Consider the following 144,179-nt stretch of genomic DNA (forward strand, 5'->3'; position numbering starts at 1 on the left):
AACTACACATTACATAATTAAACATAAGCTTCTTTTGGAGCAGATAATTATGCTTATTATTGATGGTCTACAATTCTAGATTTTGTAGCATATGCTCATGCTTGTGACATTTTGTTACGTTCTTATTACCATTTTCGTTGATCGTTTTTGTCTGTGGGTATTGGCATAGTCCTCCCACATATACCTTTTTCGTTTACTTTTCATTTATTATCAATAAAATTGGTGGAGAAAGGAAGGGCGAGCAGTTTTTTAGTGTAATGGTTCTCACCCTTTTGACGAAGGGTAGGTGTCTCGCACACCACCATTGCCGAAAAACTAATCTCACATAATCCTTCTCCATTTGAGAAGGAAAAAAAAAACAACTACAACTTGCACAATGTAGTTAGAAAATCAAACCATTTAGCATCTTATGTTGTTTGATTATAAATGAGGTCTAAATTATACCAAACCTAACAGAACAATAAAGAGAGAAAATAAGATGCGTTTTGTCAATTACTTGTGAATGGTTTAGGACCAATTAATCCTTGAAAGGACATGTGAGATAATACAAAATTGGCATGGACTGCTTGAAACTAGAATCTTCGTTTGCATCTTGGAGCATGTCACACATGTCTTGTTGTATTGCCACTAAACATCCGACCAAAAACCATCTCTCTTTCGAAACCAATACCACAAGTTACTTATCAGTTAAGAACCAACCAAATAAGATACTTTGGAACGTTTACTTAAATTGGAATTTAAAATATCTTAATTTTTGAGTTGTCTGCATCTATTGAAAATGAGTATGAAATCATTTCACTTTTTAACTCTTTGAAAAAGTGTGAGTTTCATTTTGAAACCCATAATCAAATAACTAAAAATCTGAAATCAGTTCCTTTCGTTACTTCATCTATTTTCTAGGTTCATCGGTTCCTTCTCCCATTTATGTTAAGTAAACATGTTCTTCAAGTATTCGCAAAAAATTATGATATGTTTCAAAGTTGCATCAGTTTCGAATAAATAGACTTCTGTTTAGAACTAGTTGGGTTAGCGGTGAAGGCAGGTGATATCAGCTCCCATGCCACTAAAGGAAAGCGAATACCTTTGTCATACACGTACGCTCCTGTTTCTCTTAGGTAGCAAAGTCTTTGCATGCATGATGTACTCTGTGTTGTGACTTGTGAGTCCTGACTAGTTGGTAGGGGAGGGGAGTACAGAGATTCGAATACAAGGCTACTCTCTTTCCCTATATACATATTCGTTTTGCAGCTTTTGAGAGGCTTGAAAGGCATGCAGGTGCCTGATATCTCTGCATTCGTTTATCATTTGCAACTTGTGCCAATTAATCCTTCTTTCAGTATACACTGCAGATTATGAGCAGCGTTCTTCAACTTTTGATAAAATCTTAAAAACATGAGAATTTGGATTTTTTGGACCACACGATCATTAATAAATATAGATTAGTGATGAAGTGTAGGCTTAAAGGTAACAAGCTAGTGCTTTCCTGCTTGTTCATCGGCGTTTTGCAATAGAGCTTTTTCTGCATTGAGATTCCACAGATGATTACTTAAGAGATGCACAAGTTATACTAGAAAATATCACTTCTTTTTTTTGACAAAGGATTTCTGAACTTACGAATTCATACTCGGAATGCAGATGCAGTGTACTTGCTATATTGACGAGTTTCCGCTCGGTTTAGATAAATCAATTACAACTCGTTAGATTAAATTATCATTAGTACAAAGTTTCATTAAAAATGAAGAAAACTAATAAAAAGGGTTTGAAAACTTTAAGTTTTAATCAAAAGGACAAAAAAGTGTTTAAGTGAATAATACCAGTAGTGACTTTTTAGAGTAAAAATGTCATTTTCGTTAAAAATGAATAATATCGATAGTGTTTCGTTAAAACTTCCATAAAAATGCACAAAGGCAATAAATAATTAATGGAGAAGAATCAAGAAATATTCCTAGAGAGACAAATTAGATTCTAAAAACAAACCTTCTTTAGAAAGTGAACATAATGTATACAAGACACGTTTATACAATGTACTATTTTTCAATCCAATGATTTTGTTGTTGAAAGGGAAGTGACATTCAACTTTCAAGCAGGAAAATGGAAAGCAACTTTTTACATCATCAAAAGATCAATTATTTACATGTGGGGATAGCAATTCAAACCCATCCAACAGCTATTTTCCGAGAGGGGACCTTTAGTAGGGTTCCCCTAAAACCCTAAAACCCTAAAATAAGACTGGGGACAAAAAATTGACAAGGTATAAGACCAGCGAAATCTATACCCCAGTTAACGTACCTACGGGGGAAATTGCTTTAGTGGGAGAAGGCTGCAAAGTTTGAGTTGTATTTGGTGCCTGAACATTTGACGATGACTTCACTTGTCCATCTGCTACAAGAAAATATACAACCAAAGTTATACAAACAATTGACAAACTAGGGTCAAATAAAAAATATCAGGTTTTTGTGACGGTGTTACCTTGATTTCCAGTAGTTGCCTCCGTACCTGAAGAGAAATGAGGACAACTCAGCTGCCAAGTCAGCACAAATTAGAGAGATAACATGAAGATAATTAGGAAGTTAGTTATGATGGTTTAAAGTGTATTGAGGAAGATGCAATAGCCTATAAGTACAAGGCTAGCAGAATGTAATACAATCAATCAATTCTTTAGAAATACAATCAACTTTCTCTCACTCATTGTCTCTCTCTCCTCTTCAATACATTCTCTTTCTACATTTCTGTTTTTGCATTTCTTATAAACTCACATTTCTTGGTTCTGTTAATATGGTATCATCGCCGGAGGTCGATCTTTGGTGATTTGTTCGCTTTTCCGCTGCATGATTTGTAGTTGTTCGGTTTGTTTGGATGATTTGCTGCTTTTGGTGAAGTTCTTGGTGCTCGAATTATGAAGTTTCAACAACGCGAAGGTTTGTGCACTCTAGCTGTTTGTTGAATTGTGTCAGTGAGTACTTCTTTCTGTTAGATGAAATTCAAGGCCGATTGCCATTATTAGTTCGAAATTGTGACGAATTACATGGTTGATAGTCATTACGGGTTGATATATTCTTGCTGATTACTCCATTAAAGGCCGATTGCCGGAGTTTGAAACTTTGATTGAAGGCCGATTGCCATAGTGATTGTAGTTTCTTGTCATTTCTCTTCTTTGAAGGCCAATTGCCGAAAAGGGTTTTGTTTCTTGATAGAATTTTGTTTGTTGAAGGCTGATTGCCAAAGTGAAATTGTTTCTTGATTGGTGGGATTTTGTTGTGTAATCTTGATCTATGTAAGTGTAAAGTGTTTGGTCGAATTTCTTGATTGTGAAAGGTACAAAATTTGGTAATGGTTGAGAATACAATGGAATTGGTGAAAATTGAAGGTCTTCTAGGAATGTTGACTGTGAAATTGCAAGATGACAACTTTGTTAAATGGAGTTTTCAGTTTCAGTCTGTGTTGTGTGGATATGATCTATTTGATTTTTTTTTTTTGTGATAATCCATGTCCACCAAAGTTTGTTATTAATACTGAAACGGGTGTTACGAAAGATATTAATGATGCATATAAGAGCTGGGTTAAAAAGGATATGGCGCTGCTTAGCTTGTTAATTGCAACGTTGTCTGATGATGCAATGGAACACATTATTGGTTGTAAAACTTCTCAAGATGCTTGGACTTGCTTGCAAGATAGATTTGCTTTGCTGTTTGTCGCACAGATTAATCAGTTCAAGACTGAATTCTACACGGCACAGAAATGAGCAGATTTAGTTGATAAATTTTTACTGCGATTGAAATCCATTCGAGATCAACTTCTTTCTGCAGGAGAAAAGGTTTCAGATAATGATTTGGTTATAGCTACTTTGACAAGTTACCACAAGAGTTTGATATGATCAAAATTGTGATCTTGGCAAGAGACACATCAATTTCATGGAAGGATTTCAGAGCATAGTTGTTAAGTGCAGAATTGGCTAATGAATCCAGAATTTCTTCTCTAACAAATTCTATGTCTACAATGTATGTACATGGTGAAAGCTCTAATTCAAAGAGTAATGGAGGACAAGGAAGATATCAAGGGGAAAGCTCAAACATGGGATCTGGTAGTTATCAAGGGGGTTCAAGTCAAAGGCCTTATCCTTCTCAGAATAAAGGGTCTTATAATTCTAACATATATGCTTCTGGGAACAGTTCTTCAAGGCCATACTTTGGGAATCGATACAAGGGTACTAATGGTTTTAATCAATCTGGATTTAATGTCTCTACTGGTTCTACTTTCACTAATGGTTCAAAACAAGGTAGTAATTGGCAAGGTTGGAGTGGCAATACAAACTACAAATCGATAGTGTCACCTGAATGTCAAATTTGCTCTCGAATGGGGCATACTGCACCAAATTGTCACTTTATGACTGCCAATTCTCAGAGTACTGTGTATGCTCCACCTTTGATTTGTCAAATATGTGGGAAGAAAGGGCACATTGCTCTTGAGTGCTACCATAGAAACAACTATTCCTATCAACCCTCTGCTCCACCTACTTTAATAACTGTAATGACAACACAAGGATCTCACGAGTTTATTCCTAACAATGAAGCACAACAACTTCATGATTTCAATAGTGCAGACACATAGGTGCTTGATACTGGTGCAACACACCATATGACAACGAATCTGGAAAATTTGATAGAAAGTAAAACATGTTGGATCTGCAGTTCTATTTAGTAATGATCATTTCTTAAATTTAAAGAATATATTACATGTTCCTAGTATAACTGTGAACTTCTTATCAGTTAAGAAATTATGTCATGACAATGGATGCTGGTTTATATGTGATTATCTTGTGTTTTTCATACATGACAAGGTTCCAAAGGTGATAGCGTACCAAGGAAAGAGTGATGGGGATTTGTTTACTATACCTGTGACAGTATTTTCAAGAAGTTTCTCTGCTGCTGGAATGAATAAAGACCTGAAAGCTGGTATGCTTGGGAAAGTGGTGAAGACATCAATATGGCTCAAGAGGCTTGGACATCCATCTAAGGAAGTCTTGTCAACAATGTTAAAAGCTTCTAATGTCTCAGTTAGTATAGATTCATCTAAATCTGTATGTTCTTCTTGTGTTCAGAGCAAAATGTGTAGGCAGTCTTTTGATATTAGACAAAATAATGCAAGTTGTATGTTTCAAAAAGTACATTCGGATGTATGGGGGCATTCTCCAAAGATATCAATAGAAGGATACATATACTATATCAGTTTCATTGATGAATATTCAAGATTCTTATGGATATTTCCTCTAGTCAATAAATCTGATGCTTTTGTTGCCTTTGTGAAATTCAATGCATTTGTTTCAACTCAGTTCAATACTTCAATTAAATGTCTCCAAACAGATGGAGGAGGTAAATACATGAGTAAAATGTTTACTAAGTTTCTGGAATCAAAAGGCATTGTACACATGGTTTCTTGTCCCTACACACCTCAACACAATGGCCTAGCTGAGAGGAAGCATAGGCATTTAGTTAAGACTACACTTACTCTAATGTCAAAAGCTTCTCTACCATCTACATTCTAGTATCACTCTTGTTCATATGCATCATAATTTATTAATAGGATGCCTTGTAAGGTTTTGGGAATGCAATCACCATATCAGAAGTTACATAATGTTGCACTAAATATTCAATACTTGAAATTTTTTTGGACAATAATGTATCCTCTTCTTAGACCATATAATGATCAAAAGTTACAACCAAGATCAGTTCCATGTGTTTTTCTACGATATGTTATGGGATACAAGGGGATCATTTGCTACAATATTAACACTCGGAAGTTCATCATTTCCAGACACATTATTCATGATGAATCTTAATTTCCATATAAGTTGAAGATAATGTTGTAGAATAAAGGCATTCATGGGTCTCAATTCAGGTCTCAAACACCAGTAATAGTTCAAGTTCTAATACCAGGAATACCAATGCATCAGAATTCATAAGTGAAATACTCCTCAGGTTGAAGATGATATGTCTGGTTCTATGTCTCAGGACAGTCTTCTGTCAACAAATGGATCAAGGTCACATGTCTCTTCATCAACCAATGATTCACATCACTCATTCATACATCTTCTTGGTACAACACCAATGCTACCTGTCATAATGAAGCACAATTAGAGGTAATTCTCCATATCACTTCTGATTCATTATCATCACAAGGTTATGATTCAGAAATTATCACTTCTATACATCTAATGGTTACAAGACTCAAAAGTAGGGCTATAACACAGAAAAGCTATATAGGCTACTTTACTTCATTGTCTGAGTTACAAAGCTTGCAAATTAATGAGGAAGAACCTCTGGTTGCTGGATATTCATATGTTGACTCTATTAGTGATGTTGTAGAACCATCTACTTTTAGAAAAGCAACAACTATACCTCATTGGCAGTTAGCCATGCAAGAAGAATACGATTCTTTAAGGGCTCAAGGCACATGGCAGTTGGTTCCACCACCTAAAGACATGTCCATAATTGGTAGCAAATGGGTGTATAAAGTTAAAAAGAACCCAGATTGATCAGTCTTAAGGTATAAGGCAAGATTAGTGGCTCAAGGATTTTCCCAAGAACAAGGAGTTGATTTTTCTGAAACATTTAGTCCAGTAGTCAGACATATAATTGTGAGAATATTACTGGCTTTGGTTGCAATTAATCATTGGGAGCTAAGACAATTGGACATCAAAAATGCCTTCTTACATGGAGATTTACAAGAAGAAGTTTATATGAAACAACCTCAGGGGTTTGTTGATCGAAGTCACCCAACACATGTATGTCGATTGATTAAGTCTCTATATGGCTTAAAATAAGCTTCAAGAGCTTGGAATTCGAAATTCACAAGTTATTTGCCAGCAATGGGTTTTAAAGCTTCATCATCAGATTCCAGTTTGTTTGTTAAACAAGATGGTGCAGATGTTATCATTCTCTTACTTTATGTAGATGATATAATATTGACTGGATCTAGTTCACAGAAGGTACAAGAAGTAATAACTGAATTAGCTGCAGTGTTTAAACTAAAAGATATGGGCAGATTGACATACTTTCTTGGATTGCAAGTTCAGTACAAAGTAAATGGGGATATCTTTGTACGTCAGTCCAAATATATTAAAGATTTGTTGCACAAGGCTGGGATGGACTCGTGTAAACCTGCAACTATTCCATGTAAACCTCATAACTCATTAATACTCAATGAAGAAGAAGTGCTAGCTGATCCAAGTTTGTATGGAAGTTTAGTAGGCTTACTGCAATATCTAACTTTCACAAGGCCCGATATAGCCTTTGCAGTGAATTTAGAGTGTCAGTTTATGGTATCACCTACTAAAATGCATTTTGGAGCTGTTAAATGCATATTAAGGTTTCTTCAAGGAACAATGCAGCATGGAATTACATTTTCAGCAAACACAGAGTTAGGCATCACAGCCTTTAGTGATTCAGATTGGGCTGCAGATTTTTTAAATACCAAAAGATCTGTGATTGGCTATGTTGTGTATATTGGTTGTAATCTAGTGTCATGGCAATCCAAGAAACAATCTTTAGTTTCAAGGAGTTCAACAAAGGCAGAATACAAGGCTCTTGCTCACACAGTTGTAGATGTTGCTTGGATTCGAGCAATTCTCCAAGACGTGAATGCATTCCTACCGGCACCTCCAGTGATCTACTGTGATAACAAGTCAGCTATTGCATTAAGTGTTAATCCTGTGTTCCACTCATGAATCAAACATTTGGATACGGACTATCATTTTGTAAGGGAGTGTGTACAACAAGGAGATCTCATAGTTCAATACTTGTTTACTGATGATCAAACTGCTGATATCCTAATTAAAGGTCTTCATAGTCCACTCTTTCTCAGACATTCATACAATCTCAAATTGGGAACCCCAATTGAGATTGATGGGGGATGTTGGCTGAAGAGAAATGAGGACAACTAAGTTAACACAAATTAGAAAGATAACAGAAAGATAGTTAGGAAGTTAGTTACGGTGGTTTAAAGTGTATTGAGGAAGATACAATAGCCTATAAGTACAAGGCTAGCAGAATGTAATACAATCAATCAATTCTTTAGAAATACAATCAACTTTGTCTCACTCATTGTCTCTCTCTCTCCTCTTCAATACATTCTCTTTCTACATTTCTGTTTATGCATTTCTTATAAACTCACATTTCTTGGTTCTGTTAATAGAATTCTCTCCCCTCCTAATCTTTCTTCCCTTTCCTCTTCTCCTATTTAAACGGTTACGATTAAACGTTAGCATCTTATATTGATTTTTTTATAGAGAGATTAAGACAAAAAGGAAAGTATGAGAGGAGAAGACGGAATGGAAGGGGATTCAGAGAAGAGAGAATCCTATTCATGTACCTGAAAGCGGGCCCTTCAATCTGCAAATAGACAATATCAAACACGAAAAACATTGAAACTCATCAATTGGCATGGACTGCCTGAAACTATAATCCTTGTTTGCATCATGAAGCATGTCACACGTCTAGCTGTAATGCCACTAAACATTCGACTAAAACCCATATCTCTGTCGAAACCCATACCACGAGTTACTTATCAATTAAGAACCAACCAAACAAGATACTTTTGATGTTTACTTATATGTTAGAATTGAAATTTGGAATCATCTTATTCTTAATTTTTGAGTTTTCTGCGTTTATTTAAAATGAGTCGGAAAATCATTTAACCTCTTAACTTTTCAGAAAAGTTGAGTTTCATCTTGGAAAGAGAACCTAATTGATCTGATTTCTTTCTTTAGTACTTCATCTTTTTCTTCGGCTCCTTCCCCATTTATGTTAAGTAAACATGTTCTTCAAGTATTCACGACAATATATACTATGTATCAAAGTTGCACCAATTTCGAATAGTAGTAGAATATTTTTGTTTATTTTTGTTTAGAACTAGTAAGCTAGCAAGGTATTTTGCATTCATGATGCACCTTGTGCTGTGACTTGTGAGTCGTGACTAGTTGATAGGGGAGGGAAGTACAGAGATTACAAACCCTACTCTCTTTGCATATATATATAGTCGTTGCAGGTTTGGGAGGCTTGAAAGGCATGCAGGTGCCTGATATCTCTGCATTTCGTTAATCATTTGTAGCGTGTGCCGATTAATCCTATTTTACAACATACTGCAGATTATGGCAGCGTTTTTCAATCGGTTTTTTGCAATAGAGCTTTTTCTGCATTGAGATTCCCCAGATGATGACTTAAGAGATGCATTAGTTATATTATATATAGCAACAATATCACTTCTTTTTTACTAAGGATTTTCGTACTTACGAATTCGTATCGTTCTCAACCAGGGTTTAACTAAATCATTAAAAATTATTACATTGAGTTATCATAAGTATAAAGTTTCATTAAAGATACACCAAAGGCGATATATCGTTCTCTTTAGGAATCAAGAAATATTCCTACATACAGACAAGTTAGATTCTAAAATAAGGAAAGAGATGCTCTCAGGATCCCTTCCACCCAGTTCATCAAGTCTACCCATCCGGACCATTGAAATTTGATCCAAAGACTACAAATAGGGGATTCTTTTAAAATTTATAATAACTTTAGCTGTTTAATCAAATTTCAATAATCCAAATGGGTGAACTTGATGGATTTGGTGGAAATGATCCAAAGATGATCATTTTCCCTAAAATAAAACCTTATTTAGAAAGCAAATACAGAGTATACAAGACACCTTTCTAAAATGTACTATTTTTCAATCCAATAATTTTGATGTTGAAAGGGTAGTGACTTTCAAGTAGACGGAAGGAAAGCAACTTTTTCCATCCTTCAAAGATCAATTATTTAAATGTTGTGGGGGTAACAATTCAAACCCATCCAACAGGTATTTTCCAAGAGGGGAGCTGTAGTAGGGTTTCCTTAAAACCCTAAATACGATTGAGGACAAAAAATTGATGAGGTCAAAGGCTGAAAGGCAAGCCTACTTGCCCAGAATGAGGATCCTTTCCAGATCATCTTTGTAAGGATCTCAAGAATCTTTCAATCACATTCGTTAATTATATATCGTACGGTAAAAAATCATTGTAAATTTTTTATTTAAAATTAACTATAAACAATATCTGATAAAAACTGACCGCATGATGTACAATGAACGGATGTGATTATCAGATCTCCGAGATCCTCACCAAGATAATTAAAAAATGATCCTCGCAAAGAGGATCCGTAGAGGATCCTCATAGTAGGAGCCAAGACCTGGTTTGATCCCTTTACAAAATCATCTCTCTCTCTCTCTATCTCCCTATCTCTCTCTAAAGAGTTTTCTGTCCCTAGCTCTTCCTCTTTGGTCCTTGTTACCTGGTGTAATACAGAACAAAACGTTCATGTAGGCCATCACAGATTTCCTATCTTTTACGTACCTTTTTCACCCACCTTGATTGGATTGTAAATCTCATAGAAATATGACAACTACTATGTGTTCGATTTCAACAGTACAATAATTTATTTGCACATGCACAAAGGAAACGAGAGAAGTAGACGAGACTTGCATTTTAGCTTCCTCATATCAACAGTAAGTTTGTAAACGAACAAAAATTCTGAGTCACTTGGCATGGGAAAGAAGATATAAGCCACCACAAAGCTCGATGCTGGGAAGATTTTACATGCACTCGAAGATATATTTTCACTCTTATAAGTTATCACACTTATTACATGATTTGCTTAGCTACTTAAGATATTCTTGCATGTAACTGGAGACATCATGTTTATGACTTTATAGTACTTATTGTTGAGGGTAGTACTCGAATGAATAAGGATGTGCCATGTGTTAACGATCGGTTAAGTTTGTTAGCCAAGTTGTTAGCCGAATTAGTTAGGGTTAGTTACTAATGACTTGCTATGCAAGTAATTGATAGCTAGCTATGATATATAAGGATTGTAATGATCTCATACAGTGTAATGAAAAATATAATCTGTTGAAGCAATATCTATCTCTTTTTTCTTCAATCTTCTCTCTTCTTCTCTTTCTCTTTATCTCTGTAAGCTTCTGCAACTCAATGGTTTACATGGTATCTTTGCCTGCATAGCTGATCGCTTATTCATCGATCTTGGCTGCTTCCGCTCACAGCGATTAATTGCTGTTTCTTTCTCTCTCGCCTTCTTGTGACTCCAAGATTTTTTCTTTCCTTCTTCTTCGTCTGGTTCTTGATTGCACGCAACATGCTTGATATAAGTCTCTTGCCAGTTTCTCTTTTGATTTCTTCATTTCTCGCAACAATGGTGACTTCTGCACAGCTATCAATCGCCTATTACTTCTTTGATTTCAACTGTATTGACATCAGTGACAATGATGCTTGATGATACGAACTATTTGACCTGGAATTTTCAGATGCAACTTCTTCTCGAGGGACATGGCCTCATGGGGTTTGTCGATGGCTCGTCTCCTTGTCCTCCACGATTTCTCACGGCTACATCATGCAACTCAAAAGTGAATTCAGGCAATTCTTCTCCTTCGGTTGAAAGTGATGATTTCAAGATTTGGAAAATGCATGATCGTGCATTAATGCAACTGCTTACAGCTACTCTTTCATCTTCGGTTGTTTCTTGTGTGATTGGGAGTGTTAGCGCTTGTGATATGTGGACAAGATTGAAGGAACATTTCTCCACAGTTACTTGTACGAGTATCTTTCAACTCAAATCCGATCTTCAGACTATCAAGAAAGGTGCTGATTCAATTACAACATATATGCAGCGAATCAAAGAAGCTCGAGACTATTTAGCATCTGCTGGTGTTTTGTTTGATGATGATGATATTGTTATCCTTGCTCTTGATGGTCTTCCGTCTGAATTTAACACTATTAGGTCCATTATTCGAGGAAGGGATAATGTGATCTCCATTAAAGATTTGAGGGCTCAATTGCTTGCAGAAGAAGCAATGATTGAAAATGCTTAAGCACCATCATTTCAGACTACAATGGTTGCTGGTACAAATGGGGGTCAATCAAAAGGGTCTTCCACTTATCAAGATTCGCTCTCTGGTGGTACTTACAATCATCAAGGTGGTCCATTTCCTTATAAGCCCTTTTTCAACAAGAATAAGGGAAGAGGCAACCTTCATTATGGTTCAAGATTTGGAAACAGGCCACCTTACAACAATGGAGCTCCTAGCTTTCTTGGATATTCTCCACCAAGACAACAGTTTTCCAACAACTCATTCATATCACCTTGCCATATATGTGGTAAATTTGGTCATCTTGCAGACACTTGCAGATTTAGAAACGTGGATGTTTCAACTCTCAATGGTTGTCAAATTTTTGGCAAAAAGAACCATAATGCGCAGTATTGTCATTTCAGAAATGCCAAAATCCAAGGTCACTCTCCTCCAGTGACTACCATGCATGCCACTACATAAGTATGGCTTACTAACTCTGGAGTGTCAATCACCATAAGTATGGCTTACTAACTCTGGAGCAACAAGTCACATGACTGCTGACTTGAATAATCTGTCTCTTGCCACTCATTTCCCATCTAATGAGATGATTCAGACAGCAAGTGGAGAAGGTTTGCATGTATCCCACAAGGGTTCTACCATTATGTAGATTTTTTTTCAAAACTTGAAACTTAATTATATTCTATATGTTCCCAAAATATCTCAGAACTTGCTCTCAGTACGTCGAATTTGTCTAGATAACAACTGTTGGCTGATCTTTAATGCATTTTGCTTTTGGATTCAGGACAAAGCCACATGGAGAATTCTGTTCAAATAATCTGTCATTCCATTTGAAATAGTGCACAGTGATGTATGGGGTCCTGCACCTTGTTTGTCTATTGAAGGGTTTAAATTATATGTAACCTTCATAGATAAATGTAATAGATTCTGTTGGATATTTCCAATTGTTAATAAAGCTTCTGTTTATGAAACATTCATTAAGTTCTACAACTTTGTGTTCACTTAATTTTCAGTCTCAATCAAGACATTGCAAAGTGATGGTGGGGTGAGTACATAGGAAAACAGTTTCAAGACTTCCTTATAGCCAAAGGCATCAAACATCAATTATCTTGTCCCTATACACCAAAACAAAATGGACTGGCTAAAAGGAAACATTGTCATATTATTGAAACCATTATCCCTTTTACAAACAACTCACTTACCTACAGAATTTTGGTCTTTTGTAGCTCAAACATCTGTGTATCTTATCAATCGAATGACTTCTTCAACCTTGAATCATAAATCACCATTTGAAATGTTGTATGCATCTGTACCTGATATACATCACTTAAAAATCTTTGGTTGTGCTTGTTATCCTTTTTTAAGACCTCTAAACACATTAAAGTTACAACCTCGAACCATTAAATGCATTTTTCTGGGATATGCATCAAAATATAAAGGGTATATATGCTATGATGTTATTAAAAATAGGGTGCATATATCTAGGCATGTCATATTTGATGAGGAGGATTTCCCTTATAAGGAACTCAGCTCTACACATGATTGTCCTATACTGTCACCATCACTTTCAGTGTCAAATCCACGAGTTGTCACACCAAACCTAGAAAATGTATTAGTAGTTCCACAACCTAATATTTTGTTCCCTTCATTTTCCAATGCACCTAGTCACTTAAACATTGAACCTATTTCTTCTCCCATTTCATCTGGTTCCATGCCATCTATCCCTACCTTATTTCCTGAGTCCATACCACCTCAATCCATTATTGCACATGAACAGAATATCTCAGTCTTAGATCCTGTGGTTCCTGAATTCCAGCCTAAGAATCTTCAAGTTGTTTTATCCATTCCTCCATTGAATTTGCATCCTATGCAAACAAGATCAAAGAATGGTATCATCAAGAGAATGGCATTGTTATCTACTGTGCATGAGAATGGTGGTGTTGATCTGAACACTATAGAACCTACAACTTATAAGTCTGCATTAAAGAGTTTAGTGTGGACTGAGGCAATGAGAGAAGAACTTTCTGCATTGCACTCTCAGGGGACATGGAGTTTGGTGCCCTTACCACATAACAAGAATCTAGTTGGATGCAAATGGGTGTTTAAAATCAAGAAAAATGCATATGGCTCAGTTGGGAGATATAAGGCTAGGCTTGTTGCAAAAGGGTTCAGTTAAGAGGAAATGATCGATTATGGAGAAACCTTCAGTCCAGTTGTTAAGCCTACTACTGTTAGGCTTGTCTTAGCTTTGGCCGCTCACTATGGATGGTCACTGAGGCAATTAGATGTGAAAAATGTCTTTTTACATGGCATATTGAAGGAGGAAGTTTACATGTCACAACCTCTTGGTTTTATTGACCCGCATTATCCAGATTATGTATGCAAGCTTCACAAATCTCTATATGGGTTAAAGCAAGCTCCAAGGGCTTGGAATGAGAAATTTACAACCTTTCTTCCATCCCTTGGTTTCATCTCCACTTATGCAGATTCCTCCTTATTTGTCAAACAAACTGGAAGTTCGATAGTTATTCTACTTCTTTATGTTGATGATATTATTATCACTGGTAATACATCTTTAGTGATTAATAAGGTAATTGGTGCCTTGACGAAAGAGTTTGATCTTAAAAACTTGGGGCAGCTTCATTATTTTTTGGGAATCTAGGTTATATCACAATCAGATGGCTTGTTTCTGTTTCAAGCAAAGTATATAAGGGATCTTTTGGCCAAGACAAATATGGAAGACTCCAAACCTTGTGCAACACCATGCTTGCCTTAAAACAGATTGGTACTTGATGATGGCAAACCGTATAATAACCCAGGATTATATAGGAGTTTGATTTGAGCATTGCAGTATCTTACATTCACTCGACCTGATATTGCATTTGCGGTGCATCAGGTGTGTCAATTCATGCAGAATCTAATGGAGCCACACTTTACTACAGTAAAACGAATCCTTCGATATTTGAAAGGCTCAGTTAACTTGGGAATCAAGTATGTTAAAGGTGATCTAGATGTGAGAGCATTTTCTGATGCAGATTGGGCTGGTGACCCCAATGATAGAAGATCGACAACTGGGTTTGTGGTGTTCTTAGGCTCCAATCCTATATCATGGTCCTCTAAAAAGCAACAAATTGTCTCACGATCTTCCACGAAGGCTGAATATAGAGCATTAACATCCACTGCTGCTGGATTAGATTAGATCAAACAGCTACTGTCATTTCTGTAAGTTTCCATTCCCTATCAACCAGTGCTCTATTGTGATAACATGTCAGCAATTGCCTTAACTTGTAATCATGTTCTTCATCAGAGAACAAAGCATATTGAAGTGGACGTTCATTTTGTTCAAGAAATAGTGAATAAAAAGCTGCTGACAATGCATTTTGTTCCTTCTACAGATCAATATGCAAATATTTTCACAAAGGGGTTGTTTGCTCCTCTCTATCAAACGCTTTGTCACAATCTCAGCCTTGCTGCTCCTACTGCTGAGCTTGAGGAGGAATGTTGAGGATAGTAATCAAATGAATAAGGATGTGCCATGTGTCAAAGATCGGTTGAGTTTGTTAGCCAAGTTGTTAGCCGAGTTAGTTAGGGTTAGTTACTAATGACTTGCTATGCAAGTAATTGATAGCTAGCTATGATATGTAAGGATTGTAATTACCTCATACAATGTAACGAAAAATATAATTTGTTGAAGCAATATCTCTCTCTTTCTTCTGCAACTCAATGGTTTACACTTATCACATGGCCAATCTGTCGTGTACATGTTGCATTGTTGTTATAGTGCAGTTCTAATTTTAATTTTTTTAAATGTGAATGTGACGATAATTCAACTTTAAAGTTATCAATATATATCATTATTGATATATCGTCAAAAATGCAGTTAACCTTAACGTTATATATTTGTATATATTTATTGGTCAAGCTTAAAATTGCAGCACTTAATCATATAACATGACCAAGGGAATGCGTATAGCTCTATGTATAAGTTGCTGGAAAAAGATCACATACCAAAACGTGAACACTGATTGTAACAGAACCTTATGCCACTGGCAACTTCTGCTGGACTCTGACTCTTTCTGACTTAACATTTATTTTTGTCGACTTGTCCTGATGTGAATGACTCTTGTCTTTTTATTACAATTAAATATGCAAAATATATGATACGTTATCAACAAAAAATTATTAGGTTAATTCATACTTAAATAATAATTTAATCATTAATAATTATGTTATATGAGTATAAAATTTAATTTAAATAGACAGTCTTCTTAGCAATACTCATTTTAATTACATTCCGTTGACGGAACCTGCAGATCATCAAACATTTTCACTGTAATTGGAATTTATAACTATTTAACAAAATATAATTTAGATTATTGAATTAGTGTAAATACAGAATTAAGATATGCAAAATATAATAACAAAGTTTACAAATAATTATCAAATTGAAAAGGGTAGTAATCATCCAGAGTAGGGTCAGATAAATAAGGGCTATATGGATTAAGGTCATCATTGTGAAACCAAAATGAGTAGTCATTACTCATCATCGTCACCTCCGACATGCCACAAAAACCAACCTCACTTTTAGAGCCAATGTGGTTCTGGATGTTCATCATTTCCTCATCAAATCCATCAATGGTAGCTGCAGCTTCATGATCACCAGAAATATTGGAATTGGAATCGGAATTAGGAAGTGGTTGCAACTCGGAGTTTGACTCTGATGAGGGTATGCAGAAATTATTTTTTGCTCGTTTTGAGTCGGAATAAGTCTTGGTTTTTGTCTTTCCTCTTTTTGAACCGACACCGAGCTTCTTGCTCAAATGACTGTTCCAATGGTTCTTGACTTGATTGTCAGTTCTCCCAGGAACACGGCCAGCAATCAAAGACCACCTAATTAGACAAGAAATAATCATCCAAGATCGAATATCAACTTGGAAACTATATACAAATAGAACCGGAGGAACACTAAGCAGATAATAAACTATGATTTATATACGATTTATTGTCTGTTTAGTATTTTCAGTTCTATTCTCAAGTAAAGTTATTTCTTTTTGGTTTTTTGTGGGTTAATTGGCATACTTGCAAAGAAATATATGCATGCACACATCAATTGTGCAGCTGTAGTTGTCCAGTATTAATTACGATGTACTACACTACAGAAAATAATGGTGAAAAATTAATTGCAGTGGACGCTTCCCAGTATTATTTGTTGGGACTTGGGATCCACAATGGAACGCCAAGAAAGGTATTCAACAGTGATTACTCAAAAAACATTCAACAGTTATAGTAAAACTTTTGCAGGAAAATTGAAGACCGAAAGAAGCAAGTTAATCATGCAGAAATCATAGATTCCCACCAACCTTTCGCATATGTAAAGTTGACATGCTTAATTACTACGTACTAATTGTTCTGCTTGAACTGCAATTACAAGTTTCTGCCTCCATCTACCGGTAGGCTCGTTTATTTTGAAAATTTTCCGAGATTAATTTGTTTCCTAAATTATTTTGATGAAAGAGCTAGGTTATGGACGAACCTGTTGCCAATGAGGTTATGGAGTCGAATGATGAGATCATCTTCTTCCTCCGAGAAGTCACTTCTCTTCACGCTGGGACTTAGATAATTCATCCACCTTAATCTGCAACTTTTGCCGCTCCTCTTCAATCCTAATGCAAAGTTAAACATGCATTAATATACATGTTTGTGTTATGAACTTAATTACCCAAATGATTATATATTATTATGTGGTAATTAATTACCTGTGACTTTATTGACACGATTCCACTTGCCTTTGCCATGCACCCTGATGTAATCCGTCAGAATTCTGTCCTCCTCCACTGTCCAAAGACCTTTCTTAGACTCATTCCCACCTTCCATTTTTGCAGCTCTTGCAAAGCAGGAAAGCACGAGAGAGAGAGAGAGAGAGAGAGAGAGAGAGAGAGAGAGAGAGAGAGAGAGAGAGCTTTTGTTAGAAGTCTAATGAATGCGGTGGCTTATCTGACGGATATGTGCTTGTGCTTATATATATTAGAATTGCATTGGTCTATTAACTATTTTGAAATAAGAAAAGAGATTATACATTTATACTTCTGCAATAATGAAAATTATTATGATAATATTTTGATTTCTCTCTCTTCTCGGTTTATTCCTACCTAGTCCTTCTGATGGTGTGGAGAAGAAGGAAGAAATAGGAAGAGAGTCCAAATGAAAATGAGATTCAACTTGTATGATTCATAGAGTTCTTGTAGTCACGTATCTTATTTTCTTTTCTAATCTTTAGACATTTGAGGATAAATAAAATATCAAATTTTGGATTACAAACACCAAAAATATTTTTTTATTTTAAAACACATTTTGGAATTGGGGTGAAATGGAGGAATTACAGGCACCACCACCATGGACCCGAACATCACCAGAATGCTCCAAATCAAACTAATGACCTTCACCTGTATTTAGATCCTTTAGAGCCTTTAGATTTAATCCAACTATTGTCAAAGAAAACTGAATAGTTATTGGATTGCATACTCTTGAGTATTGTAGATAAGTTTATGGTTGTTGATGTATGTGTTTGCTTTTTTAAAAGTGTAGTTACCTGTATTGTAAAAAGCTGTTATGCAGTAATGTATAATGACTAGTTTTTTACCACATGCTTACGCGGGCGACATTTCTGCCTTTTTTTTCAAAGAAAACTGAATAGTTATTGGATTGCATACTCTTGAGTATTGTAGATAAGTTTATGGTTATTGATGTATCTTGCTTTTTAAAAGTGTAGTTACCTGTATTGTAAAAAGCTATTATGCAGTAATGTATAATGACTAGTTTTTTACCACATGCTTATGCGTGCAACATTTCAGCTTTTTTTTATTTTTTTATTTATGCTTTTTGTCTGATAAAATACTATTTATAATCTATTTATAATCTTATTATTTTGTTTTTAAAATTTTACTTTTTTTAGTTATTATTTTTTTTATGAAAATATATTTTAGCAAAATAGTAAATTTATTACCCCACAGCCCCACTATGTGGGTGGTTTTTTTTTTTTTTTTTTTTTGTTAATTTGTTTTTCCTTTTGAAACTTAATGAGAGATGGGAAAATTTGAAATTATAAAAACTTCATTCTTTGCGTTCTCCCTTATACATACACCTGACCTTATATGTTATAAGTAGGGAGAGAGAGAAAAAAAAAAAAATATATATATATATATATATACATATCATCAAATCATCACATATTAATATTATCATATCATCAAATCATCACATCATCACATCATCAATCATCACATCATCACATCATCACATCGATTATGTATGGACAGGAAAAAGCTATGGCTTCTGTGGCAAACGGACCAATTTACATATTATCAAATCATCACATCGATTGGATGCCAGTGTTGTCATTACCAAAGTCGTCAGTCTCTCTCCTTTATCTCTTTCTTTTTTGTTTTTTTATTTTTTTATTTTTTTATTTTTTGTCAGCTTCTTTATCTCTTTCTCGAGGTGCATACACATATAGACGTAGAAGAAGCTCCATTATTTGGCTGAATCCAATTAATGAAGTTTTGATCCTCTTGGCATGTATGGACAATGTAAACATTATTGTAAGGCCAACAAAATATTGGTAAGGTATCCCATTCATCATTAGGAAGGAAGAGAAAAAAAAAATTAACCTCCCCTATTATATTATAACAAAGCTTTGTATATCTGCATTATCGTATTATAATGGTACTTAAACTATGTTCAAATTGATTATTCAAATATTTTTAAAGGTTAATCAATTTGCCAGAGACGTCTTAATTAATCTAATGATATTTCTCTTTCAAATGTTAGAAAGAGTTTCAAAACTCAGCTCTCCGTGAGTTTATTTCTTTTGAAAATCATGGAATTGCAATCATAAAGCATTTCTAAGAGCAAGAAATGTTCTTCTCATGGACATGTATGGCAGAAACACAAAGACAAATCACATAAAAATTCAAAGTTCTCCATGAAAAAAAGACAAAGCACATGCATGAAAGGAATATAGCAGCTATATATGTCCAGACGTATGTTCAAATATGAAAAAGAAACCAACGTGAGACAGATGGATTACCAAATAAAATAAAGAACAAAAAATAATCTATGTGATACACACATTGGTTTGTTTCAGTATGAAGACAAAATTTGCGTATTGTCTTTTCCTACACACAATATTAATGGACTATTGTTCTTTTGCTGATCAAATACATCGTGTACAGTCTCTTTCCATCGATTGAATCTCAAACCTTATATTACTTTCAAGAAAATATGAAAAAAAAGGGAAAAAAAATCTTTATATATCTTGGTTAGGCTTATATTCGCATGCATGAAATGGTGATACATTTTCGTTTTGTATATGTTTGTTTAACTTTCACTTTTTTTGGTCATGCTGGTTTTTTGCTTATATGTTCGTTTGCATGAATGTTTAAACTGTACACACAAATCTCTAGGCAAACCTTATGAATCATGCGTGACGTGTGAAATGAGAAATTTATTATTGTACCCAAAACACAAGTGGTACAGTACTTTTCATTATATAAGTGGAGAAAAATTTTATTTTCTAAATTATTAATTTTTTAACATAAATATTTCATCATTTGTATAATAATACTTGGCACTTATGTTTCAGGCGAAACCTCTCCCTTAAAAAATGATGTAAGAAACTGAATAAGATTTTCAAATGTTGGGCAGATGATGATGGACTACAAAATTTCTGGATTTTGCGTGTACTTTTTCAGTTCTCTGAGACTATCTTTTTTCCAACCTAGAATTCTTGTGGGGGGGAGAGAATCTGATTCTGGGGCTAGTACTAACTCACAAATTGAGTTGAGCTAGTTCTGCTGCTGCATAATGGTAAAAGGCAATAATTTGATGTATATGAAATATATAATTTTTATGTTAACCGAAGAAATCACAGTACATATGAGATTCAAAACCCAGGTGATATACAATTATTTGCTCCATTATTTTTGCACTTTCCAGTGGAAGCTAGCTAGCCTCTGATCCCACTGAAAGTGACTAAACCATCATATATTTTTCTACGAAATAGAGATCCACATGGTAGTTTCTCTAAAGTTTTTACATAAAATGACTTGGTTCTTTTCTTGACCATACTTCCCAAAACTTCCACCGACATATTATATTCAAAAGATACTGCTTGGTTTCTTCATGGGCCCTAGCTGTGTGATACATATGCATAAATATCTTGTCAAAAACATAAAAAGAAAATTTTTCACACATGTGTTAAACTGTTATTTACATTCAAACGCTTAAGTATGAATGGCGTTTTCAAGAAACGGAATAACGAGCAAAGTATTTTTTCCATAATGTAATGTTTCAAAGTTCGCATGCATGCATGCAGCAGAGATCATAACCTGCTTGAACTAGTGGCACTTTTCAGAAAATAAAAACGAGAATCCACCAGCATTCAACTGAGTCGTCATAAGTCAGCAGAAACTCTTACGCAATCGAATTAAAAGAATAAAAGAAAAAGAAAAATTACCGAGAGAGAGGATCTAGGAGGCTGCAAAAAACAAGATCCAATATGTTTGGTCCGAGTACAGAGAGTGGGACTACGCAAACAGGGAATGTACTTTATAAAACCATAATTATGTATCATGACTTTTGTGTGGAATTCGGATCCTCGCCGGATTCTCTTTCTCTTTGTGTGGACTAACACAAAGGCACATTGAGCGAGAACCTCCGGCAACAAATTCACGCCAAACTTCCAATGTAATAACTCAGAGAACTTGCACTGGGAATTGGATCCTCTTCTGAGCTTAGGATGAGGATCTTCCTAAGCAGTTTATTCAGGTTGTTGAAATTTGATCTAACGGCTCCAAACAGATGGTCCTTTTAAAATTTATAATAATTTCAGCCGTTGAATCAAATTTGAACGGTCTAGATAGGCTGCTCATGAGGATCCTCATCCTGAGCTCAGGAGGGACAAGGATTGTCTGCCCTTCCTTTTTCCATGCCCTTCCATGCTCTCTTGTTTGTGTGGTCACGGTTAAACCACGTCAACATTTTATATTACTATTCATTTTTGTCTTATTATCTTTATAAAAAATAATATAAAATATTAACGTAACTTAACCGTAATCACACAAAATAGGAAGACATAATAAAAAAGGTATAAAAAAAAGAAAGGCAGACAATCCTCGAGGACTCAGTTCCCTTGCACTGCATGCATGTGACTCATTGCAGATGCAGTTAATGCTTGAGAGTTGAGAGCTTGTATCTAGGCCCACTGTTTTAGCCACGTGTTAGCCAAAGCCCGGAGAAGAAAGTAATCATTCAGATTGCAGAGACTAATTGCTAGTCTGTCAACTTTGTTATATGTGATGTGTCTAGTCAAGTAAAGAGAAATATAGATACGTTATGTAGTTATATACAATCCGTCACGTCAAAATTGATATTATTATACACACAACACTCATAAAGCAGTTCCAACTAGAGAAGTCAAGTTCGGAGAGCTAAAGCCTTTGTACCTCTTGATATATAGAAACTACCATGTGGATACTCGTAGCATGAACATGGCAAAGAGTGCTAAAACCCTAGCTAGATGCATACTCGTACAATATCTAGTTTTTTTTTTTTGGTCATTGGAAATCCATTAAAAAGCAACAAGAAGAAGGGAATACAAAAGACTCCTTAAAAAAGGAGAAGATAAGCACATCTCTTACAAAAATCAGGAACATACATGTTCCAGTAAGTAAGAAGTAACTATCTAGCCAAAAAGGTTACCAAAAAATCAACCTACACCCGAGATGGAGGGGCTATTCCCACCCCATATGGGGATTAAACAGAAGGGGGACAAGGGAGGCCATCCCTAGACAGAACATCGACAAGAGAGGGAGGGGGCACAGAGTCCCATTCCGAAGAGCACACCCTCTGTATCGCCAAGGATGCAGCTGCATGAGCTGCTTTGTTTGCTGACCTAGGAGTCCATTTCCAATGAAGAGAAGAGAACAAGCAAGCATGTCTCCTTATTTCTTCCACAATTGGAATGATTTTCCACAGACCTTTCAAGTTTCTTTTCTGAATAATGTCCATAACATTTTTGCAATCATTTTCCAAAACCACATTACGATGACCGCTAGAAGCCGCAAGTTTCAAACCTTCAAATATAGCTTCAGCTTCCACTTCTAGTGGATTGCCCTTCCAGGCGCCATCTACATTAACTTTGATCATGGGATATGTAGGAGGGCACCATGCAACAACCTGCATTCCATGCACCGTACAATATCTAGTTAGCGGTCGCACAATCAACACAAAAAGATAGTATTTAGACAATGGGCAAAATGACACCCTCTTTTTTTCGACACATCTGTTTATTTATGTCTCTTAATTTTTTATTTATTTATTCAATTCAACGACAAAACTAAACATGATCGAAGGAAAGAAAAAAAATGTTTTGAAATCACTTCCGCAAGATCCTTGTATGCAAGAAATTTTGAGCATCTCAATTTGAGGAAGCAAAGGATCAAAACTTCTCGCAAACAAATACAGCAACCTTGTTGTTAAAATAAAAAGAAAAATACTGGAAATGGCTTCAAAACTTTGAGTTTTAACAAAAAGTCATGCTATAACTTTATTTAATGATAAGTACAAGAGAAAGAAAAAAAAACCTAACTAAAGGCGCGTGCAAAGAGCACCCAACCAATCCTTCAGTTGCATAACCCTTTGACATAATCCAAACATATTTTATTCCTCTAAAATTAAAATTTTAAATTGAAGTGAGTTTCGTTCGATTCAGAACCACATCCGGGACGGTATGGTTGGGAGGGAGTTGGTCAGGTGTGGGCGTTGACGTTAATCTCTATCATGTTTTTTTATATTTTATATTATTTATTTTTTTATCTTTTAGCCATGCATGACTTTAACTGCATGGACGTTGATCTCTATCATTTTTTTATTTATCTTTTTATTGCATTCTGGTAAAAGAACTTGAAAATCTGGGGCGAATATTTACTGTTAAGTTTCATAAATAGTGTAGTATCGTTAAGTTTCATAAACAGTGTCGTACCGTTAAGTTTCATAAACAATGTAGTAAACGGTGTAGTAAGTTTTATAAACAGTGTCGTATGTTAAGTTTCACACACAGTGTAGTACCGTTAAGTTTCATAAACAATTTAATAAGTTTCATAAAAAGTTTGTGTGAGGGGCGAGCGGGTCCGCGAGTTAGGTATTTTTTTTAAATATTAAAATTATGTTTTTTTTAATTAAAATTGAAGTTTTTTTTTTTGTCATTTTTATTAAAATTTAAGTCTTTTTTATTAAATAAATTTTGAGCATCTCAATCTGAGGAAGCAAAAGGTCAAAACTTCTCGCTAACAAATACAGCAACCTTCTCATTAAAATAAAATTATAAAACGAACACATTAAAGTACAAGTTTCAACATCTTGTACGGTTTTCTTCTAAAGAGATCGAGAAATTTGGCAACATATATATTATGGTCTGCCGTGCTTCGTCGGAATTTGGCAAACATATATATATTATGGTCTGTAGTGCTTCGTCGGAAGTGTGTTGTCACGTTGATCACAGGGTAAAAAGACCAAGACCATACTGTAACCTTGTAATCATCTGTAACATTTGAATATGTTGGCACGAGTCGAATTTCACTTGGAACCGATGCAGAATCAATAGGCAGATTACGATTAACACGACGAATTCCCCCACTTAAGTAACAAAACTTACGTTAAAGACAGTTGCATAGAAATTTCTATAGGATTTGGAAGGTTCATGCTCGGGATTGTTTTAGCATATCAAATTGTGATCGCAGGATTTCAGTGTCTTCTTAACCCTTCAGGACAAAATGTCTTCTGTGACGGCTGCGAGCTTGCAGGTCTTGTAAAGATATCAATACTTGCAGATTTGAGAGAGAAGAGAAAGAGAGGGAGAATTTGTATTAGTAAAATTGCTTTGTATTTGTTCAATCGTAAAGGTTTACAATGATCACCTATATAGGTGTTTTAGTACAAAGCTTGCAGAGCAAGTATTCCTTGTTAGCTACCTCCTTATCTCAACTAACTCTATCTCTAACCAACTTTGTCCAAGTCCACCAGATTCTAACTACTAACTATATGCATAACAGCCTATTTAATCTCTTGACAAGTGGCTTTATTTTGACCATTGATAATCTCATCACTTGGATCACAACCTTGCACTCATGTAAGAGTAGTGAAGTGAAGAACAACATCCAAGTGACAGATAAATCTATGGCAAAAATGAATGACACTTGTCAAGAGATTACATAGTCTGTTATAAGGTAGTTGGGCAGTTAGGCCTTAGCTTAGTCAGAAAGCTTTGTAACAAGATATAACATCTTTTGTAAAACGATGATGACATACTGGAAAATACAATACAATCATCTCTCTCTCTTTCTCTCATGCTTGTAGGAGCTGAGTATGAGATTGCCACAATGCAACTGAAACAATGGTGCAGATAGCCCTTTAGTCAATATGTCAGCAGATTGATCAGATGAAGAAACATGTTGAATCTGGAGATCTCCTCTTGTTACTCATTCTCTCACAAAATGGTAATCGATTTCAATATGTTTAGACTTAGCATGAAACACTGGATTTGTAGATAGAGCGATAGCAGAAACATTGTCACAATGAATCATGGGAGGCAATTGTAATGGAATGTGAATATCTATTAGAACTGCATAAATCGTGAAGAAGAGATACAGAAAGTAGAAGAATGAAGAAAGAATTAGAGAGAGAATTAAACTGAGAAAGAGAGAGAGAGATGATTGTATTGTATTTTCCAGTATGTCATCATTGTTTTACAAAAGCTGTTATATCTTGTTACAAAGCTTTCTCACTAAGTTAAGGCCTAACTGCCCAATTACCTTATAACAGACTATGTAATCTCTTGACAAGTGTCATTCATTTCTGCCATAGATTTATCTATCACTTGGATGTTGTTCTTCACTTCACTACTCTTACATCCCCCCTCAATCTCATGCTTGTAGGAGTTGAGCATGAGATTGCCACAATGCAACTGAAACAATGGTGCAGACAACCCTTTAGTCAATATGTCAGCAGATTGATCAGATGAAAAAACATGTTGAATCTGGAGATCTCCTATTGTTACTCGTTCTCTCACAAAATGGTAATCAATTTCAATATGTTTAGACTTAGCATGAAATACTAGACTTGTAGATGGAGCAATAGCAGAAACATTGTCACAATGAATCATGGGAGGCAATTGTAATGGAATATGAAGATCACAGAATAATTGTCTTATCCAAGCAAGCTCAGCTGCAGTGATAGCAAGAGCCCTATATTCAGCTTCTGTGGAGGACCTAGAAATAGTATGTTGCTTATTCGAAGTCCATGAAATTGGATTGGAACCAAGAAACACAATGAAACCAGATGTAGATCTTCTGTCATTTGGATCTCCAGCCCAATCGACATCACTATATGATTATAGATAGATTGGTCCTGATCGAAATCGAATACCATACTCCGAAGTCCCCTTGAGATACCTGATTATTCGTTTTACTGCAATAACATGTGATTCCATAGGATTGTGCATAAATTGACAAGCTTGATTAACTGAAAATGCAATATCAGGTCGAGTAAACGTGAGATATTGCAATGCTCCAACAATACTTCGATACTGGTCAGGACTGTGATAAAGTCTCCCATCATCTTTTAGCAATCTATGATAGGGAAGACAAGGAGTAGCACACAGTTTGCAATCTTGAAGATCAACTTTATCAATTAACTCCTTTGTATATTTCGATTGAGAGACAAATAAGCCATCAGAAGTATATTGAATCTGTAGCCCTAAGAAGTAGTGTAAAATACCCAAATCCTTCATGTCAAATTCCTTTGTGAGATCAGCAATAACATCAGAAACCAACTGAGGATCACTGCCTGTTAGAATCACATCATCAACATAGAGCAATAGAACAATCGTACCTTGTGATGTGTGTTTAACAAATAAAGAAGGATCTGCTTGAGACTGTTGAAATCCCAATCCTGGCAGAAAACTTGTGAACCGTTCATTCCAAGCTCGAGGAGCTTGTTTCAGACCATATAGTAATTTTTTAAGCTTGCATACATAATTGGATGGATGATTAGAACTTTGAAAGCCTTGAGGTTGTTCCATATACACCTCTTCGTGGAGTAAACCATGCAAGAATGCATTTTTAACATCCAGTTGTCTAAGAGTCCATTTAAATTGTGCTGCCAATGCTAGAATCAATCTAATGGTTGTTGGTTTAACCACGGGACTGAACGTTTAACCATAATCAATGCCCTCCTCTTGACTGTAACCCTTTGCAACAAGTCGTGCTTTATATCTAGATGTCGAACCATCTGCATTCCGTTTGATTATGTACACCCACTTACAGCCAACAAGATTTTTATGTGGTGGGAGAGGAACTAGAGACCATGTTTGTTGAGAATGTAGAGCAACAATTTCCTCTTGCATTGCAGATTGCCACTCTGGTATTTTGCAGCCGCTTTGAATGTTTTTGGTTCAAGTTGTGGTGAATTGATAGCCACTGATGCAGAATAAACCTTTCTTTTGATAATGCCACTTTTTGACCTGGTCTGCATTGGATGCAGATTTATATGTATGGGAAGATCAACAATAAGTTGGTCTTGTTGGAAATCAGGATCATCAGGGATAGGGACTTGGGTAAAGTCATGGTGGCTAGATTCTGTAGGTGAAAAAAGTAACTGTGTAGCTGAATGATGTAGTAAAGATGGTGAAATAGATGTTGAAGTACTACATGATTGTGTTTCCAAGAACTCTGAGGCTGTAGATGTAGTCAAGGAATCTGTGGCACTATATGATATTGGATTCAAGGACTCTGAAGCTCGAGATAAAGATGAATGCAGATGAGATGATGGTAATGTAACTTGATTATGCAATGAAACTGATGGTATGGATGATGCAGATAAAGTGAGTGATGACTCGGATGTTGGTTGGATCAACTGAGGTATAGCAAATGATGTGGTGGAATATGGAAATTGTGTTTCATAAAAAAGAACATGCCTAGAGATATAAACCTTGTTTGTGATCCCATCTAGACAGAGAAATCCTTTGTAGTTTTCTGCATATCCCAAAAATATACAAGTTGTTGTTTTGGGTTGGAGTTTTGAGCTATTGTAAGGTTTTAATAAAGGATAACAAGCACATCCAAATATTTTTAGACGTGTAAGGGTTGGAAGTTGACCAAATAACAACTTGTAAAGGGATTGCATTTTTAAAGAAATACTAGGGATTCTGTTTATCAAATAGATGGCTGTTGAACAAGCAAAAAACCAGAACTTGGATGGAAGTGTAGCTGTGTGCAATAATGTGATGGCAGTTTCCAGAATGTGCCTGTGTTTCCTTTTGGCCAATCCATTTTGCTCTGGAGTGTATGGGCAAGACTTTTTATGCAAAATGCCTTTGGATGCTAGAAAGTGTTGAAATTGATGACTTGTATATTCACCACCACCATCACTTTGGAAGGTTTTAATATGGGCAGAAAATTGGGTACTTAAGAAGGCATGAAACTTAACAAATATTTGAAACACTTCTGCTTTATTTCTCAGTGGAAAAATCCATGTGTATCGAGTACATTCATCAATCAAACTAACATAGTACCTATACCCTTCAAAAGACAACACAGGGGCAGGTCCCTATACATCACTATGAATCACCTCTAATGGGATTACAGACTTTTTTGCAGAAAAAGAAAAAGGCAATTTTGTAAATTTTCCTTGCAAACAAGGAGTACAAATTGTTTGACATGTATATATGAATGCAGGAGCGTTGGTGTGTTGCAACATTGCAGAAGTGACTGTGTTTGAGGGATGCCCTAATCATTGATGCCATAAGCTTGTAGTAACTGGTTTAGCTAGATAGCATGCATGTAATGTGGATGATGCAGGTAGTGTCTTCTGTGGAGATTTAAACGGAATGGGGTAATAGCCAGCTTTACATAGTCCCTTGAGTAGGATTTTCCCTGTGATTTTGTCCTGAACCCAAAAGGAAATATCATCACATATGAATCTACATTGATTATCCTTGCAGAGTTGATATATGGACAATAAGTGCTGTGATAATTTAGGAACATGCAACACATTTTGCAATGTAAAGGTATGAGTAGGAGCTTGCAGTGTAGATATACCAATACTAGAAATTGTCAAATCTACACCACCTGAACAGTTCTGGGTTGCGGATACTGGTGCCACATCTCATATGACTTCAGAGCTTTCAAATCTTGATTTGGCTACTCAATATCAAGGCACAGATACAAAGGATAAAGTGCAAGATTGTGATCCAAGTGATGAGATTATCAATGGTCAAAATAAAGCCACTTGTCAAGAGATTAAATAAGCTGTTATGCATATAGTTAGTAGTTAGAATCTGGTGGACTTGGACAAAGTTGGTTAGAGATAGAGTTAGTTGAGATAAGGAGGTAGCTAATAAGGAATACTTGCTCTGCAAACTTTGTACTAAAACACCTATATAGGTGATCATTGTAAACCTTTACGATTGAACAAATACAAAGCAATTTTACTAATACAAATTCTCCATCTCTTTCTCTTCTCTCTCAAATCTGCAAATACTGATATCTTTACAAGAAGGAGTATGACTTGCTTGCATCGTAGCAAGATTAACTGAGGGTGGTCTTCCTTGGTATGCAAAGTTGTTCCTGTGATAGCACTGGGTAGCAGAGTGCCCAAACTTCCAACAAATTTGACATTGAATAGCTGCTCCATGTCCAGCAGTTGGTATATTATGCCTTTGAAAACAATCTGCAGCCACATGACCTTTTTTGTTGCAGATTTGACAGGTAGGAATCTCATTTGGATGATCAGGACATGTGTGTTGAAAAACCTTTGGAGCTCAAAGAATTCCAGGACTAGAGTTGTATGGTGGATAGTGAAATATGGGACCATTGTTATACTAAAACCTGCCTCTTCCTTTTCCTCTATAGTCTGGCCCTTTGTATCCCCTAGAAGAAAAGGAATTGCCATAATTGCCATTAAAATTTCTAGAGCCATATTGAGAAGATGAACCTTGTCCAGAGTTATATCCATTAGAAGTAAATCCTCCATTGAGACTGTAGCCTTGGCTCGAAGACCCTATATCAAAACCCTGAGACTGAGATGAATTGTGATCAAGACTAAGAGCTTTTCCTTTTTCTGACTGAGTGCTTGCAACCATTGCAATTCAAAAAGACACAGAAGAGTCACAAGATTGTCCAATTATAGCTTCTTCAGCAAGAAGCTGTGATCGAAATTCTTTCAAGGAAATCCCAGTTTCTCTTCCTCTAATCACACACCGAAATGTATTATAATCAGCGGACAACCCTTTTAGAGCAAGGATGATTATATCATCATCATCATCAAATAGAACACCGGCTGCAGCAAGATGGTCTCTAGCATATTTGATTTTTTGTAGATAGACAGATATTGAATAAGACCCTTTTTGTATGTTTTGAAGCTCTGTTTTCATCTGAAAAAAAATTGTAGACTTTGTAACTCAAGAGAATCGTTCTTTGAGATTTGTCCACATTGCATGAGAACTAGTACTGCCAAGAACACAAGAAATCGCAGTAGATGACAATGTAGCTATGAGAAGCTGCATAAGTGCACGATCGTGCATTTTCCAAACCTGGTAGGCGTCTATTTCAACTCCTTCAAGATTCGCCTCATCAAGAAACCGTGGAGGACATTGCTTGGATCCATCAACAAAACCGAGAATTCCATGACTGTCTAGCAGAAGATTGATCTGAAAGCTCCATACAAGATAGTTTGAATCATCCAATTTGACTGTAACAGAAGATGACACAGTAGAGATGAGACCTGTAATAGGCGATTACACAATTTGCAATTGAGCTGTGATAACCATTGTTGCACAATTTGCAAGAAATTTCTTCACTGCGAACTTGTATCGAACAGTTGGTGGGCAACTGTTTAGGAGTCGAGTATCTTGAGAACTGGGAGTTTGATAAACCCAAAAAACACACAGAATCAGCAAATCAGAGGGTTGAAAGAAAGAAATATATGTATCAGATAGTATGCGGAAGCGTTGAATTCACCAATGGCGATGATACCATATTAGAACTGCATAAATCTTGAAGAAGAGATACAGAAAGTAGAAGAACGAAGAAAGAATTAGAGAGAGAATTAAACTGAGAAAGAGAGAGAGAGAGATGATTGTATTGTACTTTCCAGTATGTCATCATCGTTTTACAAAAGCTGTTATATCTTGTTACAAAGCTTTCTCACTAAGCTAAAGCCTAACTGCCCAACTACCTTATAACAGACTATGTAATCTCTTGACAAGTGTCATTCATTTCTGCCATAGATTTATTTGTCACTTAGATGTTGTTCTTCACTTCACTACTCTTACAGCATTGTGATGCTACACAAAAAGTTTTAAAGAGAATGAGTTTCGTATCACGAAAGAGTCAATAGAAAATAATTGGGGTTTGAATCAAAAGGTAAGGGACTGACTTGATAACTGCAAATTCTGAATAAGTTTATCCACCATAATTCTCTGCTTCACTCCAGTCAGAGATTCCGAGTTCATAATTGCATTAGAAACGACAATGATGATTGATGAAAGATGGTGAACCAGCATTGACCTAAATGTTAAAAAGAATGAAAGAGTTATGTTTTCAAATAGAAGGGAAGTTTCGGAGAACAAGTCTGCAACAATGAAAATGTCCCAACTGAGAATTAAGTTTGGCCAAGTGTCCAAGACCCAATAAAATGCAAGCAAAACGCCAACTAAAAAAGAGTTTTACATAAAGAGCAATTATGAAGCAGGGTAATGCTAGAGATACTAAATTTCTGAGTAATGCTAAGGAAACTAAATTTGAAGACTAAATTTTGAAAACTAAAGGACACGTAAGTTGATGATTAATTTGTTACTTAAGCATTGATAGACGTGCTCATTTCTATTGGTGACTTATCATTTAGTTTGCAATTTTAGTCTCTAAATTTAGTCATCCTAGCATTACTCTAAATTTGTAGACTAAATTTTGGAAACTAAAGGACATGAAAGTTAATGATGGATTTATTACTTAAGCGTTGATTAACATGCTCATTTTTTATTAGTGACACATCATTTAGTTTACAATTTTTGTCTCTAAATTTAGTCTTTCTAGTATTACTCGATGAAGTATACCCAAACACGACCGTTCAAACCATTTGCTATTTCAAGGGAAATCTTCTTCCCAAGTTCCTCAAGAACTGGACATCTTGGTGAACTCAGCAACCTGAAAACCAGATGACTGGTTAATTATAACATAGAAGAAGAAAAGAAAAAAAAAACCACTGTTTTGCTCATTGACTATGTGCTTTAGATTAGAGCAGTAACTATCCTCTAAGCACTTCTTATATATTACATAAAGGGAACTGCACCTCAGATTCTTGAAAGGCCAGTCGAACAGTCAAAATTGTAACCATCTTTAAGGACGCCATACTCTGCTGCTTTTCCACTGGCTATACATCACACAACAATTTCGATCACAGACAAGAAATCGTCACAGAAATTCAACGAATCGACATTTACAAGAACTAACACACAGGTTAAACAGAAGTGTGTCCCAAAATGAAAAGCAATGAGATAGAAAACCAACCATCAGGGCATGACAACTCAGGATTCATGCCAGGGTTTGCCTCCACAACCTGAACATACAGCAATGCACCCATCTGTGAAGTAACTGATTAGCCATGACTAAACAGTGCAAAAAATAAAACAAAGAACTGAATTTGAAGTTGAAAGAGAATAATAAGCTCTTGTGTTAACTGCTAAGGACCAAATTACAACAATGAAAATACTACAATTTCAAGCAGCTTTTCTACGTCATTCCAATTGCGGTTTTAAACTATGGCATAATTGTTTCATAGCTTTCAACTGAACTTCCATTGAAGAGACGTAACCCTGTTCCTTGTCTCTCTCTCCTCCATGCCCCCCAATGAAATAAAATCTTTATAATGAAACTTTATTTGTTTTCTAAAAAACATTTTCTAACTGCACTGGAGCCTAGTAATGTTCTAATTACTTGTTTAACTTGACTATGAACATCATTTAAGTTGCAGCAAGTTAGAATCAGTCACTAATAACAAGATTATGACAAACTTTAAGTTTATAAAAGCTCCCAACAGCTCCCTCCCAAATATACAACTTCTGATTTTACTTGGGAGTAGTAACAACTGGTCTAAAACAAGATGTTTCGATTGTGAGCGAAGTATTGAGGCTACTGATGTTAAGTAGATCATACAGTTGATCCATAATTAGTAAATTTTGACATGTTGAGCAAATTTAAAACTTGGTACTTAAACCATATTTAGTAAGTGCACGATAACACAAACTTATACAATTTTTCCTTTTCTTCAAATATTCATGTTTTCTGTATACTTATCAATAATATAGCAACGAAACATATATAGACGTAACCTGATCTAATTTAGTCTTTGATATATAATTATCAAAAACATGTTTTCGGTATTTGTTCAAATTTAATCTTTGATTAAGAGCATTCATCACTCTTTGTACTCAAAGCGTCACAAGGGGCCATATAAGAAGAAAATGCTTTGAATTGGTACATATTCTTCTCAATAAGAGGTACTTATAGGTGTACAACCCTAACATAAATGGAAAGAGAACTAATTACAAGTGATTACATGAGAATGCATGGGATTACATATCAATTAGGGATCCTACCTAAAATACAAAAGTCAACACTCCCCCCCAAGTTGGTGCATATATGTCGCTCATGCCCAACTTGTGTAAGAAACTTGAAAACTTGTGACTTGAAACAACTTTTGTGAGGATAACTGACAACTGATCTTCTGTTCTTATCACCGGTACTTCAATTATTTTTCCTTCCAATTTTTCTTTGATGAAGAATCGTTCAACTTCAACATGTTTTGTTCTATCATGTTGTACCAGATTATGTGCAATGTCATGAGTAGCTTTATTATCACAAAATAATTTCATAGGCTGATCATGTTGTATACCCAAATTGCTTAACAGAAGCTTAAGCCACAAAATTTCACAAATCCCCAAAGCCATACCTCTGTATTTGGCTTCTGCACTGGAACAGGCAACCACATTTTGTTTCTTACTTCTCCATGTAACCAAGTTACCCCCAACAAATGTAAAGTAACCTGATGTTGAGCGCCTATCATCAATGGAACCTGCCCAGTCTGCATCAGTATAACCTTCAACACTAAAGTGATTATTCCTTTTAAACAAAATTCCTTTGCCCGGACTTCCCTTCAAATATCGCAATATTCTCATCATGGCATTCATATGTTGTTCTCTAAGATCATGCATGTATTGACTCACTACACTCAAGGCATGCAAGGTCCGGTCTTGTGTGTGCCAAATACATAAAACGGCCTACTAACCTTTGGTATCTTCCTTTGTCAACTGGTACTTGATTAGGATCAACACTAAGCTTCAATCCTTCTTCTAATGGTGTAGCTATTGGCTGACAAGCTGACATGCCAATTTCGTGCAACAAATCAATAATATACTTCCTCTGAGACAAGAAAATTCCAGAACTGCTTCTCGACACCTCAATCCCTAAAAAATATTTCAGGGATCCAATGTCATTCATTTCAAATTCTGTAGATAGGTATTTTTGCAAGGCTACACGTTCTTCCGGATCATTACTTGTTACCACCATATCGTCTACATACACAATAAGTGCAGTAAGCTTTCCATTCTGTCTTTTCAGGAACAAAGTATAATCAAAGTTACTTTATATGTAACCAAATGCACTCATAGATTTTGTGAATCTTCCAAACCATGCTCGATGGGACTGCTTCAAGCCATACAAGGATTTCTTCAATCTGCACACCTTTCTTTTGTATTTATCTGGAGCATTATATCCCGGTGGAAGATCCATATAAATCTCTTTTGTCAAATCTCCATGCAAGAAAGCATTCTTCACATCAAACTGCTGTAACAGCCAATCAAGATTTGCAGCCAAGGACAACAAAACACGAACTGTGTTGATCTTGTCCACATGAGCAAATGTATATGTATAGTCAATTCCATATTTTTTAGTGTATCCTTTTGCTACCACTCTTGCTTTAAAGCAATCCACTGTCCCATCAGCTTTATACTTCACAGTATAAACTCATTTACATCCCACAGGTTTCTTGCCTGCTAGCAAGTCTATGATCTCCCAGGTAGCATTCTTCTTCAAAGACTTCAACTCTTCATTTATTGCTGCTTTCCAACGTGGATCAACTAAAGCCTCCCGCACACAGTTAGGAATAAATACGGTAGATAATTGATGCACAAATGACCTATTTTATTCTGACAGGTGACTGGTAGACGCATAATTACTTAACGGGTATAACACACTAGACTCAAGGTTGGGCTTACTCATCGAATACCTAGTTTTGCATTTAAGGTCGGCTTCATAAGTAAGTTTAGGAATATCTCGATTGACACGATCAGGGAGATGACGTGGTGGTGGTGCATCCGGGATCGAAGACGATTGATTATGGTTATTGGGACTCGAGATCGACTGCGAGATAGCTGGCAACATAGGGTTATCCGGTGGTGAGGAACCTGGCAGTGAGCTATCAGGCAATGAGTTATTTGGTGATGTCGACTCGTCTCTTTCAAGGTTTTTAACATTGTTTCCATGTGAATGATCACCACTTGTCTCCAAGACATTACCACTTAGTTCAAATTCATTCACATCATTATTTTCGTGTGAATGATCACCACTTATTTCCAAATCATTCACACTATCTATATCTGAAATAGTATAATCAAGAGTTTGAACTTCGGTCTGATTCGCCCCCTGAAGTGAAGACTCGGGATTGGCAATGTACATAGCATTCTCATGAAATGCAACATCCATAGTGACAAACAATTTTTTCGTCGGAGGGTGATAACAACGATACCTCTTTTGATTTGAGGCATATTAAGGCTGGGTTCGGTTCTTATCGGTTCGGTTTTTTGCCAAAACCGAAACCAAACCAAAATTTCGGTTCGGCCCAAATTTTTTTCGGTTTTTTTCGGTTCGGTTTTTTTTTCGATTCGGTTTTTTCGGTTCGGTTTTGGTTTTTTTTTTTTTTTCTCTTCCTCCAAAAAATGCAAAACAACCACAACATAAGATAGAAATAGAAAATATGACATGTTTCCATCTCTCCAGGACGGTTTTTCAATATTCATGTTGCCATCTAGATACATCATTGATTAAGAAGAAAAAGAAAACAAAACATATCCTGTTTGGCTTCTGCATAAACATGGGAAACACTTTTGCTTTTTCTAATTCGGTCTTTCCTTCCTCTCTTGTTGATGAGACGTCACGCAGGGATTGGTAGCAGTTTGACGTGAATCAACTTAATGTGCATCCATTTCAGATGATATAATTGAAATTTCCGGCAACTATAGTACATAGTTACTAGCGAAGAAAACAATGACACCTTAGTTCAAAGTATCTGGATCTACAAACTAAACATGCAATGAGAAAAAACTCTCACATACTTCCCTTAAAGGTTCATCTGCTGTACTGAAAAATTAACTAATGAACCATGTTAGAGCAAAAACGCAACAGTTTGTATTATTTATAACAAAACGTAAACAAGCCTTGTGACTTGAATAAGCTAAAGACAGTCCATGCCATGGCAAAATTTGACAGATTTAAGACAGCATTGCTAATGACTTCAACTCTTCTTCCTCACATCCTGTGTAGTACTAAAATCTTATACAAAACATCTGCAGAACCCATCTCCAGTGACTTAGATGGAACGAGTTCATAGTCATAACGCTGAAAGGTTGCTAAGGTGAAACTTAAGCAATTACAGCTCGCATAGAACCAGTCTCCCACGAGGCTCATGAGCAAGCAACAGACCCGTAGCGTCTGTAGACATGACTCCCTGACAAAACATGAACACAACATGCAAGCACTTGAACACAAAATAATCGACTTACAATTGACTCCATCAAAATTTGAAACCCCGATGTTTATTATTTTACCAAATTAAGACAAATGAGTACAACAAAAATGGAGGTAAAGTAGAGCTGCAAGCAAAACAAGCCGAGGGAAGGGACATATCGAAAAGACAAACACAACACAACACAACAAAAATTAAAGAAATCAATCACAAACCATTTACGATATAGACAAATGATCGCAATCAATTCAACAATCCCTACAAACCATTTAAGTACAACCGCAGACTGGAGCCAATATGATAGCGGGTCATATATGTTGATGGAACCAACGAAATTGAAAAAAAAAATCTGCAAAACGCATCATGGGGTGAGAGACTAACCTTGCAAATGAGGGAATTTGTGGGTCGAGACTTGAGCCTTGAAATCGCGAGAGGAAGTCGTGGGTCGTAGGGGTGACAAATTCAGATTGAGAGTGAGACGGCGACGGTGAGTGAGAAGGATAAGAGAAAGGTCGCTGAGACGGCGATGGCGAGTGAGAGACAGGTCACTGAGATGGTGAGAGAGATTTGGAATGACACCGTTCAAGAGAAAGGGAATAGGAATGGGTTTTCGGTTCTATTTGGTGTTTAGGGTTTCAGACAGAGTTCTTCAGAGACTGAAGAAGGATTGAATTGAAGGAAAGGAAGGCAGGCACGATTGGACGAACGAACGACACCGTTCAAGAGAAAAACGACGTCGTTTTTCCTTACTTCGGTTCGGTTCGGTTCGGTCCGGTTTCCGAACCCCAGAAACCGAACTAAACTAAACCAGTTTCGGTTTGGTCCGGTTTTACACTTTCGGTTCGGTTTTTTTTTCGGTTCGGTTTTTTTCGGTTTTCGGTTTTTTGAACCCACCCCTAAGGCATATCACACAAACACACACTGTAAGGCCCGAGGTTCAAGCTTACTTCGCAGCTGTTTATAAAGATGAACGAAGGCCACACAGCCAAACACGTGAGGTGGAAAATTAGGAACTGTCGGAGCATCAACATATGAAGAGAGAGCCTGGAGCGGTGTCTGAAAGTCGACTGATCGGGATGGAACACGATTCATGAGATACGCAGCTGAGGTGAAAACTTCTCCCCAAAAAGATAACGGGAGACGCGCCTCGAGCAAAGAGGCACGAACAGCCTCTAGAAGCTGACGATTCTTATGTTCTGCAACACCATTTTGTTGTGGAGTATATGGACATGTAGTCTGATGAATAATACCATGATGATCAAGAAAGGCAGGAAGTTCAGAGTTTACATATTCGTCGCCATTGTCACTCCTAAGAACCTGTATTTGTGACTGATATTGTACTTGTACCATTTTGTAAAACCGCTGAAATAAAGACGTAACTTCACTTTTGGACTTCATCAAACAAACCCAAGTCATACGTGTGCAATCATTAATAAAAGTAACAAACTAATGAGCACCACCAAGTGTAGCAATTTTAGATGGTCCCCAAACATCAGAATGAATTATCATAAACGGGATTGAACTTTTATTCAAACTAGGTGGAAACGAAGTACAATGACTTTTAGCCATTTCACAAACACCACATTTAAAGCTATAAATGTCATGCTTAACAAATATGCTAGGAAACAACCTTCGTAAATAGCCGAAAAAAGCATGTCCAAGTCGACGATGCCACAACCAAACCTCCGAAGTTTTATCCCTCTCCCTATGAGATCCTTCCACAGCAAGAACTTGAGTCAAATTTCCAGAACTGTTTGATGTCAGCTCCAAGTAGTAGAGCTTTCCCCTTCGAATACCATAACCAATCATCTTACAAGTCCGAATGTCCTTAAAAACACAAAAAGAAGGCCAAAAAATAACAAGGCAATGTAGGGCGACAGTTATTTGAGCAACATATAATAAATTATAGTCAATGGAAGGAACAACAAGTACGGAGTCAAGATTCATGGTATCAGAGAGAGAGACATCACCTTCCCCAATAATGGGGACAACACTAACTATAGTATTGGTGGATGGTTTTAGGGTTTGTACCTGTCTAGAATCACAAGTCATATGTTTAGTAACACCAGAATCAATTATCCATGTACTATTCATAACAGTTGCAGAAACGTTGAAAGCCTTACCATCATTACCTGTATGTTCAGAATGTACCTTAGTTTTAGCAATCAATACACGTGACTTATTACACCGGGGATCACGAGTCTTGTCCCAATTAACAGGATAGCCAATAAGTTCGAAACAACGATCTTTTGAAAGCCCTTTCAAACTACAGTGAGAGCACTTGTTGGGTGGACGGTACAACAAACCAAGAGTCGGAATATCTTCCTTTAGTTGGATCTCATCGCAAGCCATTAAATTGTAGAGTAAAGAAAAGTGAATGGTGTGGCTTCAAGTGAAAGGTGGGACAACCTTCCACGTTGCAAAAAGAAAAAAACTGCAAGAAACTTGGAGAAAGTCTCGAATGCAATATTGTGGGCCAAAAACTCAAAGCTCAAAGAAACTCGTTTTGTTTCATATCTTTTTCTATTTTTTCCTTTTCCTTTTCCTATTTTTTTCTTCCTTTCTTTCTCTTTGGGGCTTTCGAAACAAGCGCAGATGCAGATAGGATGGGATGCAGCAGCGGGTTCAACTTCAATTGTAGAATGCAGCGGCATGTGCGAATTTAGATCAAGATGGTGACGTGGTTCAAATTGATTTCAGTCAGATTAGTTTGTGCAGCAATGATTTCAGGCGAGGTGTTCCCATCGATTCAGCAGTAGAAGCAGCGGATCGACAACTGGGTTGGTCTCGGTATTGCAGCAGCGATGATTCGATGTCGGTTCGTGAGCTACGGGGCACACAAGCTTCGATCTGGGCATGATGCAGCAGTGGATCGTGATGGATACGGGATCGGCGTGGTGGACTCGGGTCAGCAACGATGGCGTCGCTCGCTGGTCGGACGGCGCAACACAACTGGTGCGCGGTTTGTTGTTTTTTTTCTTTTCCTTAACCTAGGCTCTGGTGCCACGAAGAAAATGCTTTGAATTGGTATATATTCTTCTCAATAAGAGGTACTTATAGGTGTACAACCCTAACATAAATGGAAAGAGAACTAATTACAAGTGACTACATGAGAATACATGGGATTATATATCAATTAGGGATCCTACCTAAAATACAAAAGTCAACAATATACTCTTGTCTAGGTGGGAAATGATGGTTCCAAGTTGAGAACTTTAGCAAATACCAACATTAAGATTTGATAACCAACTAAACCTTGATCTAGTAGAGCTTCTCTTTTCAATATCGAAATATGTCCCAAATACAAACATCACCTCTTAATTAATTAAATATTAGACTAAATATATTAATTAGTTTATTAACAATTTAGGATGCATTTCCCTTTTTAATGTTAAATGAACATAAGTCATTTGCACATTGCCATTATTTTGGTGTTACGTTAAGAAACGACTTGTCGTTTATCAAACAAAAACAAAAACAAAAAACACAAAAAAACAAAAAATAAAATTACTTTATGTTATGTTAAGAAACAAGCTTGTCGTTTCAAACTAGTGTTTTAAAAATCGGCCTAGGCAACGCCTAGGCATTAGGTGATAGCTAGCTGCTGGGATTAACCTCTAGTCGGTAGAAAATCGAGGGAAGGGATTAGGCGGGCGCCGAGGCAGTCTAGGCGGCACTTGGGAAGTCTAGGCGGGCGACTTGATAACCTAGGCGGTTTGACAGTTTCGATTCATTTTTCTGTTTTTTAAGTGAGGAAGGAGAAATGTAGAGCTATCTGGGTTATGAACTCCAGCAAAGAAGATGAGAGGAAGAAGACTCTTCGATTCTCACTCCACGTGACCATTATCAGGTCTCAGTGTTCCATATTTAATATATTTTGAAGTGCCGTCATATTAAAATTAGACACCTAGCAATCATATTTGACTGATATGTATAAAGAATGAGCATGAATGTGCCCCACATCCCTCCCTTCCTTTTTTTATTTAATTATTTTAAATTGCTGATTAAATATTTTATTTTATTTTATTTTATTTTATTTTTTGGTCAAAATACTTTGTTTTCAAAGATTAAATGATTTCTACACCATATATTTGGCACCTTTATTTCTCTTTAAATGCACTATAAATTCAAATGATCTTGGAAAAAGATATCCTAAAATACAAAGATTTGTATCATTTGAAATTTTATCTCATTCCATCAAATTAACCAAAGTATTAAAGATTTATTGTAAATTTGCTCAAATCCGCCTAGGCACTAAGCCCCATCTCGCCGCCCGATTAGCGCCTAGCATCTTTTAGAACCATGTTTCAAACAGCCAACAACAGTCTCAACTCAAGGGTTAGGGTTCTGTAGTACAAATTACGTACAAATTCCGAACTTGCCCCACTCTTTCCTTCCCTCCCTATCGCTAAAGTACAAGGTGAAGTTGTTGCTTCTTCTTCTTCTTCTTATTCTCCATTCTCTTATTCACCATAGCTACAAAGGTCAAGGTCGAATCAGTGAATTGGTATATTATCACACAACCTCACTCCAAAATGGTTGCTTCCCACCCTCAACAAGATGAGGTATTGCTGAAGGCTAGGCAAAGGTATTGCTTACTAATTTTCTAAGTTTTTTACATTACATGTTTATATCTTATGATGGGTTTGTGGAGAAGGAGGCAGATGAGGATGATAAGGAGGATGATGATGAGGAGGTTAATGATGAGGTGGAGGAAAATGAGAAGGATGATGAGCATGATAAGGAGGATGAGCTTAGTTAATTAAATATTAGACTAAATAAATTAGTTAATTAACAATTTAGGATGCATTTCCCTTTTTAATGTTACATGAACATAAGTGATGAGGAGGATGATGAGGAGGTGGAGGATGAGAAGGATGACGATGGGGAAAGTGATGAGGATGATGAGGACGAGGATGATGATGATGATGATGATGAGCTTAGTTAATTAAATATTAGACTAAATATATTAGTTAATTAACAATTCAGGATGCATTTCCCTTTTCTAATGTTAAATGAATATAAGTGATGAGGAGGTGGAGAAGGAGGATGACGATAGGGAAGGTGATAAGGATGATAAGGATGAGGATGAGGATAATGAGGAGAATGAGAATGATGAGTAGAAGTAGGAAGGTGAAAAGGATGAGAGAGAAAGAGAAAACATGGGGATTTATGCGATTGGTGGTCCAAATGGTTATCTAGCCTAGAGGCAAGAGTTTGAGTTTGGTTTGGGATCTTGCATGTTTATGGGTACCCTGTGTAAGCTTAATCTTGTTTGTGCAGGTCAAGCAAGATCCACAATATGTTGAGGTCCTTGGTCTTCATCATTTGGAAGATGCATAGTTGATGTTGTTGTTGAAATGATCAATAGGGGTGCTTATTTTGAGTTGTTGGTTCAAACCACAAGGACATGGAGAATTCCCTTCTCACTCTCTTGTGTCACATGTCCGCCACTTTGTGCACCCTACGGAGATAAAGCACTTTTACTAATGAAGCAGAACATAACACAAAAAGATGTTAAGGTTAAATCCTATATATTTAATTAGCAAACATCTATAAGTTTTCACTTGGAATTGTTCACGCTTTGATATATAAAATTTGTGTCTTTAATACAGATTGAATTGGAAAGTCATGAAAACGTTGGAGGTTTTATGGGATCTTTATAGGAGTCAGATAAAAATATAAAGGTTGTCCTCCTTAAAAACGGTCTTGCAAAACTTTGAAATACCTTTGTCTTTACTAGGGTTGCAACTTACAACGACCTTGTACGAGCTCAAGAAACTGCAAAAACAAAAAAGCTGAATATATGTGAAGTTGCAGGCATACCTACACTATTTAAACATGTACTCCCTTTGAACCAATTTTGCTAATAATATGCATTTTGCCATTGTAGATTTGGAATACTCATGTTGAACGACCAATCGGCAACACCAAACAGAAAAAAGAGCCAAGGGTCTTTTGCATTAACTAATTGCATGAATTAATACCCTTCTAATGTTGTAAAATATCGGATGATATATGTCGTGTTCTTTATTTTTCAGTTATTAGTCATAGAAGTTTTGGACCATGGTAGATTTTATGTCAAGAACGTCGGGGATTAGACTGGACTTGTTCAATTATGTAGCTTGGCATATATTACGGTCCCTAGTTTGATGGAAGCGAACAAGTATTTGAGTGAGCAAATACTAAAGAAGGAATTTTCTGCCACAATTGTGCCACTGGACTCTGAGGGCGAGATGATTAATTGTGATGAACTTGGAGGGTTAATATTTCTTGTAACAGAAAATTCTTAAACGAGTATCAACGCTACCATGGTTCAGGTTTGATTCATAACCGTCTTCTTTAGTCCTGGTATTTTGAAAACTTATGTCTCTTTATTAAATCATTAAGTGCCTTGACCTTATTGACATTGAAAGTTAGTATTGGTGAAACATCACCATTATTGTATTTCAGTTGTTTAGTTGAGGAGTCTAGTGTGGTATTAGCGTAACTTGGGTACTGTTGCGAGCTCAGGGACTACTTAGTATCCATGTATATCGGATACCTCGTAGACGACTTTCGCGTATTAATTTGGCTCTTTAGTTTGGTCTAGCTTGCAAATCTTCTGTGTTAAAAGTAGTTTCGTGCAACATGTCTGTGAATAACTTCCCTTGCCATTTTTTAATGTGTGAAATTTTCAGGAAGGCTTTGGTGAAGTATGGGAAAAGCAGATAGATGACAGTGAACAAAAGAAGAAAGCACTTGGGGAGTTACAGAAGTTGCAAGAAGAAGCACGAGAAAAATGAAGGGGATTTAGCACTAACTATTAAGTTTAAGGGTGTAAGATATAATTTTGTGTATATCTACCATAGCTTTAAGCTTTGTGCTTTGCCATAGCTTTAAGCTTTGTGCTTTGCCATAGCTTTAATTAACAGTTTAGGATGCATTTCCCATTTTAATGTTAAATGAACATAAGTGACGAGGAGGACGATGAGGATGATGATGAGGTGGAGGATGATGATGAGGAGAGTGATGAGGAGGATGAGCTTAGTTAATTAAATATTAGACTAAATATATTAGTTAATTACCAATTTAGGATGCATGTCCCTTTTTAATGTTAAATGAACTTAAGTGATGAGGAGGATGATGAGGTGGTGGAGGAGGATGATAAGGAGGTGAAGCAGGAGGATGACGATGGGGAAAGTGATGAGGATGATGATAACGAGGATGATGAGGAGGATGAGCTTAGTTAATTAAATATTAGACTAAATATATTAGTTAATTAACAATTTAGGATGCATTTCCCTTTTAATGTTAAAGGAACATAAGTGATGATGAGGAGGTGGAGGAGGAGGATGACGATGGGCAAAGTGATGAGGATGATGAGGAGGAGGATGATGAGGATGACGAGGATGAGGATGAGGATGATTAGGAGAATGAGAATGATGAGTGAAAGTAGGAGGAGGGTGAGGATGATGAGAGAAAGAGAGAGAAAACATGGGGATTTATGCGATTGGTGGTCCAAATGATTATTTGGCCTAAAGGCAAGAGTTTGATTTTGGTTTGGCATCTTGCATGTTTATGGGTACCCTTTGTAAGCTTACTCATGTTTGTGCAGGTCAAGCAAGATCCACAATATGTTGAGGTCTTTGGTCTTCATCATAAATGCATAGTTGATGTTGTTGTCGAAATGGTCAAGAGGGGTGATTATTTTGAGTTGTTGGTTCAAACCACAAAGACATGGTGAAATCCCTTCTCACTCTCTTGTGTCACATGTCCGCCACTTTGTGCACCTTATGGAGATGAAGCACTTCTACTAATGAAGCAGAACATAATGCAGAAAAATGTTAAGGTTAAATCCCATATATTTAATCAGCAGACATCTATAAGTTTTCACTTGGAATTGTTCATGCTTTGATATATAAAATTTGTGTCTTTAATACAGATTGAATTGGAAAGTCATCAAAAAGTTGGAGGTTTTGTGGGATCTTTATGGGAGTCGGATAAAAATATGGAGGTTGTCCTCCTTGAAAATGGCCTTGCAAAACTTTGAAATACCTCTGTCTTTACTAGGGTTGCAACTTACAACTACCTTGTACGAGCTCAAGAAACTACAAAAACAAAAAAGCTGAATGTATGTGAAGTAGCATGCATAACCTACACTATTTAAACATGTCTTCCCTTTGAACCAATTTTGCTAATAATATGCATTTTACCATTGTAGATTTGGAAGACTCATGTTGAACGACCAGTCGGCAACACCAAACAGAAAAAGAGCTAAAGGTCATTTGCATTAACTAATTGCATGAATTAATACCCTTCTAATATTGTAAAATGCCGTGTTCTTTATTTTTCAGTTATTGGTCACAAAAGTTTTGGGCCGTGGTAGATTTTATGTCAAGAACGTCGGGGATTAGACTGGACTTGTTCAATTATGTAGCTTAGCATATATTATGGTCCCTAGTTTGATGGAAGCGGACAAGTATTTGAGTGAGCAAATACTAAAGAAGGAATTTTCTGCCATAATTATGTTGCTGGACTCTGAGGGTGAGATGATTAACTGTGATGAACTTGGAGGGTTAGTATTTCTTGTAGGTGCAAATTCTTAAACGAGTATCAACGCTACCATGGTTCAGGTTTGATTCATAACCGTCTTCTTTAGTCCTAGTATTTTGAAAACTTGTGTCTCTTTATTAAATCATTAAGTGCCTTGACCTTATTGACATTGAAAGTTAGTATTGGTGAAACATCACCATTATTGTATTTCAGTTGTTTAGTTGAGGAGTCTGGTGTGATATTAGCGTAACTTGGGTACTGTTGCGAGCTCAGGGACTACTTAGTATCCATGTATATCGGATACCTCGTAGACGAAATTCACGTATTAATTTGGCTCTTAGGTTTGGTCTAGCTTGCAAATCTTCTGTGTTAAAAGTAGTTTCGTGCAACATGTCTATGAATAACTTCCCTTGCCATTTTTTAATGTGTGAAATTTTCAGGAAGGCTTTGGTGAAGTATGGGAAAAGCAGATAGATGACAGTGAACAAAAGAAGAAAGCACTTGGGGAGTTACAGAAGTTGCAAGAAGAAGCACGAGAAAAATGAAGGGGATTTGGCACTAACTATTAAGTTTAAGGGTGTAAGATATAATTTTGTGTATATCTGCCATAGCTTTAAGCTTTGTGCTTTGCCATAGCTTTAATTAACAATTTAGGATGCATTTCCCTTGTAATGTTAAATGAACATAAGTGATGAGGAGGATGATGAAGAGGTGGATGAAGATGAGGATGATGAGGAGGTGGATAAGGAGGATGACGATGGGGAAAGTGATGAGGATGATGATGAGGATGAGGATGAGGATGATGAGGATGATGAAGAGGAGGATAATGAGGATGATGAGGTGAATGAGAATGATGAGCAGGAGTAAGAGGAGGGTGAAGAGGATGAGTGAGATAGAGAAAACATGGGGATTTATGTGATTGGTGATCCAAATGGTTATCTAGCCTAGAGGCAAGAGTTTGAGTTTGGTTTGACATATTGCAGGTTTATGGGTACCCTACGTAAGCTTAATCTGGTTTGTGCAGGTCAAGCAAGATCCATAATATGTTGAGGTCTTTTGTTGTGGGTAGACAAAAAACATAAAACGATGCTTAGATTTTGGGTCGATTTGTGTAATCATGGTTTTCAACCCCTATATAACTTCCTTGGTCGACATCTCTCTTTCACTCTCTCGAACATTTTCAGTGCATTAAAATTGTTTGAGAGATTGAAAAGGAAGACCTTAACTAAGGAAGGCATATAGAGGTGAACCCATAATCACACAAACTAGACCAAAATCTGAAGCACGTTTCATGTCCGTTTCGTCCCACATCCACTTAATTCAAACCACACATAGCTTTCCTTCCTAACCTCGAAAACAAAATAACAATTATGATTGACATCCAAAATTCAAAAGTTAATTATAAGCAAAGACATTTACCTTGGGAGGGTTGGGGGCACCCATTCCAATACAAGGTACATTATCTTGGAAAATGATCATCGCCGGATCCTTTTTCTGGGGATTCGGGAAATCCCGTGATCGTGTTGTACATCGTGCGGTCAAAAATTATTTTAAATTTAAAATTTAAAAATTAAATATAAATAATACTTAACAAAAACTGATCGAACGATATACAATGAACAAACACTATCACTGGATCCCCCGAATCCCCATGAAAATGATCCGGCGAGAATCATTTTCCCATTATCTCATTGCTTCTTAGCCCACATTTGGATAGTGTTGACCATCTGGTGCCATGGTCAACTCAACATCACAAATGAGGCTATCCACGTAAGCCATGGTCGAATATGCCCAACAAAAGTTAGTGTCGCCTTGGTCCATCAAGGATGTCATAAGACTTCCTTAATCTACCATGTTCAAATTTAGGAAGTTTGGGACTACCCACGGTCATGGTTTGGCATAAGAATTCAGCAAATTGAAGATGTGGACTCATTTTGTCTTGTATTGCGATTTATCTTGAATTTTATTTTTTGATGTAAATCTCGTTCAAACATATTCAGGGTAAAATTCTATCCCCGATGCCTTACGGCTTTGCCCTATCCCCAGATGATGTGTGACCGAATCGTTGAAGACTTGTGACCTACTAGTGTAACCTCTGTGGGTTTGGGTTGCACCAGGCCTGCCTTCTGGCAGCACGAGAGAAGGTCAGAGATATTAGATTTATTACGACGGTGTATACAGCCATATTCGGGTAGAAAGAGGAAGCAACTCAGTTGGGCCGCTCTGGTGTTTTAGGGTAAGCAGCCGCTCTGGTGTTTTAGGGTAAGCATTCCTTGGATAGCTGACCTTCGGCTAGCACCAGGGCACTCCCACTTGGTCAAAAGTGGGCCAGTTTTCCGCTGAAAGTCAATAGGGAAGTGTTTTTAGTATAGAATGGCTCAAGCATAGAAAATTCTTGCAAGAGAAACAATTGTTAAACCATAGAAAATTCTTGCAAGAGAGACAAGTGTTTTTAGTATAGAATGGCTCAAGCAAGGTCGATCTCCTCAGGGACTGATATAAACAATTTACGAGTTTTTATGTAGTTAACTTATTTAACTCTAAGAACTACACTAATTTGACGAAACTAAATACTACTGGATGTGACTTAAACAAATATCTAAAATGGGAATTGGCTTATAGGAATAGTGATCCAATTGAACAAAACAAGTAAATATATAAACTCAAGATAATACAAATAATTGAAGAAAATTAGATTGACAAGGTGCTAGAGTTCAACCTTTACCAACAACACTCCTACGAAGCTCTTCCAATTGCTTAAGTAATCGAAAACACATATGCTTTGAAGGTTGGGTTTTCCTTGTGTATGTTTTACTTGTGACATTCAAGTTAAAACGCATACCACTACATGCAATTTATCCATGACATTTGGATTAAATATAAACATGAATGATTCATTAATCTTGATGAAAATCCTTTTGTTAAACCATGTAATCCCTAAGAGTATGATATTTACCTTAGGAGAAATTACACTCCTCAATCACAAGAAACATAACCAATTTTAATGTGACATTCGTTCAAAATTGCATCCAATGACTTTTTTAAGCATCCTAATGGTGATCGATCATCAAGACACATAGATAGTTTAATTTAGAGATTGAAAATATCAAAGCAAGCATGTAACAACACTTAAGCAATTGAAAGAGGAATCTACGTAATCATGTTACGGCTCATGGCCTCACTCTAGCGAAAAGAAATTAATTAGTTACACATAATTATTTGAATACATAAGAAATTATCCATGAAGAATCAAAGAAGGAAAACAACCCTTTTTACAAAACAAGCTCTCCGATCTTCTCCTCCTTTTCTGCTATGTTGCTCTCTGCAACTCTCTACTCTGTAAGTCTAATGAGAGCTGCACACCTTTATTTTCTGCTGCCATGAATACTCCTCTCCTGCTCCATTCTGTCCGTCCTCCCCTCTGTCTTCCCTTCCCTCCTTTCGTGTATTGCCTTCAGTTATTGCCTTCAACAAAAGGCAATAATTGCCAAAACCAACCAAAGCTACAAGTGGAAGACCAACCAAACTCCACTTCATAGTGGGCACCCCATGTTCTCCTCTTTTCTACCATCTTTTCTTTCCTCTTTCCGAAAATGCCGTGTGTTCCCTCCACACTTTTATTTTATTTTATTTTTTTCTTCTCTTTCTTTCCCACTTCGGTGTGCTCCTCCCTTCATCCTCACTCTCCCACTTTGCTTTCTGATTTCTTTTTCAAACACCACCTGTGGAGACAAACTCCACTTCCAATTCTTTTGTTTGTTTTTATTATTTCATTTTCTCCTTTTTGCTTGAAATTGATCTTAAAGCAAATTTAACTGCACACTAACACAAGGTAAAGTAAAATGCAACCATTTTAACACAAAAACATCACAAAGACTTTAGAAATGGATGTTATAAATGCATGAAATATATGAGTGATCAGACACGTACTGTTACTGTATATGTATGTAGCCCTGCTCAATTCCATTGTGATCTGTTTGATGCGTTTATTAAATGATTAACCCAAACTTTGTATCGTGACTATATAACATAATTCAACTTGCCCGCGTACTCCAAACTTCCCAAGTTTCGCCATTGTTGTACATTGACATATGGCATTGGATGTTTTATTCCCTCCAAAATCTATAGCCAATCGACCAGGTTGATATTCCCAACGTTTTTTTAAATACAACTATATTTTTACAAAGTGTTATGGCGAAGAATTTGGATGTGATGTCACACGTAATCATAAAGTTATCGTATGAACTAACTATACTAATTGTCAAATTCCTACTTATTAGTAATCACCTAATTAAGGTTGGTCCCTAAAATTAGACCTTCCAATCAAAATGGTCCATGAAATAGAAAGTCCATCAATTTGGTCTCTGAAAATGGCTTCCGCAAACTTTTGAATCAGTGAATTTTTATTAGAATTAAAAAGATTTAGTCCTCTTGCTTGAATATTAAGGCGTAATTTGTAGTTCGTTCATTTCTTGATTGGTTGGTTTTTCTGTTGCATTAGTTTTGGATGCTGTACAATTGAATAATTGAGGTGGAAAACACTTGCATCCCCATGTACTTTCGATTGAAGATCACTCTTATAATAAATCAGTCTAACAGCTTACAAAAAAAAAAATTCTAATTAGAGATTATTTAGTAACGTGTCAAATAAATCAACTGTGTAGGTACCAAATAGCATATTTATGATAAATTATTGATTTTGACACATTTGGATGATTAAACAAATCATCGATTTGAATGGTTTTTTGTAGGGATGATCTTTAAATGAAGACTAATAGATTGAACAGTTCTGATTATGAAATTTCTATTTTCCATGTTTCGAATACGTTATTTACAAGTGGGAGAATGAGATCCTCTCACCAAGAGGGATGCAAGATAAAACCCGTGAGAAAACGAAAAAACTGACTAAATTAACAAATAAAACCCAGCTCTAAGTATTCCCTAGCCAGGGAATGACTGACATCTATCGAAAAAGTAAAATTACATGTAGACAGTTGTGCATAAAATCAGGTAATAAAACTTTCATACTGACATACAACGCGTGAGTGGTCGAACAATGATGCAATAATGTGCATCATTGTTTGGGATTCGGAGAATAATGATTATTGGATGGTGGTGTAGGTGGCGGTGGATGTGGCATTTGTCATCGCAATTTATTTTAAATAGACGAAGGTTGCGTTGGCCAAATATAAGTTGCGTTGTAGTTTAATTATTAAGTTAATTTTTTAGTGAGCAAATTCAGACTCGAGTTACTTGGACCCATTTACATACTTTTTGAGTCTAGTAATTATATATAGCTTCTAACTTTCCTAGGAATCATCAAATTGTATAGCTTTTAGAGAAAATATTGCTTAATAAATTGGATTTTCGTTTGATGTTCCTTTAAATTTGATATCATTCTGAGACGACCTTGGATCCATGAAGGTTATGTTAATCCAATTGTACATATCGCCATTGGTGCTCTTGCTTTACTATTATGGCTAATTTGAAGTTCCTTTAATTTCTTGGTTGGTTGGTTTGTTTGTTCTGTTAATTTTCATGAGTTTAACATCTTATCATTTTTAACGTGAATTTCTGGTGCTCCCGATGCGACTTGATACTTTTATTTATGTTTAAACAGAAAGTTTATGATCCCACTTCTCCCTGTTTATATGATTGTGGAAAAATATTTACTTTCTCAATGATGCTTCAGTTACGTCAACTGTTTTGCAGACGAGGTTCTGGAATTCAAACCGTTAAACTAACAGATGAACGTAATGTTTAACATTCCCGTAATCAGCACATTGAAAGTAGATGAAACTGGATCATCTGCTGAGAAAACAAGGTGAAAGTTCCTTTTACTTTTGTGAGTTGGGGTGGAGGATGTGGGAGGGGGAAGTTGAGAGAGATCTCTCAGTTAAAAAACTTGAAAATTAAGCTGCATCTTAGGTAAATGCATTCGAGTTCGAAAACCGCTAATAAGTCTAGTTTGCTTCAACTGCAGGACAGTGTTGAGTGCACATTGTTGCTCCATGATAGGTGTTTCACAACCTCTATGGCACTTATCGACGCTTTCACAGTTGGAGTGGCTGGTGATGCTACATCCCAACCTGTGAGTTGAAGACATGTTTCTAAAGATCTAGCGCAGCCATGGGTAGAGGAAGCACCTTGAATCTTTGGAACGTCGTCGGAAACTGGCGGGCGTTTCACGACATGAAAATTTTGAAGGTCGTATTTGCTGAAATAGTTTTCCGAATTAGGTTCTTATGAGACTAGTTATCTAAAAATTCGTAAGAGCACGTCTGTCGGAAAATGTACAAATGACCTGCTCAATCCACGGGTCAAGTATATCTTAAATCAGCTCTTTCAAACTAAGAAAAAGATGTCGAAGAAGATTATACGGGATCGGACATGAAAAAACAATAGAAATAAAAGGCAATACATGATCAATACAAAAGCGAAGTTTGATTTCTTCTTGAAAAGGTATTTGTATTTTCAATTGAGATGGGATGATTCTTTAAATATAAAAAAATAATCATTAACATCAACGTATATGTATTCTGCGTAGACTAATAAATTCAAGAGAAATTATTATATTCTCTCTGTCAGAAAATATACAAATGACCTCCTCAACACTGTACATAAAACATGAAGATTGTATCTTTCTTGTTAGAGTAATGTTAAGGAGATCAAATTTTTTAAACCAAATTAGCAAACTAAATGATATGGTTGTAGATGATTGAATTATTAATTAAGTGTCGATTAACATGTTTGTTCCTTATTGGTGACACATCATTTGGTTTAAAAAATTTGATTTCCGTAGCATTACTCGTTATGTGAAATGCATTCTAATTCGTAAATAAATTATCAACCACGATTGTGAAGCAGTTTCTTTTGCCTTTGTCTTTTGCTGCCGAATATGTGAACCAGGTCGAAAAATGCAACCCAAAGAATGCAAGTTCTTGGTCACAAAATCAGAAATCGCAGAAAATATTATATATAACCGGTTGTATACAAGTCAAAATCAGAATGAACGAAATTAATATATATGTTGTATACAATAAATTATCAACCACCGAATATGTGAACCAAGTCGAAAGATGCAACCCAAAGAATGCAAGTTCTTGATCACAAAATCAGAAGTCGAAGAAAATATTAAATATAACTGGTTGTATACAAGTCAAAATCAGAATGAACGAAATTAATACATCTGTTGTATACAATAAGGAAAGTTTTCTCGATAAGCGGACTGTAACTTCGAACGATTGTAACGAGAAATTCTAGTAGGACCAGTACAGAGAGGATTGCCTGCTGAGAAAGGGGAGAGCAACATCCACACACCGCCCCCACCAACATTAAATTTCAAATCTTGTCTAACCTGAACACTTGGGTTGGATGTAACACAACAGCAACTTAGATATATGCCCAATACCTAATTTCACAACAATTTTTATGTCAAATCCTTTCAAGATAGTTAATGGCATATAATATCACAAGTGTGGTGTGTATCCAGTACCCCCAATCCACAACAGTACAATTTGTACCCACCAAAATAATGTCAAGATCTCTCAGAAACAGAAGTTTCTCACTCCAAAAATGCAATGAAAATAAAGGTCCCCCAAACTTAACGACATAAATCACAGCTAGCTTCAGAGATAGAGAACATGTACACATCAGTATGAGTTGGAGTTTTAATGGTGGTTTTAGGTTCTCACAAATCTTATCACTTTATAATGTAAAACCTTAGCAGAATTGTCCAACTGGGTCACTGATATGGCATTCACAAAGAACAGCACCCGTCCAATGCACCTATCCAAGGCTCGTTGATATTCTAATACCAACCAGTCTTTTCTTTTGTGAGAGTGACGTGATCAATTATGTAATTAGACTACTCTACTGAAATTTTCCTTCGTTGCCGGATACTGAATCTTGAAAAACAAACCGTGACATTTCTTGACAACAAATCTAAATGGTCAAAAGCTTTTACATTATTGAACTATAATTAAGATTATAACTCTAACCCATAAGCTCCAATAATTGATACATCATGAGATATCCTAAATAATTAATTAATATTAAACAAATCTATAAATCTTTAACGTAGTAATACAAATTGTGATGATAAAAAGTCATATAAACTTCAGCCAAATACAGTATATCATAAATTAATAATGTAACCAAAACCTCAGCCTGAGTTTATTTCAGTTCACCCTGCACAATAACAATCTTATCGGCAAAGCCAACGATCGCTTCTTCATTCTTCGGTTGTTCTATGTTTTGTCCCTCTTAAATACGTCCTATAGTACATCGTATTCATTTTCGTATTCATTTCTGACCATCCTTACAATACCGTAATTCCATCATTGTTTATACCGTGGGAATTGGAATCAAGGAGGTTCTCTAGTGATCTGGTTTTTCTGCTCCGATCTCTGCCTGCTTCTTTCAATAACTCAGCCAACCTTCTTTTCTCATCATCCACGTCGGGATTTGCTGTCCCAAGTTTCTCTTCCCTCATCTCAACAACGTACTCCAAGATTTCGATGGCATCCTCCAACCTGGGTTAATGATCACAACAATAATCAGAACAACATCAGAGAATCAACACATCTACTAAAAAAAAATCTATCTTCCAAAAGAGCAACAAATCACAGAATTTCTACAGCTTATTAAGTTTTATTTTTTTATGTTTAATCGTCAAAACAACGGTCTTGTCAGGCTTTCAGTGCAAGAAAAGAACAGAAAACAGAACATGTGAAATAGGGAATATAAAAAAGTCACAACCAATTGAGCATTTGCAATGAGTACCAGGTGAAGAACGAAAGCATGCTTAATGAAAATTGAACATGACACATTGATACTAGTCGAAGGACAAATATAAAGATAAGAGCGTACCTTCCAGTTGCATCATAAGTGCCAGCAAGATTGCTATACACCCCGAGTGTGTCAGGGTGATACGGTCCGCATTCATGTTCCAAAATAGTCCTGGCTTCTTCGAAGAATTCTTGGGCCTCATTTATGGAATAACGTTGCACGCAAGCAAGCCCTATTTGGTTAAGAACAATCCCGAAAAAAGCAGTTTTCTTTTCTCCAGTTGCACGGAGCTTTGAAATGGCACTCTTGAAGGAGTCATAAGATTCAGAATAACTCCCCAGCATGTAGTACATGACACCCATTTGGGCTTCAATCCCGGCTATGGTGCTCTGTTGACCAGGGGCATCATTGTATATCTTTAATGCCTTCTGTAGCAACTTGACCGCCTGCTCAAGGTCATTCATCGATTCATAGATAGCAGAAACATCTGTGAGACCACTTGCCATCTCCTCAGGGGGGACTCCAGGCATGGGCTTTTCATAAATTCGAAGGGCATTCTCACAATATGATTTTGACTCTCGAATTTTCCCAGTCCTGTTATACAAATCAGCCAAGCGGATGAAGACTGAACCAACAGCTGGATGATTCTCTCCTTTGGTGGTCTTGAACACAGTGAGTGCCTTCTGATAAGCAAAAGCAGCTTCATCATACCGAGACAAGGACAAGTATGTGTCTCCAATGCTGCAATCAACAGAAGCCACCTCCACTTCCTGGCCATTTGCCACCATGGCCATGCTGGCTAACACAAGGTGCTCGAGAGCAGCTTCGTGATCACCCTTCGTTTCACATATAAGACCCATCAACCTCCTATCTGCAGCCTCTTCAAGAGAAGATGGGGAACCATTCTCCTTATGACTGTCGAGAGCCATCTGGCAAAGCCTCTGGGCTTCATCAAATTGCAATGCTTGAACATGAGCTTCAGCCAAATACCGGCAAGTCTCACCAACTCTTACATCTGTTTCTCCCAAAACTTGTTTCTGGATTTCCAATCCAGTTGAGTAATGCATAATTGAATTCTCAAGTTGGCCCAGCATAGCATAAGTATCACCCAACTGCATATGACCAGCAAATTTAGCAAGGGCATGATTTTGGACTTCCTCAATAGCTGAAAGCTCAATTGAATGTTCGAGAACAGGAATTGCCTCATGATACTGGCCTAAGTTACAGTAAATTGCTGCCGTGACATGAAGGCACATTACCAGCTCTAAACAAGGTTTCCCATTTGCAAATAATTCAAATGATTTTCCAGCTCGAAGAGCTAATTCAAGAGCTTTCCGGGGATTATCCCCTGAGGAAATCAAATCTCTTGCTTGCTTAAGCAAAAATGGCCCAAGATCGGGATTATTTAACCCTGATTCAGCCAAATCCTCAGTTCCATTCTGCAACTTTGACCCTGCCACAGATGAATTCCTGCCTTTCTTCACGGGAGTGGGTCCCGGATGCTGTTTTTGGAAATTTTTATTGCTAGGAATTGGAGGTTTGTCAGGACTTCTTCCCTTCACAACTGATTTTGATGAAGTTTCAGTCTCGACCTGCAATTGAGCAACTTTCTTCGAGTTCCCTGAAGAAACGGATTTTGTACTTGCAGATTTAACCATCGTTCCTGATTTTCTATCTGAGGACAAACCTTTCTTAGAACTTGAATCACTACGAGAATCATACGCTGGCTTTTCTAGTACTTCCTCTTCCATTATCTCCACCTCTCTCATCTCTCCTCCAACAAGATGGCGTAACTCTGAATCAATCCTAGACTCATCACCATCCGATCGAAAACTACGCCTTGAAGGTGACTGATCAGAACTCTGCATATCACACACATTCTCATAAAGCTGCTCAATTGAGGTGTCAACCACCCCATCAACAGGATGATCAAGTCCTCTACTCCGGGGGCTTTGCTGATTCAGAGTACTCTTTGGGGATCCATTCAGAGCTGTATTTTCCTTACTTGGCGTGGAATTTTCATGTGATTCATTTACCACCTCCTCAACAATTCCAGGCATCGCTATGTACCCGAATCAACAAAACCTCTACACCAAATAAATTATCTGCAACATATGTTTCATACAGAATAGGTAAAAAGAAAAACAAGACACAACTATCACAAACGGATCTCAATCAATCAAGCAGAAGATTTTAGCAGAATTCCAAATGCATACATACTGCACAAACCTACGGTTGCCAGATATTGAAAAAATATTGACAAAAAGAAAATGCATCAGCAACATCACAAAATTCATTTCGGCCATTTTAGCAATCTGCTTTTGAAACTTTGTATGTTTCTCAATAAACCTAATGAGCAAATATTAAACAACAACCACAAAAGACATTAAAACATCATAAAATTCATGTTTCGGCGTTTTAGCAATTCACTTTTGAACTTTGTATGTTTCCCAACAAACCAAATAACAAGTAAAAACAACAAAAAATGAAAAACTTAGATTTACCCATCAAAGGAAACAATGAGAAATAACTAAACACACAAAAGAAGAATCAATCAACCCACATAAATGCAATATTACATACAAAACTCATATCACCACTGGAACATGCCAAAGATTAAAACCAATAAAATCAACTACTTTTCATATTATTGTTGATTAACATGAACCCATCAACGATAAAATATAGTTCTTTGCAGCTAACCTCTCAAATTAATTATAAAAAAACACCAAAAAATGGAAAATAAATAATGGGTTGTCTATTGAGCTGAAAATACAATACGCGGAAAGAAGAAATGGGAAAAATCCATACCTGAACAACCAATCGACCATGTCAAAAGGGCAGCAAATGGATTGAGCTATGTGGGTCTCAATAAAAATGCAATCTATACATACACACACATATATACGAGGTAATAGGGAAAAAAATGTCAAATATTTTATCTTTTTATGGTGGGGGTTGGTTGGGATGAAGACGACAGGGTGGGAGGCGAAATGGGGAAATGCCTAAAGAAACAAAAGATGAAATCTTTTTGAGAAAAAAAATGGAAATTAATTGAGGGAAATGGTGGAAAGTTGCAGAGTTGGAATATCGAAGGGGAGAAAGAGAAGCCGAGACTTCTTCCGCACCCGCGCTTCCTGCTGGAACTCCCGAAATGCCGATTTGTTTTGTTTTCTTCTCTTACTGTCGTTTAACCCTGAAATCGCCACGTGTCGCTCTGATAGCGGTTTGTTTCCTCTTACTGTCATTTTTTGACTGTTTTTATTTTAACTTTATATTTTAGTTTTTGGGTGGGACGTAGGTTTTTTAATGGATAAAAGGTCATTTGTCTTGAAATTACTTTGCTTCTTCTCAACTTGATTATGAAGTGAATATTTCAATGTGTCGGGAACACAGTTTGGCATATCAAGTGTTATAATATAAGCGATTGAATTTTTATTAAAGTAATTAACATTTTATATTATGACACTTAATTTACCGAAATGTATTTCCGACATACTGAAAAATCTCTCATTCGTCATGGTGATTGACATGTTGGCACAATAGGAGGAACCATTATAACTCTCCTAAATAGCAATTCCACAATTATATCCAAATTACGCTAAAATAGTCATATGTCATGTTTGTTGTATCAAAAAATTCTGTATTAGACATCAATCAATTCAGATTGAGAGTTTGACAATTTGTCTAGGTTCATTTTTCTTTATGCCCAATGGTATGTGGACTCATTTGTGTGTATGTTAAGCTCGAAACTAATATAAAAAATTGATTTAACATATCTCGTATATTAATACATAACGTGTCAATGGTTAGTGAACAATAAAGTTTTATGTAACTCCATCTAGATAGAAACTTGAAAAATTGCCTGGTGTGGGAGGTGGTGGGTTTCACCTTATTGTTTGACATTAACTTGATCATGTGCTGAACGATTCACACTTTGGTTTGGACCATGATGGTCATGAATAGTGCATTGATGAAACACTAGTATAGCACATGAAGCAATAAATATAAGGAGTTTTAACAAAACACTTCCGGTATTGTTCACTTATAACGAAAAACCACATTTATACATTTCCCTAGTACTATTCACTATACCTTTAAAAATGAATTTTCATTAAAAGGAAAGTTTTTTTGGACTTTTCGTTAGTTTTCCTATAAATATATGGTAAGCATTGAGCAAGGCCATAGCTTTAAGTAGGCTTCACTTTATATTAGAGTCAACAATTTCGATTTGAGAATGCGAATGTGACTTTCTATAAACTTTATGTCATTTCATGTCTATAAAAAATCTCACTTTAAAAGAGTCTCTTTAGTATTTCTCTTTGGATTTTCACTTGTGCGTAATGATAAACTTCAACTTCGTCCCCACAAAGTTGAATCTAAAAGATGGATAAGTCTACAATGTACTGATGTAATGGAGCACCAATGTATTTGACGGTTAAAAATACATGTTTGTATTTTTATTATTTTTAATTTATACATATAAATATATGTGCATCTCATACACCAGTGTATTGTGGGAAAATTGTAATTGGATTGGTTGAAGTTATTGGATTCATTTGGTTGGAATCATTCAAAAGTAGTACAATAATCTCGTGAAGTGACCAAATGGGAATTGATGAAGGTGCTTAGCTTTTGAAATAATCATTGGGGTAAACAAGTTTCACAAGGCTCTAGGTTGGATTGATGGAATATAATAAAAATGCTCCCACATGGGGACTAAGTACAATTTATCCCACTCATGGGTCAAAGTATCAACTGTCACTGGGGGTAGGGAGGTTCTAAGTCTCAGACCAAACAACCAATAATATGGGAATTTTAACGAAAAGCACTCGATACTGTTTACTTTAACGAAAAATCATATTTTTACACTAAAAAGTCAAACATGATACTATTCACTTTACCATTTATTTTGTCTTTATCATTAAAACTCAAAGTTTTCAAGTTCTTTTCATTAGTTTTCTTATAATATAAAGGGAATTTTAACGAAAAGCTCTCGCTACTGTTCACTTTAACGAAAAACCACATTTTTACACTAAAAAGTCAATTCTGGTACTATTCATTTTATCCTTTATTTTGTCCTTATCGTTAAAACTCAAAGTTTTCAAGTCATTTTCATTAGTTTTCCTTAATATAATGATATACAAATACAAAATTATTAATAGTTAAGAGTTCGTTTAGAAGTTTTTTAAAATGATTGAAAACGTTTTGGTGAAATTAATTTTTATTTCAAAAGCACTTGAAGTGCTTTTTCATAATTTACTTGCATTTTTGCTATAAATTAGTTCCAAAAGCACTTTTATCAAAAGTAATTTTCAATCATTTTAAAAAAAACTTTCAAACGAGCCTTAGAAGATCAAATGCAGATGATCCTATATTCACTAATGGGTGAAGCCAACTTTGATAGAGAAACTTATTTATGCCGGGAATGACGATTTAATGATATCTCAATTTTCACTCTTGATACTGCGTGTTTAGCTTCAATACCGGCACAATGACTATGAGGTTATGACTATAAGGTTCCAAGTTTTGAAGTAATCATGCTCATGGTGTTTGCAAAATATTAACACACTACCATCCATGATCCATGAATATGAAAGATGACTATTTGACAAACAGTTCTATGGAAAGAACATGCATGTACCTTGGACCATGAGACTTGTGCTGAGATGAAAGGAGACATTTGTTAATTTCTTGACCATTTTTCATTCACACAGAAATTAAATATTATAAATTAATATAGATAAATAAATGAATCGAAAACCGCTTGTAGTTATTGTGGTTACTTATGAACACAACGTAACTTAGTCATTGTCCATAGATTTAGGGTTTATTTTCGTTTAGCAGTGCTTGTTGTATAATTCCGTGAGTTAGTTTGAATTCAATAGGTGCATGTAGTAAAATGGTGTTTACTTATGAAAAGTTAAATCTTTTTAATGAGCAGTATTTGGTTTCTATATAATCCTATGAAACCATTGTCATTAAGAAGTCGAAAATTAGAGTTAATCTATCACATCCCGGCCCGGGTCCCCACCACATTCCGGGCTCGACTCCATCGTAGCACGATATTGTTTGCTTTGGGCTCCCACCACGCCCTCACGGTTTTGTTTTTGGGAACTTACACGAGAACTTCTCAATGGGTCATCCATCCTAGGATTGCTCTCGCGTGAACTCGCTTAACTTCGGAGTTCCGATGGAACCCGAAGCCAGTGAGCTCCCAAAATGCCTCGTGCTAGATAGAGATGGGAATATACATATAAGGCTTACAGGATCTACTCCCCTGGGCAATGTGGGATGTTTCAATCCACCTCCCTTAGGGGCCCGACGTCCTCGTCGGCACACTTCCGACCAAGGATCGGCTCTGATACTAAATTGTCACATCCCGGCCCGGGCTCGACTCCACCATAGCACGATATTGTCCGCTTTGGACCCCCACCACGCCCTCACTGTTTTGTTTTTGGGAACTCACACGAGAACTTCTCAGTGGGTCACCCATCCTAGGATTGCTCTCGCGCGAACTCGCTTAACTTCGGAGTTCCCGCTTTGGACCCCCACCACGCCCTTACGGTTTTGTTTTTGGGAACTCACACGAGAACTTCTCAGTGAGTCACACATCCTAGGATTGCTCTCGCGCGAACTCGCTTAACTTCGAGAACTTCTCAGTGAGTCACCCATCCTAGGATTGCTCTCGCGCGAACTCGCTTAACTTCGAAGTTCTGATGGAACCTGAAGCCAGTGAGCTCCCAAAAGGTATCGTGCTAGGTAGAGATGAGAATATACATATAAGGCTTACCGGATCCATTCCCCTGGGCGATGTGGGATGTTACATAATCCTTACTCTTGAGAAATAGAGTTTTCCCACTGTGTTTCTCTTATTCTTCGTTTGTCAAATTCTGAGTCATATCTTGAGAGTACGTAATATATAAGGTTTGCCAAATTCCGAAGATTGAGGTGCTTCGACTTCGGATTATATATTGTTGAATCCTGGGAGACAGACGCTTATCGAACTACAAGCACAAGAGTAAGGGCGAAATTTTGTCTTTAGGACATTGCATTTGTGCAAGCTTCAATCTCCAAATTTGTCATTCTAACTTTCTCTCTAGTTGTTTATATTAATCTCATACATAATTGATGTTATGATTTTCTTTATGATTATTATCATTAGAATTCTTATGTTATTTTCATATTTTCTAATATTGCTCCAACATGTCCATCTATCCGAATCGAAAACCAACTCCAATGCACTCACTTGGATACTTATGCTGAGATTGAGAGGAGCCAAACTAGCCTATTATTGTGCGGCCAGCTGCTGCAATATAAGAAACGCCATATGAAGAATGAATAGTGCGAAACAGAATCTTGGAACAAAACTCTGTTTAGTTGCTTAGTGCGAAACCCTATCTGTCTCATGATAGAACGAATTTGGCAACCCCAACAGCTTCTTCTTCTTTAAGACAACCACGATAATCTGTATACAGGTTCAAGTGGTCCATGAGGTCCTCCCATATTGTTTCCTCCTTGATTGGTTCGCACATCATATAATTAAGAACTTTCAAGACACAAGGAAGTTAGGTTAAGTGATAAGGGCACTTTTCAAATTAATAGTGAAATGTATGTAGGTTTATGAAAAAAATTTGTCGTTGATTATGTGTAGGGACTTGATGGAACAAAGGAATAAGAGATGTTACATCGTTTTCAAGGGTATAAGGCATGTGTTATATAATGAGTGGTCTGAAAGGGCACGTATTGTACAAAGAGTGGCCTAAGAAGGCACGTGTTGTACGAAGAGTGGCATGAGTGTCACCAACAAATTAATGCGTTAAATGGTGCCACAATAATGGCATATGATGCTCGATTAAATTCTCCATAAGCTCTAGCTTTATAATTTATTAGTTTTTGATGCTCGATTAAATTCTCCATAAGCTCTAACTTTATAATTTATTAGTTTTTTTCATTTATGTCTTCACTTCTTTCTTCTTTTAATCAAATTTGTCCTTGTTTTCTTGTTTTCGCTTCTCAAAATTTTCTATTGCGAGAAGGCATTATCTAGCTCTTCCACTCTGTAATGCAAGATATCAAAGCAGGTTATAGACCAGGTTATAAAAACTTATGGCATGTTTGGCATGTTTGATAACAATTTCTTTTTAATTTTTAGCACAAATGGAAGAAAATAAATGTACTAACCAAGCTAAGGTCATCAAACAAACCAATTGAAACAAAGGCGAGCGATTCTAAAGTTATCGCACTCTGCATGTCTGAGCTGCCTTTTTGTTCATTTTTGTATCTCAAATGCTGCTTCAAGCATTTATTGGCGATCGTTGCCCTCTCGATTTTGTTGCTTAATTGACAAGAAAAGAACAAAAGGTGCATCACAGCTTCAGGGTTTTTCAAGACAATGTAGCATCTTTGAAAAAGGGAAGGCTTTCTCAAACTCTTGTCGAATACATGAGATAGGAGCAAACAAAAATCGAGGGACAATGTCATTCCTCATGATAAAAGGTATGAAGTGTTGAGACCAATTTTCTCTCCTCTCAGCATGAGAAATATTGTGTCATCAATTAGGGGAGATCCAAATGTCACATAGAAGAATGTTTCATTGTTTTCTTTCGAGCAATTTTCCCAGACTCAAATTGTGGAAAGCACAGCAATTGCGCTACCAATAAAGTGACCGGTAAATATTAATCTTTTCTTTTCATTGATAGCCTCTTGAACCTAAGCACATTAGGATAGAATAACAAATGACTCACAAATAAGTAGTTTGCAACACATTATATGTATTAGAGGTGTCAAACTGGACAAGCCAACCATCTCATTTAGGTAAAATATCAAGTGCAGTCGTTATGAACCCTGCCATGTCAGCCCTTATTTAAATGAGTTGAGCCTTGTCGTTCATTATTTAAGTGGATTGTGTCTGTGTTGTACAGTTGTACTTGGGCTGGCTCGCCCATTTGACACATCTAAAGATGGTCAAGGGCACTTTTTCAAATTAATAGTGAAACGTATATAGGTATATCAAAAAAAATTTGTCATTGATTATCTGTAGGGATTTTATGGAACAAAGGAGTAAGAGATATTACATCGCCTTCAAGGGTAAGACTTTTGTTGTACAAAGAGCATTTTGAGAACGCAGTGTTGTACAAAGAGTTGCATGAGTGTCATCAACAAATAATGGATTAATGTTGCCACACTAATGGCATACGAGCCATGTAAAATACGGATGTCGTCGCCCTTTCAATTATGTTGCTTAATTTGACAAGTAATGAACAAGAATTGCAACACATCTTCAGGGTTTTTCAAGACAATGTACCATCGACCTTTACTGATGTTGGATCAAGCCCAGGTAACTTTATAGAAAGTTGAGTGGTTCACCGCCTAGAAACCTGGAATTAGAATCTTTTCTTGATCTTCGTGAGGTTAGTTGTAGCTTTGAGATCTCTTATGCCGGATTATACATGAAGAAGGGGAGGTTTTCTCGAACTCTTGTCGAATACATGAGATTGGAGCAAGCAAAATTCGAGGGACAATGTCATACCTCATGACAAAATGTATGAAGTATTGAGACCAATTTTCTCTTCTCTGAGCATGAGAAATAATGTGACACCAATTGAGGGAGATCTGAATGTCACACAGAAGAATGTTTCATTGTTTTCTTTCGGGCAATTTTCCAAGAACCAGATTGTGGCAAGCACAACAATTTCGTCACCAGTAAATATTTTTCACTTTATTTCATTGATAGCCTCTTGAACCTGAGCAAGGATAGAATAACACATGAATCACAGTAGTCTGCAACACATTATATGTATTAGATAAAGAGATATCATATAGTTAATAGATTTTACAGCTGTATTTTTTGGTTTTACAGTCTTGTAACTATTCTCTATGTTAAGAGATTAAATTAAGTATAATTAGTTACTAAGCCTAATTAGACAAATGTATATAAACTGAGTTGTATTTCTTTCTCATTAAGAAAAGATATAATAAAAGATCCTCTTTTCTTATATGGTATCACCGCCTTTCTGCTTTACCGCTTCTCGATCCTTCGATCTCAGTTTTTCGGCCACCGCCACCGCCACCGCCACCGCCACCACCTCCGCTTCTTAATCTTCTTCGTTCTTTGCGCTTCAGTCATGGCATCTTCGACTTCTTCTCCTATACAACCTGATTTTGTTCCTTCTCATCCTGCAAATTCTTTCCCCAATTTTGCATCGATGAACCCTAATTTCTCTAATTCTTCTTCGATCTCGTCAATTTCTTCCATAACTGTTCAGAATATTAGCTGCATGGTCCCTACAAAGCTCAAGCGTGATAATTACCTCGTCTGGAAAGCTCTATTTGCTCCGATTTTCCGACGATACAAACTGACGGGCATCGTTGATGGCTCTGAAGTTTGCCCGCCGTCTTATGTTCTTGATGCATCTGGTCACAATATTCCGAATCCGGCGTTCGAGATTTGGTATGAAAAAGATCAGAATATCTTGATCTGGTTGAATTCTACGCTTTCTGAAGATATAATTCCATTCACCGTTGGTGTCACATCGGCTCGAGATCTATGGCTGAATCTTGAGCATCGATTTGGTGGAGTCTCTGCCGCTCATATCCATCAACTTCGTTCTCGCCTTCACTCTGTTCACAAGGGCGATCTCTCTATTTCTGATTATTTGCAGAAGATTAAAGGCCTTGCTGATTCGTTAATGGCTGCTGGAGCTCTTGTATCTGACCATGATTTGATTGCTGTTACTCTCAATGGATTGCCTGATGAGTATGAGTCTTTCATTGACTCTATCATGCTCCGTCTTTCGACCACAACATTAGATGAACTTCATGGATTGCTGCTCAACAAGGAGGTCTTTATGCTTCGCAAGAAAAAAGGTGTCAATTCTTCTGCTTCTGAGCCTTTTCAAGCTTTTGCTACGCAGTCTCAACCTCCACTTCTTCCTACACCACAGTTCTACAATTTTCCTCAAGCCTATGCGGCTCATCAGTCATTCTCCAATCCTCCACCAAAGTTCTCCAACAATAATCGTGGTCGCGGTTCTTTCCAACGCCGTGGTAATGCTAAGAATTTCAATGCTTCTCGTGGTCATTTTTCCAATTCTGGAGGTCCTCATGGCAATTACAGGAACAATTATGTCAATCGCAATACTTCTGGTGGTAATCGCAACAGTTTTGGTGGCCGCACTTCTTGTCAAATTTGCAACTCCTTTGATCACGAAGCTCTGGATTGTTATGAGAGAATGAACCCTGCTTTTGCTGGAAGAATTCCTCCTGCAAAGTTAGCTGCTATGTGTGCTCACACTGGTTCTAAACAGTCTCCTACTCCTTGGTTGATGGACTCGGGTGCCACCTCTCATATCACTAATGACATTTCTGCTATCCAATCTCTACATCCGTACTCTGGCGAAGACAAAGTGTATATTGGTGATGGACAAGGTATGGCAATCCATCACACTGGTAATTCTACAGTTTCAACACCCCTTGCTAATTTCAGATTGTCTTTTCTTATATTAGAGGTGTCAAATGGGACGAGCCAACCCATCTCATTTAGGTAAAACATTAAGTGCAGTTTTTACAAACCGTGCCATGTCAGTCCTAATTTAAATGGATTTTAGCCTTATCGTTCCTTATTTAAATGGATTGTGCTCATGTCATACCTAATTTAAAGGTGTTGTGTTATATAGTCATACTTCTTGTGTTGTGCTATTTATGATCAACTCAAATCCGACCCGTTAATTTATTATGTCCAAATATATAATCCTAACTCATACACAAGTTTTGAGTGTCATGTCCTGTCCAAATAAAAGCATATTATATAACGATAATGTGTTGTTTCTCGCAAGTGAACATTGACCTAACTTATTAATTAAGTGTGTTCTTATCATGTCAGCCTGTTATAGACCTAGCCTGAAAAGGTTTAATCCAAATACTTCAATTAATTTGCATACGTGTTCGTGTCATATTAGTGCACCATACATTATGTTGATGCATAAAACCGAAGGTCTTGGAACAACATAAATCTGACCGTGAATCTGCAAGAAATGTAAATAACACAAGATGTATCGTGGTTCACCCCAAGGTTTGGGCTACGTCCACACTGATATTGTATTTATTTGAGAGGTAAGGGAGAGAATGTGAGAGCCTCTGTAATGAGAGTGAGGCTCTAAGAGGGGTGAGAGGGCCTAGGAATTGGCCTCCCCTAATTGTGAGGGTGATGAATCCTTTTATAGAATAAGGGCTCCTCACTTATTACATATTTGCCCCTTCCTTTATTACATAATTACATTTAAGTTCCCTGGGTATTTATACGAGGTCTAAATACGGAGGCTCTAAGTATGGTATAAACACATTATTTTGTCATGTCTACGCACACAAAATTTCTTGTTAAAAGTTATGGATTGGGAAATATGTATATAGATAGAACTTTCTACAAATCTACTTTCAAAAGTATAACGTTTTCACTCAAAAGGAACAAGCTGTTATAAATATGTAAAAGTTAGAGGGATAACCTTTTAGATAGATGCGAAGCAGATGTAAAATATCACACTAAAACTATAGCTCAAGTGAATGACAAATAAAATATGGAGGAATGAATGATATTATTGATCCTTTTGTTCTGATCTGTATCTTGAAAGCCTTACGGAGTGCTCTATTTATAGAGCAACTCCAAGTACACATCTTTGACAATATGATCTTCCTTCATCTCCCAAGTCAAGATTGATTTTTATGGGCATTGAAAATCTACCCAATGTTTTTAGTTTCTACGTGGGCATTCATTACCCACTATTATTTTCAACACTCCCCCTTGGATGCCCACATATCAACATTAGTTGCCTCGTTAAAACCTTGCTTGGAAAAACCCAGTGGGAAAAAAACCATAGCGAAGGAAAAAGAGTACAACTTTACCTGAATTGTTGATATAGTGTTAAGTATGCTTATGTTGCCTCGTTAAAACCTTGATAGGAAAAACCCAGTGGGAAAAATCCTAATCGAAGGAAAAAGAGTACAACAAGCATGTATTATGGATGCTTCCCCTGAGATGTATCTCCCTCTGATTCCGCATTCTCCAAATTTAGCTGTTTGGTAAGTCAACATAATCCAATACTTTGCACTAACTTTTGAAACGTGCATTTTGGTAGAGACTTGGTGAACAAGTCTGCCAGATTTGCATTAGAACGAATTTGTCTGACTTCAATAACTTTAGCCTTCTGAAGCTCATGTGCACTGAAAAACTTTGGAGATATGTGTTTAGTCTTATCGCCCTTGATGAATCCTTCATTCATTTGGGCAACACAGGCTGCATTATCTTCATGAATGATAGTTGGATTGTCTGTCTTCGAAGTTAGACCACATGAACTCCGAATATGATGGATCATTGATCTTAACCAAGAACATTCACGACTTGCTTCATGTAAAGCAAGTATTTTTGAATGATTTGAAGATGTAGCAACTAATGTTTGCTTTGTTAAGCGCCATGAGATTGATGTATCTCCATTCTTGAACACATATCCAGTTTGTGAGTGGGCTTTATGCGGATCAGAGAGGAAACCAGCATCTGCATATCCGACAAGGACCTAGTCATTTGTGGAGTTCTTTAAGTAGAAGAGACCCATATCTGTTGTCCCACGAAGGTATCGCAATACATCTTTGACACCCTTCCAATGATGGATTGTTGGAGCAAAGCTATACCTGGCTAACAAGTTGACTGAAAAAGCTATATCTGGTCTAGTACATTGTGCTAAATACAACAAAGCACCTACTGCACTCAGATATGGTACTTCTGGACCAAGGACCATTTCATCATCTTCTTTTGGACGGAATGGATCTTTTTTAATGTCCAGAGAACGAACGACCATTGGCGTGCTAAATGGATAAGCCTTGTCCATACCAAATCGCTTCAAGATTTTTTCAATGTAAGCTGATTGGTGGACCAAAATTCCACTAGCACAATGCTCAATTTGCAGACCGAGACAAAATTTCGTTTTACCAAGGTCTTTCATTTCAAATTCGCTTTTCAGATATTCAGTAGTTTTATGTAACTCTTCAAGAGTTCCAACTAGGTTCATATCATCGACATATACTGCCACTATAGCAAATCCAGAGTTGGATTTCTTAATGAACACAGAAGGGCAAATGACATTGTTGATATACCCTTCTTTGATCAAATACTCACTGAGACGATTATACCACATTCGTCCAGATTGTTTTAGCCCATACAATGATCACCTTAATTTGATCGAGAGCATACCTCGTGGTTTATTAGATGTTTCAGGCGACTTGAGTCCTTCTGGGACTTTCATATATATGTCAGTATCTAATTCTCCATATAGATACGCAGTGATGACATTCATAAGTCGCATGTCAAGCTTTTCTGAAACTACTAAACTTATTAAGTAACGGAACGTAATTGCGTCCATTATAGGAGAGTATGTCTCCTCATAATCAATTCCAGGTCTTTGTGAAAAACCTTGTGCAACGAGTCGTGCTTTATATCTTGCAATCTCGTTTTTCTCATTGCGTTTCCTTGTGAATACCCATTTGTAACCCACAGGATTTACACCAGGCGGGGTTTGGACTACTGGTCCAAAAACACTTCGCATTTCCAAGGAATTTAATTCTGCCTGGATTGCATCTTTCCACTTAGGCCAATCTTGTCTCTGTTTGCACTCATCAACAAAGCGGGGCTCAAGATCATCATTTAATATGATTTCAGTGACTACTGCGAATGCAAACATATCGTCAATGATTATTTCATTCCAATCTCACAATTCATTAGTACATGTATAATTTATGAAGATTTCTTTGCTTTCATGTACTTCTATCTCTTCAGGGACATGTGTCTCATCAATGACATTTTCTTCTTTTGGAAGTCCAGAATCTTGAATTGTAGATTTGTCATTCATTCCCTCTTCCTGAATGATTTCATTTGGATTCAGTTGTGCCCTTGTCTTTCTTTTTCGAAGGGCTGAATCTTTTGAACCTGGTGGTCTACCACACTTCAGGTGTGCACCAGATGAATCATTCGCTGCCACTTTATTTTGTCCAACAGGGACATCAATTCTGGCAGGTGCATTTGCAGCTGGTATATGTGATTTTGTCACTTTCATAGCATAATTAAATGCATCTGGCATTTGATTGGCAATGTTTTGAAGATGAACGATCATTTTTACTTCATTTTCACATTGAATGCTTCGAGGATCAAAATGAAACAAGGTGGGAACAACCCATGTCAGCTCTTTCCGTTCTTCTGGAACGGTCTTTTCTCCCCCTAACGATGGGAAGACTGTTTCATCAAAATGACAATCAACAAAACGAGTTGTAAACATATCACATGTCAAGGGTTCCAAATATCTAATGATAGATGGTGAATCAAAACCCACATAAATTCCCAGTCTACGCTGAGGTCCCATTTTAGTGCGTTGCGGCGGTGTAATAGGCACATAAACAGCAGAACCAAAAACTCATAAATGTGAAATGTTTGGCTGATGTCCAAACACGAGTTGTATTGAGGAGTATTGGTGGTTGGTTATAGGTCTTAATCGAACCAATGATGCAGCATGTATGATGGCATGTCGTCATGCAGAAACTGGCAATTTGGTTTTCATAAGCAGAGTGCGGGCTATTAACTGGAGCGGCTTGATCAATGCTTCTGCTAAACCATTTTGAGTATGGACATGAGGAACAGGGTGTTCAACATCAATGCCCAATGTCATGCAGTAATCATCAAATGTTTGGGACGTAAATTCACCAGCGTTATCAAGTCGGATTGACTTAATTGGATAATCTGGATTTGTGCTCGTAACTTAGTTATCTGAGCAAGAAGTCTCACAAAGGCTACATTCCGAGTAGACAAGAGACAAACATGTGACCATCTGGTGGATGCATCAACTAAAACCATAAAATATCAAAATGGTCCACAAGATGGTTGAATAGGTCCACAAATATCCCATTGAATTCTTTGCAGCTATGATGGGGATTCAGCATCAACCTTTAGTTATGATGATCTAATTACCAACTTCCCTTGAGAACAAGCCTTGCAAGGGTTATCATTTGAGATAGCAATGTCTCTACTCAATATTGGATGTCCATTAGAGTTAGTAATGATCATACGCATCATGGCGGATCCTGGATGACCCAGACGGTCATGCCAAAGCATGTAAACTTTAGAATCAATGAACTTCTGGTTCATGATAATATGTGATTCAACTGTCTTTATGTATGTATAATACAATCCACTTGATAAACTACACAACTTCTCCAATATACGCTTCTGGGTATCATTGGAGGTAATGCATAGATACTCCACATTTTCTGCACTTTTCATTTCAATGTGGTATCCATTTAAACGTATGTCTTTGAAACTCAACAAGTTTCGAGTAGATCGAGTGGCATACAACGCATTCTATATGGATAATATTGTTCCATTTGGTAACATAATCTGTGCTTTTCCTGAGCCTTCAATCACATCTGATTGGCCTGATATTGTTGTTACCTTTACTTTTGTAAACATCAAGCTTGAGAAATACTTTCGATCTCGAAGTATTGTATGCGTTGTTGCGCAGTCTGCAAGACAGATATCTCCGCCATTTCTCATGTTCTGAGAATGACCATAGTTTTTATCCATGTTTTCTGAGTAAGGGAATCAGAGTTAAAAGCAAGTTATAACAAGAAAATTTACATGCCACTTTTATTGAATCTGAAATGCTAGTTTTACACAACAAGTTCAGCATAATAAAAGTACATCAAACATAAACGATTTAGTCAGACCGGTATACTTCATTCCCCCTTTCCATAATGAAGTCTGAAACATCTAGGTGGGTTGTGTCCAATTGCCCTGATAAATCAAATACTGGATCAAGTATATCCATTAGTTTAGCCTGATCGAGAAAGTTGGTTTCGACATCCTTCTCCTTGAGGGAGGCTTGATACAGCTCAACCAGATGTTTTGGGGTACAACAAGTTCGCGCCCAATGCCCATTGCAACCACACCTATGACAGGCTCATTCAGAGTTCCTGGGAGCATTATTTATGTGAGCTTTGCCTTTGTGATGATTCACATTTTTAAAGCTCGGGCCTGAATTATGCCTCGGAATCTGGTTGTGAAATTGACCTCCATGGTTCTTGCCTTTCCTATTCCATCGACCTCGTTTGTGGTCACGTCCTCGTTTATGATTATCGCCACCATCGGATGTGGCGTTCACTTCGAGGGAAGCAGCATTCACTTCTGAGAATGGTGCAGATCCAGTAGGTCGGAAATTATGGTTTTTCATCAGGAGCTCATTGTTTTGTTCAACTACCAGGAGCACAGATATCAGCTGGTTGTATTCAGCGTAGCCTCGCGCTCTATACTGCTGCTGCAGGAGCACGTTAAAGGCATGAAATGTGTTGTAAGTCTTTTCCAGCAACATTTCCTCAGTAATGGTATCCCCACAGAGCTTCATCTGAGAGGTAATTCTGAACAACACAGAATTGTACTCAGCCACTGACTTGAAATCCTGGATCCTTAAATGAGACCATTCATAGCGAGCTCTAGAAAGAATCATCGTTGTCTGGTGATTGTATCTGCTTCTCAAAGCCTGCCAGAGAGCTAACGGATCTTCAACCGTTAAGTACTCACTCTTTAGTGCCTCATCAAGATGGCGACGAATAAAAATCAGAGCCTTCGCCCGCTCTTGAGAGGATGAGTTGTTCTCTTCCCTGATGGTATCTCCAAGATTCCCTGCTTCCAGATGGATCTTGGTATCCAGTACCGAGGTAAGGTAATTCTTCCCGGTAATGTCCAGGGCAGCATATTCAAGCTTTGCCAAGTTCGCCATTTTCTTTTCTGAAAGAAAAATGAGATGTGTAAGAACTTGCAACAATATGTATTCCTAGAGGAATATAGTGTTAGAACTTCTAGTTCTTACAAATTTTTCATTATAATCTTCAGGCCAAAATGATAAGCACTCGAAACTTCTGGCTCGAGATTTTCAGTGTGAATGAGAAGGGCAATTGTACCGCACCATTCTCATTGAAATGATGTAACATAGAATGGGCGATTATTCTGCACCACTCAACTAGCAGGAAAAATTTAAATATGCATAGCAGTGTGGGCGATTATACCACACCACCTAAAAATTGCAATGAAATTAAACTGCAGGCAAATTAAATATGCAGGGTAGGGCAGGCGATTATACCGCTCCACCTAAAATTTGCAATAAAATTAAATCTGTAATTCAAGATAGGCGATGATACCGCACCATCTTGAATCGCAGTAAGATGAAATTTGTAGTTCAAAATGGGCGATTGTACCGCACCATCTTGGATTGCAGTAAAATCAACATAAATAAATACTGGGTTAGTAATCAATATCTAAACCAAATAAGAAATCAAAGATGTATGTAACCGCTAGTTGGAGAACTAGAAGCAAGCATGGAGCAAACAGTTCGTCGCGAGAGTATACCGCCACTACTACAATACAAGCTATCACCGGCAGAGCTAAATCCGACAAGAAACCCAATTTCTGTCGGAAATTTGGCACAAATCCGACATTAAACAATGTAATGTCGGATGCATAGCGTCACTAAAGGCTATCAGTGTCGCTTTGTGCACTTAATCTGACACTACACAGCGGTTTAAAGCGACACTGACTCTAATGTCGGTTTAAAGCGACGTAAACTAATAAAATAAACTATATAATATAGAAACTAGTGTCGGTTTATAGCGACGTAAGCTAATAAAATAAATTATATAATATAGAACCGTGTGTCGGTTCAGATAACAATTAAATAAATAAAATATTCAAATACAACTTCGATAGAAACAAAACAGAAAAATCCAAATATCAAAGTAAAAATCCTCCTAATGTAAAAATATCAAAGTAATCAAAAACAAAAAATCCAAATACAACTTCCTGCACTTCGTCACCTAAATCTACCCAACCACCACCACACCAACCAACCAATTTACATAAATCCTCAATCTGAAACCCTAACAAACTAACCCCCGAACTCGTACAGAGTCCTGCCATGCCTCTTGAGTGCATAGACGACGTCCATCGCCGTCACTGTCTTCCTCCTGGCATGCTCGGTGTAAGTCACCGCATCACGGATCACATTCTCCAAGAAGATTGATCCGCTTGACGCCGCCACGGCGAGCCAGACGGCGGATGGCGAGCTTTGTGATGCCCTGGATGTTGTCCCTCAGCACCTTTCTGTGCCTCTTGGCTCCTCCCTTGCCTAGCCCCTTGCCTTCCTTTTCGCATAAGCCAAAAGAACCCATACTTTATGTCGCTTAAAAGCGACACTGTTTTTTTTAAAGCGACGCCTGTATTTAAAAATTATTAAAATATATGTGCTTAAACTGACGTAGGAATTTTATGACGCTTAAAAACGACATTAAATCCGACGTCATGTTGAATTAGTGTCGCAAATGTCTTATGCGCCACTATATTATATTAAACCGACGTCACCTACTGACACTATAAGGCCCTTTTGTAGTAGTGCGCGCAGTTGAGGCAGAGGAAGAAGATGAACAGGAAAAACCTTAGAGGAAACATTTTTTTTTTCGTTCGGCTGAGAGAAATGAGAGAATGATTTCTTTTGGCTTAAACATGGTTATATATAGAGACTCGTGTTGAGAATGTGTTATAAATATGTAAAAGTTAGAGGGATAACCTTTTAGATAGATGTGAAGCAAATGTAAAATATCACACTAAAACTATAGCTCAAGTGAATGACAAATAAAAGATGGAGGAATGAATGATATTATTGATCCTTTTGTTCTGATCTGTATCTTGAAAGCCTTACGGAGTGCTCTATTTATAGAGCAACTCCAAGCACACATCTTTGACAATATGATCTTCCTTCATCTCCCAAGTCAAGATTGATTTTTATGGGCATTGAAAATCTACCCAATGTTTTCAGTTTCTACGTGGGCATTCATTACCCACTATTATTTTCAACACAAGCTAGAGTATTGAGTAATTGTTCTCCATTTTCGGAACAAGCTAGAGTATTGAGTAACAAACTGACTGGTGCTATTGGTATGCATTTGTTTTAACTTCCTTCAACTCGATCTTCTTCATGAAAATTGTGAGTTTATAGCAAAAAGATGAATATTGTTAGCTAATAGAATGTCTAACCTAACAAAAAAATGGATCCAATTTGTTAACAGAGCGTTTACACTTGAACCCAAGATTTTGTGATATTCATTATTCCCTCCTCTAATATGTTTGTATAAAAAATAGAAAGAATAAAAAATTGAATAACAAAAAATTCTGACGGCTGTGGGATTTGAACCCACGCCCTTTCGGACCAGAGCCTAAATCTGGCGCCTTAGACCACTCGGCCAAACCGTCACATGTTTCTTAAGGTCACAGAAGTTTATAAATACTATTTTACCATACTATATTTTGGTTCTTAAGTTTTATTTTTATTTTTTTGGTGTTTCACAAGCAGTTATTCTACACTTATTTTTACCTCCCACCTTTATTAATTTTTTGACATTGAACTTTTTTTAATTAATTTAATCCGACGACTGTAAATTGAGGGTGTATAAGAAATAAAAATAGATGCGTGAATGGAACTATCATATCTATTACGCTTTTCTTTAAGAGAAAACAAAGTAAATGAATTAGTTTCTACTTAGTATTACAGTCTAGTGGTATTCCTCTTCACTTTTTAGTGAGAGGTCTATCGTTTGTTTAAAAAAAAAATTAAAAAAAAAAAAAAAAAAGACATTAGCTAATTACAAGTGAAATTGTAAATTAAAGTGAGAGAAGACATTGAAGAATTGGAAGCATTTTTGCATGCATAGACTAAGCTAGACCCCAATACGGAATATCATGTGTTTTCATGTTTTCCACATGATATTGTATTATTGATCTGAAATACTACGGTGAAGTGTAATGAAGTCTCCAACTCAAGACATATAATCAGCTCATACAATAAGTTTTCATATCCAAATCTCTCATGCCAATACTATCCCGAGAGTGGGAATGCGCACTAGGAGTGATGGAGAGGAAGTTCGAAAAGTGCTTCTATTGAAAATGTAAGATTCAGCATTTCACATCAAATTTAAAGTGCTTCTATTGAAAGTGCTTATATCAAGTATGCAGATGAAGTTAAAACACCAATAAAAGTAGTGCTTTTCATTCCAATATATTCAAGACAAAAGGATCAAAAGGTTAACAAGACAGAAAGGAAAAAAGGTTCACAATCATAATTTGTATGAAGATGGGAACCTTGACAAGAAAAGCATATGGTACATTTAACTTCAATACTTTGATTCCAGAAAACGATTCCCTAAATCTTTCAAGAAGCAGAACCACGGCGACCCTTCCATTTTGGAAAGCATCGCAATAGGGCGTGATCTGGGGGCGGCTTGTAAGATGAGAAGAAATCTGGGTCCTGCTCAAGGGACTCGGCATAACCTTCCAAAATGTGCACTATCTCATCGAAATGAGGTCGCTTATCTGGATGGCTTGACCAGCATCGGCTAATGAGGCGACTGAATGGCACCGGGCATGTGGACGGCAAAGGGGGTCTTGCATTCTGCACAAAATTCAGGAGCACATAACACGTTTAATAAACTTTGCCACAAAGGAAACTTAACACACTCTTATCATTGTATTAGCCACCGCAGGATTCTTAGTCTACTGTGCTCATACAAAAAATCACATCACCCCAACAACGTTTCAAAATGCAGCTTTTGATACCTTAGATTCATCTCATCTTCAGTTCCTGCAACCAAACTTCAATGAAAAATTGTAGCTGTGAACACGCCAAATTCTGGCTTTTGTAACAACTTCCAGCACATTTTACCCATACACGGGTTTGTTTACTCAAAACATTTGACTTTCATGTTTACGGGAATCATAAGCACAACCAAGTAAACTGATTTGCATAATGATGCCATTACATACCAGGCGTTGTTCAGAATAGTGCAATGACACGAACAAGTTGAAAATCCATAGTTCAGAACTAAAAGGAGATCGACACATATATCTCCATAACAGGTCAGCTTTATGTTAAAAGGTTTCAAAACATAGCAACAAAAGCGGTTTACATGGGTGGCAAGTGAGAATTCAAGGTGGGAAAACAGACAGAGTTCCCATTTATTCCACAAAATCATAACAGGTGCAAGATGCCAACCGGAAAAACTGAAACAGATCATTAGATGCCAGCATGCTTCTTCTTGGTAGAAGGCGATTAGGAAATCGCTGAGGTTTTACATTATCTTATCAACAACGAAAAAGATGTAGGATTTAATATATTTCTCCGATTTTAGGAGATTGTCCTGCATAAATAAGGATGGCCAAATACAGCAGGTCCCCACATGATCTGGATAATACAATGACAAGCATATAAATGACTGTCTCTCACCCCACTTCTGATGCATGTGAGAAACATACAGGTGTAACAGATGCATCAAGAAGAATAGAAACTAAAACGATAACGGATAAACTGTAATTTCTGATATGACATGTTACTTTTACTGCATGGGAATTTAAGAAAGTTTATCAAATGTTGTGAAGTAGAAGAGCTGACACTTGAAGAGATTTCTAAGAATGGATATCTTGGCCTCATTTAAACGCGTAGACTAATGCTTGCCACAATAATATCCCCTCTTTCAATAATAGGTATCACCATATCAACACTCAATTATAACCAATAGGTATTGAATCTATTGATACAAATCATTAACCGAAGACCAGGGTAAGTAATATTACGGGGTACAATGACAAAAATACCTTCTGCGATACTGCAAACGCAGCCTGTTCAGGAGTCATGTTGTCAAATGGTGTCAATGCCGTTAAAAGCTCCCACAGAACTATTCCAAAACTGTAAACATCGACTTTCTTTGTATGGTGTTTCTCTTTGATCATTTCGGGTGCCATCCAGCGGTAAGTACCTGTGAATCCCTTAGCGCTGCCGCACTGTGATTCTAGGCATGAAATACCAAAATCCGCAACCTTTACAGACATATCTTCCCCTAGCAATAAATTTTCTGACTTGAGATCCCTATGAAGTATACTTTGAGAATGGAGATATTGCATCCCGCGTGCAATGTTGAGGGCTAATTTTATAACTAGGCTAAGCGGAACAGAATGTGGCTCCTGCTGATGAAGATACTTCCTTAACGATCCCCCAGCTAAATACTCGGTGATAATGCAGAACACAGGAGGTTTCTTACAAGCTGCAACAAACTGCACAACAAAAATTGGTACATGAAGGTCAAAAAACGTAAAGAACGAGCTATTGTTCCAGCATTAAATGTTACTAGAAGAACAACAAATTCTTAGAAGAACCGATTCCAATTTTCGGCGTATACGCAATACCAACAAAGATTAAGGTCGGATACAGAATTGAAAAGATGGAGAATTCTAAGGTAAGGACTGATAAATCAATGACCAATTGGTGTAACTGGAACAGATTTCTTCTAACATTTTATGCCGAATTAATGCGGTTCCTTTTTTCCGAGTGATTTCTTGGAGTAAAGTCTTAAAATGCACAAGGTTAAAAGGGATCTTGCGTTTTTATACAGACCAAAAGATCACAAAAGTTAGCAGGAAGAAAACTTGAAAAAGAAGAAAAACAAAAACTGCATTTCCAAAAGATCTGAAAAGGCAAACAACACCACCATAAACCTAACGAAGAGGAGAGAGAGAGAGAGATTTACAGTGATGATATTAGGATGGTGCAATCGAAAAAGCAAAGCAACCTCAGAAGTGAACTGCTTCTCAAGCAAAACAGCCAACCCTTCATCCTCCTCAGGCTGGCTTATCAGCTTAATCGCCACATCCCTCTCCTTATAAACCCCTCTGTAAATCCTGCTATGCCTTCCGGAAGCAAATTTACACCCAATGTACAACTGTGACATGTCCGCACTCCACTCCTCCTCTCCTTCCCCTTTAATCTCGGCCCCTGACGACACCAAGTACTTGGACCATGAGACTGCACGATTGTACTCACCCAGCGAGAGACTCCTCTCAGGCTTGCCATTGCTGGAAATCTGCTTAAACCAGTGGAAATTCTTCATGGGTCGGCACCAAAACTCATCAAAAGAATCAGAAAAATCTCAGAACCCCTTTTGGTATTTGCACTCCTCAACTAGCAGAAAGCCTCCAAACTTGCAGAGAAACTTGGATTTGGAGACGACCCAGAAAGATTAAAGTGTTGTTTTTCAAACACCTACATGTCGAAATCATCTAATCAATCTTTGTGCATTTAACGACAGGTGGGTTCAGATTAAGCAGAAGCTGGGAAAAAAGTTGATAAGTTTCAGGCCAAGAAGCATGTTTCTGGGCAAAAGGTGGAGAGTTTGGTCAGAAATCTTGAATCTCTACATATTTAGACAAAAACCCACCATTTAAAAGAGCAAAAGAAGCTCCCAAAATATGGTTTTTGAGCTTCCAAGTCCAAAAGCACACATGGGTTTTGAGAAGTTGAGGGAAAGCGCTCAGGTGGTCAAGGATGCAGTAGTTAAAAGAGAAAGTAGGGGAAAAAAGTTGAGAGCTTGTAATAGTGTGAAGCTAGAAAACAAAAACAGGAGAGAGAGAGAGAGAGAGAGAGAGAGAGAGAGAGAGAGATCGGTTGAGAGATGAATTGGGACGTTGTAGTTGGTGGTGCAGTGAAAGCATATGCAATGGGGAGGGGAGGTGGCTGGCTGTAATTCTGTCGTCATCTCTCTCCATAAAATTCACAGCTCCTCCTCACTACAAACTCCATTTCATTAACGTGCGAAGATCCACTTCTGAGGAGACAAGAATCCTTGTATCTGATTTTCCCCTTTTACCCTTTGTATCCCAAAGCCAACATGCCACCACATGCCCCTTTGCTTACAGCAATACTAGGCACCAAGAGTGTTAATTAGTCGACCTAATCATTTGTGATAAAAAAGATATGTTAGTTTTTTTTCTTTTTCAAACAACCTCGATGTTACGAAGAAAAACATTACTAATGAGTTGAAAAATAAAAAAAATTACTTTATATCCGACCTCTATTGTAGTCATCATCTACTAAAGATGCAAAGATTGAAAAGAAGAGGTTAGTAGTTTTTCTTTGACAAATAATTTGATTTGTGGGCAACACACATGCTAAGCATTTTACTCTTAAAGTTTGTCCTTCAATCAACTTCAAATTGTTTATTGACCATAAAGATTAGTACTGGAATTCAATTTGATTGAATTTAAAAGCGTTAGTTATACAGCAATAGAATTACTCACAAATTTAGAACTTTTTTCAATATTAAAGTCTAATAAAATGAGAATAAAAAACATTGTTGACTTTCTTATTCAAAGATTTAGTCAAGAATTAGTTAGATCATCTCCAACTGAATGGTTCAAAGGGCCGAAAATAGCCCGAAAACCGTCTCCAATCGAGGGTCAGGCCAAATGGCTCGTGAGCCCTATGGCCTTTTAGCCCTCGGTTGGAGATGGTTTTTTGTAACAGAGCTATGCTTGGCCTGGCCTTCGGTTGGAGACGATAAGAAATATGACTACATACTGTTCATTAAAATATTAATTTCTTGAAGGACCAGAAGGCTAAAAGGAACCCTCTAACCCTCATTCGATTGGAGATGGTCTTACTACTTTATAGTAAAAACTATGTCATTCAAAATTTAAAATAAAGTGAGCTTTATCTTTTAACAACCATGTTTAAAACAGTAAAAGCGCCAACACCAAGGCTATTTTAGTCCCTCCAAATTTCACAGGAGGGTATATGTGTCATTTCACCAAGTAGGGCGTACGTTACAAACTTGTAACTGAAACCGAAGTAGGCAGAGGACTAAATGTTATGGCTGAAAAGCAAGTGGGCCCCACGCTCACACAGATGGATCCGTGGGTGTGTCGGAGAAGCCGTATGGTCCTCTTCCGTATACGGTCTCTCTCTCCTCCCCCTCTCTCTCCTCTCTGATTCCCTTTTATTTTTTAATTTTATTTGTTAATTTTCCTTCAAGCCATTATTCTTATTTTCCCTCAAACCATTATTGATGATAATTTTTCCCAAGTGTCGTATCCACGGTTAATTTCTGGTTAGCATTGTTTAGGTTCCATTTAAACGCTAGACGGCTAGCTACCATCTCAATTAATTTTTAAACGTTTAAAAATTAAGAAAGTATGTCTAAACATGCTTAGAAACCCACCTAGATCGTACAGGCGCCTGCCTAGCCAGTGACGGAGTCAACATAGGGTTATTGGTTGCCTTTGACCTCAGTGGGCTTTTCAGTTCAAGTTGTGGTCAACCATCCGCGATGATCAAATTTGTCGTTTCACATCTGATAGTAAAGAAAGGTTCCGTGGAAACGCTGGGGTGGTTGTAACAACATATAACATGGTAGCCTTTGGTGGAAAGAGGTCAGAAGAATCTGAAACGATTATTGAAGAAATAAGAAATAGAGAATGGGGATTGCTTCTCATGGACGAGGTGCACGTTGTTCCTGCTCAAATTGTTGCACTTGCACATGAGTTCAGAAGATTTTATGTATTCCAGTTATGCAATGGTGGACCTATATTCGATATTCAGTTAGGCTATCATATGAGAATTTGTGACAAGGGTGGGGGCACCAGGTCTACGTTGATTTGGCAAAAGGAAACATTAGTGTTGATTTGGCAAAAGGAAACATTAGTGTTGATTTGGCAAAAGGAATCATTAGTGTTGATTTGGCTACTATGGTAGACATGATATAGCAATAATATACAAGCTCAAGTTGCTAGGAGGGTTTTCTTATTGCAGAGACTTTGTGCAGCAGCAACCTCACCTCCAATTGCAAGGAATACTGCACTAATGATTCTTTGAGAACTTGACTGCTTCAACCTCATGATTGGATGCCCCAATCTTGAGTTTGAGGGGGAATGTTAGGAATATATGAAGAATGTGATGGACTGGGTTGTTGACACTTGTCACAATCCTAGATTAGTTAGTTAGTTATAATAATTAGATTGGTGAGATTGTTGTATGGGGATAAAACTGAAGTTGTAGAGTAGAGTGCTCATTGATTCAGATATAGGAATAAACAAAATACAGATTGTACTCTCTCCCTCTGGTTTCTTTCTTCTATCTTCTTCTTCAACTATCTTAACATGGTAAGTATATATGTTAGTATATTGTATTTGACCCCCATAAACAATTAAGACAAACTAAATAAAAACACTCCTCCAACTTCTATTGTCTTCTATCATATTTGTCTTCATTTTCTCTTTTTTAAGTATAAACATGCATTTATTTATATGATATATAAGAAGTTTATTTAAATCCGCTTAGTCTGCCTAATCCCCACCTAGCCGCCTAGGCGCTAGGATCAAGCCACCTAAGCACTAGGCATGAGCCCATCAAACTAGCGTCTAACATCTTTTAGAACATTAATCGTATCTAAGCTAGTGCTCAATGTATTATAAAATAAGTAGAGAGATATGAAAAAATATATGATTTTCTTCGAAAATATTATAACATGTGAAATACCGTTTCAGGTCCACAAGTAAAAAATCTCTCATTATCGATGGAGATTTTGTTTTATTTAATACATTTTTTGTTTTAAATAAACAGTAAAAATGAGAAGAAAAAAAAACAAGAAAGAAAACCGATCCGCTCTTGGAGCGCGTATGTTTCACTCTGAGTGTGACTTTGCCAACTAAGTCTGTCTAGGTTGGCACAGACAAGAGGTACAGCTCAAAATGCACCCAAAAGGTACAAGGTTTACAAAGCATGCAAACCATTTAAATGTTGAGGGACTCCGCCTTCCTTACTACTACAACTTGGCTGGGTCCTGATTTACCTGCTGGATCCATTACCAATCTAAACAGGTCTAAAACATCATTAATGCTTCATTGTGATGTGCATCGAGTTGGTTGTTCACGCGCAAGCGGTCGAATCTCAGTCGTTGATGTATGTGTCGGCTTATCAGTAAAAACTTTAGAATTGTGTTTGGATCAATCGTTGTTATATCTTAGTAGTTAAATATCAGTCGTTGATGTATGTCAGTTCATATCGCAGCAATACCTTATCAATTAAAGCTTTAGAGTTGAGTTTGAAACAACTGTCTATAAGTTAGTGGTTGAATCTTAGTCGTTGATGCATGTAGACATATAATAATGACGACCAAAAGCTATCACTTAAGCTTGGTTGGATCTCCCACTTGAACGTGATCGACTAATTTTAACGTTATACACAAACGTATTTGAGGCAATTCATTGGTTAATCAATCTTTTATGCCCTCCACACAATTTGATATTTGTGATGTTGTTACACTTCATGTGACGATCCGTCCCTAATTTTCATATGTAATTTCTCCCCGAGTATGTAATTTGACGATTATGCCCTTATTGGCAAGTGACGTGGACTTATTCTTATCACTTTCCTTTTTATTTCTCGCTATCGCATTTAAATTGTACACACTAGTACAAGTCAGCGTAGATTTTAAAGTATAAAAATATCTACTTCGGATAGATTTTGATTTCCTTTTACTGTAGGAAATCTGAAATCATATCCTTTGAATTCCCTTTTTATCCTACATGTGCATCCCCTCCATTATTTACTTAACCAATCTCATCTATCCTTACACTCTAGCAGCCAATCACATCCCATGCTTTACCTCATTTTTGTCACCAATCAGAAAAAGGAAAAAAGAAAGGAAAGATGAACTCTCTCCTCTCTCTCCCTCGTCGAGCTCCATTTTCCTCTCTACAACCTTCACAAAAACACACAAAAATTCACAAATGTGACAAACCAACTACAACATTGTGTTCATCTCAGTCTCACGATCACAACCATGTCCTTGAAATCCGGTGTAGACGAGTTTTGACTCACCAACTCAGAAGGTTCGACTTGGCGAGTTCGATATAACGATTTTCAGGCCATTCATGGCTTAGGTAAGCCTCGAGAAACCCTTATAACCTTCATTTCAATTCTATGAGTTGGTATTGATCTCTTGTTTGTGTTTTGAACGTATGGTTTTACCCAGAAAACTCAAGAAGAATAAGAACCTGCACATTTTTCAGTCAAGGACCGTGACCATTTGGTCACTTTCAACCCATTTTTTTCCGGTCAACCTCGACCACAACTGGACTCCTACTAGGTACAAACTTGTTCTCTACATTCCTAAATTCAAAATGGCTTTTGAATCACTGAGTTTGGTTAAGTATCGAGTTAGAAATCAACTCTAGAAGTTGGGAAGAAAATTTCAGTTTTCTGGAAATTTACAACCGTGGTCATTTGGCCACTTTTAGGCCAAAATTCTGAATAACACGGACCATATTCGAACTTTCTGTGAATTGGGATCAATACATCACATTCCTAGCTTTAATTTTGCTTTTGTAGAAGTGTTTTTGGTCGAGAATCGAGCTCGTTAGGAGCCCTGGAAGTTGACTTAAAAATCTACAAAACTGCAGAAAATCGCGAGGAAGGCAAGTACACTTATTCTCGCAGGCGCTTGGGTACGCGTGACAAATCTGTGCAGCCCCTTTGGGCAACACGTGACGGTGCGTCCGGCCTCCAGCCGGCGTGTGGTCGACACGTGCATGTTCGTGTCGTCCAGTAGATCGATTTCATATATTTAAACCCTAGGTTTGAGCAAACTATGAGGGTTTTATTTAGGTTTCTGTTATGTGCTTTAATTAATGTTATTTTAGTTATTTCACATATAGGGGAAACTTATCCCGAGGATTTACGAGGCCAAGCTAGGCTCGAGGGCTATGACCCAGCAACGTACTTGTGAGTGGGCAATTGTTTTATACCCATACATATTTATAGTTTCCATAAATGCGTATTTACTTCACTTTTACGCTTATATTGCCATGTATTGTTATTGTGATATATATTGTGATAAATGTTGCTATATGGCTGAGATATTACTGTCATGACATTCATACATACTTGTGTACATGCTCATCTTGTTGCACCTTGGTGTTAGTACTCGCCCCAGGACTAGGGCCAGTCCTTCACGTGTATGTTCACATTGCACCGTTCGCTCACCTTGGATCCAAGTTAGGTGCCAGTCATGTCGGGTAGATTGCATTAGGCAATCCGACTTGTATGTGACCGTGCTTCTGCACTAGCCTTCACGTGATCGTAGTATTAGAGCATATTGATTACACCTAGTCCTGTTCGTGTCAAAAACTATCTGTTTGAACTTGTGTGTCAGCTTAGATGAATGAGCACTTAGTTATACTTGATTATCACATGATTATTACTGTGGCATTTGAGACATCATTACTTGGCATATTCTTGGTTATATTACTGCTATAATATTATTGAATTGTTGTTTATATACCTGAGTAGTATGTTTTAAGGAAACTATACTTGTTTTACGGCGAGGGGTTAGTATTTTCAAAGTTAAAGGTTTTCTTATAAGCATTGTTTTGCTGACCCACTCAACTTTGTTTTTGGCCCCTCCAGGACCTAGATAGCTGTACTCTTTGTGGCACTCGAGGAATCCCGGCAGTTCTGACATTTCCTTCTGTTTTAGACGTACGAACTTATCACTATTATGAAATAAGTGTACTTTGGTTGTTTTGACTACTCTTCTGTAGTCTCACTATCTATTACGCTTTGAATAATCGTAGTGGGTTCAACCCACGATTGCGCACTCTTTCACTGTTTAGTTCTAATTAGTTTTAATCTTATTCACTTTTTGCATCACTTACCCTTATGGTTACGTCACCTCACGGTGATGGCCAACATGCTTCGATCTTTCCAGGTCGGGGTGTGTCACTTCAACTTCAATAGACAATTTATAGATTTGGTCAAATGGCGTGTACAAATTGATCTAGCAAGGCAGGTTAGATGCTGCATTAGGTGTTATTTTGTGGCTTGAACCTTATCATCAAGATCTTCCAACCATTTTCTCAAAAAAAAAAAAAAAAATAAATAAATAAAAAAAGATCTGCCCACCATTGAAGATCGATTTTGCATTATTTGGTAGGTTGGCATGCTGTACCAGATGATTAACGTTCATCAGTATCTCTTAAGATATTGTTAATTAGCTTGGTTAATTTCTTAATCAGGAGTTGGAATCTTGTGATTTAGTTTTAGCGGGCAAGGAATGACAAAACCAAGCATTTTCAATCTGTATATTATTTTCAACTGCAATTTGAGTATTTTAGGTGTCAACTCATTGTCAATGGGTCAATATTCCCAACTGATTACTATATATTAATAGTATATTAGCATCACAAATGAACAGATAACCTTTTCTTTAATTTATTTCCTGCAAAGAATCTTTGGGGGATTTTTAATCTTATAAAAGGCCAAAAGCTTGCATTATTATTATCAGAGTAGTAACTTTCCCACTACTCGCGTTTTATTGCGGAATGATCTTTTGTTTCATTTCGTCTTTCTACAATACTTGTCTTATTTATAATTTTGGGATTAAATACAAAGAAAAATTAAGCGACGAAAAATAAAAGAAAAATGCTAAATGATCGATACATTTAAGAGTGTGAAAATCACTACCTATCCCTTCTTTGCATGTCTCTTTTCTTGCTTTGTTGTTGATTTAAATAAGTTAAAGAAGTATCAATAAACAAAAACACAAAAAAACGAGAGAAAAGAAATGCAAAATGATAAATTTAAAGTGTGAAAATCATTATTATCCTAGTTTCTCCGTTTTCAATCTTTTCTTTTTATAAATCCTTAATTGAATAAGCGAAAAGAGAATCTATAAACGAAAACAAAATGAGTACAAAAGAGAAGACAAGAACGTGAAAATGATTACCTATTATTATTGTTAACATCATGGGGAGGCTGCAATTACCAAAACGAAGAAGCACAAAATTAGGGTGGTGCAGCACATGCAAGTGTACCTTGGAAACATTGATGAAAATACCACGTGTCCATGTTGTGTAGTACCAGCTCATCAAGATTCGAACATCTAGCCAAAACTTATGGTACAGAATATGTCCCTTGCCCGTACAAGTTATGGTTGTTGGCTAATGATATTACATTACTTTAACCATGATTAATTAGAATACTAATTATCGTAAATGACAAAGTTTAGGAGGTGTAAAGTAAAGGATAGGCATGTTGCTTTTTCGAGTGAGTCTTGTATATGGACCATGGACATAATTGTTTCGGCAATGATAATATAATATACGACGATATTATATAGCTAGGGTTTGCATGGGATTTGGATTTGTTAGTGGATTTTTATGTATCGGACGGTTGAGATTTGTTTGTGCGTGCATGGACGGTAGTGATGGGTGTATTACACTATTACGATAGAGGACAAGCGAATGTGAAGGGAGGAAGACTATAAATAGAGGATGGTTGGCTGCTTAGTTTGAAAGCAGTGATTGATAGTTGGATTTCTTCTTTAAATTATTAAAAAATAAGTCCAATCGTCTACTATGTTGCATGGTCTAAAAATTTAGTCTTTTCACTATTTTCCATTAGAAAAAGACGGGACTGATAGGGAATGTTTGTTATCTAGCTCTATTTTGTACATTGCATGAACATGGCTGATGGAGGATACCACGTGAACTTCTGCTCGCTTGATATTCCATGTATGATCAAGCTTACTAGTTAATGACACTCTTACAAGCGATTAATTGGTATATTATGTTATCAGATTATCAACTAAATTAGCAATATATAATGATTAACGGTTCATCCAATAATCCCACTGCTTCATAAAAAATTAATCTGGTATGAGCTACGAATATTATTCGTAGAATTATAGAAAAGAATAACATATCCCTTTCATTATTTGTACTATTAAAGCATAGAGTTAATTTGGCCACACAATGAAGGTGAGGAAGTCACCTAACCCTAACACCTTGTTTATTTTTTTTTTCCACTAGTTTGCTAATTTGACCACACAATCTTGACAAACTAATGTTAAGAAAAAAATTACTAATTAATATTTATCTCCTCCATATATAAATATAATTATGACCCTATACGTATACTTAGTGGCGAGTTTCTGATTCTGCCATTGCATAACATGATTAGGGTTTTCTCCATAATCATGACTCGTACACATAGTGGTAAGTTTCAGACTCCTCCAATGCATAACATGATTAGGGTTTTTGGGTCATAGTACTTAACAAGAGAGGAGAGAGCAACCCTAGCAAGGTAAGGAACAATTGCATGAAACGTTTATGATGGTTGTTTGGATATAAGACATGATGTGTCTAAATCGACGCCTACTACAAGTGTTGTTATGTTTTCTTGTAAATAGTTTGATGCCGAGACTTCACCATTGTTGATAACAAAACCTAACATGCTTCAAGTTTGCGTTACAACTTTATAAATTATGTCATCATAATATTATTATTTATCAATTCCACCGGAGCATCAATCAAGGCACAGACGGCAGATGACAATGACATAGCTTACGAAAAAAATTTCATTGTGACGGGAATACGGATGGTACACCACGTGTTCTTATGTAAGTGGCAGAAAATTTTATTTTTTAAGTTACTAACTTTTTAACACACAAATCCCACCATTTGTATAGTAATACGTGGTGTACCAACAAATTTAAAATTAAAAAAGAATATATATTTTGGACAATGAAATCAAAATAAAAGAGAAAAAAGTTTGGATTTTTCTTACCCAATTTATAATTCTCATATCTTAATCAGATAATGGGCCGTTAATGGGCTCAGTTTTGATTTCTCAAGTTTTTTAAAGCACAATTACTTGGTGCTAAATCTTTTGCTTATTTCAGGCCCACTGTACCTATGTCTGCCCGGCGCTTGCAAGAAGAGAATGTGGACTCTATTATTTTAGAAGTTAAACATAAAATGGTTTTTATCACAAATGATCTCTGAAATTTACTCTCACCATTAAGATGGTCCATGAAATTGAAAATCAATCAATGTAGTCCCTGAAAATATGTGTTGCAAATCAATGTGGTCATTTTGTTACAATTCTGTTAAGTGCTGATGTGACACACAAATGGACATTCATAAGTTCTTTTTTTTTTCTTCTCACAAATGGTTTTTGAAATTGACCCACGACATCAAAATGGTCCCTAAAATTGACCCACAACATCAAAATGGTATCTGAAATTGAAAATTGATCAATGTAGTCCCACAAGTAAGTATCTCAAATCAATGTAGTCATTCCGTCACAATTTTGTAAAAAATTCTATTATGTGTTGACGTGATACATAAATGGGTCACACAAGTCTAATTAAATTTTAAAAAAAATACAAACAGGCTTAATAATTTAATAGTTAATATAAAAAATGTCAACCCAAAAACTCAGGCATGCAATCACCTCTGATTCCAGTCCACATTTCTCTACCTCGTTCGCTCTCTATTCTCTAAAAAAAAATCAATACACCCATCTTTACACACTTCGACACTCTTCACCGGATTGAACTTGGATCGAGATCACCATTGGTGACGGCTTGGCCATTGGCAACGACTTCTAGGACATCACCGTTAACATTTAGGTGATCAATAACCTTAATCTTAGAGAGCTTATTTGGCGCTTCCCTGGTGGTCTGGTGATGCAAAGAACGACGATGTCTGTCTTGAGATAATGAGGTTATAACCGAGGTGCATCTATTGTTAGTTGAAAAATATTTCCACACCTCCTCTTAGGCCTTAGTTAAGCCTTGTGTCTTTAAGAATTTATAGAAGGGATATCTCTTCGGAGTAGGCCCTACTATAAGAAAAAAAAAATTTCCATTGTGCAAAAAGGTATTTAGACAACTTTTTAAATTAATTTTTATATCCACATGAGCACATAACAAATTTTTTTTTACAAAATAATGTCAGAAAGATCATATTAATTTGCGACACTTATTTTTAAGGACTACATTGATTAATTTTCAATTTTAGGGACCATATTGATGGTGTGGGTCAATTTTAGGAACCATCTTGATGGTGTGAGTCAATTTCAGGGACCATCTTAATGGTGTGGGTCAATTTTATGGACTATTTGTGATAAAAACCCAACATAAAATACTTGTGTCACGTAGTATTATGGTCTAATGGTTCATCTTCATTTATAAGTAAGGTTTTATGTTCGATTCTCGCCAAAAACGAATTTGAACTACATTATTGTTAGCCCATTGTAAGGCTTAGCCCATTGCAAATCTGAACGGTTGCTTTATTGGCCCCGGTTATGCGTATTCCATGCGTTTTAACCCGCAGGTGATAGTAGTTGAGCTTGGACTCTTCCATGAGGGAAAGAGTTATCCTTTCTTGTCTAAGTTAAAATTTGACATGTGCAAAAAGATTTCCTTATGTTTTTAATGAGTTGCTTTAGTATATTTTGTAATTTTGTATGATTTTAACTTTTTCACGTAATAAAGCATGATAATTAATATGAAATTTTGATGTATATGCATATAAGGAAATTGTAGCTATGGAAGGAATGTTTTCCTTTAGTGAAACTCACCAAGAAGAAGTTCCATACAACGAGAAATTCTCATATGACCGAATCAAGCATTATTTTGTGGACAAGTTAATACGGATAGTTGTGCGTTATTGGCTTGAGATATTGTTCTTGCACAACATTGTGCCTATGTCTACCCAACAAAAAGAGAGGTTGAATTCAATCTTAGAATTTGCAAACTCCCCAAGGCACAAAATGGAAAGAAATGCTTCCATATTAACAACTCAAGATTTCACCATTATTTTTACGAAAAGTTCCCGGTACTGTTCACTTTAACGAAAAATCATATTTTTACACTAAAAAATCAATCCTAATACGATTCACTTTACCCTTTATTTTATCCTTATCGTTAAAACTCCAAAGTTTTCAAGATCTTTTCATTAGTTTTCCTTTATTTTTATTAAGTCTATAATTATACACACAAATTGCCATGTTGGGAACACGTTGTTTGAAGCTTTACAAACAACATTGAAAAAACGAAAAATTGAGTCTACGGGCCGTCGGTTATAAATGATTATGATCCACTCACACTTCGATTTGCACCTCCTCAGGGCCTAGTGAGAGCAAGGCGGCTGTTGAGGAGGACGTGTAGGCTTGGCATTAGTGCCGACTGCCTACCGTGTAGGTAGGATATATATCATGCAGAATCATAGGTACAGAGGTTGTAACCAGATACGAGGGAGCTAAGCGCAAAGGCGACAAAAGCCAGGAAGGCCATGCTGACCGAAGCAGTAGCCATCTCCGTGAACTCATCCTTCCCCCAATTTGATTGCCAGTCGTCAACCCGGGTGGCTGCAGACGAGGATGCCGAAATGAGAAGGTATGCCAGTACCTGCAAGTTCAACCAACACCACAAAAGCACAACGCATTGCTTATCAGTACACAAATCTTTAGCTTCCCTCGAGCTGAGGCAGTACACCCTAAATCTTAAAATGGCATCGCTTCGGCCAGAAGCATAATAATAACGCAGAGGCCTGTTTCGGAAACAAATAAAAAGGCGTTGGGTCGCAACAAACTTAGCTAAGTTTTCGAGTCACTAATCGATGCTCGTTACCTTCCGAACAAGAACTATACAAGCAACTATTTTCCCTAAACAAAAGTTACCCTACTCCACTGACATATAAGATAATACATTTAGCAATAGAAATGTTAAACAGCGATGAAGACAGACGGGCTGACTGAGTAACTTGCCTGATCCATGAAGAAATCAAAGTGGCGACGAAAATGGTGGCGGATCACGTACTTCCCGGTGACCATATGGTAGGATAGATTGTAGGCTTGAAAGGCAGCATATGCAAATCCAATTGCATTCACAGATAAGCAATACCTGCAAAGTTTAGCACATAATCCTCAATTCATCATAACATTATCTCCAAAAGTAAACAAAAATTCAAGAACCAAATTCACAGTGAAAACTGTTTCAACAAATCATCAAAATAATAACAGAGCAAAGCATGAAAATTGGTTGAAATTTAAATTTTAACTAGGCTTTTTAGCCAAAATAGTTCGTTTAAATCATTTTGGGTGAAAAAAAAAATCGTTAAATTAAGAGTATTTTTTGTTTTTTCAATTTAACATAAAGACAAAAGTGAGTGACACGAAACAATTTCAATGATTACTTCTATCGATTATAACAACCTGAGGACCATTTTGACTAAAAAAAATCTTTTACAGTTTGAATTAAAATTAAAACACTAATTTGACTTAATCAGCTAATCATTAATAATTTTCTGAAAAAGGGAGATTAAATTGAAAGTCAGGCGGAGGAGGAACCTGTATTCCTTGTAGCGATCGAAGGAGTCGCCGCTCCAGCCCTGAGTCTTATCCGCCGCCATAACCGAGAACGAAACCAGGCACAGCACCAACTCGCTCACTCTAAACCCCAGCGCCGCCGTCTTCACCATCTCCCCCCTCTTCGACCGTCTTAGAATCGAATTCGTCAGCCCCCTGGATCTCCCACCGCCAACACCGGTGACTCCGCCCTCCTCCCCGCCTCCAACACCGTTGACTACGCCGGTCGGCCCAACCTTCGACACGGACGGCGCCACTTCCTCCCTCACCGCCCGGTTGTACACCACCACCGGCGACGGCGCCTTGGCGTTCTCCGGCGGCTTCTGAGGCCGGAGCGGCGAGTACTTGGTGAACTTGTCGACGACCGTGATCGCCTTGGAGTTGTCGACCGGATTTTCCGGCGTATTCTCGACGGACTCGTACGGCGGAGTGTCGGGCGGGTCGGAGGCGTCGGATCGGATCGGGGAGTGGAATCGGAGGGGAGAATCGGCCTGGGCCGAGTCGTCGGATTTCAAAGACCAAGACTTCTTCATGTTGGGATTGGATTTCTGGTGATGGTTGGGATTTTGGGATTGGGGTTGGGATTCCATTTGGGCGCGTATAAAATTTTCTCGGGCGTTTGATGCAGTGGGAAAAAGAGTGTTTGGGAACTGAGAAAGTAAGAAGAAAAGTGATGGGGGGGGGGACTCCGGAGTCTTTAATTTGTTGATGCTTTCGCGCTGTGGGGAAGTGAGCCACGTGGAAAGGTTGTTTCCCGCTTACTACTTACTAAAGTTGAGTGAGGGATGACAAGTTGATTCATTCATACGACGTCGTTACCTGCCTCTTTTACACTGGCGAATGACATGGCGGAAGGTAAAGTTACCACATGACTGAGTTAATCATCACATTAAGTCAGTTGACCAACACGGTATGCATGTTTCTCTAAACTAAATTTTGGATTCCTTAATTTTTTTTTAAACGATATTATCTACATTATGTGGAAGTGGGCTAAGTCTCACAATTGACTCAATAACGTGGTTCAAATTCCTCTTTGGCGATAATTGAACCTAAAACCTCTAACTTACCAGTGAAAAGGAATATTACCATAACGTAGGACTAAGTGGCATATAAATAATAAAATTTAAGCGGGGTCTCGATCCCTTAACTTATATTAACAAAAATACCAATGTATTACCAAACCAGTTTATTATCTGCTCAAACATTTAGTAAGTAATATAACGATATCCATTAAACATTTCGTGGTAAGAGCGATAGAAGAAAAAGAAAAAGCCAAGAGCTTTAAGAGCCTCAAGAGGAAGCCTTGTATGGTAAAAGCAAGAAAAACAAATAAAATCGTAGAAAATCCAAGCTGTTGTAAACATTGATGGCTGGCCACTAAATAATATGATGGATGACTGTACCAATCACTTTAGAGCAAAGAGGACAAATGGGAATCTTATCAGCGGAAGCGAGCTGTACAACAACTTTCAGTGCTCTTACTTCCTATATAAATACAAGACACCTTATGCACAAAAGAGAGATCATCACAGAGAGACTCACGGAAGAGGAAGAGAAAAAAGAGAGGAAGAGGAAGAGGAAGAGAGAAAAGAGAGGAAGAGAGAAAAGAGAGGAGATAATAGAGAGAGTTATCTTTGTACTCATATTATTCCAAATTATAATGAAAGCACCACTGCTGCCCCGAGGACGTACTCCGATCACACTTATTGTAGAGGAACCTTGTAAATTTTGTGTCTTATTTCATTTATTCCATTGCACACACCGTCGATTTTACAACACAAACAAGCTTTTAAGTGGAAAAGCTTTATATAAAGTTTTCTTTAATTTACTAGTGCGCTAAAAGGCATAAATTTCTTCCCCAACTTTCCCCTCTTCCTTCGTGTAAATACATTCCTCCTCCTCCTGTGAATACCATTCACAAGAATAAAACACACTTGTACGATAAATAGTTGATAATAGGAGGCAGATTCTGTGCCCTCCCACTTCCCGTGTCCTCCTGTTTTGTGTGGTTACGGTTAAGCCACGTCAACATTTTATATTTTTTTTATAGAGATAATAAGACAAAAATAAATAGTAATATAAAATGTTAACCTAGTTTAACCGTGACCATACAAACAGGAGGACACAGGAAGTGAATGCGCAGAGAATCTGCCTTCTTGATAATATCCTCCTGTTGTCAGACAGCCCAACGTCCTATGTTAATAACTTGTCAATCAAATCATCAAGAAAGGTCACGATTGATAGTTACGCTTTAACACTATTTTGAAGAAAGTGTATACGAAAAACGATCAATCACAATGATTTTGATGATTAAATTAACAAAAAAGAAAGTACCAATACCTTCGTTTTCAAGCCACAGGATATTTCGCAATCAACTTTTCATGGTATACTGATTTCTTAAGATTTGCTACTCTGATGATTGATGAGTTTCCATTAACTAGTTCATCAACTAGTCATGATAACAAACCGTCTGTAGAGAAGAACATATTAACAGTCGATGCAGAGGAAGCCGAGCAGTGTCCGGAAATGCTCATGATTCGGAGCCTCGTTGTAGTTTCGGTACCAGTCTTATATATATTCGGTTCAGCAAAAATGATATACAGCTCATGGAGTTACAACGGGGTAAAACTCGAACAGATTGGGAATCAACCGTCTATATATATTTGCTCAGATACGATACACTTAAAAGAACTCTTCTCTTACATATTTGCTTGCCAAATCGAAGTGGTAAAAACTCGAACAGATTGGGAATCATTGGTTCAGTCTGGTAGTTTCAGGCGGTTGAACAGTACAAGGAAACTTTGCTCTGGGACGATGTAAAGAAAACCAAGATCTGCACTTTTGACATATGGTCCAATGCCCTGCACACCAAGTTACAAACATCAAGCAAAAGAAGGGAAATGAGAGAAAAGAAATACGAGGCCGGTTCTTTGAGAGTTTTGGTTAATCCGAATGTATAAGGAAGAAAAGCTAGTAGGCATACTGAACTGGTTTATTCACCTTGTTACTGAGTTGGAGAAGTTCTCCTTCAACCCACTGTGGATTCCGGAACCCAAATTCTGCTATTCTTCCTTGTCCTTTGTAACTTGCAACCTGGATAAATGAACACTTAGTCGGCAGCATACATCCATCCAGAGTTTCATTTTGTTGCAGCCTAAAAGATGTTCTTTAGTTCAATCCGTAATTTATTATAATGCCAAAATAGGGTATATGGAACTTTTTCTTCACACAGTTCCTTGTGTGGTTTGAAATGGTATCAGGAGAAATCAACGTGTTACTTCACGAAACATGAGGCACCAGCACAGGGCTCATGATCCTATAGTATGTATATGGTACTTTAGAAATGCCCCTAATAAGAGAAATGGTATCAACAATTGTACACGCCAGAGGAGATTTTCAACTAACAAAAGCAAAAATTTTCTAGCTGTTCTATGCAGAAAAGAGCAGACAGGGTTTTCTAAAACTTTTAGGCACAACTTGATCTACTAGTTACCATGGTACTGAGAAAAACAAACTTCCTTGAGTTTTTGGTCTTAGAACTGTATAAAAGAAAAATATCACACACACCAAACACATGCACATATGCAGACACAGTGCAAAGTATCATTACCACTCCTAATTCATCTGGATACAATCCACGGTTAGATTGGCGGTTCCCTTTCCCAATTTTAGCACGAAATGTCACCTGGATATGAAAAAAATCAGAGAGTTTAGTACAAGACATGTTACATACAGTGAACATGTGGTGTCACAGAGCAAGTGGCATGGTATCACAAAATTTAGAAAGCTAACCTGGCCAGCAGGAACATTCAGGTCCCCAGTTAGTTTAACTGCCTCAACATATTCGAAGAACTCCATATCTACAGATTCTTTGCCTTCTGAGCTATTCCAGTGCCCGTACTTACGCCTGAGTTGCACTACCTCCTTGCCGTAAGGGCCAAATGCACCAACATACAGGCCTGTACTTCAAGCAGAAGAACTCCTCAGAAGATTGTCCTTTTAAGTAAAAAAAGTAAAATGTGGAGGATAAGAAAACTGACCTTCAAATGGATCCAAATCTCCTCTAAAGGTGTTGAGGCGACTAAACTTTGTATACTCAGATAATCTATTCCACTTCTGAGCTTGATTAACGGCAAACTTGACTACTTCACGCATATTCCGTGTCATCTGTTTATAATTTAAAGGAAAGTTACGCACTATGAGTGATTCACACCACTGTCAACAAAAACTTAATATTGTGCCCCAGAAGAAATGAGAATTTAGGGAAATTTTTTAATGTTAACTATCTAGTATCAGTCTCTTCTAAAATATAGATCTAAAACTGCAAAACCTTCCACCAGTTATGTGAATTTAAAAACAAACCCGAAACTTTCATTTTGCCCTCAAAATTTATAGCTGAGACAAACTATGGACATGACGCAAACTTCCTAGAAATACTAAATCCAAAAATGATAGAAAACGGGAAAAGGAAGACATAAAGCAAGGGTAGTCTTCGGAAAATCCAAATTCTAAACCCTTGTTTGCCATGAGTCTACCATGTACAACAAAAGTATCCAACTCAAATGATTCTGTTCATGAACCCAGTCACTTTTTACCAACTGGAAGAGTAGGTTTTTTAGTATGTGCAATCTCCATATCATATTTTCCTGATGGCGTAGAAGTTCAACTGACCTTTGAAGAAAGCTTGTCAGAATTAAAAAATGCCTTGGCAACCTCAGAAGGCATGAGCTCAGGGGCACTTTTAGGTGCTAGAGCTGCCACCTTGAACTTAGATGCCTTACTTTCTCCCGTGTCGTGATCTAGGCTTCTCCCTGGAATATGCAACACAAAAGAATCTTTCTCCCCATCTTTGATTTCAGCAGGCCAACGCACATACTCATCCTTGGTAGGAACATCCTCATTATTATGTACAACCCCACCAATAAAAAGTTTCATATCCAAATCCTTTTCATCTTCTATGGTATCAATACCTTCTCCTAGAGTGACCTCGTCAGACTGAATTTCATCCAAATTATTCACTTCGTCTTCAGAATTCTCATCAGAATCTGACGAGTCACTATTTTCTTGCATCAATTGGTTCACAGAATTGTCATCCTCTTTCACTTCCTTAGCAATATCAACATCCATGACTTTAACTTTCAGTCCTGGAATTTTTGTCTTAAGAAAATTTAACACACCTTTTATCCCCTCCTCAGCTGCTCCCTCAATATTAATGCCCTTGAACTCGCTGCTCTCTGCCTTGCCTTCATTTTTCTGTACATCTACTATGGTTGCACTCTCAAGTTCGGAAGTGGATGAGCCTTTTTCAGGTTTGGAAGGTGCAACAGCGGAGTTTGTTGAACTGCCTTTGGGTTGGTGTAAGTACACTACCTGCAACAGATATGATATCAGAAGACCAGAGAGGCAGGACAAACTGCATTAGACAGGTGAAAGATAGTTTGTTTGAAAGATCTGTATTTACCTGCATAATGTATGTCCCATCAGCATTTTTTACCACAAAAATTTCAAATAGGGGACTTCCCGGTGATGCTTCAACCAACTGTCTGCAACAAATAACAAATCAATAGTTTTCTCCAGTAGATGAAAAATAAATCAAAACCCAAAAGATCTTACCTTGGACTGTAACTCCTCCCAATAAATCTGCCCACACCAGGAGTTATTCGTATTAGCCTTCCAAAAGGATCATCTAAATCTTTTGGGTACCCAACCCACCAACCTACCTGCAGATACAGAGAGAACCATTTAAAGGACACAGCGAAAATTTACCACAAAGCAGGCCTAATTAATAAGGCCTATCAATAAAATTCACATAAATATCTTAAAGATGCCAGGAAAAAACAAACTAGGCACATATCGTTTCAAGAGCCATAGGTAAACTCATCTTTTTTGGAGAAAAAAGAAAAGAAAAGAAAAAGGCTTTATCATGCGTAGGATAAAACTGGAAGTCAGCAGCATGTAGGTGATGGTAGAAGCTGCCTCCAACAAAGGTGTATTATATGATAAATCATAAATGTAATAATTTTGTCCCGTCGACACTTTGGAGTCCCACAAAAACTTCCATGACTGGCAATAAAATTCATGTACAAAGGATGACCTGATATATCTAATTTCTTCCAATGAAATCTACTTTCAGTATTTCAACTAAGCGTGAAAAGAAAAAAAGAGTAAAAGCTGGCTATTTCAGCCAACAAATAAAATTGAGTTGCGAAGCCATGTTGTTAGAAATTGGAAGATAATATATAAGCCAGCAACACGTGGGAAGATTACCAGTCCGCTTCCTGTGTGTCTACACAACCTTGAAGCATCACGGTAACGCTCTTCCTCAATCGCATTCTGCAAACATACAACAGACCAGGTAAACAAACAGACATTGATGTGAGCAAGTACACAATTACAAAAGCATAAATGCTCAACTAACCTTCAATTGAGACATGATCTCAACAACAGTGTCGTTTGATGTAGCTTCTGAAATAGACATTTTCAGTTTTGCAGCTTCCTGGAAATCTTCCTTCTCAATTGCATCTTCAAGTTGAAACTGCTTATAGCATCATGTCATAAAACATTAAAAAATAAAACGCTTTTAATTTGTATACGTGTGGTTATGTTCAGTTGTGTATGATTCTTTGTACTGGTACATGATTGTATCCACAGTGAACAGACCCAAGCAACCGAGACTCCAGAAAAAATTACAATATTTGCACAGGTACATGGTTCAACTGAAAGTAACAAATGGCAGATGAAGCAAATTTTGTACCATCACTGACTGCCATTTGACAATTTAGAAACTTAAAAGAATTCCGTGAAACTTGCTAATATACCGAGAACAGGGGAACAGACTCTCCAAGTCTTCCCGAATTTCTCATGTAATTCAAACGATGCAAAGTAAATCTTAAATTTCTCAAGAACCAAGTTCCAAAATTTGTTTTAACGTTTTGCAACTGTCTTGAAACAAGGTCCAAAAGGGTGAATTATGTCCTATAAAACCCTGAGAAATGGTAGCAAAAGGCAGACAGATTTAAATAACTATAAAGCTCAAGGAAGAGAGAAACTGATGAGCATGATCAATGATAAATAATCATCAAAAGCTACGAATTTCAAATAAATTCAGCTTACTTTTGGATTTATGAACTTTGCAGTTCAACTAATGGAGTAGTAAACATAAATAATATTCAGCAACTGGGAACTGTACATTGAAAAGTAACAGAATTCCAAATAAAATAAGAAACAATTATCCAAAACCAAAAGCGCTTCTTACTACGTTTGACATAACTTGATTCTGATCAAAGTACTTCTAGTAAAAGCTCTTATGAGCATAATTCTTCTAGAGAACTAGCATTTCTGCCCAAACAATACTACTGACAAAAACTGAAACTTCGATGCAATTAGCAACTGAGCAAAAAAGTACACAAAACCCACATACCTTGAGAACAGAGACGAAGCTCTCGGCCTGTTCGACCTCGGAGAAATGGCGGCTCCACCGATTCCAATCCCATTCCCAAGACGACCCAACACAGTCCTCACTGTATCTGTTGCTCTCACTGCACCGGCAGCACAAATTCGAGCTCTTTCGACTCCTGCTACTACTCGAAGACGAAGAAGGTGAGAGCTTGGTCTGGACAGAGCAGCCCCAACTGAGAACAACGCTCAGATTTTTATTGGAAGTGTTGAATTTGGACTTGGTGTTGGGTAAGAAGCCGGAGCAGCAATTGGGTCCGAATTGAGGCAGGGGGATTGCTTGTCCCACGCCCCACCCATTGGCCACCTCCATCTCTCTCGCTATCTCTCTCTGGTTTTCTCTCTTCCCCACAATTATCTGTGTTTTATTTTGTGGGGAATTAGAGAAATGAATTATCGTCCGAGTTTTTGGTGTTGTCGTAGTTCGTGACGAAGATGAAGACTGCAAGAGATATATGGATAGATATCATAGAATCGCCGCCTTAAATGTTTTTGCAATTACAGGCAACTCAGGCCCACAGACTTGTGGTTTTCTTATCAAAATTTTAAATCAAATTTATAAAATAATATATTATTTATATGAAATAAGTACGTTAATTGATACTTAACTAATAATTTAGCTATCAATTTTCATTTCATTTAATTTATAAGATTTGCTTATAAATTTAGTACCTAGCATTACCTCTCTTTTTGCATACGGAAGGGAATGTTTTTGTTCATCGCCATCAAGTAATGGGGATTTTGTTCTCCTTATTTATTATTGTTAATTGAGCGTAATTTTTGATATCTATTCAGTGGATAAAGATAAATCCTAGAATTTTAACTTATCCTACTATAATAAATAGGATGTTGAGCAACGGGTTAAATTTTGGATAGATTTGTTTAGTCTTTTGTAAGCTTGTCATTAGATGAGTTGAAAACATGTTTCAATATGATAAAAATGTGCATCTTTCAACCCGAGGGAGGATCCTCGCCGAATCCTCTTTGTGAGGATCTCGATGATCCACACATTACATCCGTTTATCGTAAATTGTGTGGCAAAAAATTACAGTAAATTTTTTTATTTAAAATTGAATATAAATAGTACTTAATAAAAATTGTTCACACAATGTATAATGAACAGATATGATTGAAGAATCATCATAATCCTCACAAAAAAGATCTGACGAGGATCCTCTCTCTTTCTACCCAAGAATCAATCTTTTGACCCACCCCACTTCTCTCTGCTGGTTGCCGCGTGTTAGATGTGCCAACAAGACATGGGAAAGAGATCCATATGGATCACTTTCTCCTAATCCACCAAATCAATGAATTCATATAATTGAAATTTGATTCAACGGCTGATGTTATTATAACTTTTAAAATGGACTCTTATTTGTAACCGTTAGATCAAATTTCAATGATACGAATCCACTGATTTAATAAATTAGAAGGAAATGATCCGGAGAGATCCCTCTCCCGAGACATACAGCGGTAATTGTTTGTCAAAATCGGTTGAGTGGACTACAAATTAATAAATTATCACAAAAGTTAGGTTTACACACGTTCGATAAGACGGCTGCAAAAATACGCCACGTGTACTGCCACTTGGCTTGTAATCTCCACGAGGGCCAAGGACCCCCTTCAAATGGATTTGAATTCTCGTCGGATCTTCAAATGGATTTGAATTCTTCTCGAATCTCCTTTCTGGAGGTTATAGGGATCAATGGACACGAACCGTTAATAAAAAATTGTACGGTCCAAATTAAATGTTTTTTATATTTTTTAAAGTAAAATAATTTCATTTTATGTGAAAAATATAAAAAGAAAAAAAATTGCGATCGCATAATTTTTTATCAACGATCCGTATGCGTTGATCCCTAAGATCCCTAGGCAAGGGATCCAACGAGGATCCAATTCCCCTTCAAATAAATTAATCTTTCGAATGAGAAGAGAAAGAAAAGACTTGCATGAAACGGAAAATGCTAAAAGCGGCAGTGGCTTGAACCTATCAGGCTTCGCCGTTCTTATATAGAATAGTATAGACTGGTTTTGTACACCGGCAACTTGGGGTCGCCATTTCATGCAAGCCCTCAAGAAGAGGAAAATTTCATGAAACAGAGGTAGCTGCATTGGTTAACCGATCATATCCAGTTCTCATATCCATGAATATGTACATCCATCATTACAATGAGAAACCATGGCAAAAAGCTTTAGACTTTCAGAAAGCAACAGCGATTGCAAAAGCATGCCGACCGATGGCGAGGTACACAGATCTATACCGTTAACGCCTTCCCTCAGCATATGGGTTAGAAAATTCAGTTAAAATTTAGAAAATGTAAACCAGGAAGGATCCCCTATTGTTGTTGCTGTGAGGGGAACTCGACAACGAAAATACGTTCAATGGAAGGGACCGGCCTTGGGCTCGAAAGATCCCGAGTAGATGAGAGAGCAATACCCCCTTCCTCAGAAGTTTCGAAAGACGTGTCTGCCTCAATGCCCGCACCTGCATTTTCAGTACGAACTGGGCGGAATGCTCCCTGCAACCTCAACAAATGCCTCTGACTGTCAGGTCGGGTTCTCACGTACCGGTTGGCTGTCAACACACTGAGAGATGAACGCTCAGAGTCAGGACGGAGATTGGATATAGCACTAAGGTCGAGATTTGGGAAGACTGAGCAACGGCATCTGGGACATTTCACATTCAGTCGAAGCCACTCATCGATGCATTCTACATGAAAATTGTGAGCGCAAGGCAGGCCGCGAACCTGCAGAACTTCCTGTAAGAATCTGTTGTTGAACTTTGTAATAACTGAGCCATTATCAGAAGGTAAAATATGTCCGGCAATCTGTTCATAGAATGGGGAGAGGTCGTCTGCATTGCTTAAACGATAAGCTATGCACTTGGTTCCTATTTTCTTAAAATTCTCTCTACATTTTACAGGGAGCCACAAAAGGGGTCCATTGATCCAATTCTTATATAAACAAAGATTTGACTTTTACCCGAGAAGCATGGAATAATTCAGATCAATGCGGTGTTTAAAGTAGGATAGATATTCATAAAAAATTTACCTCGTTGCCTACATGAAACTCTTCCAAGCAGATTGGACATTCACTGCAATCAGTTGGAACAGCCTTCAGTCTGAACTTTGGAAGCTCCTGAATGAGTGCTTCCACTGCTTCTCTCTGCAACACCAAGATAACAACGTCAACCATCAGAACTCAGAATTAAAGTATCAATAGTGAATTGACATAGACAACGAATAATTCACAATGGAAAAAAAGGACTGTCATTGAAGAGGTTAATTTTCCTTTTTAGTATGTCCCCTTATCACCAGTAAAGCACAACAATTAATAAACACTTTTATACTAGGCCTCTAAAGTCCAAGTGTGCTTGAACGTTTTGAGACAGAGTAACGAGTATATATACACACAGGCATACATGTCAGCAACACCCACTAGAATCCCTAATCTCTATTTTCTAGACATTGCTTTTGCCAATGCTTTAAGCATAGAATTCATCCAAAATGCTACTGCTTAAATAGCTTGAGTAACTACTATCATGAATTCAACAAAACAGCCGCATATAATTTTTTTATAGTACACATAATATGTTGTAAAAAGAGTGAAGATAACAATTAGACAAAACTGAACAAAGCTGTGAATCTAAGGGCAAGTAAGCAATTTCCTCAGCAGGAAAATTTTGGGGTGGGGGTTACCTGTGCTTGAGTCAAGTAAAGTCCAGGTTGGTATGCAGCAGTATCTTGGCCCATCCCTCTTGTTTCTTGACCGGCAGCTTCAAATGCCCAATCTGGCACCCGAATCATATCAACCAAAACCTTAACAATGAGGAGAAATCATTACTAGGAATGATAGGAAGAAGTGGATCAACACAGAATAAAAGAGCTTTGAACGCTAATGTGCAATCAACAGCAAGTGGGAGTGTTACATAGTCAAAACAGCATTATCATATATTGTCTATCTGGTACAATAGCAATACTGGCATAAGCTAAATTGAGGAACAAAACACTAAGGGCATACATTCATAAATATTACAATAAGAGACATTTCCATGAAGGGGAAAAAGAACGTCTCAGGATTTACCCCATATTCTGACACAGGAATCCCTTGTTGAGCACGCAATAAGTGTGCCTCTCTTCGTGTCAACCACTGAAATAGAGGGGTTCCAAAACGAGGATTAGAACATCACAGATAGGGACCCAAAGCACCATATATATATATATGTTAAATAGAATGTCTGAATACGATGTTCAAATGAGCTCACATAGAATAAAGTCCTGGTTGAGTCTAAAAAATGGACAAGGACACAAAGCACCACTAACCTTCCCAAGCGACATGCAAGAAACGCAAAGTAGTGCACAGTAGCTAAAAAGCAACCAAATGAGAAAACCCCATTTGTGACCATTTTCAGGCAACTGCAAGCATTAAAATGCATTAGCACCGCCACTATTGTTTAAACTTTAAACACCACTATTCTGCCAAGAACTAAGATATATAACTTACACAGTCCTTCGATTTTTGAAACCACAGCGTACCAATCACTGTCCAAGTCCAAAGAAATGGATAGAGCAACAGAGAAAGAATCGAAAGGACCACTACTCTTCCGCAGAAACGAGCATATCTTTGCTGCCACCCAAGATCCCTAATACCATAACAATTCGAAGGGGAAGAACACGGTTTTAGAACCATTCAAACTACACAAATCGAACAAAGTACCAGGGAAACATTAACTAAGGGTATGGACTTACAAACTTCCCCACGGTTTTAGAACCATTCAAACTACACAAATCGAAAAAAGTACAAAGGAAACATTAACTAAAGATATGGACTTACAAACCCATTCCAGAGGCAAGCCCATTATCCACAAACATCAGCATCCGAAAAACAAACACAGTAGTGTAATCAACCTGACATTAAAGCCAAACACATATCTAAACAATCCCATATCAAAATTGCTGGGAATTTCTGGGAATTCAGATAATATATATATACCTACCACAATCCATATGTGCAACGGGAATGTACAAGTATGGTACCGCTTCCAATTCATTGCAACAATCACTCTGTTATCCAAACCGTTAAAGAAAACGAACAATTGGGAAAATTGGGATTCCAATACGAAATTAGAAACCCAAATTTAGATAAAATTAAAGGATACACACTCGTCGCGAGCATCGACAAGAAGAACCCATCGTACCTGCAGGTGCAAAACAATCGAAAATTCGACTTCAAAATCCTTAAAACCCACACGCAGTAATCGAGAGGCGGGTGGAAACAAAGAAGGAAAGAAAGACAGATGAGTTACCACTTGAAATCGACGCCTCGGATGGCCATGGCGGAGGACAAGCTGTGCGGAAGAACGCTACGCAGAGGACGGCGAATTCCAAGATCCGACGGTGGTCATTTGAAGAGAGAAATGCTTGCAAGTTTGCGTACGAAGAGACTGAGATGGGAGGAGGGAGATTCCGGACGGGACAAAGCTGGCGAGCAAGAAAGAGACCGATGAGAGAGAGACAGATAGAGAGAGCGTATGAAGCGGTGAGAGTGACAGTGAGGGGGATCGACTTGTGCTGTGACTGTGACAAAAGCTGACTTTCTTCCAACTATCATATCCGCACGCGCCTAAATTTTCAGAGTTTTTATTTAGGGATAGGATTTTTTCCCCTCTTTTTTTTCCCTCTCCTCCTATTTCAACAGGCCGCGTCAATATTTTATATTAATTTTTTATAACAATAGAAATGCGAAATAAGAGAAGATGAGAGGAGGAAATGGAAAGAGAATGGAAGAAAATCCTAATTCTTTTATTTATTATAAGAGAAACGATGGTGATTTTATTTACGAAAGCATATAATCTTTGTCATGGAATCTCCGAAGCTCCTCAACAAACTATTGAAAACTAGAAGTTAAAGCCAACTTGACCAATCCTATGCACCGTTATATTGGCGCATTTACGAACATGTCACACTCGTGAGGCTTCAAAACCTTGCAAACTAGCTTTAACGTCCTCAATCAATAAATCAAAGGCGGAAGAACCATTGTGAGGGCTGCCAATAGAATGAACCACCTACAATTCATCACTCTCTGGAGTCATACATTGCCAGTTATGCTGCGAAGCATGCCACACTCCATCACGAGCGGCTAGAGCCTCATATTTTTTGTTATAACTTTGTGTAAGGATAATGCTAGAAAGACCACATTTATAAGACTAATGCTAGGAAGACTAAATTATAAACTAAATTTGCAACCTAAATTATGTGGCATTTTGACATATTTTCATGTTTTGCTCTCCACCCGATATGTCAAATTAAACTATTATTTAAAACAATTTTTTTCTTAATTTCTATCTTATACTTTAAATTTTACATATAAATAATTCATAATAAAAGTCATATTAATTAATACTAATACAAATAATCTAACAAAATACAACCGCTTATTTGAAAATAGAAGAAATAAAAATCCAACTCAATAATCATCACCTCTAAGAATTTTCATTTTAAGTTGGGAATAATATAGTTGTCCCTGATCACCCATCTCCTTCGAAATTGAGTTGGAGAGTACATTGGATGTTCAGCAAAATAATCATTATAGAGTCTTTGGTGCCCATCAAGTCGTCTTCTATTGATATATGCATGACCGTTTATGGAACCACGACGTTTTCTCATTCCTGTCTCCATGTTCTCTTGTTCATTTTGTAAAGCAACCAATTCCAGCCTTTCCAGTTCTTCATCAGACTCAGAATTAACAATACTCCAAAAGTGCTCCTCTGCTGAATCAGAAGATGAGTCTGAAAAAATTTGGGGCATGTTCACAAAATAACGAAGGATATCTATTGAAGAACGAATCACTGTATTTTACAAAGTAGCAACATTACTTAAATTGAAACAAATTTGCCGATTAAAAAAAGAAGAAATAGGTAGTGTTTTAAACGAACTCTACCGTTCAACAATCAATTGCTTAAATTGAAACAAATTTGCTGATTAAAAAAGAAGAAATAGGTAGTGTTTTAAACCAACTCTACCGTTCAATAATCAAATAATATTAATAAAAGACATTTAATAATTAGTAAAAGAATTTGAAGCTGTCAAATTTGACAGTAAGCCCCTTTGTTGCCATTCTATATCATGCCACATAAGATTTGACATTTCGGTTGGAAACAATTAGTGGCTATCTTTTTTTTACTGTTATAGCTTATGTGGACAATTTGGCATCTCCTTTGAAGATGTTCTTACCTTTACTCAATTTATAAGCTAAATTTACAAACCAAATGATGTATTACTAATAAGAAACAAATACGTTAATTAACACTTAATTAATAATCAAATCATCTACAACCACATCATTTGGTTCGTAAATCTGATTTAAATTTTGATCTCCTAACATAACCCTTGTGTAAAATAATAATTTATATGTTATTCATGCAAAAGTCAAACAATGTATAATTTTGTAACCACTAAAAGCCTTTTAAATATCACAAAAGCACCCCATGCCTACGCATTCGGCATTGAGCTTCTTCAATCCTACCTCTCCAGCAACAGAAAACTCTAGTTGTAGACAACAAATAATGTACATCTCATTGTGTAAGCAGCTTTGGATCGTGCTTTCATACTTGCTTTCAGTTTCCATTTTGGCACTCTGTATATTGTTGAAAGGCCTGAAGAAACATTGAGTAACAAAAACCCTTAGAACTTGGATTTAATCAAGGAAGTTTTAATGAAACACTCCTGATACTGTTCACTTTTAACGTGTTGACCCTAGAAACTACCAAGCCTACGTGGCGCGCAGGCCGAGTAATCTATGAGCTAACTACGTCCTTCGGTGAATGCGGGGCGTGCCAACTCGTCGGCCGAGCTCGGCCGAGGAGTAAATTTTGTTGATGTTGCGTTGGGTGCGCGGCTGACTTCTGCGTCTTACGATTGTGGCCGAGAAAGGAACACGTCTCGACCTCTTGGGCTCTCAAACCTGAAGGCAAGGTTACTATTCTTACGAAGTTCACGAGTCGTCGTCGTCGGATTCAGTCACAGTGATGTTATTCGTCAGAGTAAACTCACGCCGAATCGACACCAGAGTGTAAGGGCACAAATACTCAAAGCAAATATAAGTTTTAATGGTGAACGTGGTTCGGCCGTCCGAATGCCGAACTCTAAATCCCACTTGGGAATATCCAATCATAAAATAACTCGGCGAGTAAAGCGCCGAGCTCGATATACCGTAACACCTCACTTCGCCGAGAAGGCTAATGAGATGACCTCAATCAATAAGGATCCGGAAATCCTCCTCGACCGAGACTTGGATAAGTAATCAACTGTTCTCGCCGCAGTGCTGTTGATGCCAACGGAAGATACTGCGAGATCGACTGATTCTACGGTGACAGAGCTATCTATGCCGACTTAAGATATCACCGGTTGCTTCCACAGTGCTGTTGATGCCAACGGAAGATACTGCGAGATCGACTGATTCTACGGTGACAGAGCTATCTATGCCGACTTAAGATATCACCGGTTGCTTCCACAGTGCTGTTGATGCCAACGGAAGATGTGTCAGCGAAAAAGAAAGAAAAAATCTCAAGTTGTTGAGAGTTTGCGCAGGGCAGTTTTGTATTGATTTGCAGGGGGTTTGAATGATGCGCAGTCTCTTCTATTTATAGCAACGGCCCCCCCAAGGTCGAGTTAAAAACCTACTCGGACTAGGTCTTCTTCTCCTGATCAGTACCAACTCGACCAATCCTACTTTCACTAGGATTGTGAACCTAGTCCTTAACCGAGCCGGATTCGCTTCCGGGTCTTGCCGAGACTCCTCATTGCATTAGGACTCGACTTCTTACGTTATGACCTAGCCGACCTAGGTTTGGAGGCCCACGTACTAAACGATCCATGGTATTCTTGTCGCAAGGCCTTCCGGGCCGAGAATGATTCTATAATCGGCCCAAACTATTATTTTGGGCCCAAACATTGCCCCCTCGCTTCTGAGGTCCTCGGCCTGAATTCGTTGGCCGAGGTTCGGCCTTGAAGAAGCGAATGTAATCCTCAGAACCCTAGTGTTCTATTTCCAAGGCGCATTTATTGAGCACGATTGCACGATCTTGATCCTGCTAACCAACTCGCCACGTGGCGTCTTCTAACACGACCAAACCCCAATAATGACGTCTAAGGCGTGCGGCCACCTGAACCGTCGTGCCATCATGACCTTATGGCTGAACCTAGCCACTCTACCTCAATCCGCGAGCCGCTTGTCATCGTGCAGACGTCGAAACGTCTTTCGCCATTAATCTCGCCATCACATGTAATCGTGCGCCCCCAAAATCTGAGACCCTCGGTCTTCTCAACTGCATTTCCCAAATGTTCATCATGATTAGCGATTCCTTCGGTCGATTTTGCCCTTTGTTTTTTAAATTCGAACGATTGCCTTTCCTTCCAAAATCCTATAAATACTGAGAATCCCTCATTCATACTTTACGCTTTCAAAATCTCTCTGAAATTTCTTGCCTTTGTTTTCCAGCGCAGTTCTTTTCCAGGTCTTCGTCTCCAAATCCCCCAACTCAGGAAAAAAAACATTTTCCACCGTACCTTTTAAACTTCCTACAATGGCCTCCTTCATCTCTAAGCTTTCAAAGGAATGTGATCAGTGTCAGAAGATTCTCGATCGAAGCTCCATCAAAACCATACGGTTTGAAAGTGACATGAGCACTTCACACCAAATCCTGGGTCCTCTTTTCAAAGCGGCAGTATCGTCAGCTATTACTGGACTTCTCCAGGAGCACTGCCTATCACCCTTGCTCCAAGGGTTTGAATGGTCGAGATGGGATGCGGCGAAACCTCAAGGCTCCTGGCCTTCGACCACTACAACCTGGGCAGCTTAGGTTGTTCGAATGGAAAAGCTCTTCGGCGAGCAATGGAAGGCCCTCGGCATCTACGACGCCATCCTCCTCTCATCTATGGATGTCGTTCTCGACAAGGAGCTTTTCCTAGCCGTCCTGTGCTTCTGGTGTTCGGCCACCAACACCATGGTTCTCCCCCTTGGTCCCATCGGCCCCACCATTCTTGATGTCACCGCCATCTTGGGCACCTCGGCAACTGGACTCTCCGTCGATGCGGCCCTCTCCGGGTACCCGTCGAATCTTGACTTGAAGACGCTTTTCGATCGACGGGCCTTTGAGACGTTGAGCCGTGAGGGTCAAATCCCGTCGAAAGAAGACGTTCAGAAACTCCACAATAACTTCTTTAATTATAACACCCTCTATCTCCATTTCGTCGGCCAAGGAGAAGAGGCCCTGCGAGAAGGGGAACATGAAGCTTTCCTCTTCTATTGGTACAACAAATACATTTGTTGTACCAAGTCGAACACATGCATGGTCGAGAACATGCCGGTCGCCGAGGCCTTGGCTAGTGGTCACGTCCTGTCACTTAGCTCCAACATTCTTGCCCATCTCCTCCGCTGCCTGGCCGAGACGACCCTTCACAAGATCGACCCACACCAGAATGGTCCCCTCTGGGTCTTCCAACTCTGGTTGCAAGTTTACTTCGCCTCCCTTCGGCCGGCCATCGCCGATTTCTCGCCAACGAAAGCGCTCGGACCACAGCTGGCCTCCCGACCGACACCCCTTCACCAAGCCGAAGAGGTATTTAAGTACCTTTTCGCCCTTGATGACCTTTCCAACGACGAATTCCTGATATGTCGTCGTCGAGACTATCATTCCTCCATCAGGCTACCCACATCCATGTGGGGCGCGGACGAAGATGCCGACCTTCGTCAGTCCTGGGGGTCGTTCGTGCTCACTCGCGACCTTCCTCTCGGTTGCGATGGGAAACGAGCGGGTTGGAAAGTGTACCATCCTAACTTCCTTGCTCGACAACTCGGCTACCTCCAAGGCTGCCCGGTCTCTCTTCTCTCCTCTCGAACCGTCCTAAACCGTGGACGTGAACCTGGTTCCTCGGAGAAGGAATGCAATATCGCCACGAGGGAGTTCCAAGAGCAATGCCAAAATTTTCGCCTTCGACCGGCCACCCCAGAAACCCTTTGCACTGACACCTTCGGTGATTGGTGGGAGGAGTATACCCAGGAGTTCTTTGGTGCTCCGGTCGAATGTGTGTTGAACAAATGCTTCGGTGATCGACCTAAGAAAGCCTCGGCCCCCCAAGCTCAAGGTAACTGTTCATTTCTCCCATTTTCTTGCAACTTTGCACATTGATTTGCCTTGCTGATTTGCTTTTACTCTCTCAGGTAGTCGGCCGTTGAGGAAGGTGGAGGTAGTCGCTACGGCTGCGGCCGAGAAAAAATCGGTCATCGCTAAGAAGGCCAAGGCTACTGGTCGAGCCGTACTGAGCAAACGGCCTCGCCAAGAGGCCGAGCCGGCTATCGAACCTCCGCCGCCTACCAAGCGGGTCAAAAAGCTGGCAAAGAAAGGAGCACGGGAGATCCACGTCATCTCCAGTCAAACCACGGGGACGACGACTCCCAGTGTTTCCCCTTCTCCTGTCGTCAGCCAACCCTTGGTCAAGAAACAGCCGACTCCGCCCGCGAAAACAGTCCGAGCCCGGCTTGTTTCTGGGGTCAGGGCACCCGCTGTAGCTCCCTCGGTCGAGATTGCGCCTGTCCTAGAAAAGGCAGTCCCTGCGACCGAGGGGACTTCTCTCGTACATCCAAAACCTTCGATTTTCGTCCTGGAAGAGAGCGAGGGGAGCGATGAAATTCCATTGGCGAGTCGCCCTCATCTCCACCGTCGACCTCTACCTGCGTCCAAGGCGGCTGTTCCAGTCGGTCCTTCTACGGCCGATCGTGGCAAACGATCGGTCGAAGAGCCAGCAACGACGGCGGAAATGCCTGCTCCTCCGCAGGACCAAGACCTCAATCCCGTACTCGAAGCGGCTGTCTCAGTCAGCCTTTCCACGGCCGACCGTGGCAAGCGACCTGCCGAGGAGCCAGAGGCGACGGCGGAGACGCCCGTTCACCCTCAGGACCAGGACCTCAATATTCCTTCACAGGAAGCCACTTCGGCCTTCGTAAGTACCTTCCACCGTTTTTCCTTGATAACTTTTCTGCTTTAGAATTCTAAACGAGGAAAATACTAAATGTCAGGTGCCTATACACTCTTTTCATCGAAAATTCTACGCGCCGAATGGCGTTATCTATATTTCTTGGCCGCCTCAGTGGCCATCGAACGTAGATAACCTCCATCGGCCGCGTGAACTGAGAAGCAGTTTAAGACACTGGGCTCGGCCATTGAGTTCTTTAGGTTCGAACAACAATCCTGGAGACATGGCCGAGGTCTCCTCTCGGTAGGTTAAAAAACGAAACCTTCTTGCTATCCTTCTCATGACTTCTTTTGAGCTTAACCTGATTTGTGTGTGCAGGCTTCGTGGGAGGTCGAATTCAAAGCCCTCTTCTCCAGCACAACGGCAGGGTCTGGTCCTTCGGCCGCCGCGACTGAAGCTGCCGATTCAATCGCTCTAACTCAGTTGCGAGAAGTCTTGTCGCTTTCGGCGTCGCAAGTACTCGAGCGCAACGGTCTTGACTTGCTTGGCGCATGTCTGAACGACCTCGGAGCTAACGGTCGTCTGAGCGGATATGCTATCGTTCGGGCATCGTCTACCTTGGAGCGGGTTCGGGAGACATTTAGTATCTTCCAGACCGCTCTAAAGGCCAACCAAGACCTGCAAGCTGCCACGGCCGTCCAAGACACTCTCCGTCCGAAAATCAACGCTTTAAAGGCAAAAGGAGAAGCATTGGCCGAGCTCGACCGTCAAATGGCCGAACTAGCGAAACGTAGGTCGGCCATTGCCTCTGAGCTTGCTAAGGACTTCGAGTCGGGCGGAAAAGATTGCCTCACTGAGTATGCGGCGAACACAAAACGAGTCGAGCGGTTGAAGCTGGATAAGAGGAACCGGCAAGCCGAGGTTATCATGGGCGAGGTGCGGTGGTTGGAGTTGAAGGCTCTGCTCGGCACTCTTCTACCCTCTTTACCTTGAATGTACATGAATGTAAACCGATCGACTTACTCATTTTGTACATGCTTATCAATCTTAATGAATTGGTTTTCTATTCCCGCATTTCCCATGTGACCGAATAGTATTTCTTTAAAAACTTCCCATTGATTGGTAATCTGTGCACTACACCGGTCCGGTCTTTGAGATGATACGCCCCTTTTCCGTATACTTTATGCACAACGAACGGCCCCTCCCAATTTGGCGACCACTTGCCGAACCTAGGGTCTTTTAGTCCTACAGGTAACACCGTTTGCCAAACCAATTCACCCTCGCCGAATGTTTTCTGACGCACCTTTTGATTATAGGCTCGCTCGGCAATACGTTTTTGTGCCACCAGTAAGTTATAAGCGTCAAGTTGTGCTTCTTCCAAATCTTCTAATTCCTGTCTCATGGACTGATTGTATTCGGCGCTAAACAAACTACTTTGTTCAATTAATCGCAACGAATTTATGCTTAACTCGACTGGTAACATTGCATCGTGTCTGTAGGTTAATGCATACGGGGTTGTCGCAGTCGTCGATCGGGGCGATGTTCGATATGCCCATAATGCCTCGTTCAACTTCAAGTGCCACATGCCGGGTCTTTCTTTTATTATCTTTTCGAGGATGCCGATCAGCACTTTATTACTTGCTTCGGCCTGCCTGTTCGCTTGTGGATAATACGGTGTAGATTGTTCGAGCTGAATTTTTAAATTTACCGTATACTCTTTAAACCTTTCGGCTGTGAAGATTGTTCCATTGTCAGTTATGATCGTTTTTGGTACGCCAAATCTGGTCACAATGTGTTCCTCCACGAAGTCGCAAACTTCTTTAGACGTTAGCTCGGCATATGATTTTGCTTCGACCCACTTAGTAAAGTAACCGGTTGCGACTATTATCCATGCGTGCTTGGCAGCTCCGGAGGATGGCGTGATGTTGCCGATTACGTCCATAGTCCATCCTCTAAACGGCCATGGTTTAATGACCGAATGCAACGATTCGGCCGGGACCCTTTTTATAGGCCCGTGGATTTGGCACTGTACGCATCCCCGTGCAAACTCGATACAATCCTTTAGTATTCTTGGCCAAAAGTAACCGTGTCGTCGAAGTAACCATCGCATTTTCGTCCAGATTGATGAGCTCCGCAAACCCCTTCATGGACTTCCGTGATCGCCCGAGCACCCTCTTGGGGGCCGAGGCATAGCAGTAGCAATCCATCCTCCCCTTTTCGGTATAACTCGTTTTGGTACGTGACATAGTTCGTGGCGTGGACTCGTGTCTTGCGACTATGTTTTCCATCGGGATTGTCAAGGTACTGCATAATGGGCTTTCTCCAATCATCTGGTGTTGCCTCGACGGTGCAAACCTCTATAGTATCTTGTCGGTCTAACAACGAAGGTAAAGACATGACTCGAGTGCGTATTACATCGTCGCGCCGGAGGATTTGCTGGTTGACTAAGGCCGGGTATAATTGTCGTAACACCGGTATTTCTCAGCCTAGCTTGCCCCCCAGGAGTTGTGCACCAGAGGCAATTTGAGCCAACTCATCTGCGTCGGTATTATGGATCCGGGAAACATGTTCGAACGTAATACCGTCGAATGACTCGGCCAAATAGCTGGCAACCATGTGGTAGGGTGCCAGGGTACAACTCATGCAGCGAAAAGACCCATTAAGTTGGTTAATCACAAGCTCAGAATCGCCGAGGACGAGGGCACGGGTGGCCCGCAAGTCATGAAGGAGGCCAAGGCCGATGATTAGGGCTTCATATTCGGCCTGATTATTGGTGCAGTCAAAATCTAACTTAAGTGAAAAATACCAACGATCGTGATTATGAGATTGAATGACAACTCCAACGCCGGCCGAGGATGAAGTACTGGACCCATCAAAATACATCGTCCAATAGTTGTCACGTGTTTCAACCATGCCGATTTTGACATCAGTGTCCCCAAAACCATAGGAGGAAGGGTGGTGAGCCAGGAAATCGGCCAATGCTTGGCCTTTGACAGCTTTCTGAGGCACGTATTGTAGGCTAAACTCGGACAACGCCATCGTCCACTTCCCAATTCTCCCTTTTACGTTTGGCCGGGTAAGCATGTACCGGATAACGTCGGTCTGGGCAATGACTTGTGTGACCGACGGAAGCATGTAATGCAGGAGTTTTGAGGAGGCGAAGAACACGGCAAGACAGAGCTTCTCCACGGCGGAATAATTGATCTCCGGTGGATTAAGATTTCGACTGAGGTAAAAAATAGCCTGCTCTCGCCCGGCATCATTGTCTTAGGCAAAGAGGCAGCCGATGGACTCTTCAGCTGCCGAGATATATAGTTTGAGGGGTTTATCGCGCCGAGGTGGAACAAGGACAGGTGGTGTTGTGAGGGAGACTTTGATTTGTGTAAACGCCGCCTGATGCTCGTTCGTCCACGTAAATGTATCCGAGTCCTTAAGTTTCAAAAGTGTGGAAAACGCTTTCATTTTTCCTGCCGAGTTAGCTATAAATCTGCGGAGAAAATTTATCTTGCCGAGTAAAGACTGCAGCTGTTTCTTCGTAGTCGGTGGTGGAGCACTGATGATTGCACGTGCTTTATTTTTGTCCACTTCAATCCCACGGTGATGTACCAGGAAACCGAGAAAATTACCGGTCGACACACCGAATGCACATTTGGCAGGATTCATTTTGAGATTGTGTTGGCGCATACGAAGGAAAGCCTGTCGGAGATCATCCACATGAGTTCGCCGTTGTTTGGATTTAATCACAACATCGTCAATATAGACTTCATGGTTCCAATTAAGTCATGAAATATGGTGTTCATCGCCTGTTGGTATGTGGCGCTGGCATTTTTGAGGCCGAATGGCATAACAACCCATTCGTAAGTGCCGAGTGCCCCCGGGCAGCGGAAAACAGTTTTGTGCACATCGGCTTCAGCAATGAAAATTTGGTTGTACCCGGCGTGTCCATCCATAAAGGATAAGATCGCATGATTCACCGCAGCATCGATTAATAGATCTGAAATCGGCATTGTATACTCATCTTTGGGAGTTGCCAGATTCAGATTTCTGAAATCGATGCAGATGCGCATTGCACCATTCTTCTTTAAGACAGGAACGATATTCACTAACCATTCCACATATCGAGCTGTCCGAATGAACCCGGCTTTCAAAAGTCGAACCAGTTCGTCCTTGATGCCGAGTTGTACTTCGGTCGAGAATGGACGAGGTGGTTGCCGGAAAGGTTTGCATCCGGGTTTAATACGTAATTCATGCTCGACAAGAGTGCGATTTAAGCCAGGCATTTCATGGTAGCTCCAAGCAAAACAATCTTTGAACTCTGTAAGCAAGGCACAAAGTTCGTCCTTCATTTGTTGGGGAAGTAATGCACTAATAAACAAAGGTCGTGTGTCGTCGGCCGTCCCAACATTAATCTCTTCCAAGGGGTCCTTAACTTGGGGCTGATGATCTTCGAGCTCGGCCGGGGCGGCTCGAACTTTGTCAAGGGATAAGACAGGACCATTATTTCCTTCGGCAAGGAACTCGACGAGGTTAACGCCCGAATTTGGTTGTTGAGATATAGTATACCAATGGGCCAGCAGTCGTTCCATAGTAGATGAAACCGCGGCCCTTCGTTCCTCCCGATCGGCGTCAAACATCGGCTTCGAGGAGAAAGTTGGCTAATCCGAGTCTCGCCGAATCCTGGTGGACAGTCTCGGCGCCAACCTCGATAGCTTTCTGAACAGAAATCCGAGTCGGCCGTCCTTCATCATTGAAGCCTTGCAAAGTAATATAGCCGACGTGGTCATCATAGTACCGTGCTTGGATCATGTTGGTTTCGAAGGGTTGGCTATCGGCCGAGTGAACAATGACTGATTTGCCGTCCCAAAAAATGAGCACTTGATACAATGAGGAAGGAATACAGCTGGTGTGGTGAATCCAATCTCGACTGAGTAGTGCATTATACTCGGTTTTAGAATCGACCACGAAAAAAGCGGTCATATGAATGCGACCGGCAATATTCACTGTCAGCGGAAGGACACATTTGGTTTGGGATTTGTCACCGACGAAACTACTCATTATGATCCCTGACGGAATAAGTTCGTCATTAGAGCGACGTAAGGCCTTCATGATGTTCATAGGCATGATATTGACAGTAGCTCCACAATCGACAAAAACTTTAGAAACTGGATATCCCTCGATATGGGCCGTCACATACAATGGCTTTAAATGATGGAGGTTGGCCGATGGTGAACGAGGAAATAATTCGGCCAAAGCTGCTTTGATATTGTCATCTTTTGTTATAGAGTCAGCTTCAGCAACGGATACGAAATCAACATGGCCGGCTTCCTCGGCGACTACATCACCATCGAGGAAATTTGGCTGAGCTGTGCTGGATTGAAAAGCAGCGGGTAACACATGGACCATACTGATTTCCATGTTATCCAAGACGGATGGGCCCATCGGGTTAGGATCCTCCTCATCTTTCGTCTGGTCAACGACTACAACTTCCGTTGTTGTCAGAGTTGGACAAAGAGACTCTTCTGCTCCTTCTTCAAGGGTTTGATCCTGTGTTGTTGCTTCGGCAGCTTGTTGGTTCTGCGTGATTGCCTCAGGTAAGGTTGAAGTCGACAGTGTGCTTAGGGTCAATATCCGAGCCCGCTCTTGGTAGTGTATCCGGGCATCCCTGGTGTCGAGATAAGCATCCAATCGCGTAACACGTGCTATTTCATCGGTCGTAAGGCCGAAGAGAGAAACAGCCGAAAATACTTCGAAGTGATATCGTAAATACTGATGGTCCTCCATTGAGAAAGGAAGGTCGGCTGCATCGATATCAGTGTATGGGTCGACTTCAAATCCAAGAACACAAGCTTCTCGTATGTGCTGGAATCTTGCTTTCAATCCTGGGTCTGAGGTCTTCTGAATGATTCGCTCGGCATCAGGACAAATCAGGACTAAATCAATTGTATCCTGACATGCCTTCGGCAAGCCATACAGATCATTGGCCGAATGTTTCTTATGGAATTCTCGCATGTACTCCAAAGCCTCCCCGAGGAACGGTGGGTGCAAATTCCGTCGAATTTTAATCAAAGGTTCTTGTATAACCGGCGGGGCTAATTTGCTTTCGGCCTCTTGCCTGAAATGCTCGAGGCGTGCCTTCATCTCTCCCGGCCGAAGAATAAGTTTGATCCGTTTATTAGCCTCTTCGAACGTGGTTTCGATATCTCGGTTGACCAGCCGTTTTCCTTGAACCAACTCTGTCATAATAGTTGGAGGTGGTCGTTCATCATCAGTAACAATTGTGTTCTTCGACCGCCATTGAGGAGTCGAAGTTTCTTGGGCCGCTTGTCGGCGGGCCATGCAATCTATCCTTTGGTGCTGGCGTTTCTGGGATTTGGACAGTGCGGTGTAAACGCCTTTCGAGGAATGATATGTATACCAACGTTGATCGCTAGGTTTGGGAGGTTTGAAAGTTTTTTGGCTCCGCGATGACTCCGAACTGCTAGAATTACGTTTATAGTAGTCCTCGTCGTAAAATGAATCATTAAAATCAAGACGCCGCCTGACTAAAGGTGCCTCTTCCATCCTCACTTTGGGACCGAGCCTATCAAAAACCCCTTGATGTTGGCCTACGTCGGCAACCTTCTGCTGGGTTGCGGCCGTAGGTCGTTCCGTTATAAGCGAATAGGGCTTCTCCTTTGGCTCACTACCGACCTTTGCTCTACATTTACTGCACAAAACCACTGTCCCACTGTCTTCATCGGTGGTATAATCTATCATAAGTTTGACAATAGCGGGTCCCGTTAAAGCTGTGGGCGGTTTGTTTGAACGAAAATCGGCCATGAAACGTGGCCGAGAATTCTGATTCCGAAAGCGTTGCGTCGCAACATCTTCGGCCTTCCCTTTCCCTTTGTCTTTAGGTAGGCACGCATCGACCATATTTACTGTTGCCGTGGGGAACGGGTCAGTATCAACACTCATCTTCTTCTCTGGAAATTTCAGTTTTCCATTATCAATCCAACTTTGGACGTTGTCTCGAAACACGACACAATTGTTTGTCGTGTGGTTGCTTGAATTGTGGTATTTGCAATATATCTTCCCTTTAAGCTCTTCGGCCTTGGGAATGTTGTGCCCAGGTCGAAGTTTGATGATCCTTGCTGATAATAGTTGATCAAAAATTGCATCGGCTTTTGTAATATCAAAAGTATAAACTTTCGACGGTTTCAGTGCTCCTTCAGTAGCCGAGCGGGTTTTGACTTCCTTAGAATCAATTTGAGTCAGTGCCTTGCAGACGTATGGCTTGTCTATCACTATCTCAGCTGCATCCACACTAACGCATTCATCCTCGGTTGATGCATAACTGACAGTAGGATTCTTGTAAATCGTCCCCCGAGATGGAGCTTTCGAAATCTTTTCCTCGCGGAGCAAATAATCATACTGCTCGACATGCTGGGCTAATTCGTACATATCCCGAAAGTTTGCCCCCAAGAATTTCTTTTTGTATTCGACGTCAAGACCGTTCAGAGCAAGTCTGACGAATTCAACTTCGGGGAGAGGCACTCGGCACCAATTTCTAGCTGATTTGAATCTAGTAAGATAATCCATTGGTGACTCGTCGGACGCCTGAGCCATCCTTGCTAGTAAGGATACTAACATTTCCATTCCCGGCCGATAAAACTGCTTATGAAATTTCTCGACCAACTCCTCCCAACTCTGGACGAAGTTCGGTGGGAGGTTAATATACCAGGCGAACGCTGAGCCGGTCAACGAAAAATTGAAAAGTCGCAACTTGTGAAAGTCACTATTAACGTCTCCGCACTGTGCGGTGAAACGAGCTACATGTTCCAACGAGGATAAAGATGATTCTCCGGCAAAAAGGCTAAAATCGGGGATCTTGAAACCTCTAGGGTATTCGACCTGTTCCACGTAAGCTGGGTACGGGTGTATAAACTTAGGGAACTTCGGCCCTTTCTTCATGGCCGAATCGATCATCCGTTGAACTTCGGTCATATCGACGGGCGTTACTTCCGCTCTCTGGTCGGATCCGTCTGACCTACTATTCGACCCTCCTCCTCTTTCCAATTGAAGCGGCCTGAGCCGAGCAGGAATTGGCTCGGCCGGTGCACTTGATAACAGATTATTCCTCAGCGGCAAATGCTGGGCAAGATCGAAAATTCTACCATCGCTGACCTTACTAACCAGTATTTCGAGTAATCTAGTTTGTGCTTCACTGGAATTGCGTATCACATCATGAAGCTTATCGATTCCTCGACTCAATGTCTGTTCAACTGTCCGAGATTGCTCGTCAAGCCGTTTTCGAATAAACGACCTTGTGGGTGGATCGGATCCTTCGCCACCATCTTCATCACAATCTTCTATTACTCCTTCATTGAGAACGCAAATGTTCCTGTCTGGAATTTCAAGACTGCGAACCTGACCGCCGAGATTGACTTCCCTCTCTCGGCGAGTTGTGCTCGTGGACTCAGGTGTCACGGCGCTGATGGGATTCTGCGCTTGCGGCACATGGTGTCCTGGGTTCTGATTTGGTAGATCGGCTGTCGACTTTCCCATAGCTGTTTTCTTTTTTACCGATCGTGTTTCAATTGGCATGAACTTCGTAGTCTAGCATTGGGTCCCAATGGGCGTGCCAAAATGTTGACCCTAGAAACTACCAAGCCTACGTGACGCGTAGGCCGAGTAATCTATGAGCTAACTACGTCCTTCGGTGAATGCGGGGCGTGCCAACTCATCGGCCGAGCTTGGCCGAGGAGTAAATTTTGTTGATGTTGCGTTGGGTGCGCGGCTGACTTCTACGTCTTGCGATTGTGGCTGAGAAAGGAACACGTCTCGACCTCTTGGGCTCTCGAACTTGAAGGCAAGGTTACTATTCTTACGAAGTTCACGAGTCGTCGTCGTCGTCGGATTCAGTCACAGTGATGTTATTCGTCAGAGTAAACTCACGCCGAATCGACACCAGAGTGTAAGGGCACAAATACTCAAAGCAAATATAAGTTTTAATGGTGAACGTGGTTCGGCCGTCCGAATGCCGAACTCTAAATCCCACTTAGGAATATCCAATCATAAAATAACTCGGCGAGCAAAGCGTCGAGCTCGATATACCGTAACACCTCACTTCGCCGAGAAGGCTAATGAGATGACCTCAATCAATAAGGATCCGGAAATCCTCCTCGACCGAGACTTGGATAAGTAATCAACCGTTCTCGCCGCAGTGCTGTTGATGCCAACGGAAGATACTGCGAGATCGACTGATTCTACGGTGACAGAGCTATCTATGCCGACTTAAGATATCACCGGTTGCTTCCACAGTGCTGTTGATGCCAACGTAAGATGTGTCAGCGAAAAAGAAAGAAAAAATCTCAAGTTGTTGAGAGTTTGCGCAGGGCAGTTTTGTATTGATTTGCAGGGGGTTTAAATGATGCGCAATCTCTTTTATTTATAGCAACGGCCCCCCCAAGGTCGAGTTAAAAACCTACTTGGACTAGGTCTTCTTCTCCTAATCAGTACCAACTCGACCAGTCCTACTTTCACTAGGATTGTGAACCTAGTCCTTAACCGAGCTGGATTCGCTTCCGGGTCTTGCCGAGACTCCTCATTGCATTAGGACTCGACTTCTTGCGTTATGACCTAGCCGACCTAGGTTTGGAGGCCCACGTACTAAACGATCCATGGTATTCTTGTCGCAAGGGTTTCCGGGCCGAGAATGATTCTATACTCGGCCCAAACTATTATTTTGGGCCCAAACATAACGTTAAGAACATTTTTATTCTAAAAAGTCACTCTTAGTACTATTTACTTACAATACCTTTTTGTCATTTGGTTAAAACTCAAAATTTTCAAGTTATTTTCATTAGTTTTCCTTTTAATCAATCATTCAAGGGAAAAAAATCATCCAAGACACGGAAAGCGTGTGAGAAAACTGAATGTTGAACTAACGCAGATAAATTGTTTTAGACTTGTTCTGATGTCGATGCCTTCAAACTACAGTATAAACCAAAACAAACTGTTAAAAGAACATAAAACTTGTTATAGACTTGTTCTGAATGTTTGCCAATCAAAATCCAAAGCGACGTCCAATTTCAGAAGGAGCGGAGAAGTCGAATATAAAGTTTTGCTACAGGTAACTCCATGACCGCCGATCATGTGAGAGTCTGAAAATTCGAAATCAGTTATCTCGGATTCTTAATGTAATTTGGATCTCTTACATTTTTCAACACTTCCAAAATTTTCAGACTTTTATGTATCCACCATTCAATAAAAATCTGAATTTTTGCTGAATTTTTGCGTTATTTATAGGCCGTTATGTGTGTATAATATAAAGTAATGCTAAACAAGGTAAAATAGTACATATGTTTTTTAATACTATGATTAAATATACAAATACAAAGTAAATCATATATAAATATAACAATACACATGATAAAATAAGACTATGCATGGTTTATTTTGTTATAGTAATAAGTTTGAGAAATTTCGGTTCATATAGGTACGTTCCAATTCTCATCCAAAATTTTAGAAATTTTTTGAAATTAGAAATGTTTAGGATCGGAACGGAAAATTTCAGTTCGGATTAGAATTTCCAATCCAACTTGGACTCATAGCTGTGCGCATTTACCACATGAAGAATTTATTTTGGCAATTTACTTAATTCTTTCTTGCTCGACATTTTGAAGATATTCCCATCAAAGAAACCTTAACCGAGGCCCCCAAACCGAATGCAGGGAAATTGTTGTACCCTTCAACAGTAAAGCACATTGACAACAAGGAGAAACCACCTTAAATGCTTCAGAAAGTTCAACGATGGAAGGCGCTGAAGTTCCTATCGGCCTTGATGACAAGGTCTTGTAATTCATGCGTGCACAACTCTATGGTGGATTATTCCCTTTTAGGAGTCAATAAATGTTTCACTACATGTTTCTGGCGAAATTTGCTTACCCAGCTTGTAGCCATAAAGACCATTGTTGATTTTTTGTGCTGATTATCACGTGGATTCGTAGAAACCAGACAGAGAATGTTATCACGTGGATTCGTAGAAGGGAGACAGTGAATGTGCATGTGCTCCTTCTTCCAAAACCGTTCATTCCAAATAATCATTGGGATTCCAGTCATAACCCCACCCCATAGTAAGATTCTCTCCCCTCTTTTTTCTCTTCCTCTTTCATCCCCTCCTATTTGAACGGTAACGGTTAAACCATGTCAACATCTTATATTAATTTTTTATAGCAAGAAAAAGACAAAATGAAAGAATGTGAGAGGAGGGGATGGAAGGGGATGGAAAGAGGATGTGAGAGAATCATAGTCCTACCTGCAATACATAATCAGCAATCCATGCACTCACCACCCTTACCCAAAATATTATCTTGCAAGTATATATTAATACATAAATGTTGTAAAATTGACGGTGTATGCAGTGGAATAAATCAAACAAGACACAAAATTTACGAGGTTCCTCTACAGTCAGTGTGATTAGAGTACATCCTCGGGGCAGCATTGATGCTTTCATTATAATCTAAAATAATAAGAGTACAAAGATAACTTTTCTTCCTCTCTTTTCTCTCTTCCTCTTCTTTCCTCTCTCTCTCTACCGTGAGTCTCTCTATATCCTTTATACAAAATAGGATTTTCGCTTAGTAGCTTGGATCGCACGGCAGTTGCTTTCCCATCCATTCATATTTTGAAATCCTAGATTCCATTAAAGCAAGATCTCGAAAAGGATAGTGTATGTGAATGTGCCAGTTCACTGAAAATCGAAACTGTCCAATTTTTCTGAGTGTTTGGGAGTACTTGGAAGATGAAGAGGCCAATAACGCTGGCAAATATTGGTATTTAGTAGGCAGAGTTTCCCTGGACTGGATGATTTCGCAAAATCCATGGACCATGGAATCGAAGGAGGAACAGGTATGGACGCTCGGTTTTGACCCAAATAATGAGGATACGTTGTTATGCATAACATTGGTGCAAAAAGGGTAAAAGTGGTTTGGAAAACTGAGCTCAGTTATGATCATGTTCTGCAAAGCCGAGTTGTCCTTCCATATCTGCACCCATGGTGGCCGACGCCACTTCCTAAACGCTAACAACTACGGGAGACCTCTGGAAGACCAAGCAGCAACAGGGATGATACGCAATAGCGGAGCCAGGAATTATTAGGTTGGTGGCTAAGTTAAAATTATTACTACAAAATCAAATGCTCAATTTTTTTCATTGCCTACGTAAAGCTATGTAATTTAAGTAAAAATTTTATAGTCTGCTTTTAGGTTCTAGCCTTCAAGCTTTCAAATGAATATACTATTGTATTGAAGTTTTAATTTATTAAATTTTAGTATGGTTAAAGTGATGAGTTTATTTAACATTTATTAGCTCTTATTTTCCCTAAAAACACTTCTAAGATTCAAACTTTTCATTTTCTAGGTGGGCTACCACAATTAAAAAAATCATAAAATAGGTCAAACAATTAGTATTTTTAGGCTTAATGAACTCTAAGTTATAGCTCACCGGAACCTTGTACTTGGCTCTGCCGATGAACTGTACTGACGAAGCCAAAAAGAGACAAGAATAGGGTTTAGGGCCTAAACCCTAAGGGTGTGTTTGATTGCCCTCCTTAGCCCTCACTGGACTGGACTGGATTACCTTTTAGTTTAATCCCGTGTTTGTTTACGGAAGGGCCTAACTTTAGTGGAACTCGCCCAGACTAAATTAGACTAAACACTTCGCTAAAGGGGCTTAGCGAGACCCCCCGAAATCGGGCGGACTGCTAAGACCTTAGCTTCCCCCTCCCACTTCGCACATCCATCTACTTCGTCCTCGCTTCCAAGAAACATCTTCAAGACCAGATCAGGCAAAACTGAAACAAAATAGAAGAAAAATGTGCAAACGTTCTATTTTCAAAACCACATCCAACACCCAAAATCTCAGAAAACCAAAAAAAAATAAAAAATAATAATAATCTAAAAGTGAGATAAGCTTGACATTTTCAATCACAAAACATCGAGAAAACCAGAAACCCAAAAAATCTGTAGTGAAGTGAGCTTGAAATTTTCAATCACAGCACCCAAAAAACCAAAAACTTAGAAAACGCAAACCAGATCCAACCCCCATCTTCTACCTTCGAGCCAATCGCACATGCAACCCGCTCCCAACTCCTAAATTTTCAATCTCTTTCTTGCCTTGTGGTTAGATTGTGAAGATTTCCAGTTGATTATGAAGTTGGGAGATGAACAACTTCTGAGTTTAATTTTGATGTTAATTTTTTTCATCAAAAGAGGGAGATGAACAGAGAACAAAAGGAAGAAAATAGGGAGACGAATGGAGAACAAAAGAAGAAGATGGAGATGAAGAGGGAGAGGGACGAAGAAAAATTAGGAAGAAAACAGAGGGAGAGGGATGGAGAAAATTAAGAAAGAAAGAGGGGATGAACGGAACACAATTGGTAATGGAACGAGGTTTCTAGAATGAGAAAATAGATAGAAGTAATAATAAAATATTACTAAATATTTATTAAATAATGTAAAATATTAATAAATATAAATTAAATAATCTAATACAAACGCTTCACTAAACTAGTCCAGCTTAGTCTAATTTAAGCCATTTCAGCTTAGCCCTTGCAACTAGTACAACACGAGACAGTCCGGTGCAACAAACGCACCCTAAATAGGCCCATGCCTATCGAACATCCTTCAAATTCTTTTTAAAGCTAAAAGGATTAAAAAGAAGGGAAGATCCTACTATTTTGAAAGAAAAATGCCATAGTAATAGTTTTAAGTCATTTGACTTTAAATTTTTGTTCCTATCTAATGAACAAAGTAACAAATGAGCACATGCCGCCGTGAATGGAGGGGTCACTAATCCGGGATCGGAATGAGGGGAATTAAATTGAGGAGAAGTTCGATTGAGGACAATCATAATTAGATTTCTATTACTAAATTATCTAGAATCACAACCCTAGGGCAATACTTATGTTAATGTGAGCAAAATTGGGGAAGGGAGAATCGAACTCAGGACCTCCAGTGCAACTGCGCAAGAGTTAATACTCTTAACCAAATGAGATACAAGCCTCTTGCAAGCCCGATAAAGTTCAGTCTATCAAAAGAAATAACGTTAGTTACAATTTGGTGGTTTTGGGCATTTATACACAGCTGATGCAGGTTGCTTGTAAGTAGGTACACTATTGGTATCAACAAATCTGACTTCTCCTGGTGCAAAAGAAAGTTCCCTGTGCCTGAAACTCAAAAAAAAAAAAAAAAAAAAAAAAAAAAAAATCATGACATCTTAGCATTTACAATGCTCGATAACAATCACAGATTCTTGTTATGACGATAGTGATCGTGTTAAGGAAGAGAGTCTCGAGTTACCTGCGCAAGTCAAGTCCAATTATACCAGCTTGCAGGACAGTCAAATTGTCTGAATCTGGTGAGACAATGATCACAGTGTCTTCGGAGTACTGAGTCTCGAGTATGGACATGAGCTGTGTCACCCGAACGAATACATCTGAGACACTCTCGTTCGGGGTTCCATCATCGATGGGGGGAGGCTTGATTGCGGGAGAAAGAGTGTCTGATGCATATACCTGAGGGTGCATTAACAAAATTACTGATCATACTTGCTTGTCAATCACTATATATTCTACTTCGTTGAGAGAAAAAAAAAATGTGGATGTTCATTGGAAATGGTACTTCTGAAACAGCATCTAGGTTCTTTCCTTCATAAGCCCCCAATCCACGGGCGTCGAGAAAGCTATACTCTGGGACGATATAACTGCAAACAGAAATGCATGATGATTGCACAAAGCTAACATCTTTGGATAGATTTATAGAGGTATACTCAATCAGCACGGTCCACAATGGCTATCATTCAGAGTTGGCCTCGAAATTTCGAAAATCATGCTACCAATTCAGATTAAAATGCATGGAAACAATGAGTTTGATTCGGGAAAATGGCCTCCCCTTTGAATACTAGAAGTACTTTTATTATGAACTAGTCGAAAATTAAAAACCTTAGTGCTTCCTAGAGGAGCACCCAAAAAACACTTTTTGTTTTTCTGTCAACTATATTCATAAGCCTCTTAGGTTGTCAGAAAACGGTTTTAATCAGTCTCTTTTGTAAATTAGTTCTAATTTGGTAACAAATGAAGCACTAGAGTTCATGGTTCATAATACTAACTTGCGCACCTTCGACTGACCCCATTAACGGCTGCAATGATCTCTGCGGCCTGGTAAGCTCTCTGAGTGATAGAAGGCCATATCCAACAGTTCTTGTCACAAGCCCCCATTTCCTTCAAATCGAAAGCAGACCTCACTGCCTGCTTCTTCCCTTTCTCCGACAATCCGTTATCGACAGAAGTTTTTGCAACCGGATTCGTGTTGATTACTCCTATGCTCTCATACTCAGACTCCCCTGCCCTCACCAGAAAATACCTTCCAATTCCATTCACCCAAAAACAACAGTCAAAAGAATATTCATCAAGCAGCTAATGCAATAGCACCATGGTTATATATTAGCATCACCGGAAATGATTTTCACACTCATTTTTCTCCTCTGCAGCTCTCTTTTTATTTCTAGCGGTTAGATTGAATCAGTAAATATAGAATCAGGAAGAGAAAACGGGAGCGTGAAAATTACTATCAGTCTACCCTAAACATTATATATGATATATCACTTAGTCACTAGTAAAGCTAATATGGGGTCAAAAATTTCCAGCTTTCTGGAAACAAATAGCAATACAAAACCCGTTACTTTGTTGTCCATGATTTTCTACAATTTTCTCCGAAACCAAACTGCAATTCATGTATAAACAAAAAATGGGTTTGCTGAATCACCGGTTGGTGAGCCTGACTGGGGGCATCTGGAAGAGGCCACGAGCAAAGGCTGCTTCATGTGCTGACATGAGGCTGAGAAAATTGTGTGCAAAAGGTGTTGCGGCGGCGGTGGAGACGGTGAGCGTGGCGAGGAGGCTCCGACGGCTGATGGGTAGGAATGAATTGATGGCGTTTTGAGTTGTTGACGATGGATATTGAGGAGGAGGAGGAGGGCGGGGTTTAATGGAGGAAGATGTTGCTAGCATTTTTGGCGGCTATTTTGAGGGCGGAGTGAGTCTTAACTAACTAAACCACCACTTTTGGTTGTGCTTGCTCTGTATTTCCTTCAGTCTTCACTTCGTCCAACCAAATCCAAGCCAATAGGCGCAGCGCAGACCAATTGGAGCTGAAACGACAAGGATTTGGATCCTATCCGGATCCAAATTGTGAAGATATTAGGAATTCTCACATTTTAGTCTTTTATCTGCATCGTACAGTCAGAAATCATTTAATATTTTTTATTTAAAATTAAATACAAATAGTACCTGATAAAAATTTATCACAATGACTAAAATGTGAAAATTCTTAAAATTCCCACAAAATAGATACGAAGAATATCCTCTCCAAAAGGGAATTCCTTCCCACTGGCCCCACTCCAAAGCCCAGAAGATCCAGGTCATAAACATCCAAGTCTCCAGCTCAGCCCACTACAGCCTTGTCTCAGTCGTCCTAATTAGATTTGGATAAATTACAGTTTGCATCTTTAAGTTTAAGTGCAACTGTAATTTCATACATCATTTTTAAATCTACGGTTTTTGTAAAATTGGTTGTTAATTGATGAAGTGACAAATATTGGTTCCACATGTATGCGTATGTGCCAGTCAAATTTTTTCACAAGGACGATAATAGTTAAATCGCCAACAAATTTTGAAAGAAAAAACGTGAAAAGTTCGAAACCCTCTTGTTCTTTGTCATTCTTGTTGGAAAATAATAAGTTTAATTTAGCATTTGGGTCTAGCCTATTAGAATTAGGTTTTTGTTTAAAGATTAGGGTTAGTTTATTATAAATATGATGTTTGTTATCCACTTGTTAATAAATCAGTAAAGATATAATCTTTTTGAGTTATGTAGATGTCTTGGCATTTTTCGTTATAAATAATACCCGTAGTTGAGTAGTAATCCTTTGTTTGTAAAGCGTACCTTGGTTTTCAACTATTCTTCCCCTTTTCCGTTCCACACAAGGCCACCCCATCGCAAACTCCACCCGTTGACCCCCTCCGTCAGTAACCTAGCAAACCAGACGTACCGCAAACCACCACTGAGACTGCGAGGCCACCCCCATAGGACTTGCCAAGTCAAGAGCCGTTGTTGCATACGTTCTCTCTTTGTTCGAGCTTCTATCCCATTTTTTTATCACAAAAAACAAGGGGGTTGGCCTCTTAATAATTTGTAGCTGCAGCTACTAACTAGATATATTTGTTGGTTAGTGATGTTTTATATATATAGTTCCAGCAAATGAGTTCATAGATAGCAGTGACTAGGAACCGAAATGCACGCTGCACAAAATTAGTGGGCTACTTAAGCCAAAAATATGAAGCATCTTTGCCTTGGTGGTATTATAAACTAGAAGCTCTGGGATTCACCAAACCCCATATGTGAACTCAAACTTAACATTATCTAGTTCAGCTAGCTGCAGCTACCCTTTCGATGTTCGAGTCCCTTTGAAAATGTTGATATAAATCGCACTCCTGTTTTCTGTAACTGATCTCTGCTACACCAGATTAAATATATATGCTTTCCTGAAACTCTATATGAACTAGGCCACACCATTTTCCAGGTTTCACTCTTCAATTTAGGATAACATGAAACTGAGTCTTGAATAGCACTATCACTATATCAGTGTTTTCAAATTTTACTGTACGGTGGAATAAGAGAGCCTCATCGATATGTTGTCAAAGTTGTCAATAGTCTCTTATCATGGTGATAGCAAATAATCTCAAGTAAAGTAACCAATATGTTGTTTTGTTGTTAGTACTGATTTGTTACTGATGTGCTTTTATAAAAAGTGAGTATAAAAAAAATTGAGCTCAAAAAGGTATTTAGTAAACACTTAAAAATAACTTATTTTTATAGTTTTTTATGAATTTTTTTTAAAGCACAACAATATCAAATCATTCCTTATACTGATAGTGATATGAGAAGCGATTGTTGCACTCCTTCATATTCCTTTTCTAATATTTTATTTTAAAAACAACAACATTCCTTAATAAAAGTCCAAAAGTACATAAAAGACAATGCACAAGATAAATTTTTTAACATCACTACAAAATCAATATCCTCAAAAGACTAGACTAAAGCATACAACACCTGTACAAACAACTAATCTAGCATAATCCCTGTTCAAGCCCTCATAACCCAAAACCAACCAAAAGCTAAATTGAACCATAGCCGTAAACTATAACTACCACCATGAATCGAAGCCACACTCAACTCCGATTTGGTCCCAAAAGGTCTCTTTTGAAAGCTTAAGACATTCACTACAAATCCTCAGAAGGAATCTTCCTCAAAATATATCATCTTGACCTCCAAAATACCCAAAACGTCCAGAAACGTTTATCTGGGAAAACTGCGCGTTGGGCCTTCTTTTCTTTGCAACGGTCAAACGGCTTGGTAGATAAATCTGAAACTTTGATACAATCATCTTGAAAGACTCACGGACATCATCCAATTGGAATCACTCCAAAATTCATCCATTTGATCATTTTTTGCTTAAGAGAAAGTCGAATGTCTTACATTGAAAATACATAACAAACTTTCAAAATTCTACCAAAATAACCAATAAATTAATACTAAGAATTGGGTATAATATATGGTATAATATGGACTCATCAATGTATAAGGAGAATATCAATCTTTAATGATCCAATTGAGCATAATAGTAGATAAGAGTCATTAATTGAATAAGTACACTGCTATAGTGGCATCCTTTGCCAATTAAATAAAACATATGTAAGTTTTTGTCCATATGTCTGTTTTTCACTGAAACGAGACGTCATGTGGTTGTGTACCCATACCATATAAGTCATCTGCTAATAGTAGCTAAGAATCATCATCAAATAAGGTTGGCCAAAATCACATAGGCAAATCATAATGAAATAAAACATATGTAAGTTTTTGTCCATATGTCTGTGTTTCACTGAAACGAGACGTCATATGGTTGTGTACCCATACCATATAAGTCATCTGCTAATAGCAGCTAAGAATCATCATCAAATAAGGTTGGCCAAAATCATATAGGCAAATCATAATGAAGTTCTTGAACTTTGAGGTAGAAAATTTAGAGAGAGCGTTCTTCGAGAAGGATAAAAATGAGGGATGAGCAAGAAGGAGGTGACTTTTTTTTTTGTCTGTTAGAGCACAAGAGAAAGATGATAAGAAGAAATGCTATAAGTACTTCGTTATTTTATTCATCGTTTAGGGTTTACAATATAGGCACATACACCTTATTCTATAAAAACAGATAATTATAAAACATAAGGAAACTGTTGATGTAAATATGTTTTTATTTAAATATTTAAATATATTTATGTTTTATTTTATTACCAATATTATATACATAACGTTTTGTTTTATTATCATTATTCTATGCATAACAACCAATTGATTTTAGCTTTTCAATGAGATAAGGAGTTACAGCTTTTTAAGTTTGAAACATGCCATTGACTTTTCAATTAGATAAGAAGTTCTCTCTTTTTAAGTTTGAAAGGCGCCATTACTTCTCTGAAAAGAGAAGAAAATTCTAACATGATACACAATAAAACCGTTTTATTTGACTTACGTTTTGATTTTGTCCTGCTTTCTATTCTCTCAAACCTTCAACGTCTCTTTATTCTAAATGTATATATAGTAGTCCCTGGAATCATTGGAAGAATACGAAAATATATATATATATATATATATATATATATTCTGATACATAGTTTTGGTAAGCAACATATTGAGACGGTGTGAGTGCGAAGGTTCTTCCACTGTGCAAGGAAGAACTTTATCAGAAGAGGAAGGTTCTGGGCTGTTTTATCATGGGGACGACGTGGTGTTTGTGAACTGCTTGCACATTTGGGTAGAGCCGCGAAACGTTTTAAAGAGAGCGACTTAATCCGCGACTCATCCTAAGAATCATTCACCACTCAAAGCTTCTACATTTTTCGGGTAACTCCGTTCCTTTTTAAATTCTAAAGATTACATATCCTAATCCTATTTAAAATAGGACTCTAATAATATTTACAATTAAGACTCAAATCAACATTCCCCTCAGGTTGCTGCATAAATATCATATATGCCCAACTTGATAATTGAGTATTGAAAAACCTTACTAGATACTCTATGAGTAAGAATATCAGCCAACTACTCTCCTAAACTCACAACAGGTATAGACACAATTTTCCTTGACAAAGTGTCAATCAACCTCCACTTGCTTTGTTTGATCATGTTATATCGGATTATCAACTATCTCCCTTGTAGATTTATTGTCACAATGGAGCCTCTTTGGTTCAAAACTAAGACATTTCAAAAGTTTACGTAACCAAAGAAGTTCACATATTTCGTGTGCCATACCTCTACACTCAGCTTCCGCAGATGACCTTGACATCACTTTCTGTTTCTTACTACGCCGCATAACCAAATTACCTCCAACAAACGTAAAATACCCAGAAACAAAGTTATTTGAATGACTATCGCGATATCCGTATTTCTTCATTGCTTGAGTAAATCTATCAAACCAAGCACAAGGCGATTGCTTAAGCACATAAAGAGATTTACGCAATCTGCATATTCCTGTATTACGACTCACACTATATCATGGTAGAAATACCATATACACTTCCTCTTCTAAGTTCCTATGAAGAAATGCATTCTTTGTTTAAAAGGTCAATCCATATTTGCAGTTAAGGAAATCAAAACACGTAACTATATTCACTTTTGCTATCGGAGAAAAGGTTTCTTGATAATCTACACTATACGTTTGAGTGTACCCTTTATCCATTAACCTTGCTTTGTACCTATCTACTGATCCATTAACCTTTTACTTGATTGTAAACACCCAACGACAACCAACAAGTTTCTTCCTTTTTAGTAATTACACTATCTCCCATGTTTTATTTTTCTGCAAAGCTGACATATCTTCCTTAATCGCTTGTGTCCACATAGGGTCTCGTAGGGCTTTTTTTACCTGAGTTGGAATTTTGATCGATTCCATATAATTTACCAACACCCTAAATTTTGGTGAACAGTGTACACATGATATATAATTAGCAATCGAATTCTCGACCTTCTCATCTAGAGATAACCTGTTAGGTGGCACACCACAATTCTGTCTTGTTGGCAATTTATAAGTATTCACACCAATATCATTTAAAATACTTACCTTTTGGATAATCAGATGAGATACAACGGGCATTACAAGATCACAGAGAGAGGGGGTACAATTGACATATTGAGCTATTCGGCAAATTCATGCTGAATCGACTACCGATCTGAGTGGTACTCTTCGGTAGAACTTTGTTGAACATCTTTGATTTCTTCGATTGGGCAGTTTGGTTCGATTGGAGCTTGATGAACTAAGCTGATGGGTTCGGTAGGCTCTAGATGAACAACTGGGCGGATTTCCACAACTTCGGTTTCTCCCTCTAAAGTATATTCCAACCAACTTACATCACCAATATCACTAATTTACCTTTGGATATCTGAATTGGATACAGAAGAAGAATAAAATATTCAGATTCCAAGAAAGTCACATCCATGGTTACAAACATACATTGACTATCAAGATGATAACACTTGAATCTCTTTTGATGTGGGGAAAATCCAAGGAAGACACAACGGAATGCATATGGATCAAGCTTACTACGATGAACTTTATGAATGTGAACATAAACCACACAAACCAAGGATCCAAGGTGACAAAGTATTTGTAGAAACCACTGTAACATGTTGAGTAAGATCTTGAAGTGGTGTTCGATAATTCAAGACCCGAAAAGGCATACGGTTCATAACATAAACTGCATGTACAACTGCTTCAGGCTAGAAACATTTGGGAACAAATGCACCAATAAGCAAAGCACGAATTGTCTCCAGAATATGACAATTCTTCCTTTTCACCACCCCATTTTGTCGTGGGGTATGCAAATAGGTAGTTTCATGAACAATCTCATGATATTGTAGAAACTAGGATAACTAAGAATTTATGTACTCTCAACCATTGTCAGAACGCAAAACTTTAATATCAGATGTATACTGAGTTTTAACCATCTAATGAAACAGACGAAACACATCACAAGCCTCTCTTTTATTTTTCAACACATACAACCACGTCATATGGGTGTAATCATCCACGAAAGTAACAAACCACTTAATTCCTGAAGTAGTACTAACAGGGAAAAGCCCCCACACATCAAAGTGTACTAGCGCAAATGGAGAATACCTTCTATTCATACTTGGAAGGGAATGAAGCACGATGACTTTTGGCTAAAATACATATTTCGCATTTCAATTCTGTTGTCTTTAATACCAATGAACAAATCGGGTAACATATGTTTCAAATAACTAAACGATACATGCCCCAAACGACAATGCAATAACAATACCTTCTGTAGATTACTATTACATGACATATGAACCAAATTAGTTCTTCCAAGAACCACGTTACCCACATAATATAGCCCCTATCTCTTATTGCCACACCCAATAATCTCTTTTGTTTGAATATCCTGAAGGATACATTAATATAACATAATCCAATTGTTAAGTAACTTGTGGTATAGACAATAAGTGATGGGACAATGATGAAAACAATTATGTAAGGGAAGAGAGGATGTAAGACACACTGTTCCCACTCATACAACAGGAACAATAGTACCATTAGCAATTACCACACACTTTCTATGAGAATGTGTCATAGATTGAAATAAAGTTTTATCTTACGTCATATAATATATTGCATGAGAATCCAAAATCTCTAACCTGTATTCGCCTTTGTCATAAACATAAGATAATAATACACCAAAAACACATACACGACAATCACCAATTATGGAACCACGCACTTGCTGCGAGAAAAACAAGCACCAGCCGTTCACCAAGAAAAAAAAAAAACAATCACCAGGCTTCTTTATTTTCTTTTCCTTGACCAATGCAGCAGTCTTCTTCTTTTTTCCTTAACCAATGCAGTAGCGGTCAAGCACCAAGAAAATTTTTAGTTGTGATGGGAACACGGATGGTACACCACTTGCTTTTATGCAAGTGGTGAAATTTTTTAATTTTTAAGTTATTAACCTTTTAACACACATAACCCACCATTTATATAGGGACACGTGGTGTACCACTTCATGTGACAGGAACACTGAAAAATCTCTCCAAGCACTGTATTGACAACACGGATAGCCAAAAAATAGGGAGAAGGATCCTCGGCGGATATTTTTTCTAGGGATCCTGCAATCATGTCCGTTCATCGTATATTGTGCAGTCATAAATCATTTAAAATTTAAAATTCAAATATAAATAGTACCTTACGAAAACTGACCGCACGATGTACGATGATCGGACACGATTGCTGGATCCCTAGGAAAAGGATCCGACGAGGATCCTTTTCCAAGAACAGCAATTGTAGTCAGCAATGAGTTCGGATTCTCGCCGGATCTTCTTTGTGAGGATTTCAGAAATCTATGAATCGTGTTCATTCATCGTTAATCGTGCGATTAGAAATTATTTTAAATATTTTTATTTAAAAATAAATATAAACAGTACTTGACAAAAACTGACTGCACGATGTACGATGAACGAATACGATTCACGAATCCTCAGAATCCTTAAAAGAATCCATAAAGGATTTGGGTCAACAATTGCAATAATTAGGGATGAGGATCTCATCCGTATCCAAATGGTGGGGATCCTAGGGATCCTCACATCTTAACCGTTCATCGTATATCGTGCGGTTAGAAATCATTTGAATTTTATTATTTAAAATTAAACAACAAATAGTATCTGATGAAAATTGACCGCACGATATATGATGAATGATTAGGATGTGAGGATCCCTAAGATCCCTACCATTTGAATCCAAATGGGATCCTCATCCAATGATCAACGACAATTACAACACTAACTGCAGCATAGCACACGGCGAGAAGAAACTGCCTTTTTTAAAAAACTCTGTCCAAAACTACAATTACAGAATAGACTGATTGATTTATCAGACCAACAAGCACACGCTGGTAAGCTGCACCAATTTCAAACACAGGACATGGCAGAGAAACAGCAGACAAGCGCACGCTGCAACTAACCAATACACGGTACAACTACAAAAAATACAGCAATTGTACACACAATTTACAATTTATAATTTAGATCGAAACCAACCTCTTGATGCCAAGAAGAAATACGGTAATATTTTGTTATTTTATTTATCTTTTAGGATTTACAATATAGGCATACACTTTCTTTTATAATGAAAGTAATTACAAAATATAAAGAAACTAAATTTTAAAGATTACATATTCTAATTCTACTCAAAATATGACTCTAATAATATTTACAATTAAGACTCAAATCAACAGATTAAGTACTAAAAATTAAGCAAGACTCGAATAAAGTTACCACAAGAGAATAACTATCATTACAAAAAATCTGAACAATGAGAGGTCCTCCTCCCCTCTTGCGGCTATTGTTTTTCCCTAGGGTTTCTCTTCTCTTTCTCCTTAATTTTTTTCTAACATTAATAATAAGTTAATAACAAAAGAAGCAAAAAGACAAAAATAAAGTGAGTGAGTACAAAATGAGAAATTGGAAATGTAACAATCACTCCACTAGTGATTTTTGAAAGCTGCGGCCCAAAGAAAAACCACCACCTTCTACTTCATATATGTTTTTGTACTGATCGCGAAAGCTTTGCAAGATTACTCAACTGATATGTCTACTGTGGAACATATTGTGGAGGACTCAAAGGCGTTACTGCTTAGGTCCATTGGGGCTTCAGTTGCCCTCACTCGTCGCCAAGCCAATGAAATCACGCATCGTCTTGCTCGCCATGCTCTTCCAATGGAGACTGCTTCTTGTTTCTGGTTTGAGGAGCCACTTGATCTCGTTCCGAATTTGTTAGTGGATGAATGTGTCTAACTGTGGCAATGCTTTTTGCTTGCCTGCTGTGTAGTATGCTCCCTTTATGATTAATGAAATCTCCTATCCTTGCCGTAAAGAAAGAAAAGAGTTGCAAAAAGAAAAGGCAGAGCGAGAAGGGGGTGAGATAAATATAGGAGGTAGACAAATTCCCTTCACTGATTTAGGTACACGAAAGACGAATTTTCTTAAGTGCAAAATTAGAAAATTATAGTGATCTTTTATGATGAGATGATAAATTAATGATTTTTGAATGTTGGTATTACAAATCGTATAAAATTTTAGTCCATATGACAAATAAAAAAAAAAAAAAAATATATATATATATATATATAAGTTCATATATGACATTTCAAAAAATTTCACTTTGGTATTTTTCGACCCTTAACTTTTTCATTCATTTTATTTGATGATAAAAAATAGTGGAGTGTGTGAGAATTAAAAATAAATGTGTTGATACCAGTATCCTTTCTCTATGCCTAGCTAGAGTTCTTTGAAGTATATTTAAATGGAGGCAGATTGTCTGCCCTCCTATTTGGGTGCTTTTCCCATCCCCTCCTATTTTGTGCTGTTACGGTTAAGCCACGTCAACATTTTATATTAATTTTTATAGAGATAATAAGACAAAAAACAATAAGAATATAAAATGTTGACGTGGCTTAATCGTGACCGCACAAATAGGAGGGGATAGGAAGGGCACCCAAACAGGAGGGCAGACAATCTGCCTCCTATTTAAATATATAACAAAAATTTCAAAAAAGATATTGTAATTGTTGAAAACATTGGCATTGTTATGAATGCCCACACACACATTGTCAATGCCCTTGCAAATTGAAATAGAGTTTGGAAACAAAAGGATTGTTTTTCAAAACATGCGATGTAAATTTGAAACTGTAAGAACCTGTTTGTATGGAGCCGCTCTATAAATAGAGCACTCTGACTGCAGTTAAAGGAAGTTCACGGAAGAGGAAGAGGAAGAGGAAGAGAGAAAAGAGAGGAAGAGGATAGGAGATAATAGAGAGAGTTATTTCTATACTCCTATTATTCTAAATTATAATGAAAGCATCACTGCTGCCTCGATGACGTACTCCAGTCACACTGACTGTAGAGGAACCTCGTAAAATTTTGTGTCTTGTTTCATTTATTCCACTGCACACATCATCGATTGTACAACACGTTATCAGCACGAGAAGCTCTCATGTCAGTGGAAATCACAACGCCATAAATTCGGTAAAGCATTACCTACCTCTCACCTCTGCTAGCCAAAATCTCACAGAATAAAATGTATAACCATTTTTCGTCTCTCCCACCGCGCCTGAAGCGCCCCATCGAATTCTGGTGAGAATTGAAATTTACAACGACCTGGAGTCATCACGAGATGAGAAAACTCGTACTTGACAACTGATTTCCAAAGATCCAGAAAAATCTCATCAGACTTGGAAACCCAGATCGCGTCGTTTTCAACGGATCTTGAGGACTCCCATGAATCCTCGGTTGTTTGAGATGGTGATGGTAAGACTGACTTCACACATGCCTCTTTTTTGTGCCTCCATCAACCCCGTTGTCATCTATGTCTCTGTATGGAGGTTCTTGCTTCGCGATGCCATGTTCCTTGGGTTATGCAAGAAAAACTCCAGTCTCTGGTAGCCTTTTTGGATTGAATTGGATTTGGGCAACCTCCACAACAACCTAGTTGGCCCTGTGTTTTGTGCCTAGAGACAAAGAAGGAAGAAAAATAATAGAAAATGGGGATTGATGGAATGGTAAGACACATGTGAAAAAAAAGGTTTGGAAATGTGTGATGTTGATTGCACCCTAAGAAAAAAAAATATAAAGAGATTTGATTTGAATGGTGCACGGCACCATTTAGTCAAAATAATAAATAAATAAAACAAATATAAAGGTTTCTGTTGTTGCATGGCACCATGCTGCAGAAATAAGAAAAGTAATAATAACAATGTTTGAATAAGTGCTGACAAAAGAAAGAAAAATAATAAATAAAAGGAGGTCTGATACTTCTTGTTATTTATGTGAATTGGTGTTGGTTTAAAATCATTTCACAAGTTCTATTTACTTTAAAACAATTTATTTATTATAGACGGTTTTACCGCCTACTGCTTTAAGTTTTGATTTATGTGAATGGTGTTAAATTAAAACCCTTGTCACAAGCTTTATTTACTTAAATGAAATTTATTTACTATGGCTGGAATTACCGCGTATTGCTTTAATTTATTTATTGTACTTATCTTTTGTTACGATGAGTATAACAAGGACCAGAAGTTCCTTGATTAGATCAGATGCTGCAGTTTCTTGATCCTCATTATAGAAAAATGATTGGACCCGAAGTTCTATCATACAAAAAGATTGGGCATGAAGTCCCTTGATCCTCAAGATCAGGACATGAAGTTCCTTGATGAGCACCGTAAGTTTGAAGTGTCGAAGTGCCTCAACTTAATTGTAATAAAAATCATAAGAGTCTCAATCTACAGACTATTAAATAAGGACCAGAAGTTCTTTATGTCCATACTTAAAATGGTTTAGCAGAAGCATTTATTAAGTTATGAAATTGATTACACGCGTTCTGCTCATGAAAACGAAATTGCTAGCTTTCTACATGAGTACATGCTATTTTGCATGATGCAGTATTAGTTCGGTTGAAATTTGTTACCAACCATCAATATTTCTCAGTACAACTCGTGTTTGGGCACTAGCCAAACATTATACATTTATGAGTTGTTGGTTGTGTTATCTATGTGCCTATTGCACTGCCACAACGTACTAAAATGAGGCATCATCACAGATTGGGCATTGATGTTGAACACCATCTATCATTCAATATTTAGAACCCTTAATTGGGGATATGTTTACCGCATGGTTTGCAGACTATCATTTTGATAAGACAATTTTCCCGCCATTAGGGTGAGAAAATATCATTCCAAAAGAATGATGAGAAAAGACCATTCCAGAAGAACGAAGAGAATTTGTCTTATTTTGATTCACAAAGCAATCAACATGAAAATGAAGTAAGAATAATTGAATGATGCAATGATGTGTCAATCAAATGCCAGATGCATTTAATAATGCAACGAAAATGATAAAATCACATGTACTTGCTGTAAATGTGCCTACAAGAAATGATTTCTTTGTTGCACGCCTGAAGCGTGGCAGACCCTCAGACTCAAAAAAGATTCAGTATTCCAAAAGAGGAAGAATATGGCACTCCTAAACTATTGCATTCTCGAAGCATAATTGTTGCATGCCAGAAGCATGGTAGTCGCCGTATGGATACACGTCACAGAAATGACAATCCACGGACATGGGAATGTTGATGTCTCATGCATGAAACATGATAGACGTATAGGTTCTAAATAACTCAACTCCCAGAAGTGGAGATTAAAATCCAAGCTCTATAACGCTCAAGAAGAGGTTATGATCTGCATTCTCTAAATTACGACTATCCTGGAAGAGAAAGTGTAATGCCCTTGAAGAGGCAATGGATATCCAAAAGCTTTTATGCATGCGCATGCCCATGAGAATATAGGATCACAGATTGATGATAATCAATGATAATGTTGGTTTTTACAAGTAGCTACTAAATTCATCAATGAGCTGTGTTGATATTGAGTCCCGTCCTTTTTCCGTCATCAACATTTATTGGCCAAAAATGGAGAAAGGAAATTCCATTACAATTTTGTAAGAACGTGGAAAAATGGACCTATATACTTGAATACAATACAAATAGCTAAAAGATGTTGAACCTAGAAGGTTACATATGGGCATTTGTAATGCAGTGAAATACACTCACATGATATGACACAAGGTTTCTAATTGAAACCTAAAATTATACTCTTGTAAACAAGTTCATAAGAATGGAGAATTATATACGAAGGGTTGTGTGTTGCCCACATCATATCTCCATAAGTAAATCCCTCAATTATACATGGAAGCAAGTTGCTTTGTATAAATTCTAAAGAAAAATATGTCATGAAGTGTAGAAAAACCCTGAAGGATTCAAATTGCTTGACGTAAGCCCCCGAGGTAAAGCATAAATTATGTACTCAATACCAATGAATGGTATAAATTGCCTTAGTGAGTACTATCATTATGATATTGTTGCAACATAATAAAATCTCTTGCAAGAGTCAATGACAATAGATTAGAACTCCTGAAGAGTTGATGATATTAAATTGAGACTCCTGAAGAGTCAAGAAAAATTATAAAGTGTTGAGAGAAATATTATCTCGAATTGCAGATTGAACAATATGCCAACACGAATCTTATCCATAATGTTTATGATATTAAAGAATCATATGGATTGAAGATTATGAGTTGAATACCCAAATAATGTCAACACTAAGAATGATTATTTATCTTCATGAGGGTAAAGATAAATTGATATTTGGTCCAGAAGTACCACATCTTAGTGAAGTATATGCTTTATTGTATTTAGCACAATACACTGAATGAAATAAAGTTTATCTATTAATGTCTCCGAGAAATTATAGACATGTACATACACATGAGTTAAAATGAACAAACGGGAGGGAACCTTCACAAAGGTTGCTCATGTGAAGTCTCAATGCTCGGAAGTACCCTAAAATGAGGAGGTACTGGAGATTGATCATGTGACATCCCAGTACTTGGCAAAACAGCAGAAAATGAAGGCATCAATTGCTTTCAAAATCTAGCAAAGAACCTCTGGTGATCACTTTGAATCTGACTATCAGATTCCTGTAGCTGGTCGAGCTTTCTTTTCATACTCGTAGAGTAATTATTTGCAAGCACGTGTAACCCTATATTCTCGTGCTTAAGCCCTCTGATCTCTTGTTTAAGACTTGCCACCTCAGCCATCAATGACTTAACTTGGCGAGTTTAAGCAAGTAGGCGTTGGCTCATATTGGATACAGAGCCCGCACATTGAATATTAAGAGTCAAGGAGTCTTGAACGGCCGACTCATCAGACCGGTTTGAAAGGATTCTGTTATCCTTGGGAGTGAGAAGATTCCTAGCTACTACTATAGCGGTTAGGTCATTCTTCATCATAGAGTCCCCAACCGTAAGAGGACCATTTGAAGATAAGAAAGACGGGCGCCATATATTATCCTGATGCGGCTCGCCTGTATTAGTCATAAGACTCAAATCTAAGTAAATGTTCGATGAGCAAGCCATTTTTCAGAAATGATGAAGAAAAAAAAAAGGTCAGATAAAATCTCAGAAGTGCAAAAAGAGGAAATTTCTACATGCAACAACTTTCTGAGCATACTCTTGAACACAATTGATGTCTCTATAAAAAAAAAGGCAACAGAGCCACTTGTTCAGAGATTGAAGAGGCACCGCTCTCCGAATTTCAAAAGCCAGATTTTCCTGAATAAAGTTTGTTGGCATTTTTCAAACGCAATCTCAACTTTTGGATATCACGTGCAACTTTGTCAAAGATCTCTAATAAAGTTGAAAACGAGTGAATTTTCACTATTCCAACTACAACACTGTTGCCGACAAGCGTGGATGACAAAGTCACATCCACACCACTACCTGTTATTGGAGAAATCCCTATATATGTCGACCTTTATCCTCCATGGTAAGGCTGTTGGAAATGTGCCCTAAAGCCAATCATGTGATGATACTTTACGGACATTTCACATGTTAAACTAATCTAGTTTTACATATAAATGGCAAAGATTATTGTTTGAGCCGTCTCATATAAATGTTATATGCTTAAACGATAAAGTCCAAGGAATATGTGATTGGGAGAATGTAATCTAATGAAGTTAGATTCATGAGACCATTCTTTCGTAGACACATCCTAAATGTTCCTGATCATAGGATTGTCAATTGGGCATTGACAGTCCGTTAAGATCGGTACGTACTATGTCTTCTCTCAGGGAGAGTGATTAGTCTCGAGTCATTGGTGTGTGTGACATCAAGACAAGTACGTAGGTGCTCAATAGAGAATGAGTACACTGAACGTGATCAACGAAGAGTTCTCATATTCCATGTCACATAAGAACTCATGGTTGAGATAATGCAAAGTAGTCCTTTGACCTGAGGCATCACAGTTGTCTTGTGGTTAAGTCCTTGATCTTTGATTATGTCAAAGTCACCCCCTCGGGGTGTCCACGGCATCGTTGGGGTCAAGTGACTTAGCTATGGAGACAAGTGAATGCGCAACAAGGGATCTCTAACCTTCAAACAGTTGAGGGAGAATACTCTATGATATGATTTAGAATCTCTGGCCAGAGTATGAATGAGATTAGGGAATGCGTTCCAAATCACATTCAAGTAAATCATATAAGCACAAGATTCACATTGGATAGTAGACATGAACAAATAAACTATCAAACCAAACAATGTGGTCAAGAGTATTAGATTAGAGAAAGACCGTATTGCATTTGTAATCCCGAACTGAATAGGTTCTCTAACCTCTTCTGATTAGCTTGGGTAACCATGACATGCTGCTAGGCGTCAACCATGGTTTGTGGAAGCCCTAAACGTGTGTAATCACTAAAGGGAGAATTGAAAATAGTTTCAATTCACAATCGATGTAAAATGGTTTTAATCGCCCACTACCTCGCTAAAAGGAACCTAATGGATCGCACACCATAAAAGGTGGAGATTGAAGATTAAACGGAGATGAGTAAGAATGATTAAATGGTTTAATCATTTAAAATTATGGCAAGGATTAATTAATATGTTAATTAATCAAACGAATAAGTTCGTTAAAGACCTCGGGATAGTTTTGGACCTTAAGGCCCAATGGGCTTCGAAAGTCAAGCCCATTGACTTAAGTTGTATGACAACTTAATGAATAAAGATTCACAAAGGCCCAAAAGCCCAAAAATCCCTAGGTAGGCCGGCCATGTTAGATGAATTAGGGTTTTGGTTCTTTAGGTCACTTATTTGAAGGGACTATATAAAGGACTTTATAGCCAAATATTCATAATGTGATTAAGGGTTTTTATTTTGGGGAAAAATTGGTGAGAATAGTCTCTCCATTTCTCTCTAAAGAGGCCAACACCTTGGAGGGTACATCTAGCAATCCTAACAACTCCAAGGTCACTCATTTCTTCTACAATCTAACCTTGGTGAAGAGACTTAGAGGTTCTCAATTTTGGGAACTTGGAGAACCTATTTTTCCATCCAAATCCATGGATCTAAGAAGCAAGGAATGAAGGCCCTATCTCTTTGGGTGATTAGCCTTTGCTTATGCAAAGAGGAATCCACAAAGGTAAAAATTTCAACTCACTTTGTTTTGAGTTGATTATTGGTTCACCAATCTACTAGGCTTTGAATTTCATGGTAATGTTTTGTTTTTGGGTGCATACAAGCATGATTCCGCCTTTAATTGTTAATTGCATGCTATATGATGTTGCTCAAATGAACATGTTTTTCAAAATAATTCCTTCAAAGGCACACATCCAAAACTCCTAACTCTCTCTCTCTCATTGCCAAAATGCATCTGCAACCAAACCTCTCAACATACTCAGTTTTCTTTCTCTCCGAGAATACCTCTTCAAAACAAGGCATACCAGAGCAAGAGTATCTCATATCATCAAGGACGAAAGCAAAAGTATCTCATATCATGCAATCTCCATGTCCTTTCTTTTGTCCTTATTCTTACCTGCAAAGACAAGGATAAAGAAAGCAATATGTCGGAACCTCCACTCAAACTTTCGGTAAGGAACTGACTGCCTAGAACCTTTCCTGATTGCTTACCTAGCATTGCTCTCGAGTAGCCATCTTCAACTGTTGTTAGAGCTAGGTCTCCAGCCACCAAGAAAGTGATAAACCATTCAAATGTAAGGGTTGCATTCCACTCCTACATCAGTGGAGAAATACTACAAGAGAAAATGCCACACATGCATAGGGAAAATACCATTTATACGAGGGGAACAAGTAAGGCAAGTGAAAATGATACATTGAAGCATGTGGAGATAAGCGCAATAAACACGTGTTGATTCATCCCCGACAAAGCCGAAAATCACTTGCCACGTGAAGCTCCTCATGATCCAATTTCATTCAAGATCAAGTCTTGAAGGTCCTTAAAGATATCACAAGTCCAATTCAAGATCAAGTGTCCACCACTCTTGAAATTCCGCTCCAGATAAAAGGAGTAAATTCAGACCTTTGATGCAAGTCTAGCAGAAAGCCCTCTAGCCCAGTTCAAGAAAAAACATGTGGAAAGTTAACAACAAGTAAAGCACCTTTTTCGGCAACTTTTTTTTGCTAAGAGACTGAAGCAGAATGATCAACGATCAGCCTAAATGATTTGAAATCAGGGGGAGCATCCAAAAACAAATCTAGGTTTTAACAAGGCAACTCATGTTGATATGTGGGCATCCAAGGGGGAGTGTTGAAAACATTGGCATTGTTATGAATGCCCACACACACATTGTCAATGCCCTTGCACATTGAAATAGAGTTTGGAAACAAAAGGATTGTTTTTCAAAACATGCGATGTAAATTTCAAACTGTAAGAACCTGTTTGTATGGAGCCGTTCTATAAATAGAGTACTTCGGCTGCAGTTAAAGGAAGTTCA

The 144,179-nt window shown here is 38.1% G+C and overlaps 11 protein-coding genes, 3 long non-coding RNA genes, 1 other non-coding gene and 1 pseudogene across 22 annotated transcripts; 4 read left to right on the plus strand and 12 right to left on the minus strand.

Moving 5' to 3' along the window:
* Window positions 1-6,865: 6,865 nt before the first annotated feature.
* LOC108175280 (uncharacterized mitochondrial protein AtMg00810-like) lies at window positions 6,866-7,723 on the plus strand. The gene has a single exon (XM_017337407.2). The coding sequence runs from the start codon at window positions 6,866-6,868 to the stop codon at window positions 7,721-7,723; it is 858 nt and encodes a 285-aa protein (XP_017192896.2).
* An 8,539-nt stretch (window positions 7,724-16,262) lies between these two features.
* On the minus strand, window positions 16,263-18,497 carry LOC103455225 (transcription factor WER-like). Its single transcript, XM_008394815.3, has 3 exons — window positions 17,667-18,497; window positions 17,444-17,573; window positions 16,263-16,800 (listed from the first exon to the last, which is right to left on the minus strand). The coding sequence occupies exons 1-3, from the start codon at window positions 17,782-17,784 to the stop codon at window positions 16,338-16,340; spliced, it is 711 nt and encodes a 236-aa protein (XP_008393037.2). The 5' UTR covers window positions 17,785-18,497; the 3' UTR covers window positions 16,263-16,337.
* Window positions 18,498-22,722: 4,225 nt separating this feature from the next.
* Window positions 22,723-23,151, minus strand: LOC139191259 (uncharacterized). Its single transcript, XM_070811836.1, has one exon. The coding sequence runs from the start codon at window positions 23,149-23,151 to the stop codon at window positions 22,723-22,725; it is 429 nt and encodes a 142-aa protein (XP_070667937.1).
* Window positions 23,152-40,914: 17,763 nt separating this feature from the next.
* On the plus strand, window positions 40,915-46,697 carry LOC139191567 (uncharacterized). 6 transcript variants are annotated; one of them, XR_011575630.1, is made up of 8 exons: window positions 40,915-41,410; window positions 42,106-42,344; window positions 42,716-42,775; window positions 43,503-43,641; window positions 44,420-44,653; window positions 44,747-44,935; window positions 45,026-45,084; window positions 45,798-46,697. It is a non-coding gene; the product is annotated as an uncharacterized lncRNA (long non-coding RNA). The 6 variants fall into 6 exon arrangements; XR_011575629.1 differs by lacking the exon at window positions 40,915-41,410 and having other exon boundaries at window positions 41,954-42,344; XR_011575632.1 differs by lacking the exons at window positions 40,915-41,410; window positions 42,106-42,344 and adding an exon at window positions 42,375-42,509.
* A 3,793-nt stretch (window positions 46,698-50,490) lies between these two features.
* Window positions 50,491-51,818, plus strand: LOC139191400 (uncharacterized). Its single transcript, XR_011575453.1, has 2 exons — window positions 50,491-51,181; window positions 51,341-51,818. It is a non-coding gene; the product is annotated as an uncharacterized lncRNA (long non-coding RNA).
* Window positions 51,819-53,389: 1,571 nt separating this feature from the next.
* LOC103424510 (protein KINESIN LIGHT CHAIN-RELATED 3-like) lies at window positions 53,390-57,311 on the minus strand. The gene is made up of 3 exons (XM_008362590.4): window positions 56,959-57,311; window positions 54,229-56,252; window positions 53,390-53,891 (listed from the first exon to the last, which is right to left on the minus strand). Exons 2-3 carry the CDS (start codon window positions 56,205-56,207, stop codon window positions 53,678-53,680), a joined length of 2,193 nt encoding a protein of 730 aa, XP_008360812.3. The 5' UTR covers window positions 56,208-56,252; window positions 56,959-57,311; the 3' UTR covers window positions 53,390-53,677.
* Window positions 57,312-73,118: 15,807 nt separating this feature from the next.
* Window positions 73,119-73,401, minus strand: LOC114820936 (histone H4 variant TH091-like; annotated as a pseudogene).
* A 998-nt stretch (window positions 73,402-74,399) lies between these two features.
* Window positions 74,400-74,479, minus strand: TRNAL-UAG (transfer RNA leucine (anticodon UAG)). Its single transcript has one exon. It is a non-coding gene; the product is annotated as a tRNA-Leu (tRNA).
* Window positions 74,480-75,244: 765 nt separating this feature from the next.
* Window positions 75,245-78,839, minus strand: LOC103455226 (serine/threonine/tyrosine-protein kinase HT1-like). The gene is made up of 3 exons (XM_008394816.4): window positions 77,803-78,839; window positions 76,874-77,329; window positions 75,245-75,674 (listed from the first exon to the last, which is right to left on the minus strand). The coding sequence occupies exons 1-3, from the start codon at window positions 78,160-78,162 to the stop codon at window positions 75,435-75,437; spliced, it is 1,056 nt and encodes a 351-aa protein (XP_008393038.2). The 5' UTR covers window positions 78,163-78,839; the 3' UTR covers window positions 75,245-75,434.
* Window positions 78,840-82,694: 3,855 nt separating this feature from the next.
* On the plus strand, window positions 82,695-84,705 carry LOC103431157 (uncharacterized). Of its 2 annotated transcripts, XR_011575511.1 has the most exons (5): window positions 82,695-82,990; window positions 83,083-83,196; window positions 83,510-83,684; window positions 83,765-83,831; window positions 84,516-84,705. It is a non-coding gene; the product is annotated as an uncharacterized lncRNA (long non-coding RNA). The 2 variants fall into 2 exon arrangements; XR_011575510.1 differs by having other exon boundaries at window positions 83,510-83,831.
* Window positions 84,706-89,834: 5,129 nt separating this feature from the next.
* Window positions 89,835-92,052, minus strand: LOC103431158 (CASP-like protein 4A3). The gene is made up of 3 exons (XM_008369302.4): window positions 91,245-92,052; window positions 90,663-90,798; window positions 89,835-90,303 (listed from the first exon to the last, which is right to left on the minus strand). Exons 1-3 carry the CDS (start codon window positions 91,850-91,852, stop codon window positions 90,109-90,111), a joined length of 939 nt encoding a protein of 312 aa, XP_008367524.2. The 5' UTR covers window positions 91,853-92,052; the 3' UTR covers window positions 89,835-90,108.
* A 1,758-nt stretch (window positions 92,053-93,810) lies between these two features.
* LOC103431159 (protein EXECUTER 2, chloroplastic-like) lies at window positions 93,811-99,232 on the minus strand. Its single transcript, XM_008369303.4, has 11 exons — window positions 98,683-99,232; window positions 97,681-97,797; window positions 97,530-97,595; window positions 96,876-96,982; window positions 96,724-96,805; window positions 95,934-96,632; window positions 95,303-95,429; window positions 95,055-95,221; window positions 94,873-94,947; window positions 94,263-94,355; window positions 93,811-94,123 (listed from the first exon to the last, which is right to left on the minus strand). The coding sequence occupies exons 1-11, from the start codon at window positions 99,028-99,030 to the stop codon at window positions 94,022-94,024; spliced, it is 1,983 nt and encodes a 660-aa protein (XP_008367525.2). The 5' UTR covers window positions 99,031-99,232; the 3' UTR covers window positions 93,811-94,021.
* Window positions 99,233-100,804: 1,572 nt separating this feature from the next.
* Window positions 100,805-104,317, minus strand: LOC103431161 (E3 ubiquitin-protein ligase SIS3-like). 2 transcript variants are annotated; one of them, XM_008369304.4, is made up of 10 exons: window positions 104,023-104,317; window positions 103,876-103,914; window positions 103,714-103,780; window positions 103,551-103,624; window positions 103,221-103,359; window positions 103,040-103,132; window positions 102,801-102,866; window positions 102,416-102,535; window positions 101,769-101,882; window positions 100,805-101,464 (listed from the first exon to the last, which is right to left on the minus strand). In XM_008369304.4, exons 1-10 carry the CDS (start codon window positions 104,049-104,051, stop codon window positions 101,054-101,056), a joined length of 1,152 nt encoding a protein of 383 aa, XP_008367526.2. In that variant the 5' UTR covers window positions 104,052-104,317; the 3' UTR covers window positions 100,805-101,053. The 2 variants fall into 2 exon arrangements, with proteins under 2 accessions (XP_008367526.2, XP_070668337.1); XM_070812236.1 differs by lacking the exons at window positions 103,876-103,914; window positions 104,023-104,317 and having other exon boundaries at window positions 103,221-103,411.
* Window positions 104,318-113,170: 8,853 nt separating this feature from the next.
* Window positions 113,171-113,728, minus strand: LOC139191260 (uncharacterized). Its single transcript, XM_070811837.1, has one exon. It carries the CDS (start codon window positions 113,726-113,728, stop codon window positions 113,171-113,173), a length of 558 nt encoding a protein of 185 aa, XP_070667938.1.
* A 1,616-nt stretch (window positions 113,729-115,344) lies between these two features.
* On the minus strand, window positions 115,345-119,236 carry LOC139191261 (uncharacterized). The gene is made up of 5 exons (XM_070811838.1): window positions 118,131-119,236; window positions 117,736-118,025; window positions 116,661-117,654; window positions 115,482-116,351; window positions 115,345-115,402 (listed from the first exon to the last, which is right to left on the minus strand). The coding sequence occupies exons 1-5, from the start codon at window positions 119,234-119,236 to the stop codon at window positions 115,345-115,347; spliced, it is 3,318 nt and encodes a 1,105-aa protein (XP_070667939.1).
* Window positions 119,237-124,674: 5,438 nt separating this feature from the next.
* Window positions 124,675-126,925, minus strand: LOC103455228 (uncharacterized). The gene is made up of 5 exons (XM_008394818.4): window positions 126,496-126,925; window positions 125,848-126,093; window positions 125,353-125,434; window positions 125,032-125,246; window positions 124,675-124,898 (listed from the first exon to the last, which is right to left on the minus strand). The coding sequence occupies exons 1-5, from the start codon at window positions 126,738-126,740 to the stop codon at window positions 124,778-124,780; spliced, it is 909 nt and encodes a 302-aa protein (XP_008393040.2). The 5' UTR covers window positions 126,741-126,925; the 3' UTR covers window positions 124,675-124,777.
* Between the last annotated feature and the right edge of the window lie 17,254 nt (window positions 126,926-144,179).

Source organism: Malus domestica, chromosome 14, assembly GCF_042453785.1.
Source record: "Malus domestica chromosome 14, GDT2T_hap1".
NCBI classification, from domain to species: Eukaryota; Viridiplantae; Streptophyta; class Magnoliopsida; order Rosales; family Rosaceae; genus Malus; species Malus domestica.

Coding starts and splice junctions, on each gene's coding strand:
- LOC103431159 (XM_008369303.4), bottom strand. CDS start 99,030: ATGGAGGTGGCCAATGGGTGGGGCGTGGGACAAGCAATCCCCCTGCCT. Junction 96,633..96,723: donor ATGGGACATACATTATGCAG/GTAAATACAGAT, acceptor TATCTGTTGCAG/GTAGTGTACTTACACCAACC. Junction 94,356..94,872: donor ATCCAGATGAATTAGGAGTG/GTAATGATACTT, acceptor TCATTTATCCAG/GTTGCAAGTTACAAAGGACA.
- LOC108175280 (XM_017337407.2), top strand. CDS start 6,866: ATGGGTTTTAAAGCTTCATCATCAGATTCCAGTTTGTTTGTTAAACAA.
- LOC103424510 (XM_008362590.4), bottom strand. CDS start 56,207: ATGCCTGGAATTGTTGAGGAGGTGGTAAATGAATCACATGAAAATTCC. Junction 53,892..54,228: donor ACTTATGATGCAACTGGAAG/GTACGCTCTTAT, acceptor TCATTAACCCAG/GTTGGAGGATGCCATCGAAA.
- LOC103431158 (XM_008369302.4), bottom strand. CDS start 91,852: ATGGAATCCCAACCCCAATCCCAAAATCCCAACCATCACCAGAAATCC. Junction 90,799..91,244: donor GATCGCTACAAGGAATACAG/GTTCCTCCTCCG, acceptor TAAACTTTGCAG/GTATTGCTTATCTGTGAATG. Junction 90,304..90,662: donor TTGATTTCTTCATGGATCAG/GCAAGTTACTCA, acceptor TTGAACTTGCAG/GTACTGGCATACCTTCTCAT.
- LOC103455226 (XM_008394816.4), bottom strand. CDS start 78,162: ATGAAGAATTTCCACTGGTTTAAGCAGATTTCCAGCAATGGCAAGCCT. Junction 77,330..77,802: donor ACCATCCTAATATCATCACT/GTAAATCTCTCT, acceptor TTTGTTGTGCAG/TTTGTTGCAGCTTGTAAGAA. Junction 75,675..76,873: donor CGTTTGCAGTATCGCAGAAG/GTATTTTTGTCA, acceptor AATTTTGTGCAG/AATGCAAGACCCCCTTTGCC.
- LOC139191260 (XM_070811837.1), bottom strand. CDS start 113,728: ATGGCGTTGTCCGAGTTTAGCCTACAATACGTGCCTCAGAAAGCTGTC.
- LOC139191259 (XM_070811836.1), bottom strand. CDS start 23,151: ATGCAGGTTGTTGCATGGTGCCCTCCTACATATCCCATGATCAAAGTT.
- LOC103431161 (XM_008369304.4), bottom strand. CDS start 104,051: ATGGCCATCCGAGGCGTCGATTTCAAGTG. Junction 103,133..103,220: donor TTCAAAAATCGAAGGACTGT/GTAAGTTATATA, acceptor TAATGCTTGCAG/TTGCCTGAAAATGGTCACAA. Junction 102,867..103,039: donor CTTGCATGTCGCTTGGGAAG/GTTAGTGGTGCT, acceptor CCTCTATTTCAG/TGGTTGACACGAAGAGAGGC.
- LOC103455228 (XM_008394818.4), bottom strand. CDS start 126,740: ATGCTAGCAACATCTTCCTCCATTAAACCCCGCCCTCCTCCTCCTCCT. Junction 126,094..126,495: donor CCAGTCAGGCTCACCAACCG/GTGATTCAGCAA, acceptor TGGAATTGGAAG/GTATTTTCTGGTGAGGGCAG. Junction 124,899..125,031: donor ATTGGACTTGACTTGCGCAG/GTAACTCGAGAC, acceptor TTTGAGTTTCAG/GCACAGGGAACTTTCTTTTG.
- LOC103455225 (XM_008394815.3), bottom strand. CDS start 17,784: ATGGAAGGTGGGAATGAGTCTAAGAAAGGTCTTTGGACAGTGGAGGAG. Junction 17,574..17,666: donor TCGTGTCAATAAAGTCACAG/GTAATTAATTAC, acceptor ACTTTGCATTAG/GATTGAAGAGGAGCGGCAAA. Junction 16,801..17,443: donor CATAACCTCATTGGCAACAG/GTTCGTCCATAA, acceptor TTGTCTAATTAG/GTGGTCTTTGATTGCTGGCC.
- LOC139191261 (XM_070811838.1), bottom strand. CDS start 119,236: ATGGGAAAGTCGACAGCCGATCTACCAAATCAGAACCCAGGACACCAT. Junction 117,655..117,735: donor TTGCAAATACCACAATTCAA/GCAACCACACGA, acceptor TGAAATTTCCAG/AGAAGAAGATGAGTGTTGAT. Junction 116,352..116,660: donor AAACATTCGGCCAATGATCT/GTATGGCTTGCC, acceptor TCTCGACACCAG/GGATGCCCGGATACACTACC.